General features: G+C 38.2%; 1 protein-coding gene across 6 annotated transcripts; it reads left to right on the top strand.

Annotated features, from left to right (window-relative positions):
• The first annotated feature begins 19,724 nt into the window (after positions 1-19,724).
• On the top strand, positions 19,725-105,326 carry LOC120538912 (rab11 family-interacting protein 1-like). 6 transcript variants are annotated; one of them, XM_039768520.1, is made up of 8 exons: positions 21,200-21,307; positions 23,203-23,708; positions 71,536-71,990; positions 73,806-74,763; positions 89,758-91,636; positions 92,288-92,439; positions 103,299-103,428; positions 103,961-105,326. In XM_039768520.1, exons 2-8 carry the CDS (start codon positions 23,359-23,361, stop codon positions 104,168-104,170), a joined length of 4,134 nt encoding a protein of 1,377 aa, XP_039624454.1. In that variant the 5' UTR covers positions 21,200-21,307; positions 23,203-23,358; the 3' UTR covers positions 104,171-105,326. The 6 variants fall into 6 exon arrangements, with proteins under 6 accessions (XP_039624453.1, XP_039624449.1, XP_039624454.1 ...); XM_039768521.1 differs by having other exon boundaries at positions 21,203-21,307; positions 89,758-91,492; XM_039768519.1 differs by lacking the exon at positions 21,200-21,307 and adding an exon at positions 19,725-19,797 and having other exon boundaries at positions 89,758-92,439.
• The last annotated feature ends 16,570 nt before the right edge of the window (positions 105,327-121,896 follow it).

Consider the following 121,896-nt stretch of genomic DNA (forward strand, 5'->3'; position numbering starts at 1 on the left):
TAATCATTAAAACATGTAATTGTAAAATGAACACACAAATCATTAAATAAATACACACTGAATGACACATTTAATGTAGAATTAACCAACACAACGAAATTTTAAAAAATTAATGGCACAGTTAAAACATAAATAACTATCTTAAACATAGACTTTTAGAAACTTGAGCAAGTACGATCTGAATTTGAATGCCTTCTCAAAAGGCAAGTTGAAAAAGAGGCAAAACCTGCCACCTAGAGAAGCCGACATAAAAGCAGCTCTGTGATCGCCTGAACTTTACTCGCACTCAGACTCGTCTATGCCCTTTACAATATCTTCCGCCGCTTCAGTGTTACGACCGAGAAGCACACCGCTCTTTCACTCTCGCTTCCCTCCACTCACTCGGTCACTCTGTACTGTTCGCGCACGTCGTACTGCTCCTTACCGTCCTCACCCAAGCCGCAGCCGCCCCGTGTATTCCGTTCCAGCACCCTCCTTACTCAAACCCGTCTCTCGCGCTCCTTCCACCCTTTTCTCCCGGGACTTTATTTTCTCGCTGAGATGTTTCATTTGTATAATACACTGCGCCTTCTGAAAGCACAGTGATCAGTAGCTGTCCCACCACATGGCCCTCTGCATCTCCATTCTGATCAGTACTGTATTATTGTTTTATAATGTTAAAAGAAATACATGAAAATGCAACCCTGACCAAAGCATTGCCCTGGGCGTTTGCATCGTTTCTGGTCCTGGATACAACAACATTTTTTAAATAGTTAAACAGGCCATATCAATCACAACAATTAACGTGTTAACTTTCCCAGGCCTAATAAATATTATTTAAAACTTCCAGTGTTATACCTGCTTGTTATCTGTTTGAAGTTGGCACAGTGTTTCAATGTCTGTGTAGGCTTTTGTAATTGTTCTGTATGACTTGTGTGATATAGGTGGCACAATGGCACAGTGGTAGCGCTGCTGCCTCGCCTCCCAGGTCCTCACTTTGTGGAGTTTGCATGTTCTCTCTCTGTGAGTGGGTTTCCTCTGGGTGCTCCCACTGTCCAAAGACATGCAGCTTAGATGAACTGGTGATGTCAAACTGGCCCTAGTGTGTGTTTGGTGTGTGTTTTCCCTTCCAGGGTTTGTTCCTGCCTTGCTCCCTATGCTATCTGGGAAAGACTCCAGCAGCCCCTAAAAACTAAGCAACCCTGGTCTGGATGTAGCAGGTTAGAAAATGGCCTGACTTGTGTGATTCTAAATCAGCCCTGTGTGAGTGTAGATGTGTCCAATGGACTGGCGCCCCCATTCAGTGTTGGTTCCCGCTGTTTCCTGCTGCCAGTTTGGGTCAGGCCAGTCGTGACTTTGAATAGGATTAACTGAGCATATTATATTATAAAGCGATGTAACATAAAGGCAAGAATTTCTAAATGCCAGACTGTGCTTGTCACTAAGCATTTTCATTGGAATTCAGAAAACTGAAACAGAGGAAAATTTGATAGGGTAAAGAAATTGACATTTAACAGGTTTCAGCATCAAAGATTCAGAAAACTGGGAGGAAAATGCATTTAATCAGCTGTGATAGGTAGTGCTCTATAGTGGGCACTGCAACCCAGAATGATAGATAGTCCAACATTTTAATTAAAGTAGTGAATTCATTGGAAGATTTTTCAGGTGAAGAATAAAGAAGTTTCAATATGTTTCACTTGCTAATCTTACAGTACATTTCTGACATAAAAAAAAGAAATTCAACACTGGAACACTGGTAGGTTGAAATTCTCATTAGCTAGATAGTATTTGAGATTTTTGTCTGCTTTTTGTTACGCAGCTAGATTATGATAAACGGGTTTGGAACTTTTTCAGGTAATGAAGACAGTTTCGGGGTAAGGCAGTTAGTTACACTGACTGATCATGGCCTGGAGAGTGGGGACATGTCGCAGGTCGATTAGCACGAGCAAGTAAGAATCTCACTGGGCATATGAAAACAATGAGAGTATAAATCTTAGAACCTATCAAGAAAGAGAGAGGAAATAAAAGGAGAACACTAAGAATTAACAGCTATGATGGCACCCCAAAATGCTCACCAACCAGCAGTCATCTGCACTGAATGTTTCTCTTCATTACTTGGTTCTGCTACTTCTGCCATTTCCTCGATCTTTCCCAGCGGAGGTGTGTTTGTGTCGCATGAGCAGCTACTTCACTCTTTGTGGAACTGCAGCTGTTTCTCTTTTTTTATTGCCGCCTGTTGCTATGCACATCTCCACCTGCCCTCCAGAGGCTGCATTTGCCAGCATGCACATTAATAGCAGGTGGCATCTGGATAAATAAGATCTCATCGCAAGGTTAGTTGTGAAGACTTCTGTGATTGTAGAAAGAAAGGACGTATTGTTAACTGCAACAGTTTGCAGGAACATTAATTAATGTTTTTGTGTGTTGGACCTTAATTTTTGTGTTTATTTATTCTGTTAATAGTGTTGTTGGTTACATTTACTTATTTGGGTGACACTTTTATGCAAGGCAACTTACAACATTTATAATAAAACTGGTTACATTTCTTTTTTTATTGGGCTCTTGCCTGGAGCACAAGCAGGTCAAGTGATTTGCTCACAGTCACAAAGTGTCAGTAGCAGGATTTGAACCCACAACCTCAGGGTTTGAGGTCTAAAGCTTTAACCACCACACCACAGTTTTCCATTTGCTCACATGAGCTATACGATAAGGTTTCTTTTGTTTGTAGTTGGCACAGTAACTACAAAAAGTATTCACTCCTTTGGAAGTTTTCAATTTTTTTTTTTTGTTATACACCATTGAATAACACTGGATTTAATTTGTTTTTCTTGACAATGATCAACAAAAAGATTCTTTAATGTCAACGTGAAAACAGATCTCTGCAAAGTGATCTAAATTAATCTCTCTATTGTATAAAAAAAAATCCCGCGACGAGATGAGACATTTTGAAGAGATCATTTCAAGTCCAGCAATACGAGACTTTTGCCATGACAGTTTTTCAAGTCACGCCCTCTTCCCAACCATATTCAACCACGCCCATGGTCCTCTCACCTCTCATTCGTGTGAATGCTTTTGACAGGCCCAGTTCCTGCTCTCTCAGCTCTTATAAATTTGAACGTTTTCCTCACATTAAGTTCCCAATTAAAGAAGATGTATTAAGTCTAAATCTTATTGATGAACTAGGGGGCTTTGCTCCCTGCTTGCTTTGCTAGCCCACACTCTCCTCCTCCCCCGGGACGCGACTACACGCCAACCACTTCGCATCTCTGATGCTCACGTTGTGAAGGGGAGGCTGAACGCATGCTAAGGAGATGCGGTCAGATCAGCTGCTGCTGGCTTGCTGTTGCTGCTGAGCTGCGTATTCTGCTTCTCGTGCTGCGCGCCGATCATTTAAAAGCCTGTACAGCAGCTGTCCTTTTGTCTCACTGCCTTGTCTCACGGGACGTTAAGGTGTCTCTCGCTAGATGTTAAAGTGTCTCAGAGAAAATCACACATTGTCTCCTCCAAACCTTCCAAGATTTTTTTTTACTATAGAGAGATTTCATCACGAAGGGTTATCAACAGAAAAAATGAGTACACGGGCAATCGTAGCACAGAGAAACGATGAAGTCAAATGAATTAACGGCCAAAAATGTTTATCTGTTACATCGGAAATTGGTTAAATGCATATCAATAGACTATGCTGAAACAGTTGGTGGTGATCGTGCAGAAGATGAAAACATCAACTTACTGAAGAGTATCTACAACCGTTAACACTGTCTGGTCTTCCAGACCACGAATTACTGTAAAAAGAAGGCTGTATCCAAGAAAGATAATGTAGTACATCTTTCGCGGATAACGTAGTACATCTTTCGCGGATAACATTAGACAACAAAAGAGATCTTGATGTGCCTTTCCTATTAAAACGTTAACAGTTTCCCGTTAGAATAGCTTTTACAAAGACGATTAACAAATCACAGAGACAAACATTCGAAAAAATCATTTTATTTAATAGAGAGAAAGAAACGAAGTTCAATCATGGGCAGTTATACATTGCGTTGTCACAATGAAAGTCCAAACACAGAATCAAAATTCAATGTGATGTTGATGAAAATTGAATCCAAAAAAATGTTTTTACTGAAGTTTTACAGTAAAAGTGTAAGTTTAAAAAATATTTGCATGTTAATTTCAAATCCAAACAGAACAAAATTGTATAAGGCAACGAATAACTCTAATCCAACATAAAGCATAATTTCAAATTATTATGTTTTACTATTTTTTAATATGGCTAATTACTCACTGTAATGTAAAATAGTTCTATTATGCATATGTAACAATTCCCATTAGAATAAAAATCTGTTTAAATTGTACATCAGCATTCCCAAATGCGAGCAACTGAATCGCAAAGGGGCTAGCGCATAGCGCCAGCCCAGGGGTTGGCGAGCAAAGCAAGCAGGTGGCAAAGCCCCCTAGTTAGAAATATAAAACGTAAAATATTGATTGCATAAATATTCATCCTCTTTAATATGACACAAGAATGACCATCATTGGTGCAGCCCACTGGTTTTAGCAGTCACATCATAGAGATCAACTGCCTGTAGTCAAGGGGTTTCCACTGATGGTAGTATAAAGGCACCTGCAAGTAGAAGGTCCAAATTGTGGGGAGTCGGTTCTAAATAATGAAGACAAAGGAACACTCCAAGCAACGCCATGAGAAGGTGATTCAACAGCACAAGTCAGGGGATCGAGACAAGAAACTATCCAAGTCACTGAATATCCCTAGGAGTCCCATTAATATGGCACAGAACAAAATAAATATGTTAATGAAGAATTGTAGTGTGACATGTGACAATACATAAATATAAGAACAAGAAATGTGTGGGTGTTTGAAAAATCAGGATTTCATTGTGCAGATGAGTCACCAATCAAAAAACAGCGCCCTCTCAAAACTGACAAGTAAAAGTGACAGCTTTCTTTTTAGGGCTTATTTCATGTTACATGTAGGGTCACTGAAATAAATGAAAAAAATAACAAAATAAGCAACAAAAAAATATTTCAAGGCACATTTGTTCAGTTATACTCACATGTAATTATTTGTCACATTTTACAGAACTTGTATTTGTTTGCATATTTATTCAGTATTTGTCCAAAATATTCCTCCATATAAATCTGCCTAGCACTGGCCATCCACAAAAACTGACTGATCTTGCAATAATGAGACTAATGAGAGAAATGTTTAAGAGACCATTGAGAACTCTAAAGGAGTTACAAGCTACAGCAGATAAGACCAGAGAGACTGTGCAGACAGTAACTGTTGCCTGGTTGTTTTTACTAGTCGCAGATTTATGGGAAAGTGGCCAAGAGAAAAAAACACACATGGCATTTGAGAGTTTGCTAAAAGCACATAGGAGAATTGATTTAAGAAGAACATAAAATAGTCTGAAGAGGCCAAAATTGAGCTTTTTGTCCATCAGACTAAATTTCTTGTTTGACCCAAGTCAAACACCACACATTATCAAAAACACTCCATCCACACTGGTGGCGGCAGCATCATGCTATGGGGACACTTCTCTGCAGCAGGCCCTAGAAGGACTGTGAGGGTAGAGGTTCAAATGAATGCTGCAAAACATAGGGAAATTTTAAAGGAAAACCTGATGCTGCCTGCAGGAAACCTGTGCCATTGGAGAAGATTTTTTTAGCAAGACAAGAATCAAAAGAATAAAGCCAAGGCCAAGAAGAGTGACTTACAAACAACCATATCCATGCCCTGTAATGGCCAAGTTGGAGTCCAGATCTCAATCCAATTGAGAAGTTGTGGATGGACTTGGAAAAATGGTGTTCAGTCTCGATCTCCATGCAACCTGACAGAGCTTCAGCAGTTTTACAAACAAGAATGGGGAAAAAGTTCAGCGTCCAGATCTGCAGAGCTAAGAGAGAAAGACCTGTTGTGATGGTCCAGGTTGGCTCCATGTTCCCACTTGCCTTTGGAGAGACTCTTGCACCTGGATCACCAAAATTGTGACAGAGATGAGCTGGGCAAATGAGGACACACATATACAGCAAGGGGTAGGTGCAAAAGGGTGTAGTGCTTTTATTAAAACTCCAAAAACAAACAGTGTCCAAATAAATAGTACAGTGCATTCTTCATCGATAAATAATCACATAAAAACAGTGCAAACTGTGAAGGTTAAAATGAATCCAATAAACATTCTAATAAAAATGAGGTTAAAAAAACAGCCGGGTATTGTCTCTTAAAAATGGATTCCTTTAAAACAGATGTCTCCTCAGCTTACCTCCAACCAAGACCTTGCAGCCAAGGAGACCCCTAACTGACAATTCAGCCAACCTTCTGCACCAAGATTGGGACCCTGTGGCCCAGGGCTCCCAGCAGGGCACCACACTAAACCACATTGCTACAGGGCTCGGATCCCTGTAGCTATTTGTGCTCCTGGCAGAGCACCACGGCAAGTTTCCAACACCCGCTGCCTGTGGTAGATGGCTCCTCTTCAGGAGGCCGTGCCAATCCTTCTCTTACACCTGCAGCCCCCACTGCCTCGCCCTGTACTTACATGGCAAGTCGCTTCATCAAGCACCACGTGACTCCAGCTCCTTGACCCACTCCGCTGGGGTGACCCTCAGCAACCCCAAGAATCAGCTTCACACCCCACAAGGGGCTCTCCTCCCAGCTATCTGCCTTCTCTCTCCCATTCCTGCCTGCTACTTTCTTTTCTTTAACCTCAGTCTCTGTTCTGTTCTCTGTTCTATCATCTGCCCCCACCACTTTGTCCAGTGCAGTCGCCTCATATACTCAGCTGCCTAACTGGGCACTTCCTCCACAGCACCATTTAGGCGCTTTACTGTTCTGCCTGCTTCTGTACGCGTGTGCGGCATGATGAGCCAGCACCACAATTAACTGCGGTGCAAAATGTGCTCACACCCACACCCGATTGGAGCCTACACTATTTTGGGTACAATTATTTCTTTAAAAATCTGCCTGATGTCATGGACCATCTATCACACCTGCACACACAGACTTAAAGCTGTCTTGGCTGCCAAAAGGTGAAACTAATAATAGTGACTGGAAGTGAATGAATATTTATGCAATTAATTATTCTGCAAATGTAAGATCTGCTAACCAGTCAGCTTTTGAGAGCTCTGGGGTGTCCTTGCCTTTCTTCTTACAAAACTCTCAAATTTCTGCTCTCAGGTCCCTTACTCTATTAAACACTTTTCCCAGGCTAAGCCATCTGACAGCTGTGTGGCAGCCTAAGTCGACACGTTCAGTTTCATGCTCCTCCAAAAGTGTAACAAACTGTCTACGATTCAATGCTTTTGCCCTGATGAAGTTAACTATTTTAGTTACAACATCAATAACATGGTTCATTTTTAGCTCAGACTTACACAACACCTCCTGATATACAGGGTGATTCAAAAAGATTCATCTGATTTATTTCACTTGTAAATCATTACAGAACAATGCAGTAAATTGTAAATGGTTTAAGTGAGCATAAAGTTTATCATGTAATTTTACAAGTGCTCAATATGACCTCCTCCAGCTGTATGGACAACATCAATGCGACAAGTCAAACTCATCCTATACTCACAGCAAAATCCAAAGTGTTAATTTCACACCTACAGTGTTAATTTTAACTCTTCTTCAGAGTTTATATAGGTCCACACCAAATCGAGTTATAAAGTTACACTTTGTGTAGTGTTACATTTTCCACACTTGTCAGGTGTTGAAATCAACACCATAAGAGTTCATTTTTTAACACTAGCAGTGTTTTGAACATACAGTTGATGTGAACTAAATTCCCGAAACTCTCTGCTGGTGTTAAAATAACTCTTACTGTGTTGATTTTAACACCTGACAAGTGTGGAGTGTCAAAATGTTAATAGTGAGTGTTAGTACAGTACAGTATATCTGGCACTGTATTATTTTAGATGCAATATTAAGTTACTGCACCTCATTTTATTTAGAAGCTAATGTCACATTAATAAAAGTTTCACGTATACACATTATACACCAGAGTTAAAAAAACAAGAATTAAGACTTTTCAAAATGTTTGTTTTATTAAACAAAACTGTTTACAAAATATTTCAAAACCGATAAAACAAACAAAAAAAAAAAATCAGGTTTCCCAACCAAGAGAATTTTAATAAATAAAAAAGCCCAGTCTCAATGGCAATTTATAGAGGATACAAGGGTTAATTTACATATTTGTACATTTACATATAGGTTACAGTGGCTATTAATCCTCTTGTGCAAACACTGCGCTCATCAACAACAACAACAACATTTATTTATATAGCACATTTTCATACAAACAGTAGCTCAAAGTGCTTTACATAATAAAGAATAGAAAAATAAAAGACACAATAAGAAAACAAAATAAATCAACATTAATTAACATCGAATAAGAGTAAGGTCCAATGGCCAGGGGGGACAGAAAAAACAAAAAAAAATCCAGACGGCTGGAGAAAAAAAAATAAAATCTGTAGGGATTCCAGACCATGAGACCACCCAGTCCCCTCTGGGCATTCTACCTAACATAAATGAAACAGTCCTCTTTGGATTTAGGGTTCTCACGGAAGGGCTTGATGATGACGGTCATGTAGACTTCTGCCTTTTAATCCATCCATCATTGCCGGAGCATCATGAAGCTTTGAGTAGGTGGAGGTGGCGCAGGCCACCACCACAAAGAAACAGAAAAAGAGAGTAGGGGTCAGTACGGATTTTAGAGCCACCATGAGTAGTTATTATGAGGAAATTGAACATACAGAGCATCAGGATTAAGTTAAATTAAGTTAAATTGAAGTTATGAGAAGGCCATGTTAAAGTAATGTGTTTTCAGCAGTGTTTTAAAGTGCTCCACTGTATCAGCCTGGCGAATTCCTATTGGCAGGCTATTCCAGATTTTAGGTGCATAGCAGCAGAAGGCCGCCTCACCACTTCTTTTAAGTTTTGTTCTTGGAATTCTAAGGAGACACTCATTTGAGGATCTAAGGTTACGATTTGGAATATAAGGTGTCAGACATTCTGATATATAAGATGGGGCGAGATTATTTAAGGCTTTATTAACCATAAGCAGAATTTTAAAGTCAATCCTGAATGACACAGGTAACCAGTGTAGTGACATCAAAACTGGAGAGATGTGCTCAGATTTTCTTTTCCTAGTTAGGATTCTAGCAGCTGCATTCTGCACTAGTTGCAAACGATTTATGTCTTTCTTGGGTAGTCCTGAGAGGAGTGCGTTACAGTAATCTAGTCGACTGAAAACAAACGCGTGAACTAATTTCTCAGCATCTTTCAGTGATATAAGAGGTCTAACTTTAGCTATGTTTTTTAAGTGAAAAAATGCTGTCCTAGTGATCTGATTAACATGCATTGCAATTGTGTAAAAATAAATAAGTGCTAGTGGTGATCATTTAAAAAGGACAGCATTAAATAAAATGTTCTAGACATCTGCCAGAGATTCTTCATAGGAGACGTTAAAAACGTAATGAACTGTGAAAGTTCATCAATGGCATTCAGGGAGGAGGTTCCTGCACAAGGGATGAGCTGCTTGTCCACAACCACATAAAAATTGTCGCTCCTCTTCTCGGTTTGTCCTACTATAAGTAGGTATGGTTGGTGACCTTCTCTCCTGCTGAAATGTTCTTAAATGCTGGTACAGGACTATAAAAAAATGACGCATGATGCATTTAATAAATACACACCAATTTCAAAACAGAACAGAATAATTTAATACATTAAACACTTCAAACAATGAATAACATTCTATCAGGTTGAAAATATGAAAAGTGCTACACCTAAAAGTTAACACAGTAAGTATGGAGGTTGTCAGCAATTACAACTTACAAGTGTTTGTAATTCATGTCATGTTCAAAGGGAAGAAGATAATATGCTAGAAAGCAGAGACAAGTACAGACCACTGCAAAATGGTTAAAATTGATATTAAATTTACATGTCACCAATAAGACTAAAAAATTAAACATTACATATTGGTCTTGGGTGAAAAGCAAGAGAACAACTTCCTTCAGTACCAATAAACCAAAAAAAATCTATGACAGTACAACACATTGCAAAGACATTGATCTTGTATTAGTAAATGTACCTTATGTAAATGTACAAGCTTGTCAACAGCATCAGTTCGACTGATTGTAGCCTCGTTCCTCCCTGCAGAAGGTGGTAACAAATAGAACAGCAGCAAGAAGGAGGAAATGTCGCTGTTACAGTCTGATGGAAAATGAGAAGGGGTCAATGCTCAGAAATATTAATTAGTATGTAGAACAGAGAGCCTCGCCTGTCATTTAAAATTTCAAAATACTACTTACCATTTTAAGACTGTTGTTTCTCTGTTGCACCGATATAACTTTGAACTTCTGCTGTCAAAGTGAGAGACTTTGCTTTTTTGATGACTTTCTGCTTAAATGCTGTCTCCTACTGCTCAAGCAATCTTTCAGATGTTTCAGTATTGAACAGCACAATAAAGTCTTGAATCACCTAATGAAATTGCATACAGAAAAACAACACAAAGCCGTCATGTCTCAATCACACTTAACTCCTTAACCTAGAAATAAATAGAAGAGAATGTTTGTACTTACCAAACCTCCCAACTTCTCAGGCACTACTTGAGTGTGAGCTTGCAGACAGGTCCGGCTGTGTTCTCCCCAACCCTTCTACATCACTGGAGTTTGAAAGCACATCAGTGCATGCACTTGGTGTTAAGGTAGCAGGGGGTGAAAATTGTTTTTTCAAAAAGAGAAGATCAATATTGATTAATTTTCAAATATTTTATGAAGACATTTGAACATTTCTGAATGAAATTATGCACCATCAGGAACATCCAGGTCAGCAAAAAGTCTTTGTGGAGGACATCTTACTGTGAAGCATATCTGTGGATTGCTCTGAATCAACTCTTGAAAAATATCTTCCTCCACATTAGTATCTGTCTCATCAAAGGAGAAATTTGATAATAAATGTCAATAAAATGAATTTTTCAAATCAGAAGAAACATTAGCTAATGCTTAATTAAATTCAAACTTACACTGAAAAAAAAAACGTGAATGATTCACACTAAATATTTTCAATCTGAGCCCACAATTTTTAAGTTGAGGCAAATCATTTAGAGTTATTAGGTGCAATTCACTTGTTTTTTTTACTGAGGTAAATCTATTTTTTAAGTTGTTCTTCTTTTTTGGCAGTTGGAAAGCCATCAAACTGGAAAGTTCGACCGAAAGAATATACAAACGGCTCACAACACAGCACATGAACAACCTAAAATATTAAGTTAAATGAAATAGGATGTTTACGTTTATTCCCTCCATCATAACTTAATTTGGTACAATTTATTTTTACTTTGATTGAGATCCATCCATCCATCCATTTTCCAACCCTCTGAATCCAAACACAGGGTCACGGGGATCTGTTGGAGCCAATCCCAGCCAACACGGGGCACAAGGCAGGAACCAATCCCGGGCAGGGTGCCAACCCACCACAGGACACACACATACACACCCACGCACCAAGCACACTATAGGGCCAATTTAGTATCGCCTGAAACCAAATATTTCAAGCTGAAACACTAAATGACTAATCTTAAGTTGCTTGAAAGAGAAAATTTACGTTGAATGAACAACATCAATGTTATACTTTTTACAGTGTACCTTCAGTTAGAAACTTTTAAAGTTTTAATCCAACTAGCAATTTAATATATTTTTTCCATGTGTGTAGTACAGACCCGTGGCTTTGAAATTAGGTTGTTTGTGTTGGTATGTGGTGTAGTTCGTCTGCATGATGCGGTGAAATGTGTTTTAAAATATTTTTTGAACCTTTGTCGTCCTGACACTGGGCCGCTTTGAGTTTAAGAAGTATTTGGACTGAAGTATCCCTGCATAATCTATCCATCCATCCATTTTCTAACCCGCTGAATCCGAATACAGGGTCACGGGGCCTGCATAATCTACTCAATCATTAATTTGCTAAAATAACAAGTAGTCTATTTCCATTTATCAACGGGTTTAATGTAGTAATATTAGCATGAAACTCTAACATTATAAATCTCACTTACTGTATAAGCGTAAAATGGCAATATACTTGCTATTGTAAAAATGTACTGATTGAAATTCAATTGTTTTTCAGCCATTAATTTGTTAAAAATAAGTATCACACTCACCTTAACTTATCCATCATCTGGAAGCGCAATCAGTAACGGCCGCCATTAAAGAAAAAGTAAGTGCTGTTCCAGCTAGAGCCGGAAATCAAACCCACTTTTTGCTGGTGTAATGTACAGCTACTCCCCAAAATAACACTCAATCTAAACACTCTGTAACACTCCAAGTGTTGATGTTCTCAAATCAACAACAGAATTAACACTTGCTAACTCAGAAAAAGTTAACACTGAAAAAACAACACTAAACTACACTGAAGATTTTGCTGTGCTCGATTGACCATGTCGGGTGTCACTGGAGTCACGGCTCTTTCAATGCGATTTGGGAGATCATCCATTAACGTACCCCCACAAAAAAAAGTCACACGGCATAAGATATGGTGATCTTGGGGGCCAGAAATGGAGTGCCAAATCGTAGGCTCCTTTACAGCCAATCCAGTGATGAGGAAGCCCATTGTTGAGAAATGTTCAAACTTAAATGTCAATGAGGTTGCGCTCCATTTTGCTGAAGAATGAAGTTATCAGATTCAGCATATTTGTAGGAAAAGCCAGTCTTGTAATATTTGCAGATATGAGTTTCCCATTAACAGTGTTTTCCAAGAAGAAAAAAGGAAATCTTTTCTCAGGAGATGGCACAGAAAACATTACGTTTCTGGGAGTTTCTCTCATGCAGCTGTTGTATGGGGGTTCTCTTCACTCCATAATCTTACAGTGTGATAGTTCACCTTACCACTTTGATTAAAAGTGACATCGTCACTGAACATCAAGCGCTAATGAAAATTGTCATCTTCTGCATTCTCGAGCATAAAGTCACACGATTCCATGCGTGTTTCTTTATCTTCAGGCTTTAGGGCTTGCAAACGTTGAAATCTGTACAGTCTTATCTCCGACCGTCGCCTCAAGACACGCCAAACAGTCGTCTGAAGAAGAGATAGTTCTCGGCTGTTACATCTAAGAGACATGCCTGGGCTGCGCTGCAAACTCCCTCGGATTCGTTGAACGTCTTCATCAGAAACACGACGCCGCCCTTTACTCTTCCCTTTACATAAACAACGTTTTCCTTGGAACTGTTGGTACCAAAAACGAATGCTCTAAGCTATTGGAGGTTCAATGCCATATACTGCCGACAAAAATCACGTAGCACAGTTATAACGGGATTCACTCTTATTGAAGTGGAGAACGCTAAACGCTTCCTGCTCAGTGGTCACTATCTCCTTGCAGATTGAAGGGACCCTTCTTCCAGTGACAGTCAGAAACTCAATGAACTCCCTCTTTCGATTGGTATGTGATTGGTTCCTAGGCGCCTCACGGTTGTAAAAATATGGCACTCTGAAATCGGATTAATTTTTTAAAATCACCCTGTATAATATAATATAATGCAAAAATGCCGATGTCTTTATTGGGTTCATTTCAGTCACTTTATCTTGCACCACAAGTCCGGCCATTTTTTCAGTCAAATTTGGGCAACCATCGGCTGTAATCCCTTGCAGTTTGTCTTATTTCAGTTCCAGCTTGTGCAAATCGGTCCTTGTTGTTTTCCCTTTCACTGACCGCATTGCTGCCAGCTTCTCCGTAATCTTTAAATCTTACGGTATGCCATGTACAAAGATGAGCACCTGGGCTGAGTTGCAGACATCACAAGGCGAAAAAGTCAAAATTGTCTGCTTTATTTTGCCACTGAAACTCCAGATTTTCTGCGATAACCTCGATCCTTCTCGTTACGGTTCGTCTGGAGAGGGGCACATTCTCAAATGCTTCATTTTTTCTCATAAGATTCCACTAAACACTCTGATTAAAAAAATGGGTTGGTGCTTTTGCGATCTTATATCACAAAGCTGTCCCATGCCTGGATTGTAAAAGCTTGGTAAAAAGTCCTTGTTGCTTTTACACCTTAACTAGCAGAGTTTCAGATATTCGTGCCGCTCTACATCAGTCAAGTTCTTACATTTCTCTACGTGTTTCCTCTCATAATGGCGATTCAGTAAATAAATATGTAGAGGTCCATGTCTTGTAAAAAAAAAAAACTCTACATTTTTTGTCAATCCTTTCATTTTTAACGAGAACTGACATTTCTGAGGGTAACTCACATTTCTTGCAAACGTCTGTCCGGCAACACATTACATTGAATGTGCAAACGCTCGCGCACACGCACACATACACACACGAACGAACGAACGTACGTAAATTGATCACGTACGCAATAAAAAAAATAGCAATCGCCTTCAAAATAAAGACAATGCAGTTGTATTGTTCGCATTATTTGCAATTATTATGCTTGATTTCTTCTTCCCCATTGACTTCACTGGACAGTCAATGGGCCGAACGTGGCCCGGGGGTCATACAATGCCTAAAGTTAGTCTGCAGGGAGAGCTTTTGAAAGAGTGGATCCATTTAAATATCTAGGATCAATGGTAGTCCAATATGGAAAATAAGATGCAGGGATAACCCATAGAATGCAGATGCAACAATTGGTAGAAAAATTAGTAGTATTGTGTGATTGATGAATTAAAGCGAAATTTAAAGGTAATGCTTTTAAGACAGCTGTGATGATGCATGGACCTAAGGCATGGGCACTAAAGAGAGCACAGGACAAGATGTTGGATGTTGCAGAAATGAAAAAGATGAGGTGGATGCGTGAGGTTCCAAAAAAGGATAGAATAAGAAATGAGACGCAGTGTAGTCGATGGCCCTTTTTTGTAATGGTAACAATTTCAATGTTGTTTTGGAAACCAAGAAAAAAATTGCTTTTCTAATGTAGCAAAAACAACCACATAAAACTCATTGCATTCGGAAAAAAAAAATTCAAGTCTTGAACTTTTTTTCCAGCTTACCATAAAAAGCCTCACATTGGTCCCATTCCATCTGAACTAGTGTGGTGCTAAGGTATCACCCATTGCATGACTGCACTCGGGTCCTAGTCTGGTATCGTCATGTGGTGGGTGCGGTAGTGCAATGCTGTATCAGTGCATGCTCCTAACCTCCTCCTCTACAAAGGTGTGTGTGTGTGTGTGTGTGTTTGGGTCCCTTGGAACCTGTTCTCAATAAAAGGGTCAGAAATTTAAGAAAAATATCACACTTCATGCAAACTTGTTTGTCTCAATCCAGTCGTGCCCTTCTTAGTGTTTCGTCTTGGGGTATCCCTGCTGATTGTCAAAGCAGGTGGGGGGGTATGGTGGGGCTGTTGGGGGTTGCTTGGATATCTCTGTTGGAGAATCATTGTTGATTGTTAGACCAGGAGGAGGATAGATATTAGAAGACTGTAAGTGTAAGAGCGAGTACAACGGTTTATGTGCATGGTTTAAGAAACCATGGTTGAAATATGGGATTATTATAAATTAAATTAACTTAATTCAATTGTACATAGGAACAGTGAGAATACCGTATTTTAAGGATTAAAAAGTGTTAATTTTGAGTATGAATAACACAAAAAGTGAGTGGCAGTATAAAAATGGTTTCAGTCTTACTTAACAAGTAGAAAATCCTTTGTTAGTTGTGGTGAATGTACTTTGGAGATCCATGATAATGTATATGGTGTACCACAAGGATCTATTCTGGTTCCACTGCTCTTTTCAATCTACATGCTTTCACTAGGTCTGATTATTTTGAAACACAAGGTGAGCTACCACAGCTCTACAGATGACACACAGCTTTATTTATTAATAGCGCCTGATGACCCTGATGCTTTTGGCTCTCTGATCCAATGTCTGTAGTATTTCTGAATGGATGAGCAGTAACTTCTTTCTCAAACTAAATAAGGAAAAAATAGAAATCATAGTGATTGGAAAACATGGATTATAGAGGGGGTATTAGAAATAAACATGATCCCTTAGGTTTAAAAATTAACTTGGAAGTAAAGAATTTAATCATTGACTCTGACCTCAACTTTAAATCACACATTAACTAGATTATGAGGACTGCATTTTTTCACTTAAGGAATATAGCAAAAGTTAGACCTCTTATAACTTTATAAGATGCTGACAAATTAATTCACACTTTGGTTTTTAGTCAGCTAGATTACTGTAATGCACTCCTAACAGGTCTACCTAAGAAAGATATAAATCATTTGCAATTAGTGCAGAATGCAGCAGCCAGTTAAGTAAAAAAAGTTTTGATGTCATTATATTGGCTGTCTGTGGCATTCAGAATTGACTTTAAAATACTATTAATGTTTATAAAGCCTTAAATAATCTTGCTCCATCCTAAATTTTGGAATTCCAGTCCCCCTGCACACCAAGTCATAAACTTAGATCTTCTAATGGTGGTCTGCTTATAATTCCAAGAACCAAGCTTAAACGAGCTGGTGAGATGACCTTTTGCTGTTATGCACCTAACATCGGAATACTTTACAGACAGAAATTCAGCAGACTAATATTGTGGAACATTTTAAACAACAGCTAAAAACTCATTAGTTTAATTTGCATTTCTTCTAGCTGCATTTCAGTTGTATTTCTAATAGACTTTATGTACATAGAATTATGATTTTCTTCAATGATCCACAATCTGTGCTAATCCCACTATTCTCTACTTTCTTTTCTGGTTCTCCTGTGGTGGTGATCTGCGCTACCACCACCTGATCAAAAGACCATGCAGACCCCTGAGATGAAGGAATGACGGCGGGTGTCTCAGCCATACACGAGACCAACTTCATCAGTATCCTCTCACGTGAAGCATGAAAACAAAGAGGACTGACTGATTTAGGAATAATTATGTTAGACAGAATGCCCAGTGGAAGCTGGGCGGTCTTTGGCCTTGGAACCCCTGCAGATTTTGTTTTTTCTCCAGTGTAACGCAAGGGGTTTTTTTTGTCTGTCCTCCTGGCCATCTGACCTTACTTTGTTTTGTTGTTACTTATTCTTTAATGGTATTGCCTTATCTTAATTGTTTTTCTTTGCATAGCTTTCTCTTTGTCATCTTGTAAAGGACTTTGAGCTACATTGTCATATGTAAATGTGTTATATAAATACATATTGTTGTTATTGTAATGGAAAAAGTCCCTGAGACGGATTATGTCTCTGTTGACAGAAAATAATCTGATTGCTTTGTTTCAATACAGTTATCTAAGTTAGTGTGACATCTAACAATTTAAGTCAAAGTAACTGGAAAAAGCAAAGTAATGCCAGGAAACATAATTATTTTTAGTTAAAGTAATTTAAATTAAATACATAAAGTAAACTTCCCTGGTAGTTCATTTTTTGAGTGTAACTTATCCCAGTAATATCAAGCACAAGGCTGTTAACAACCCAGGATACACTCACATACTTATCCACAGAAAGTCCTATGAAGCAAGTTTAGAGTCCACAATTAACCAAACAAGTGGAAAAAAACTGTACAAAACCCACACAGACATTGACCAGGCCAGGATTTTTTTTTTTTTTTGCATATGGAGTACCACAAGGATCACAAAAACATTATAAAAAACCCAAACTCAATCAAACAAGTGACAGTTAGATATGCTTCATAAACAATCCAAAAGGAAACATCAGTAGACAGAGAGCAAAGTAAATAGACAGTCCAGCCAAAAATATATCTTAGTAAAGGATGATACAGGCAGTAGAGTAAAAAAAAAATAAGCACAAGCTCAGTATGTTTTTTTTACAATTATACTAATCAGGTTGTGAACAGATTCTCATGCAGAGAAGTTGATTTGATACAGAACATTGCTTTCCTACTGAGTTATTAAAGGTGGACTGGAATTCTTCTGATTGAGCACAATAAGTCTTTGTGCAAGTAGCATGGTATAGGGTGTTACAATCAATTCATCATGCCACACTTGTTTTCCATCTGGCATACTCCAGATACTACTGTTAAAGTGTCAGAAGTGATCTTAATTCAGAGGCAATTAGATATATACATTTTTTGCTCAAAATGGTTTAAGTGCAGAGCTTTTGTAAATCGTGACCTAGCAATGCATGTGCTTGATGACATTGCTCCCAGGTTACAGCTTGCCCTAGGTGTACTTTATAAAGTTAAAAATTAGACATATGCCAACAGGGGGTTTCTGATGTTGTGAAAATTAGTAATTAGCTTCCTTCAGTAATTTAACTTATTTTTAAACTGTTTAGTACAGGGTCCTCAATCACGGTCCTGGAGAGCCGCAGTGGCTGCAGGTTTTTGCTCCAACCCAGTTGCTTAATAAAAAGCACTTATTGCTAAAGTAACACTTCTGCTTCACTTTAGTGGTTTTGAGCCCTTATTGCTTAATTTTGTCTTAAACAGCTATTTTAATTGCTCCTTATTATCAATAACATGCAAATGACAAGAGAGAGCAGCATTTCTCCATTTAGCTTATTTACATTTACACCTGTGTGTATTTATCTGCACTATTGGGTTTAATTAAATACTTGGAGGAAAAATGAAGAGAAAAAAGTGAAGGACTGAGAATTACTTGTCCATTTTAGCCTTCAAATCATTTGCATGATAGAAAGGGAAAGAAAATCTAGGATACGAGAATGACCTGACATAGCAGAGTTAATTTAATTTCATAGCTTGTTAGTGCTTTATTGGCAAGAATTGCTTTCTAATTAAGCAACCAGGTCAGAACAAAAACCTGCAGCCACTGCAGCTCTCCAGGACTGGGACTGAGGACCCCTGGTTTAGTACAATTTTCAACTTTGTTATCTTAAACATGTTTCTACCACTTTTCTGTCATATACTCGACATGCACTTACCAAGTAAAACCCTGCTTCTTGTAGTATGCAAAACTGTCTTTGTGCCAAGTGCTGCAAACCTGAGGGGCTGAATCAGTTGGCAGTACAGTGTTCTCTATGCCTTTGGGGGTGTGCGCTTACAGCATGTGCACCTTGAAATTTCCAGTTGATCATTGGGGTTTGAAACTCATTAAAATCAGGACTGCCTGTAGTTTTAAACACATGTTTGCACTTCTCGTTGAGCTTTTCCCAGTCAAGGCCATTTAACACACTTCAGCAGAGAGACACGGAATGTCAAGAACCATTTGTGCTCTTTAAGGCAGCCACAATAATTTCAATTACACAAGTCTGTGGAAGGCAGTATTCAAAATACATTTCTCTTCCCCTTGCCTCTAACCCACTGAAGAAGCAGACAAAGCTAAATTTAAAAAGGTTACCAAGAAAGCCTTTGTGTGCTACTTCATGACATGAAGTATGACAGGGGTCCTCAATCACAGTCCTGGAGGGCCGCAGTGGCTGCAGGTTTTTGTTCAAACCCAGTTGCTTAATTAGAAAGCAATTCTTGCCAATAATTTAATTTCATGACTTGTTAGTGCTTTAACTCTACTATGTCAGGTAATTCTCATATCCTTGATTTTCTTCCCCTTTATCAGGATATCATCCAAATGATTTGACGGCTAAAATGGATGAGTAGTTCTCAGTCCTTCACTTTTTTCTCTTCACTTTCCTTCCAAGTATTTAATAAAACCCAATAATGCATGATGAATACACACAGGTGTAAATTGTAACAAGCTAAATGGAGAAATGCTGGTGTCTTTTGTAATTTGCATGTTATTACTCATTAGGAGTGAAGTGAAGAAGAAGTGTTACTAGAGCAATGAGTGCTTCTTATTAAGCAACTGAGTTGAAGCAAAAACCTGAAGCCACTGCCACCCTCCAGGACCGTGACTGAGGACACTTGAAGTATGACAATCCTGTTTCAGAGAAGTGCAGAATCCTGGGGTGAAAAGAATGACTATGTAGGTAGAAAATCTTTTTTTTTCAGTAGTTTGCAGGCCTGTCAAGCATACACCTGGCTCCATGGTATTTAGCACTGCTTCTAGAGATGCTGTGTGCAGTTCAGGTCGTGCATTCTGCTGCTGTTACTGACACTGTCACTTAACCTGCTTGTGGTCCAATTGAAGAAACATAAGAAATGTAAACCAATTGTATCTCAAATATTACAAGCTGCCTTGCATAAAGTAACAATGATCTGATGTCATTAAAGAAAGACCAGTGTCCTATTGTTTGATTATAAATTTGTCCTTCCCAGTCTTTTTTCAGCTCCAACAGGTCCATACCTCATTAAAGAGTTTCCTTTAAAAATGACTGTCATGGCCTTTAAGGATGTGAAAACACTTTTTTCTCTTAAAGGTATAGTGATAGCAACATTTAAAGGAGTTATACTGCTTCTGCCTCCCGAAGTATTCTCTAATATCAGATCAAAGGAGAATGTTAATTTATATTTCAGCTTAATTACTAAATATACATCTTCATTGACAGGTCAAGCAATCATCGAACCAATAAGTTACTAATTAAGACAGTGGAGAAAAATGGCAACCAAGGCTTTACATCTACAGTATATGGCAGCAGTGCTTAGTACAGTGGCGGTGTGTCTCTCTCAACAATTAAGGATTTGTTTAACAATAATGATAACAATAACAAAGAGATGGCATCCTGTCCTGGACTGGTTCCTGCCTTTTTCCCATGCTGCTGGGATTGGCCCTCGCTCCCTGTGATCCACTGCGGGTAAAAGTAGTTTCAGAAGCTGAGTAGGTGCCACTTCAGCTGCTGCATCAGCTAAATCAGGAAGAGACAAAGGAGACAAGACACTGAATTAACGCTCTGATTCATGATACTTCCTGCTGCCCTTAAACTAAAAAGATGAGAGTTTAGAGTACACGGTTTATTTTGACTGCAGAGGGGTTGGGAGACATTAACCATCAAGTCACAAATGTCAGTTAACGACTGGGGTTTTCCAGCCTTATGCAAATATTATTTTGGCGGAAACAGAACCAATAAGTTTGGCAGTCTATTTTTATCGATTTGCGCATTCCTTTCGAATGCATTTTCTGCGCATACATGACAGATTGATTTTTATTTTTTACTTTTTATTTTAAATGTTAAGTTAGCCCACAGGCTAAATTTGCTATACAGATGTATACAGAAGTCTTTTTAATTATGAGTTTACGGGCTTTACACAAAAGACGTACAGTACTTTAGTCATCCCCTGTATTTGGTAGCGACGTAATGCTCGTTGCCACGCGACCTTTCTCCCTTATCCCTACTCCAAAAAGCCCTACCTATCTCAAACCTGAAACAACCTGTTGCTGTTGGCCAATGGGAGACGTACAAAGTGTTGACTGACATGGGATGCAGCAAATTAGCTGCTGTACATATCCACCCCGCCCCCTACCGAGTCTGTGGAATGTACGAAGTAGGAAGTTGATAGCCAAAGCTGAACTCACAGAAAGACGAGACGAACGAGAGGTAACGTATTGGAAACATACCTACAAATAATAACTTATACTTTTTTAAGTAATATGAACGACAGGCGTACCCACACGTGGGGCAGAGGTGACCCGTGACTGACAGGTGCGTATGACAACAAAGGAAACGGGGCAGCCCAATGGCACGACCCTGAAATTTATGTTGTGGTCGCGGGAATGCGATGTTTAGTCGGCAGTGGGGAATCACGCAGAAGGTCAGAACAGTGAATGCTGACGGGCGGAGCTCAACTCGTTAGTGGTATCGCCATTAAAGTAATAGCAGTAAATCCAGCTCTCTTGTTATATGTCTGATTGAAAAGAAGTGTAGCCAGTAAACCGTGACTCCGTTACGGAATTGTTATTAACAAGAAGTGTTCGGTCCTTTGTTCAAAACTCGTCGAAGCCAGGGTGTTAGTTAGCTGTGGAGTTCAGGTCAAACAATACGAAGTCTCTGGTATCGATGAGCAATTTGAGATTGTGTTTGCGTGTATGAACTCACTTGGGTGGATCGAACAAAAATCTGCTTACCCATCTGAAATACTCCTGGTAAAACTACACATACTGGTTGTCCTTTAGGTGTTTTTATGGTAAATGTTACAGCTAAAGTCCTGTGTTTATTGTTTTTTTATTCGTTAGGCGTTCTCATAAATTAAGTTTATTGTTTAATGTATAAATCACAACTTTGTACATTTTAAACACTCAACTTCGCAATCGAATATTAGTGTCAATGACATTAGATAGATACATAGAATTTGTCCCCGAGGGATTTGTTTTTTTACAGAAGCTCAATGAATAAATTATTCTGAAAAAGAAAAAGTCTGCTGGGAATGATTATAGAGGAACAGTATTAACAATAAATGTTGACTCACAGCCACATGACAAACATGAAACATTCACAATGTAGATGAGCACAAATTACAAATGTGCTTTGTAATGAATTATTCATTTCTAATGCCATTACTGTTTGAAATGTGTATATGTATATACAAGTGCATCTTTGTATTACCTTATTGATTGTATATACATAAATGTACTGTATATCCACAATTTATGTATACATAGTTTATGATATTTCTATTTATTCCACATTTTTCAATATGCTTTAAAGTTGTTGTTACACTTCTTTTTAGAACCTCATGGTTAGTGAAACAAGTTTACAGCTTAAAGAAAATAAAGTAGTTTTACACTATATTCGAAACTGGCAGTTGTGCTTCTTTTTCTGTCTTAAATGAAAGAGGAGGCCCTTTCTTTTTCATTTGCCTTGCCTGACATTGATTCTTATTGTTTAGAAATGCAGCATATGCAAAATGTCTTCCTGAGTGTTTATGACTATGATTTCCTCATCCCAGCAAATATTTCAAATATTTAACTGATTTTTGGTGTTTTGTGTTTTTCAGGTGTTATGATTTATTTGAATGTAATAAATGACTTTTTAATAGTAACTTCTTGCAGCTTAACACATTTGCTTAAATATGTTATTTACAGCTGTGCATTTTAATTGCAGACTGTAAAATTGTTTGTTGTTTTTACATTTAGCCACATGGACTTGTATTTATTTTCTATTATTTCTTTCTTTCTCTTTAAATGTTACATGTTAACAAATTGTCTTCAGTTAATTATATATACAGCCATGCAAATTGTCACATTTTTCTTGTTTTTTTTTCTTTGTCTGAATTGCTCTTTTTTCTGTAACTGTTGTGATATCAGTGGAAGCATAGCTGAAGAGTTAATCTTTAAGCCGTGATTATAGCAACATATTTTCCGAAAAGTACAAAAAATCCATTGTTTCTACCACTTTGTTAGAATTTTCATTCTTAATGGCAGATTGAAGGTTAGAAGAAAAAGTTGTGAACACAATCTAGAAGGCCTGACAATGTTACTTTTTTTTTCCCCCAGTTTCTTATTGTTCAAGCAGCTTCTGCTGGTCAGAAGAACCAAAGTAGAAGAATTGAGAGTGACACATTCTTCAGAGAGTCCACCAAACACCTTGAACATTTTACAAAACGGGGCCTTTGTGACTGAGAGTGTGTCTTACTCAAGTTTTCACCACAGATGTCGTTAGCAGAGCAGAGCCAAAAATGGTTACCTACCAATGTTCAAGTGACTGTCATTCAGGCCCGTGGCCTGAGATGCAAAGGGAAAAATGGCCTCAATGATGCCTACTCTATTATCCAGATGGGAAAAGAGAAGTTCTCCACTTCAGTGGTGGAGAAGAGCTTAACCCCTGTGTGGAGAGAAGAAGCTAGCTTTGAGCTTCCCTTCTTTCAGCAAGGGAATGAAAACAAATGTATTCTGTATGTCATCGTCATGCATAGAGCCCTGGTGGGGCTGGATCAGTTCCTCGGCCAAGCAGTCATCAATCTGATGGAGCTTAATGAAAACAAGAGCCGCAACAAGACAGAGTAAGTCCTGGTGATTTATATGAACTCTACTAAAATTCTGAAAGAAAAATAATACTGAGTAGGTTGTGATTAATTAGTATATTACACTCATAGCACACAAACCTTGTTTTGAATCCCTAATGGGAGAATAAACAATGCATTAAATTGCACTGTGTATTTTGAAAAGCTGGGACAGTTTATCATGTATCGAGACCTGTGGATGCCCTCTGTGCCACTCCTCGCAAGGTGCCCGTGAGGCAGTGATGTTGCTTCTCTTGTGACAACCAATAAAGTACAATTTAGTTATTTCCGACTTTAATGATAATCTCAACGGATTTCTGTAGCTTTTTTTTTTTTTTAATGTTCCCACAACCTGAGGTAAAAGAAAAATTCAAAAGCTTCGACCCTAGCACTTCATCAGGTAAGTTTGCTTGTTAGCTAATCAACCTCCAAACCAATCAGCCCGCACCCACCCCATCTTTTCCCCAACCCAATTTAATAATGGAGTTGATTACTGAAAGTTAGGAAAATAACATTTCGAAAACATTCTAGCATGATTCTCACAAATAAGCCTTTCATTTTGCTTGAATGATACCTTGTTTTTATGACTTGTATCGTGCTGATAGTATTTTGGCACATATTTGTTTGTGTGTGTATTTAACATTGTCCGAGTTACCCCAAGCCCTATTAATACTTTTCTACAAACTACCAAAATTGTGATGTTTCTTTGGTGTTTTACTTACAATACCAGATAATTACTTGCCTCTACCTTGTTGCATCTTGTCATGGGTTGCCTCAAAATATTTTTGAGTTACTTAAACTGATAATGTAGTCTTTCAGTTGATTTTCTCTTTAGTTTGTTGCAATTTATGTTTCAGAGTCTTTTATTTTTTTTCTTTGCGTGTTAGAGCAGTTGATTAAATACTGACCAAGTTTGCTTACTAATGGTAAAAAGGTCTGATTCCTTGTAGAAAAGAAAGATACCGGGGGTATGCGATTTCTAGGTCAAATCTCAACTTTCATTGAATTATTAAGCATTTTGTGGATTATGTGTTACATTCTTCCTGTTTGGATAAGTTTTGGTAAATCAACCCATTTCATTTACTGTTTCTCAATGTCTACTCCTATGTCTATAAATATGTTGCTTTTTAATTGTAAACCTGATGTTTAATTCTCCTTCTAGGGCAATAAATAAAACCATTCTAAACTTTTTTTCATTGTGACCTTCAAGGTCTTCCACATTTCTGCTCAAAACCCCAGAACAATAGACCTGTATGTTTACATATGTATCTAGATTTCAAAGGAGGGTATTGGATAAAGCCATATTTATATATATTTACATATTTTAATGAAAGCTTTTTTTTTTTTTTTCATCGTTCGTGACTCTTGCATGACTGGTAAGTTTAACAAACCTGTTTAATTCTGTGTTAAATGTGAGACAAATTAACTCACATTTCATGATGCATTTGCAAACGTTGTGCGTTTTTCACAGTACCATATTTGATTTTCTTCTGTTATTGTAAGAGCTTTAAAGTCACAATTTTAAATAGCCTTTTTAGTGTCCGCAATGCCTATTTAACAGAGTTAATATGCAGTCTGCATCTTGTGTGGCTGCTGGCTTAACATGTTTAAAGCAAAGACATAATGAAAATAAATATTAACTTCACCTGTATTATTACATTTTTGCTGTAACTGTAAAAGGAGGAAAAAGAGAATTTGTGTACAGTTTACCGCTATATATTATTCATTGATCATTAGCTTCTGCCTGCAGCACTTAAATGTTATCTTGTGCTACTCCATACACCCAATTTGCTGCTTTTTCTGTTTGCAATTTTATATATTTGTATTTTAGTGTGCTTGAGCAATCACAAATTAAATTTTATTTTCAGTGATCAAATCTAATTTGGCAACCCTTCTACAGATTTGTCTGTTCTGTAGTAAAAATTTAAAATCCAGTTTTGGAGCATTATCTTCAACACCAATCAATCCACCCATTTTGACAGCTCTGCCTTATAGTTTGTAATCCTTGATTAGTAAATGATGCCTTAAATATGTTATCAAAGATGGGTCATGTTCAACTTCCCCATGTTACCAACCATTTAAAAATGAATGATCAAATTTGAATACTCACGAATACCCATGATGCAACACTGAAAATGTAGTGTGCATACAGTAGATTTTTGTTTCAAATTCAACAAAAGTGTCCATTAGAATCTTTAGATAGCCTGTGCCATTTGGCTAGGCTTTGGTTAGTCTTCTAGAAATGTATGTCAAGCAAACAAACCAGTCCAAAGTTATATTTTAATATTTAATACTTGTATAGTGTTCATCAGTACCCACATGTGTTTCACACCCTTATTTTAAAGCTTGCACATATTTAACTTTGAATGCAGTAGTTAATAATTACATTATCTTGTTTCCTAACCTGCTGGTTTAGGGAAGGTAGTAGCCTTTGTCTCTCAAATGTTTGACACAATTCAAATTAATTACATTTTTAATGTAAATTTAATTGTACCAAAATGTTATTAGGGTATCTAAGCGATATATTAGGCAAAAGACATTGTCTTTCATTGGGCATGTGTAGCATGCCTGTTTTAGTTATTTGCTTTTATGTAATTGAGACGGAGCTATTTGGAAATTGTGTAGAAGTTGCATCTTGCCATTATTGCCAATAGTTAGTTATCACACACTATTACTTTGGATATGTCTTTCTGAAAATGACACATTTCAATTTGTCTTGCATTCTTAAGATTTGTATCTTATGTTTATTCTTAATGGTTACCCTCTGTTAACCCTTATTTTCTTAGAGACATCACTGTGTCATTCGATAGTTAAGATTGCAGAATTTTCTTTTTGCTGGGTTATTTTTAATCAGTGGTGCACTTTTCTGGATTTGGACACGCAGAGGAGGTGTGTTCTTATAATGGTATTTAGGTGTAATAATTCATATTCATGTACTTTAGTGTCATTCAAAGTGACAAAATGTTGTAATGGAAATGGTGGTGCCCTTTGAATATGAATTATTACACCTTTGATGCTTTGAATGACAAGTTGAGAGATGTTAGTTGAGTAGCTGAACTCAGTTCTCCTTTGCACCTACATTGACTTCAAAAATTCAAGATTCATTTTTGACTTCATTTCTGTATATTCTAATACCCTTGTTTCAAACCGGAACTAGTTTTGAAAAAAAAAAAAACTTGTTTCAAAAGCAAGTTTGAGAAAATGGAGAAAATTTAACAATGAATATTATTTGTGTGTGACTGAAGCTGCCAACTCTGAACATATGCAGACATACTTATATAGGCAATATCTAATTAAAAAGTTTTTGTAGAGCGGGGAGGGTGGGGTTCAGTCTTTTTCCTTGGCATACCACCTACAGAGATTTAGATGTTCCTATGCACCACCTTTTTATCTTAAATTGTAAAGTATTAAACTTACAGAATTTACAGAAAGTAAATCTCTCAGAAAGTAAATTCTCTGCACATCCCCCTTATTCTTTGAAATTAGTACAAGTACACTTCTTCTCTAATCCTCGGGCATCCTCTCGATTTCCAAGATTCCATTAAAGAATCTGGTTAAAAACTACAGTGCCATCTCTCCTAAACACCTCAATGCTTCCACAGATATGTAATCTGGACCAACAGCCTTTCCATTCTTCATCCTCTTCATAGCTGTCCTTACTTCCTCCTTGCTAATCCGTTGTACTTTCTGATTCACTATCTCCACATCATCCAACCTTCTCTCTCATTTTCTTCATTCATCAGCCTCTCAAAGTACTCTTTCCATCTGTTCCACACACCCTCCTCACTTGTGAGTATGTTTCCATCTTTATCCTTTATCAGCCTAACCTGTTGCACACATTTCCCAGCTTGGGCCCTCTATCCAGCCAATCAGTACAGGTCCTTTTCTCTCTCCTTAGTGCCCAACCTCTCATACAACTCATCATATGTCTTTTTTTTAGCTTTCGCCACCACTCTCTTCAACTTGTGCCTTATCTCCTTGTGCTCTTGTCTACTTTCCGCATCTCTATAACTATCTCACTTCTTCTTGGCCATCCTCTTTCTCTGTATACTCTTTTGTACATCCCCATTCCACCACCAGGTTTCCTTTTCCTCCTTCCTCTGTCCAGATGTCACGTCAAGCGCCCTTCTTGTTGTCATGCTTACTACTTATGTTGTAGTTGCCCAGCTGTCTGGCAACTCTTCACTGCCACTCAGTGCCTGTCTTACCTCCTCAACCTTGCACTCTTCCTTTTTCAACTTCCACCATTTGATCTGTGGCTCTGCCACCATTCTCCCCCTCTTTTTCTTGATCTCCAACATCATCCTACAGATCACCATCCTATGCTGCCTAACTGCACTTTCCCCTGTCGCCACTTTGCAGTCTTTAATCTCCTTCAGATTGACTGTTCTGCATAGGGTATAATCTACCTGTGTGCATCTTCCTCCACTCTGGTATATCACCCTATGTTCCTCCCTCTTCTTAAAATACGTATTCACCACAGCAATGCCCATATTTTTTTGCAAAATCCACTATCATCTGACCTTCATTCCTCTCCTTGACACCATACCTACCCATCACCTCCTCATCTCCTATGTTCCCTTCTCCAACATGTCCATCGAAATTCGCTCCAGTCACCACTTTCTGTCCCTTGGGTACATTGTCCATCACTTCATCCAACTCTCTTCAGGAATCCTCTTTCTTATCCATCGAATACCTAACTTGCGGGGCATATACACCAACAACATTCATCATCACACATCCAATTTTCGTCTTCACAATCATTACTCTGTCTGACACTGTTTTCACTTCCAAAACACTTTTGACATACTGCTCCTTCAGAATAATCCCTACCTCATTTCTCCTCCATCCACACCATGATAAAACAATTTGAATCCACCTTCGATCCACCTGGCCGTACTCCCCTTCCATTTAGTCTCTTGCATGCACAATATATCAACCTTCCTTCTTTCCGTCATCATATCGGCTAACTCTTTCCCCTTACCAGTCATACTGCCAACATTCAAAGTTCCTACCCGCAGTTCCACTCTCTTTCCCTTCCTCGTCTCCTCTAGGCTCTGGACATGTCTCCCCCCCCCTTCTTCGGCCAACAGTGGCCCAATTTCCTCCAGCACCCTCTTGGCTAACAGTACTCATGGCGGCTGTTGTTAACCCGGGCCTCTACCGATCCGGTTTGGAAATTTGTATCGTTGTCTGCATATTGATCGGGCAAAATTTTATACCAAATGCCCTTCCTGACGTAATCCTTCCCTTTTATCCGGGCTTGGGAATGGCACAAAGAAACATGCTGGTTTGTGTATCCCCTGTGGCTGGGTTTTTCATTTTCCAAAAAACTAATTAGTTTAATATGTGAATTTGTATTGGTAGGTTTGTGTTGTTTTTTTATTCGGAATGCTGCTGCTGGTCTCACTCACTCCTTTAATTACGGAGATTATCCAAAAGCTTGATATCTCTTTGTATAAAATTGAGAAATTTAGTGGTTCTTATCAGCACCTGTTTCTACCAACTGACCCAACCAACAGGTTTTACTAGTATATGAACTTGCCTTTCTGTGGTACTCACTTATGCTAATGTCCTCAGTGATTGTGGTTTTTACTGATTATTCTAAAGATCTAATACAAGTGTCTGAACTGAACTCATAGAATTCAGTAATGAGCTGAAAATAATAATAATCATTAATCGGCAATAGGGTTGCTCATTATTGTGCATGTAACTTGTCTTTTAGGCTTTCTGTTCTCCTCTGGCAGATGTCCACATGTATTTATACAGTGTTTTTTTTTTTTAAATGTACTGTATAATCTGTATTAGCTATGCTTTGTCGTTACACACAATTAAATGTACAGCTTTAAAAGTCTTTTTTCTTGGTGTGTATGTTTTTGCCTTCAATATTGTATACAGTGCTTATAGAAATATTTAGATATCTCTACTTTTTACACATTTTGTTTTGTTACAGCCGTATAGTAAAGTCATTGGATGAGGGGAAAAGTAATTGAAATAACACTCAATAGCCCAGAATGACAAAGTGAAAACATGATTTTAGAAATTTCTGCAAATTTATTAAAAATAAAATTAAATGTCACATTAAACAAGTATTCAGACCCTTGGGTATGATGCAACAAGCCCTGCACACCTGGATTTAGGGATGTACTGCCATTCTTCTCTTCAAATCCTGCAGATTTAATTAACACAATTTTAGTAAAAATACAGATTTTGTTAGGATATTGTGTGCATATGACAGGATAGTATGGATTATGTGACATAAGTAATGAGATTTTTCATGGACGTTTTCATACTGTTTCCTTTTGTCCAGTGTTGATCACCATAGATCTTTTTTTCTGTTCTGTCAGAAGCTTGGTCATCTACATTCTGCATGTAAACATGAGATTCAAAATTTTTCTCAAAAATTTTTGGGTGTAGCATTCCTTATGCTATAATGGCATTTTTTCAATGCTGTTCTTTCAACAATCAAGCCATGATGTTGTGAGTTAGAACAACTAATTCTTAATTCCCTATTCAGAAAAAAGAGAAATGTGTAAGAAAATGGTGGGGTTTTTATGTTTTCTACAATTTATTATTAAAGAGAAATTTGCATTTTAATTGTAACATGCGTATAAATGTCAATTATGAGTGCCAATAGGTGCCATCCTGCATAGTTTATAGCATTTTCATAATTTGACAATCTTCATGCAGCATTTTTAAGTACACTATTTGATTTAATAATGCAAATAGATGATCTGGTTGTTTGAATATGTTTTGTGTGTTTTCTGTAGTGAATGTAGGTACAATATTTGGTTTACAGAGATTAATGGAAAGCTGAATGTTCAGCTTCTTTGATTCTTGCAAGACTACACATACAGTGTTCTGATTTCTGCCACAGTCTAAATGTCGCACTCGCTGTTAGCATAATTATTATTTTAACCCCCGTGAATAGATGTCTTTTCAATAAATGCGGTAGTGCAACATTTTTGAAAATGCTTTTTTTTTTTTTTCCTACTAGTTCTACTGTTAAATATTTGCATGTGGTTGAGCTGTGCAGTTATTGTTCAGGTTTTCGTATGAATATAGCAGTGTGAAAAATAAAACAACAACAACATTTATTTATATAGCACATTTTCATACAAATAAATGTAGCTCCAAGTGCTTTATATGATGAAGAAAGGGGAAAAAACAGACAAAATACAATTAAAATAAGGGAATACTAATTAACATAGAATAAAAGTAAGGTCCGATGGCCAGGGAGGACAGAAAAATCAAAAAAAAAACTTCAGATGGCTGGAGAAAAAAATAAAATCTGCAGGGATACCAGGCCATAAGACCGTCCAGCCCCCTCTAGGCATTCAACCTAACATAAATGACCACAGTCATTTCTCGTGGTATTCAGGGTTCTCATGGAAGAACTTGATGATGAAAAAAAAACACACATTTTGTTAGCCAAGTTTCAAATAAACAGGTGCAAGCTTTACATTTGTGCCTTTACATCTATGACTTTGTGCTCTTAAGTCTTTGAAAGATGTGTGAAAGGAGAGGATATTAGATGTTAATTTTTAAATGTTTCACTAGTTTCACACCAGCCAAAAGCTTTGTTGTGTCATCTGTGGACAAATCTGTTTGATGTATATAAAATAGCTTTGCCAAATATTATTTTAGTTAGTTTAATCTACAGATTTTTTGTATGTGGTTTTACTGGTTTGTGGACATTTACTCTGCTTTGTTTGATAACCATTATTTTATTAAAATGTTACTGTATTTTAAGTTAGTTTTGTAAAGGTTTTTATTATACAGGTAAAATTCTTTTACAACAAACTCCCAGGGACCTAAAACATATTTCGTAACGAGATTCTGTATTTGTTACTATAGTGCTTTCTTTCACTTGTGCCCACGCGTTTGCAATCATTTCAATAGCTTCCTTCGCGTTAACTTGTAGGCAGGAGGAGATTAAAATTATGCTGACGAGAATTTTTCTCAGCATTTCCTTGCGATAATACACTTTGAGGGTGCGAATGATGCCCAAACCCAATGGCTGAAGAAGTGGGTGCACAAGCATCTTGTGGGCAGCACAGTTATCAATCAGGAGCTGAATCATTCTTTTCTTCTTCATATTGTGAGGTATTTTGAGACCCAATCCCACTCCCCACCCAACGGGAATGACACGCTGAAGTGTGTCCCGAAGCGCAATTGCAGCGTCTTTGGAAGATTGTTTGTCCTTTGCTGGGGCAGGGCAAAAATAGGCTCATAGCGCAGCAGTGAAGCGACATAGAAGCAAATCATAAAAGATCAGGTTTGCGCTACAAGTCCCTGTCTTGCACCCCAAAACACGAGGCCGAGTCTCAGTACTTTAGCAAAACCAGCTTTATTCAGCTTGATACAGGAATGGCACACTTATTTGTTATAGCATGATCTGCCACTCTGCTATCTATACACAGACGCAGCAGTCAGGCAGGGTTGTGGCGAGATCAGTGATAAGTAATCCTGTTACCTACATTTAACAATGTACCTTGCACCACCCATTGAGGTCTTTTCTGTTTGGTTTGCTGGGGAGACGCAGCATAGCTTTGAGCCTGCTGCTGCCCAGGAAACAGATAAACAGTCTTCCGTAGATGCGGTGATCGGACTTCGGGATGCTCTTCGGCGTGCTGTCTAGTTGGGTGAGGTCCCAAGAGAGTTTGCAAACCTCACATTTTCTTGAATGAGTGCTGCATTAATAGGAATGTTTCTTGAACAAGCATCACTGAACCACATAAAACTGCTTTTTCGACGTCTTCAAATGCAGCAGTTCACATAGGTTTGCAAGTTGAGATTTTTCTTCTTTTTTGCTCGGAAATTCCGAATTCACTGGCAACGTCTTTTTTTTTTTTTTTTTTCTTTTTGCTGCAATCGAGCGCTGCAAACATGTAATTTTTTTTATATGAACTGTTATTGTGGTTTTTGTGTCTGCAATTTCTATAGGAGGGTGAACAATGAGTTAAATTTTAATGGATGTTTTTCAAATGTTGACGAGCAATAAGCACAAGGTATCCCTAAAAACCACAGGAAACAAAAAAGGGAAAAAAAAAATAGTACGAGTAAAGTTCGAAGAAAGAAAAAAAAAATTACAATATTTCTGTTTGGCCGCAGCTCAGTTGTGCACAACAATCCCCCACAGAACTAGCTGCTCTGTGGATGATTCATTTAGGCATTTTAAGGTCTTTGGGCACTTCATTGTAATGAAAGTATCTGCTGAATGTACTTCATAGTAACAAGATTTCTATAGATCGCGCCATATGGGGAAACTGTCTGGACCATAAAAATAGTTTGTTGTAATGAAAATTTCATTTTAAAGATATTCATTATAATGGAATTTTACCTGTATTTTGTTAATTACAAATACAGTTCTCTGAATGAGCAACATTAGATCAGTTTTCCCCACTGATTTTGGGTGTTTTACAATTTGTATTGTCTAAAACCTTATTAACCGCTTATGCCCTAAGGGTTTTTTTTGTCATTATTGCACCTAAAAATGAACAGGTGTTACTCTGCTTATGTAATAAAGGAGGTTCAAATGACTAAAAAGTAGTGAGCTTAACACTTCAAATTATTAAAAGTATGTCTTTATATGAATGAAAACCTTTGTTTCAAACCAGCATCAAATAAATACAAAAAATGAAAATTCAGTTTTTTGGATGCCTGCATAATTTAAAGCAATTTATGATGCATAACCTTGGAATCAATTTTATTTTGTGACCTAATCTGGTGGCTATCATTGTACCAAGTTTAGATTTCTTATCCCATAGCATGGCAAAGTTTTACGTTTTGGCACGAGGTGTCGTCCTCTATGGAAACATTTGGTGTCCCATTTTGGAAACAGTTTTTTGCACCTAAGCAGTCTCTCAAAACAGGTATTGACAAGTTTATATTTTTATTTTTTAGACAAACTTTATATACACACAAATAGTTTATATCACTCTGAAGCAATAAGTAAACAGTTTTTAACTATAGGTATAATTATGTAATCGTCCAAACCCATTTTTCCTTGCCAGTCCTTGAAACAATTCTGTTTACCCCAGACCCATATAAACTTGAAATTTTGTATAGCAGATTGGGGTTTTCGTTCTGCTATTTACACATCTTATCCTGCCTTCTTCTGTAAGTGCAACTGTAATAGTTTAGTGTGTTTTCATTTATGTATGTAGTTGTTGCTTTTTTCTTTGCATTTCCCTTCTGGAATAAACTTAAGTACATACATTTTCATACCAGCTTCTTTCAGTGGTAGGGGCAATTTCTTTCCTGGCTGCAGTGCGCATAGGCAGGAATCCACCCTGGACAGGCCACACATACTCCTAAACCACAGAAGTCAGTCAACCTAAACTGCACATTTTTGGATGCAAGTTGAAAAATGGTATACTAAGAAGTAGTGGAGTACAGTAGAACAGTGGTATTTGATTGAAGTGGATCTGGAGGGTTCCTCCAGTAAAACTGCAAGCAGCAACGTGGCATGGCATGATACAAGCACATTTGATTGAAGAGCAATTCCCTGTGAAATTTTGCGTAGCGTGATTCAGTGGGTTCTGGACACAGGGGTAATCCCCCCACGTGAAACTCTGGATGCTTTGCGCGGCACAATTATAAATACATTCAGTCTAAGAGCAGCCCCCTTTGAAAGTTTGTGTGGCATGATTCAGTGATATTCAGTCAAAGGGGGGAGTGGAGGTCCTCGTGTGAAAGTTTGAGCAGGTACAACATAATGGCACTTTGTGTAATGGCTCAGAAAACTAGTATGGGGAGAACGTACAGTAGACATTCTCTGAATATGGCAATTAAACCCTTGATACTTGAACTGTAAAACTGCATGCAGTGGTGCTTCAAAGTTATGCTATAAGCAATATTTGCAAATCAAGAATAGCATGGAGTCTTTCAAGAAACGTATAAGTCTCAAAGTTATGACTCAATCATGATTATTTTTGTTTGTGTGGATTTTTTTTTTTTTTTGGAAGAAGGCATTACCCTCGCACAAACTGAATCTTGTTGTACATCAATCAAACAATTTTCATGCCGTCTCACTGAAGCTTTTTTGCATTAAGGTACATAAAGATAAACTGTTGCATGTGCAGTTTATTTCCTGCTTTTTATGCACAGCTGAGGCATGCATAGTTGTCTTGTTTGGTCATTCATACAACACCATTGGAATACTGTGAACCTTGGCTATTCAGTGGTAATGAGCCTTTTCACTGTAAAGTTGAAGTTAGAATTTTACATACACTTGGGGTGAATTCTTTAAAACTTACTTATAACTCCTCCACAGATTTTATTCTACCAAACTATAAATTTGGCATCTTGTTTAAGACATCCATTTTATACAGGGCAACAGTAATTTTTTTTAAACAATGGCACTTCAGCAGTACCGCACATATGAATACACACAAGCAGATAAAGTGAGCTAGCTCCTAATCATAACACCCGTGTTGACAGTGTTTGTAGTTTCAATATCTTCCCAAACCTCTTGATGTTGAGGTTGTTCTCTATAAAGCTTCCCTGAGCCATTTTTTTTTTAATTTCCTCTTTTACTTGGAAGCCAGTAAACCCAGCACAACCATTTCTGCATCTTGCCTTCAAAATGCCAAGCATCTGAACAGATCTCCTAAGGTAGTTACACCCACAGCCATACGCCTTCAAGGTGATTCATTGCAACTGTAACTGCCAAGTCTTTAAGTTTTCTTTCTGTTTAGTTTTTTTTCCAGACATTCTGGTGTATATTTGTGAGGTGTTTGTCATAATAAATAATATTTTTGTATTTATTGAGCTGCTATAAAAATCCAAATTTCCCCCTGGGGACAAATCAAGATCGATTGATTATGTATGTTTCTTTATCAGGAGTCCTAGTAACAACTTTTGATTTCCTTTGAATTTTGTGTTCTCTGTTTAACCTGCATTAGTTCACATGTCTGACTTGTTCCTGCAAACAGTTCATCAGTACGTCACTAGTATTATATTTATATATGTGTGTGTATATATATATATATATATATATATATATATATATATATATATATATATATATATATATATATATATATATATATATATATTGTAACTGCATTAGCCATTACACAAGAAAAACAAAATGACTTGGGCTATCCAGTCCTTAACTACTACTAATCTATACTAATAAAAGGCAGAGCCCTCACTAACTGACTCACTCACTGACTGACTCATCACTAATTCTCCAAGTTCCCGTGTAGGTAGAAGGCTGAAATTTGGCAGGCTCATTCCTTACAGCTTACTTTTCAAAGTTGGGCAGGTTTCATTTTGAAATTCTACGCGTAATGGTCATAACTGGAAGCTATTTTTCTCCATATACTGTATTGGAGTTGAGCTGGATGGCCGTGGGGCGGGGTTTCGTGTGATGTCATCACGCCTCCCACGTAATCACGTGAACTGACTTATCAACGCAGTACGTAGAAAACCAGGAAGAGCTCAAAAAAGCGCTGAAGAAAACATGCATTAAATAATTGAGAAGGCAGCGAAACATTAAGAAGCGAGCGACTGACATATACAACCATATTCATGAGTGCTGCTACTTCGGAAACAAAGCACGGTGTAAACCTAAAGTTTAAATTAAGTTCATAGACAGGCTGCCACTGGTGTTTGTAATTTAGTGCCTGCCTATATAAGGCCGTCCGTCAGCGGCAATCCAGTAGAAACACTGCCGCTAAATATTCACGGGTAAAGGACTGTGCTTATGCAGAGGAAGATGAGATGGTCAGGGTGGTGTTTGGCACAAACTCAGCGAAACTGTGAGAGAAACTTTTAAGTGCTGGGTCTTAGCTGACATTACATACAGCCGTGGACATCACACGAGATGGCACCAGCACAGCTGGGAACCTTCGATGCAAGAACACCAAGCGGCTCACGTGAACTGACGCAGTGCGCAGACAAAAAGCAACAGTTCCAAAGAGTGCTGAACAAAAACCGAATTACACAATTGAGAAGGCAGCAAAAAAATATGAAGCGTCTGATACATACAAGCATATTCATAAGTGCAGCTACTGCGGAAACAAAGCACACGGTGGAAAAAGTGAATGTCCCGCTAAAGGAAGACAGTGTAAAAAAAAAAACCCGTGCATGCAGTGTGTCACATCTCAGATAAAGAGGAAGACGAGCTGTTTATTGATGCAGTAAGAAACGAATCGATGAATGAAACCTCTTATCTTTACAACAATTGACAAACATGGAATGTAACTTGAAAACAACACATCGTACAAATACGACCCTGATTGAAACAAATAATGATAATCAAATCCTTGATGACCGCAACACTCAATAACACTCACAAAACAATTACTGTATATTGACAATCATGTTACGTTATTTTTAAAATGTTCCCTTTTCTTTTTCATAACTTCTTTAACACACTACTTCTTCGCTGCAAATATATATATACAGTAATCCCTTGCTATATCGTGCTTTGACTTTCGCGGTTTCACTCTATCGCGGATTTTAAATGTAAGCATATCTAAATATATATCACGGATTTTTCGCTGGTTCGCTGCTTTCTGCGGACAGTGGGTCTTTTAATTTAGGTTACATGCTTCCTCAGTTTGATTGCCCAGTTGATTTCATACAAGGGATGCTATTGGCGGTTGGCTTAAAAGCTACCCAATCAGAGCATGTATTACATATTAACTAAAACTCCTCAATGCTATAAGATATGCTTCCCGCGTGGCGCTTGTTTGCTTCTCTCTATCTTTCTCACTCTCTCTGCCTGACGGAGGGGGTGTGAGCAGAGGGGCTGTTTGCACAGAGGACACGGACGCTCCTCTACAAAATGCCGCTTTATCGCGGTGCTTCTGTATACTTAAAAGCATGTATTGATTTTTTGATTGTTTGCTTTTCTTTGCCAGCTCTCTCTCTCTCTGACATTTTCTGCTCCTGACGACGCTCCTTTAAAGATAAGATATGTTTGCTTTCTTTTAATTGTGAGAAAGAACTGTCATCTCTGTCTTGTAATGGAGCACAGTTTAAACGTTTGACTAAAGGGTGTTATTTCATGTCTAGAGGGCTCTAATAATGTTAACAGTGTGGGAGAGTTTATAAGGGCTTCAAATATATAAAAATAACCATTGTTTCTACTTCGCGGATTTTCACCTATCGCGCGGGGGTCTGGAACGCAACTCCCGCGATCGAGGAGGGATTACTGTATATGTGTGTGTGTGCGTGTGTGTGTGTGTGTGTGTGTATATATATATATATATATATATATATATATATATATATACACACCCGATCTACATACTCTCAAATAGACAAGCCACACGGCGTGGCGCAATTGTAGAGGCTTCGCCTCTAGCGCCGACATCCGAGGTTCGATTCCCGAGAGGGGATGTACTGAGTATGTACGCGCGCTTCCTGATTCATTTTAACCTCGCATCTCCTTGGTTTGGGACGTATGAAAAAATATGCGGTTAATGCAGAATCATGTTACGTTATTTTTAAAATCTTTCCTTTTCTTAGCACAAGCACAGCTGAGAAGCTTCGATGCATGTACTCCATAACAAAAAATAACGCATTTAATCACACTTTCAATTCCAAGCAAAGGGGAACTTTTGTCAATGCATGATTTCCTGGTACATCGATTACACTGATGCACACATCACAGCTAAAGTTGGAATAAAGCGCATTCCTACGACTGATCGGAGGAAAATTTCATTTCAAAAGACTACCCGACTGAAGCCTTGATAAAAGCGTGGTTTTGTGCACACTGAAAAGCAAGCAAAATTAGATGCATTACAGAAAGCGGACTTTGTGGCTCTTAACTGGGGATCATTGGACTTCCGTGACTGTTAGTAATTCTAATTACATAATGTTCAATGATCACACTGTTTTAGCCTAATGTACAAAATAATTTTGGCTAAGGTTACTCAGAGTTTAAAGATTAAGTTGGTCAAATGACCTTTTATGTTTCTGACTTATTTTTTTAAGAAAAACTGCACTTTATGTTGAAATTTTGGTTATTATTATTTAAAGACAATACCATTCTGAAAATGTACTTAAAAGTACTTAAACTACCACTTTATTTTTAAGTCTGCCCAATTTTAACCAGGGATGATATTTTTGTTTCTGTTTTAAATTCAAATGCAGTTTAAAAGCATTTTTTTTTTTCAGAAATTAAAAGAGCTTGAGTTTGCAATATTCATGTCCATGTCTATTATTTGATTCTGTCACCCACTAAAACCCTTTTAAATTAAAAAAAAGAATTTGCGATTTGGGGCAAATTTACGTGTGCGATTACATACGATTAATCAAGAACATGCATCATGACAACAACACTCATATCAATGACAAAACAATTACATTAACAATCATCCTACGTTATTTTTAAAATATTTCCTTTTCTTTTTCATAAGTTCTTTAACACACTACTTCTCCGCTGTGAAGCGCGGGTATTCTGCTAGTATACTATGATGTATACTTGTATGGAGAGTCTACATGTGACTGCTAAAATTTATGTTAACCTGATGTTAGTGGGAACTGTTGCTCATAAATACATTCCCTGTAGAAAATCTCTTCCAGGCCACCTAGTCAAAACGAAGCAGTTAACTTATACAAAGATACAACACTGGGCAGTGTAGAGTGCTTCCTAAATTTCCAAATAAAGAGCTCTGTGAATACAGTGGAGTCCCATTTTACTTCCTGAAACAGATATTGTTTAAAATATTAAAGACAATTACTGTTCCAGTAGTTCTAGAGAGTTGACATATACTTTAATTAAGACTCTAGTCTTTGTCTGAATACTTTTTTTCTCCCAGTGTACATAGGGTGGAGGTATATTTTACATTTATGTAAAGGATGATTACGTTTACAATGGTAATTACATCACCACAGGAACTTTGGCATTAGTACTTGACAAAAATAAAACTTCATCGGGTGTGGCTGAAAACTCTTTCTTAAGAGGAAAAAAACTGATAAGCATTTTATGTCAGAAATGTTCTTATTTAAATTTGCTTTAAAGAATGGTGAACCTGAATAATCTCTGACTCCTCCACATGCTTTAATGTATTCTGGGAGTGACATACAAAGAGGCTTTATTTTGCCATTTTTAGAATGTAATGCACCCTGAAACCGTCATAGCAGTAATACTTCCTTTATATACTTAGTTTTATGGAATGAACTATATATTAAGTTGCTGATTTGTTGTAAAATGTGAGGCACATGGGTATATGAAATACTTTTGGTTTTGGTTTTTTCATGTTTTTTTATTTTTGTGGACTTTATATTTAAAGATTAGAAAAATCAATAACACAGTGAATCTAGTCTAATTTTTAACATAATACTTGTAAACACTAATTATGTTTTACTATAGCTAATTTGACTTATTCATTATTGGCATAGCACATGGGTAAGCAATGTTGGTCCTGGAGGGCTGCAGTGGCTGCAGGTTTTCCATCCAACCCAGTTACTTAATTAGTAACCAATTCTTGCCAATCTCAGACCTTATTTAATTTTTGGGCAAGCTTGCATGTTAAATTTCTTTGTCATACGGATGTACTCAAGTTAATTCCTCACTTATGAAACACTTCTTGTTTTTTCCCTTTTCAAATTCATTAACTCCAGTGTGCTAAGAAGTCTAAGTTATGTGTATATCTCTGTATTATAAAAAAATAAATCCTGAAGAGAAACACTAGGGAGACGAGATGTGATCTTCACATGAAGATCACGGAAGACACTTTAAAGACCCGCGAGATGAAAGAGATTGGCCACTGAGCATCTTGTGGAGACCTTAACATGAGACTTTGTGCCAAGAGATTGACCCTCGCGGGGACGTAGAACATGAGATTCTTGCAAGACATGCCCTACTTACAACCAATATCAAATAAGACCATGGGCAGCAAAACCACTCAGTCATGTAAAGGCTTTGAGCACACATACGAGGTGTGGCAGAAAAGTAATGAGACTGGCAACACTGCAAGCAATCTGGCAACACTGCGCTGTTGTCCTTGATAGAGCGCGTGTATCAGTACCCTCCCATAGCTCAGTGCGAGTTTCAACTCCTTCCGTTAACTACGTGATTTTTGTGACTGCTATTAGCGAAGTTGTGTTTTTGGTTGTGCGTCACGCAAAATGGAACAGCGGAATTTGGAGCAACGTTGTGCCATTAAACGGCAAGTGTGACGTTTGAAAAGTTAAAACAGGCCTAAGGGGAACATTCTTTATCCTGAGCTCGCTGGCACAAATCATTTTTGGAAGGCAGAAAACACGTTGAAGATGAACACCGTTCAGGGAGGACTTCAACTTCGAAAACCAATGAAAACATCGAACGTGTGAACACTCTTGTGAGATCAGACCGTCGTTTAACATTAAGAATGTTGAGTGAACAATTAAATTTGAACAGATTTACTGTTCATCAAATTTTGACTGAACATTTGCACATGCGAAAGGTCGGTGCCAAAATGGTGCCGAAAAAACTCACAATTGAGCAGAAGGACAATCGAAAAAACGCATTCCTGTGGTTCCCCAGCCCCCTTATTCACCTGACCTCAGTCTGTGTGACTTTTTTCTTTTTCCAAAACTGAAAAATGTCCTCAAAGGACGTAATTTCGGGACTTTAGAAAACATCCAAAAGCTTGTAACGGACATGCTGAAGACCATACCGGTTGAAGACTTCCAGCGCTGCTACCAACAGTGGGAACAATGTCTCCATCGGTGTGCAGCTGCCCAAGGGAACTACTTTGAAGGGAATAACATTGATGTTTGAAAAAAATAAAAACTTTGGTAAATAAAAAATCAGTCTCATTACTTTTCTGCCACACCTCGTAGATCCAGAGCTCTCCGCGCATATAAAGCGTATAACGACAATACATTATAAATGAAATGTAGATAACTAAGTGAAGAAGAATGCAGTGTGGAGAAAAGAGACTCAAAAGCGTTGGAGACAAAAAAAAAAAAAAAGAATAATCTAGGTGCCAATTCGGACAAGAACGAAAGTAATCATCAGCCCGGAGCAAGTGGAATTTGGAAAAAAAAGCACGTCCAATTGGGCTCAGAATTAAAAGACAAAGTAGAACTTCATAACGCTGTTCACAAACGTTGGCGCTATACACATGCAGAGCAGGTTAGAGATTATGAAAGCAGTGCAATTCAAAAGGCTCAAAAAAAAAGATACGTTGGCGCAATACACATGTGGAGAAAGTTAAAGTATATGAAAGTAGGAAAATTTAAAGTATAAAAAAAAAGAAAGTAAAGATCACAGTGGTGCAAATAAATGGAAATTATTACTCGAAAAAGGGAAAATAATCACCACGGAGCAGGTGTCATTGGGGGGGAAAAAAAGCGTGACAAAGCGAGGTCAGAAATAAAAGACAAAGAATACCAAAAAAAAAGTAAAACGTCATAAAGAGGTTAAAAAACAAGGGGGCCAAACACATGCAGAGCAGGTTAGAGATAATGAAAACTGGAATTCAAAAGACTCAAAAAAAAAAAAAAAAAAAAACATAGGCACGTAACACATGCAGAGCAAGATACAGAATATGAAAGCAAAAAAAAACGAGAGTGTTAAAAAAAGAAAGTAAACATCGCATTAGCACAAACGGAGAAATAACAAAAAGGCGAATAGAGATCGAATATATGGACATAGGTGATATGTCAGAAGTATGTAAATATTGTAAGGCTTTGAAGTTTAAGTCAGAGAGTTTCAAAAACAGGGTTTACCTTACATGCATTTATTAGTTACTTTGCAAAAAAATTATTAACTGCTGATGATGTAGATCGTTTTGTCTGTGCTGAAATTCCAAACAGAGAAACCTATCCTAAATTATGGTGTAAAGTCATTACTGACCTCATTTAAAAGATTCTGCATTATGGGTATCAAAAGATTCCAAATATTGTTTTTACAGAAGTTCTGAAATAAAAATGAAACTAATGAAATAGCAACAATTCAAAGAAAAAAAAAATCTTAAAAGTGTGTATCCGGTAAACCAAAAATAAGGGTTGGCGAGCGAAGTGAGCAGGGTGCAAAGCCCCCTAATATATGTGTGTGTATTTTTTGTATAGATATATATATAAAATATACACTGTGGCGAACGGCTGGGGTGGTACCCAGCTGGGAGGACCGGAGGAGGGATTACGCCTTCTCCAGACCACTAAATAAATAACTTTAGTCCCCACACACTGCCCATATGTATTTTTTGTAGTCTAGATAAGGTGAATCAATTCATGTTTCACGAAAGGAGTTTCTGAAAATACTAAATGCTGAATTATATAATGATCTTTAAGTACTGATAAAAAAGCGCTATATAAATGTAATGAATTATTATTATTCACTCCTCATTACTTATTTTTTTATTTTTAAAACAATTTCATCAACAGCAACTTAAAAGTTTTTCTGCTAAGTAAAAAAAAATAATACTCAACAAAATTTTAAAACAAAGCTAACAAACCCTAACAAAGATGGATCAGTTGTACAGAGAGCTCAGATTTTAACTTTATAGAGTGGGGCACTGGTAGTTAAAGAATAACATACAGGATTAATCTAAAAGGGATTCCTTTCCTCCTTTACAGATGTGGCAGAAATATAAGAAATCTATCCTTAATTATTTTTCATTTTGCACTTGTTTTAAGAAATATTTGTCAAGCTAGCAGCCTCCAAAAGACATGTATTGGTTATTGTAGCTTTCCGGACATGTTAACTGCTCTATAAAATGTCGATTTTAAAGATGTTATAATAATAAATGAAAAATCATAAAAATGGCAGTCATTTCCCATTTTATTTGCTAAGAAGAATAATCAGCTTTTGTTTGCTATAATTAATGCTTAACGGTTTTAGTACAAAACAAGAGCAAATCCAGGATCTCGGGTTTAAACATGAAACGGAACAATAAACGATAATTTTAGGGCGCTGGACATGGTTTTTAAACTCTATTGTAGGTATACCCATTAACCAAATAGCAGAACAGCTCTAATGTATAATTCACGTATCAATCCTATTCTCCTAGTAGGTTCAATTAGGGCTGCTCTGTGCCATGTGAATTGATGTAATCGACAAATCAACAAAAAGTTTGAATGCAATTTTATTTTTTTTTTATTGGCCAGTTGTCCCTGCCACTTCCCTATGTTGCCTGCCAGTATGCTACAACTCTCTGTTCCGTTTTTGAGTAGGATAATCATGGTGAAAGTTGTACCACCTTTAGTAGAAGCAGGTTCCACTCAGCTGAAATCATTTTTCAATATATAGTCTTTCTGAATACAACAGACTACTCTGTTAAATACACTTCCTTGTTTTATTTAGGGCAGAGTTGCATTTTCACCCTTTTCCAGATGCTTGTGCTAGTGCCAGCGACTTGTATCTCTGTTACCTCACTGATATTAAAGAAAACTATTTATCAGTAGTTGTCAAATTCAGAAGCAATGACATCCTATATAAACATAGGTGAGCTTTATAAAGTATTTTTGAGTATTTTCTCCAATCATTATGTTGTAGATAAATCACATTCTGTAAATGATTCGTCTAATATTTTTTTTTGTCCAGTGCAGTTGATGCAGTTTATCCAAACTGAAAGAGAGTTTTGAGGTATAGCAAAACACAACTGTCCCACCCATTGGGGAACTGCTGCTGTGGAGTTGGCTTTTTTGAAAAGAAAAAAAAAATTCTACTGTAGTTTAAATTTCCAAATGTGCAGAATGCACATGTTAATGTTTTAATGTTAAAAAGGTATGCATGTCTTAAGTAAGATGGTTCTGGGCTTTTTCATGTTTTTGGATGAAAGACTGATGTCTGTCCTGCTGTGCTAGTCTCATTGGAAAAGAGAGTTCTGGAAGAGCCACTTGCAAGTTGTACTGAATGCAGTCAATGAAATGTATTATTTTTTTTTTTTAACAGAATAACTTTTGGGAGAACTAATTTATATATATATATATATTATATAACATTTTATCTATACAAATAAAAGGCAAAGCCCTCACTGACTGACTGACTTGCTCATCACTAATTTACAACTTCCCGTGCAGGTAGAAGGCTGAAATTTGGCAGGCTCATTCCTTACATGTTACTTACAAAAGTTAAGCAGGTTTCATTTCGAAATTCTACACGTAACGGTCATAACTGAATCCTACTTACGTACATATATATGTCCATAGCCTGCAGCTCGGTCGCCGTGTGAGGCGGAGTTGCATCCCCCATCACCACGCCTCCCACGTAGTTGGCTGCCTGTCTTTATTGCGTCCCCCATCCCCACGCCTCCCACGTAATTGACTGCCTGACAATAAAAGAACATCCGTCAGCAGCAATCCAAGCTGTGAGAAAACAGTAAAAAGGAGGAGTGTTAGATGTCGTGGTACATTTTCTGATGCAGCTAGACGGAAACAACTTTGTGAGGCTGCCGCCAAATACTCGCAGAAAAATCCACAAGTTAATAGACACACTGTTGCTAACTACTCGCAGGCAAATCCACAAGTTCATAGAGACTATGTCGCTAAATATTCGCAGGCAAATCCATAAGTTAATACTGGGAATGCATGTTAAACATCTTAGTTTCACAAGTAGCGATTTGGGTGGTGAGATGTCTATCGAGGTGATCACCATCGATCAAAGGACTGCCACTTACCGAGTGGTTTCCATGCCCGGAGATGCCGCCTGCCTTTTCCATTCTCTGTGTTACATATTGCATGGCCATATCAGGCCCCATCTTGATATCTGGAGGAACATTGTGTCTTATGTATTGAATGACTGGGACAGATTCAAGGTGTGGACTGATGACGGTACAGGAGATAATTATACTACACAGGGGCACTATAAGAGTGAAATGCTTAAGTCCTTCACCTATGCTTCTGCATGCGAGTTGATGACTGCTGCTGAATTGTTCGGTTGTTGCTTTCAAGTGTACTGAAATGGACAAAAATTTTACACCTTTTTGGACAACCGCCAAATGCCTCTTAAACATCTTAGATTCACAGGTGACAATTTTAGTAGTGGACACTTTGATGTTTATGAATGTTTCAACTCTCAAAAGCTGGATGCGAAGTTATCGATGCAACTGGTTGTATGCCTATAACGTTTGACAGATGCCGAATGTCTCTTCAATACAAGTCCTGCAAATACTAACGTAATTGAAACAAACCATGAAACTCAAACCGATTATGACGGCATCAATCCAAGCTGTGAGAGAACAGTAAAAAGGAGGCGTGTCAGACGTTGTGGTACATTTTCTGCTGCAGCTTGACAAAAACAACTTTGTGACGCTGTCTCTAAGTACTCGCAGGCGATTCCACAAGTTCATAGACACGCTGCCGCTAAATATTTGCAGGCAAATCCACAAGTTAATACCGGGAATGTCTGTTAAACATCTTAGATACACGAGTAGCGATTTGGGTAGTGAACACTTCAATGAATGAAACCTGTTAGCTTTACAACGGTTGACAAACACAGAATATAACTTGAACACAACACGTCCTCCAAATACGAACCTGATTGAAAGAAATAATGATAATCAAATCCTTGATGACAGCAACACTCATAACAGTGACAAAACAATTACATTGACAATCATGTTATTTTTAAAATGTTTCCTTTTCTTTTTCATAACTTCTTTAACACACTACTTCTCCGCTGCAAAGCGCGGGTATTTTGCTAGTTGAATATATTAAAAGGAAATAACATTCCATGCAAGCAAGTCAAATTTTATAAAACTAAGTTCAAATCAATCAAATGAGAAAAAGAGCTAGGCCAACAAAGTAAAACTTTTTAATAGTAGGAAAAATAAATAAATACATAAATAAAAATAATTTAAATAAGGCAAGAGAATCCACTTCCTCAGTATAAATGCTTATTCTGAAATGTTATTGATTAGATCCTGCCAGGTTTTAAAAAGTTTTACACAGATCCTCTAAGTGAGAATTAGATTTTTTCCAGTTTCAACAACATGTGGGTTAGATTTCTTCTAGCTGAACAATAAAAGTTTACGTGCCAATAGTGTAGTAAAGGCAATTGCAGTTTATTTCTCCTCCACCTTAAGACCATCAAGAAGTACACCAAACACAGCTGTTAATGGATTAGAGATTATGACACCAAGGCCGTCTAAAAGACATTTAAAGATTTTGGTCCAAAAAGATGTTAATTTGGTGCACGCCCAAAACATATGGCCCAGCAAGGCTGGAACATGATTGCAACATTTGCAGGTTGAATCTTGCCCTGTAAACATTTCAGACAATTTTAAACAAGACAGATGTGCTTGATATATGATTATAAGTTGAACAATTGTATGCGTTGCACATATGGAGCTAGAGTGAATTTTATGCATTGCTGCCTTCCACTCCTTTTCTGAAATGTTGAGTGAAAGATCCTTTTTCCACACAGCAAAATTTTGTTGATAGTTTTATGTTTACTTGTGATGTTTACCTCTAGATATTTAAACTGATCTGCGATGATAAAAGGTAAGGTGTTAAATCTAATATTGTGTGCTTGAGAGTTCACTGCTGTTATATTGTGGTATTTAAATCGTTCAGTACACCTGCCATTGTCAGTCTAATGGGGAAGCCACTGAAATAATATTGTGATATTCAAAGCTAATGCTCCTTGCTTTTTACATTAATACTTGAGTGTAACACATATGGTATGGGCACTTACGTATATCCTCTTCAATCACTGCTTTGCATATACATTCACATCTGCAGATTTTAACACTAGAACTACCAGAGCCTACGAAAAAACTCAGATTCGGCCCACTTTAAATCCGTTCACACCTCTCCATTAGCGTCTTTTGTCCTGTAAATGTTCTGATAAAGACAAGCAGCAAGCAGCCTGGTATCCCATCCCCCTACCATCGCAGATCGTGCAAAATGTTCTCCCAGCTCATGCCTTGATTGATAATCTGGGAGTGAAGTGTTGGAGTTTTAGAGTGGAAATAATAGATTGTTATTTGGGACACATGCATTTTATGTGTGTTCTGTTTCGACAATAATGTGTGTTAAACACATTGTTAAAATGAAATGTTTTTCATATTTTAGTAGTAAATGACAAAATGCGTAGCTGTAAGATTGGCTGACTTGTAATCAAGAGTCCCTGGTTCGATCCCGACTGCCTCCTATATTTGCCATTTTCAGTAGTGAGCTGCTCTAATTGTTGTTATACAGTACACACATACATTTGGTTTGCGTCTGTAACAGACGGATTTAAGGTGTGCCGAATCCACAAGTTTTTTTGTAGGCTCTGGTAATTTTAGTGTTAAAGGTGATCCACATACAAATGACGAAAAACACAAAGAAATACTGTACTTGAGTCAATGACATAAACAATTGAAAATCGTAAACATCTTAAAATGACATGCTCAAATTTCACATTATTTACCTGTTTCAATGCAGGACAGCATACTTTTCTGTAAAAAATTAAGTTTTGCAATGACCATCAACAAAAGCCAAGTCACTAGGTAAAATAGGAATATTTTACTTAAGAACAATTGTATATAGCATGATCAAGAGTAGCTAGCACTAGTGACCTAAAAATGCTACATATTTGACTGATGCCTTTATCCAAGGAGACTTGCACCATTTGAGATACATTTGGTTTCAGTTCTTTTGTTTTTCCAGTTAAAGCACAGATAGTTGAAGTAACTTTTTTTTGCCTGTGGTCTCACATTGTCTGTATAAAGGTTTGAACCAAAAACCTCCGGGTCCAAAGCCTTAAACTCTACATCTCACTGCCTGATATTATTAGCCCTGGGTTAAAAAAAAAAACACCAGAAAAACGTACTCCTGATAAATTCAATTAACAGCACCGTAAATGAGGCTCATTATCTTGTGGAATTTCCCCGGTTTTAACACAGCTACGTAGTTACAAATACAAAGTTGTCTTTTTAGTCCATCTGTTTCAACTGTGATACGCTGCTATTGAATTGCATCACTTTTTAAAAGATGAAAAGGTTATTTGAAAAAAGGGTACGCATTTTATTTTCCTTCCTATTTCTGTGTAAATTATTTTTCTTCTGTTTTTAGGCATCAATAAACATGTTAAGCTTATTAGCCTTATTGTTTTGCACTGGGCAAAAGTACAGTGTCTATTTTTGTAATACTTGGATATGCAGATTGCTGAATCCACTAATTGTATTCAGCTCCATAATAATTATTGTATTCAACTCCATAATAAGAAAATCATAACAAACATAAATATATACAAAACTAATTGGTCTTCAGAGCTGCGGAGTGTTGGGGAGTGGAAGAATTAAATGTGAGTGACTGTTTTTTAGCCTTATTCCCAGACTTTCGCAAGTTAGGTTAATCTTGCTCAATGTGAGCAGTTTTAGCCAGGATTTTGGAATCCAAAAATGGGCCAGTACAGCTCAAGTTCACTTCCACTTATCTTTTAATAATGTAATGTACCCTGTGAATGGAAAGACACACCCTTTAAGTTTGGCTCAAGTGATCACCAGCTGTTTAACTTCAGCAAAAAATCGAGGCTGATATTTCTTTTTATTTAAAGGCCAGATAAAAAGCTAACTTTAATCTCTTTTATCAATGCTGGAACAAATGATGTAATAGTGTATTGGAGGACTATTAATCTGTAAATAAAAATGCTAAATATTATCCCTTACTATGTGCATCTTCCATCATCCAGTTCATATGGAAGATGTAAACCAACCCATATATGGCTGTGGCATATTCCATTCTAACCTTTGGGAGGGGTAAAATGTGTATAGAATGTTCCAGAACGAGAAGGCTGGTAGAATTCTGCATAAATGCTAAGCAATAGCCCATTTTCAAAGTTTTTCATTCTAGCTACCCGTGGCACAGGCTGTGTTATGGAAATATTATTGGCTCGTTGTTAGTGTAAATAAGAGAATATTTATTGTTGTCAAACATTTGTATCCAGACTGACATTCTTCAAACAAGATGAAAATTAAGGTATCTTTATTATGAGTTGATACTGATGGAAACTATTCTTGTTTCCAGTACCAGGCTGGTCTCCTCTACCCAACTATAAGTTTGTTCACACTTTTTATAACAAAGTGGAATAAATATCCAACATTTACAATTGACATATGACAAATATCTCTGGATTTGTTGCCGAGTTGTTAAGATTAGTAGGAGATGAAAACGATTGTGTCTTAATGTCACAAATCTTTCAGAATATTTGTTTTAAATTGGTAGGCTCTGTTGCGTTCAGCATTCAAATGACAGCAGATTTGTCATGTCACCTCTTGATATTCTAGCCCTATTTGTGTGACACTTCAAGGTAATAGCATTTTAGACAACTAAAATGGCTTTGTGGTAATGTGACTATAATGGTTTTGTGGCATTTCAGTCTTAACAGCATCTAGTCTTTCTTTGAAAAGACAGCAAGTACCTATTTTATTTTAGGCATTTAGACAAGAATATCCGTTCATTTTCTTAGCTTGCATTTCATTTTTAAAAACAGAATATGTAATCAGAGAGTACTGTTTTTTCACTATTTTTAATACTTAAAGCTAGAACTAATGAAACTTTGATCATAAAAGTATGGTGTCTGAATGTCACTGAAAAAAAAAATCAGACCATGATGTAACAGTTTTCCTCTTTTGTTTCTGAGATGAATAAAATGTGAAGATTAAGTACCTTTTCAGACATTTTATAGTTTTTTTTTTTTCCAAAATTAATGGCAAATTATTAATATAAAGGCAAGATATCCAAACCATATGGTCACTTTTGAAGAATTACACATTTGTTCAGATTTTTGCACCAAATGATGGCTTTGTAGCTTATATGTATAAATAAAATGGCAAATTGGTAATGTTTAGTGGAATTGGTTGTTTTGTCTCTTTGATTTCATACACATTAGTAAGTCACCTTTTGAGAGATTCACCCATCAAGGTAATTCATTTTTAAGGGTGATTTGGCTGTTGTGTAAACTGACTAACGTAAGCTTGTTAGTGGCATTGTGTTTTCATGAGTTAAAGTATCTTTCCTGTTAGGTTTATTTAGAGGTTTATATTTCAGAAATTGAGCAGACACTTTTGGAAAAATTAAATACAGAGAGTCTGGAGGTCCAGAAGAAGATAAGAAGAGAGGCATATTGTTAGAGAGGAATGATTATAGAAAAGTAGACCAAAATGCATAAACAACGGGATAGTCCTGGAAGATATAGGTGCTCAGAGAATTAAGAATTAAGAGAAAACCCATACTCTAAACAGTGAAACAAAAGATGATGTGCAAATTTAAATTGGGGAATGAAAGAGAAGCATTGTAGCATAGTTAGTAGCACTGTTGCGTCGCATATCCAGCCTAACCCTAAACCTTCTGAATCCAAGAGAAGTGTTTCTGTATTGAAGGTTGTTTTTGTTCAGAGTTAATGGGGGAGAGAGATCATTGCAACAAAATTAAAACAAGGAATGAAAAATTTAATGATTATTTAATACTTTGATATCACAAATCAACCATCAACCCTCTCTGGTATCTTTCACAAATCTGAAAAGGTTGGGAAATAACTATATTATTAAAAATCAGAAAGGAAGGAACACAACTTAACCAATTCTATAAATCCATACAGAAAGAAGACCTGCCAAAAATCTATATATTATATAGTACTATTCTGTCAAAGGCTTTTCTGTGTCAAGCGAGAAAAGAGCACCTGGTCTGAGGATATGTGGGGTTATATCAGTAATCTGTAGTGAATGACTAATTGCAGCTTTACATGAAAGACTGAACTATGTTTGCTTGCAGTTGATGCTGGTTATCCATAAATAAATTAGACAGCCAACAAGAAGTTTTACCAACACCTTTGTATAAGGTTTTATTAAAGAAATTGTGCAATAGTTACAGCAGTTAGAGGGCCCCCTTTGTTACAAGAGCAGAGATATCACTGCCATATTAAATGAAGAGTACATTTTGGTGGTAGAAATGGCAGTATTCATATACGAAATTTGAGAAATAAGCGGACACCATCCAGTCCCTCAAGCTTGTTTGTTTAGCTGATAGCAAAGCTTTCCCCATATCTCATTCAGGTACTTCTTAAAGGTTGTCAAGGTGTCTGCTTCAACTATAGGTATGGGCAGTTTGTTCCAGATTCCCACAACTCTGTGTAAAGAAGTGTTTCCTCGCCTCAATCTTAAATGCTTTTGCTGTCCTCAAGTATGTGATCCTTAAGTTGAAATAGTTCTGCTGGATCTACTTTAATAATTCCTTTTAAGATTTGGATTATGCCCAAACACAGTCTCCACTATGGGAGACTAAGCAGGTTTAATTTTCTGATTCTGATGGAGTACAATGTGTCCCTAAGTTCTGGAATGCACTTGTTTGCTCTCCGCTGCACAGTTTGAGATGCTGCTTTGTCTTTCTTGTAGTATTGTGACCAGAACTGCACACAATACTCCAGATGTGGTCTCAGTTGTGCATTATGTAGTCTAAGCATAATGTCCCTTAATTTATATTCAACCATTTTTACAGTATAACCTAACATTTTATTTACCTTTTTAAATGGCTTCTACACATTGCTTATATGATGAACACATTTTCTCAACATAAACCCTCTAAGTGTCTTTCAAAAATTACTTTTTGTAGAACATTGTCTCCCATCTTGAAATTTCTGTTGCTCATGTGTAACAGTTTGCACTTTTCTACTTTTAAACTGCATTTCGCAAGAGCTCCCCCAATTCTGAAGCCTGTGCAGGTCTTTTGGATTTCTTTTTACTGCCTCCTCAGTGTCTGCTATCTTCAATTTTTGTTTCATCCACAACTTTCACACATGTAATAACTATACCAGAATTAAAAAAAAATTAAAAAAGCAAGGACAGACCCCTGAGATACTCCACTAATTGACCTCCTGTTGGTTAAGTTAAGATCCAGTCTTCGTTTCAGAGTTATTGTTTCATATGGGATTGTATCAGGGGCTCTTTGAAAGTAAATTATTTAATGTGCTTTGTTTTTGTTGACTATTCCAGTTGCATGTCCAAAAAATCTAAATGATTGTTGTGACAGGCTCTTCTTCTCATAAACCCATCTTCTTTTTCTTCTTTTGGTTGCTCCTGTTAAGGGTTGCCACAGTGCATCATCTTTTTCCTCCATTACAGCCACCACCTTCATGTCCTCTGTCACCACATCCATAAACCTTCCTCTTACCTGGCAGCTCCATCCTTAACATCCTTCTCCTAATATACTCCGCATCTCTCCTCTGCACATGTCCAAACCAACACAATCTTGCTTCTCTGACTTTGTCTCCCAACCGTCCAACCTGAGCTGACCCTTTAATGTACTCATTTCTAATGCTGTTCATCCTTGTCACACTTTATGCAAACCTTAACATCTTTAACCTTGTCATCTCCAGGTCTGACTCCTGTTTTTGGTCAGTGCCACCGTGTCCATCCCATATAACATAGCTGGTCTCACTACTGTCTTGTAGACATTACCTTTCACTCTTGCTGGTAACTGTCTGTCACAAATCACTCCTAACACTCTCTTCTCCACCCACTCCACCCTGCCTACACTGTCTTCTTCACGTCCCTTACACACTGTTGATCCCAAGTATTTAAACTCATCCACCTTCACCAGCCCAAGTATTTAAATGCATCCCTCCGCCAAATCTACTCCCTGCCTCCTCACAATTCCTCTAACCTCCCACTCATTCACACACATGTATTCCATGTTGTTCCTACTAACCTTCATTCCTGTCGTCTCTAGAGCATATCTCCCCCTCTCCAGGGTCTCTTTGACCCGCTCCCTACTCTGGCTACAGATCATATCATAGTTCACGGGGATGCCTGTCTAATCTTGTCTGTCAACCTGTCCATTGCAAATAAGAAAGGGCTCAGAGCTGATCCCTGATGTAGTCCCACCTCTACCTGAAATGCATCCTATCGCAGACCTCACCACCGTCACACTTCTTTGTGCATATCCTGTACCACACTTCCATACTTCTCTACTACGGCCGACTTCCTCATGAAATACCAGCACCAGCTCTGCACATCCCCCTTATTGTTAAAAATCAGTTCTCCACTCCTTAGGCATCCTTTCCCTCTCCAAGATATGCTTTAAATAACCAGGTTAAAAACCCTGCTGCCATCTCTCCTAAATACCTCCATGCTTCCACAGGTATGTCATCTGGACCAACAGCCTTTTCATTCTTCATCCTCTTTATAGCTGTCCTTACTTCATCCTTGCCAATCCGTTTCACTTCCTGATTCACTTTCTCCACATCATCCAACCTTCTCTCTCACTTTCTGTTATTCTCTTCATTCATCATTCTCTCAAAGTACTCTTTCCCTCTGCTCAACACACTTCTCACTTGTGAGTATGTTTTCATCTTTATCTTTTATTAAACTAACCTGCTGCACATCTTTCCCAGCTTGGCACCCCCGTCTGGCCAATCAGTAAAGGTCCATTTCTCCCTCTTTAGGGCCAATTTATACTTAATGTTCAGAACGCATACGCAAACACATCATAGCTGCCATGCGTTTCCAACGTTCGATGTTTGATATGGTGAAGTAAAATGCAGACATACAAACATATTTATGGTACTTTTATATTTAAGTGTCGCATATTCCCCAATGTAGTGACACAATACATTTTAAAGGTCTCACATACTCTCTTCTATGCTGTTATTTTGCACCTTCACAACATCATCAGAATGTACAGCAGCATATTTGAGCCACAGAGAAAAAAAGCTGGGGACATAGTGAAAGTGTCTATTTTGTGATTAAAGTGTGTAGAGTAATAACCATGTAAAGAAGAAAATCCACAAAAATAAAGGTTTGGGGACCGTCCCCGTATATTGTCCTGTGGACAAAGGAGGCAAAAAGGATGCAAAATGCGATCAAAAGTACTTATTCAGTAACAGATGACAAAGTACAATTGCAAAAATGGCGTTTATATAGAGTAGTGCATTTATGGGTACAGGAAATGGTTGGCAGGAAATGAGGTTGAATTCAGGAGCCGGAAGTGACATCCATGGTGACCGCTGGAAGTGATGCCATATGGAATTGCAGGAAGTGATGTCATGGTGGCCATTTTGAAACCCTGAAATAGCGGCGATTTAATTGTCTTCGGTTTTCCTGTTGACAGAAGAGGTTCAGGTAAGCACCATGTGACAGTCCGTCATCCCGCGATATTTTACTCACCTTTGAGCTTTTTGACTGCCTCCTAATCGCATGTTTATGACAAGTGGTAATTTGAGCTTAAATCTCGAAATGTCCAATTTAATCTTGTAGTTTATTTTATCATTAAAGTTATCATCTTAAACCGACCCAGTTGGAAATCGTTACGTGCTTCTGGGGTTTCCTCCTGCATTGACAGCAGCAGCAAGCAGCAATCGCCACACAGAACACATTAAATTTATGATATTCCAGCTCTCTGCACATTTAGAATCCTTAGATTTATACTTGATATTACTTACTTTAATGAATTGTATCATGAATATTACATTCTACAGAGATATTGTTAACTTCATTTAAATAATGAATACTGTTCTGAATTCTCATCTCAGCTAGCTCCCCTCCTATTAGCAACATTTACAGAAGCCAGAGATAGCCAATCTCTTCCTCAAACCTTTCGCCAAGCACTAATCACCATTTTTCCTAAACAAAATAAGGACTTATTACAATGTGCATTATACAGACCAATTTCACTTCTGAATAACGACGTTAAAATACTCTCTAAAATCATAGCTAGAAGGATAGAGAAAGTGCTCCCCTCGGTAATATCACAAGACCAAACTGGATTTACTAGGGGCCGACACTTATCTTCAAATCTTCGACGCCTGTTTAATGTAATATACTCACCAACTAAATCAAACATTCGACATGATTGAATGGAAATTCCTTTTTACTACATTGGAGAAATTTGGGTTTGGCCCGAACATTTGTGCATGGATTAAATTACTGTATACTAACTCAGAAGCTTCAGTTTGCATCAACAACATTTGCTCGGACTACTTTAAACTAGAACGTGGCACTAGACAAGGATGCTCCTTGTCACTGCTGCTGTTTGCGATTGGCATTGAACCACTGGCAATACATTGTTGAAATGCTGATCAGATAAAGGTGATTAGCAGAGAAGGACTGGAAGAGAAAATCTCATTATATGCAGATGATATGGTACTGTATATTTCGGACCCAGAAAATTCTGTGCCTTCAGTCTTAGTAGCACTCGCAGAATTTCAAAAGATTTCTGGTCTCAGAATTAATCTGAATAAAAGTGTACTCTTTCCAGTGAATTCTCAAGCATATAATATTAGATTAGATACCCTACCTTTTATCATTGCAGAACAGTTTAAATACCTAGGGGTAAACCTCACAAGTAAACATAAAGCTCTATCAATCAATCAAATCAATCAACATTTATTTATATAGCACATTTTCATACAAAAAAATGTAGCTCAAAGTGCTTTACAAAATGAAGAATTGAAAAATAGAAGACACAATAAAAAATAAACATAAGTCAACATTAATTAACATAGAATAAGTAAGGTCCGATGGCCAGGGTGGACAGAAAAAACAAAATAAAAACTCCAAAGGCTGGAGAAAAAAAGTAAAATCTGTAGGGATTCCAGACCAAAGACCACCCAGTCCCCTCTGGGCAGATATATATCAACAAATGTTTGCCGTCTGCATGGAAAAAATTAAACAAGACTGGCATAGATGGTCAACCCTTTATCTCACACTAGCTGGAAGAATTAACACTGTTAAGATTAATATTCTTCCTAAGCTCCTTTTTTATTTCAAAACATTCCAATATACATTAATAAATCATTTTTTATGCAACTGGAATAGTCAACAAAAACAAAGCACATTAAATAATTTACTTGGACTTTCAAAGAGCCCCTGATACAATCCCATATGAAACAATAACTCTGAAACCAAGACATTTTTTAGATTCAACAATAACCTCATTTATTTGGAATTCAAAACATCCACGCATCAGAAGAGCGACCCTACAAAGATAAAAGGCAGAAGGCGGCATGGCTCTACATAACTTCCAGCTTTATTACTGGGCAGCAAATATACAGGCGATAAAAACCTGGACACAAACAGAAGAACATACACAGGCTTGGACCGCAATAGAAGTGAAATCCTGCAGTACTTCTTTGTATTCCTTGCTCTGTGCGCCAATAAACACACGTTATCGGCAAAATACAAATAACCCAATTGTGCTCCACTCACTTAGAATCTGGAACCAATGTAGAAAGCATTTTTAAGACGGAGAAGCTTCCATCTGTGGCACCTCTGCAAGAGAACCACCTCTTTCAACCTTCACAAACATATGCAGTTTCTAATATCTGGAAAAAATTTGGAATTAACTTGCTTAGAGATCTTTATATAGACAATGTCTTTGCATCCTATGAACAATTGCATTCCAAATTTAACATTCCAGCTACACATTTCTTTCACTATCTTCAAATCAGGAACTTTGTTAAACAGAACCTTCCAGATTTTCCTCATCTTGCACCCTCGTCCATGCTGGAAAAAATATTGCTCAATCTCAAGGACTTAGACTCCATCTCTACAGTATATAAAATAATTTTACAATCCCTCCCTTTTCAAAGATCCAAGAGGACACTGGGAAAAATATCTCTCAATTAATATATCAGAAAAGGAGTGGAAAGTAGCAATGCAGAGAATTCACTCGAGCTCCATATGCGCAAAGCATACAATTATACAACCTAAAATTATATATATATATATCGAGCACATCTGTCTCGACTAAAACTCTCCAAAATGTTTCCAGGGCATGATCCAACCTGCGAACATTGCAACCAAGTCCCAGCCACACTGGGCCTGCACCAAATTAACATTATTCTGGACAAAAATTTGTAATTACCTTTCAGATAGCCTTGGACTCACAATCCCTCCTAACTCATTAACAGCTGTGTTTGGGGATCTTCCAGAGGGGCTTAAAGTGGAGAAAGACAAACAAATTGTGATTGCATTCACAACACTTTTGGCACGCAGACTTATTCTGCTTATCTGGAAGAACCCAAACTCTCCTCTTTTAAGTCGGTGGGAAACCGATGTGTTATACTATTTGAAATTGGAAAAAATCAAATACTCAGAGGATCCGTACAGACTTTTTTCAAAACATGACAGGATCTAATCAGTAGTATTTTAAAATAAGTTCATAAAGCACAGAGAATTTATTAATTTAGGTATGTTTACAAGCCTAAAATTTCATGCCGTTTGGCTTGCTCTCTCTCTCAGGGGTGGGGATCGATCTGTTCTTAACTAATTTTTCTTTTTGTAAAAACTTGATTGCTTTGTATGGATTGCAATAAAATTAATAAAAAAATGTAAAAAAATAAATATATAATGAATATTGTTAATAATTACACATGTTGGGGCAGCTCGGTGGCTAAGTGGTAGCGCTGCTTCCTTGTAGGGAGTAAGGCTCTGGTGTTCCATGCTTGGAGCTTACACATTTTCCTGGTGGGTTTCCACAGTGTGCTCTGGTTTCATTCTAAAGACATGAAGGTTTGTGGATTTGCTGATGCTAGAATGACGCTAGTGTGTGTGTGTGTGTTTGTATTCACTTTGTGATGAGCTGATGCCCACATCCCAGGATTGATGGATGTAATCATTAAACATTCATCCTTTTTCAAGAGAGATTATGTCTAGTTGTCCTTGGAATTTATTGGATTTTTCAGGCAATTCACAACACAGTGAAGCTGAATGTTTTCTCACTGTGATATTTCGCGCTACCACCTGGTGGAATCTTCCAGATTTGCATAAAGTACGTGCGCAAGTATAAACAGTAGAATGCTTGTGTAGCGGTAGCGTCCACAGGCGCATGCGTCCCATCAAATGAAGTATATACCCGGCCTTAGTGTCCAGCCTCTCGTACAACTCATCATACAGCTTTTCTTTAGCCTTCGTCACCTCTCTTTACCTTACACCTTATCTCCGTGTACTCCTGTTACTTTCTGCATCACTCTAACTATTCCACTTCTTCTTTGCCAAACTCTTCCTCTGTATACTCTGCTGTACTTCCCCATTGCACCACCAGGTTTCTTTGTCATTCTTTCTCTGTTCAGATGTCGCACCAAGCATCCTTCTAGTAAATGTTAGTCAGGGAAAATAGTAGCGTGATTCCTTGCAGATGTTCTTCCAGGCTGATCAGCTTTTGGATTCATCAGAATCACTTTCTAATTTCAATATCTGTTTCAGTTCCACTACCTGAAGACAGATTCACTTTATCATCACTGCTCGCATCACTGTCAAAGCATGCAACACCTGTAATGCTGAAAAACTTTTCTTACAAGACGCCATTTTGAGGCTAGGAAAAGATGTGTCTGCACCGTTGCCTGGGTAACACTCGGGCCTGTTACTTACACAAGACACGCCTATACAGTTTCATAAGCAACACTCAGCACTAGTGCTGTTGCCACATTTTTCAGCCCGAGTAGATGCATCTATACAGTTGCCCAAGTGACGGTTGGAACTAACGCTGTTCACACTGTTTTTACAGCCCAAGTGATGCTTAGGTCTTACGTTAAGAAGGTTAAAATACGTATTCACCACAGCCATGTCTAACCTTTTCGCAAAATCTACTACCATCAGACCTTCTGCATTCCTTTCCTTGACACCATACTTTCCCATCAACCTCCTCATCTCCTCTGTTCCCTTCCGCAACATGTACATGGAAATTTGCTGCAATCACCACACTCTCTCCCTTGGGTACACTCTCCACCACTTAATCCAACTCAGTCCATAAATCATCTTTCTCATCATCCATAGCATACCCAACTTCTGGGGCATATGCACTAACAATATTCATCATCACACCTTAAATTTTCAGCTTCATAATCATCACTCTTTCTGACACGCTTTTCACCTCCAAAACACTCTTGACATACTGTTCCTTCAGGATAAACCCTACACCATATCTCATCCAGTCCATACCATATTAGAATTTGAATCTGGCTTTAATACACCTGGCTTTATTCCCCTTCCATTTGATAACATGCATGCACAATATATCAACATTCTTTCTCTCCATCATAACAACTAACTCTCTCCCTTACCAGTCATCCTGCCAACATTCAAAGTTCCTACCCTCACTTCCACTGTCTTTATCTTCCTCTTCTCACTCTTCCTCCAGACAAGCCTTCACCCTCTTGTTATTCTTTGGCCAACAGTAGCCCAGTTTCTGTGATCACCCTGTTGGCTAACAGTACCCGAGGTGGCTGTTGTTAACCTGGGCCTCAACCAATCAGGTATGGAAATCTGTATTGTTGTCTGCATATTATCTCATAAACCCATGCAGACTTTTTAGTTCATTATTTTCATATATGTGTTTTTCCTATTTTATTTCTTATTTTCATAATTTTGCACGTTACAGAAGTAAGTCTTACTCGTCTATAATTGCCAGGATCTATTTTGCTTTCCTTTTTGAAAACTGGAGTTAAAATTTCAACTTTCCAGTGCTCCAGTATTTCTCCTTTCTCACTACTGCAAAAATTAAGATTAACAAAGTAAAGCATTGAGAGAGCAGGTTTATAGTATAGTTATAGTAGTAGCAATCTGGGCATTCAAAATCAAAGAGGAAAGTAACAAGCAAAAATGTAATTAAGTGTAGAGTGGGAGTTATACTGCAAAGAATAAAATGAGAGTTCTTTAGCCGAGAGCCTCAGTAGCCAAGAAAAGTTTATGGAGTTTAAATCTAAAACCAATATACCTAGTGTAGATACTCGTGTATAAGTCGAAAAATTTATGCCTTAAAATTCATTCAAAAAAGCAGTGTCGACTTATCCGCGGGGCAACACAATTTTCCATTGAATTTGGGTAATGGCACAGTGTACAGTGCTTTTATTTAAAACAGTCAATCAAAATCCGTGTTCAAAGTAAACAGTGCAGTGATTCAAAAGAACTCTTCATTAAATAAATAATCCTTAAAGCAAACGTGGAGGTTTAAAAATCAATAAAATAGAAAAACAATCCTTTAAAAACCCGGCCTAGCACCCAGGCTACCACACAGCTGCCAGCGAGTGCTCGTTCGCTCGCTCGCTCACCCGCCCACTCACAAACCCACTCTCTCTCTCTCTCTCTCTCCTGCTTTCTCCAGCCCCCTCCGTCTTTCTTTCTCTTCCTTGTGGTTTTTGTGTTTTTTTTTTTGTTTTGTTTTTTTTTTCTCTGTTTTGGCTTCCTCTCTAACTGACTTGCGCTTCTCTTTATATGCAGAGAGGACATAGCAGCTGCAGCACATTAGCCACAGGAACAATCACGGATGTGGGCAGTCCCTCACCTCTGCACTAGGTGAGGAAACGCCCACACCGCAGATCGCCCTGTGGCTCGCTAAGTCGCGAGCGCAGTGATTATTTATTTAAAAACTAAAACGGCCTTTGCTAAGAGATCTGTGGACCCATAACACCACATAAGCCTTTGTTGGAATTTCAAGTATCGGCTGGCAGGTGTACGCGGTTTATGAACAGATATGGGCTGTGCCTTCATCAGCGAACAAAAATCGCGCAGAAGCTGCCGAAAGATCTAGAAGAAAAGGTCAGTTCCTTTCATAAATTTATTATCAAGCAAAGACAAAGGCATGACTTTGAGCTCAGTAACGTTGGTAACATGGATGAAATGCCAATGACATTTGATATGCCAGGGAATTGAACTGTAGCAGGTATTGGTGAGAAGACCGTACTTATTAAGACAACGGGCCATGAAAAAACCCAAGTTTTACCCTTGACTTATACGCGGGTCATAGCAAATTTCATAATTTTCGGCTTAAAAAATACACTCGACTTATCTGCGAGATCGACTAATACTCGAGTATCTACGGTAAATGGCACGTAGAATGTGGAATATACATTTTCTAAATTGTATTAAGAAAGCCAATTACACACGTGCATTCATATCAAGAATTAACTCATGGCTATTCAAATTTAAGTCTGCTGGTTAGAGATTAAAAGTGAGGGTGAGTAAGAGGTGTGGAGAATGCACAAATATAATGTGTCATCTTTGCCTTGCATTTAAGCTTTTAAATAACAAAACCTGCCTGACTTGCCAGAGCAAGTCTCTCAAGTTCTCTCACTCCATCTTAAAATATTTGCAGGAAAGGTCCTGTAAACAAAAGAAGAATAATGGCAAAATCTCATTCATCACAGGAGTGGCTACTATCCCCTTGCCTCCTTAAACCAATCAAATATAAACAAGCAATAAAAAACAGTCCCTAAAACTCTTCTCGCATCCTTCCTCACCAATTAAACAGATGATAAAGCATCTTAACATATATAAATCTCTCTATTATAAAAAAAATCCTGGGAGGGAAAAACTAGGAAGACGAGACGTGATCTTCACGTGACGATCACGGAAGACACTTAAAAGACCCGCGAGACGAAAGAGATTGGCCATGGAGCATTTCGTGGGAAACTTAAACATGAGACTTTGTGCCAAGAGATTGACCCAGGACCTTCTCGTGGGGACGTAGAACATGAGATTCTTGCAAGACACACATTACATAGAAGCAATATTAAATAAGATCAAAGGCAGCAAAACACTCAGTCATGTAAAGGCTTTGAGCACATACAGATCCAGGGCTCTCAGCGCATATAAAGCGTATAAGGACAATACGTTATAGATGAAACATCGACGACTAAGCGAAGAAGAAAGAGCAGCATGGAGAGAAAAAAAAATGCAAAAAAAAAAGAATAATTTAGGTGCAATTTCAGAAAATAAGGAAAGTAATAATCAACTTGGAACAAGTGGAATTGAAAAAAAAGCATGTCCAATCGGGCTCAGAATTAAAAGACAAGGTAGAACTTCATAAAGACGTTCAAAAACATTGCCGCTATACACATGCAGAGCAGGTTAGAGATTATGAAAGCAGTGGAATTCGAATGGCTCAAAAAAACGTTGCCGCAATGCAAATGCCTAGCTTGCTCCCAGGTCTTAAAACAACGACAAGCAAAACATGCAACTCACCAGCAGCAGAAACCCAGCGGATGATCTGACCGCTTCTCCTTGTGTGCGTTCAGTCACCCTAACCCAACCCCCCTTCGTGAGCGGCAGAGACGCGAAATGGCAAAAGGACAGCTGCTGTACAGGCTTTTAAATGATCGACAGGCAGAGCAACAGCAGCAGAAAGACAGCAGATGATCCAATGGATTCTCCTTAGCATGCATTCAGCTGCACCGCCACCACCCCCTTGGCATTGCGAGCAGCGTTATACATCCTGAGAGAGAGATTTAACCATGCCTGGGGCCAGAAATAAAGGACAAGTATTGTTTTTACAACGTCACGTGAGACAAGGCAGTGAGACATCAATTAAAACAAGACCACGGACATCTAAAGTAGCAGTTGTTGGATTGCTGTTGGCAGACACGCTTCATGTGCTCCCAGCTCTTACAAGTATTGATTTTATAAAAGTTTTAAAGTAAAAGTGAAAATAATTCATATGTAACAATTCCTATTAAACTAACAATCTCTTTAAATTGTATATCCGGTAAACCAAACATGGGGGTGGGCGAGCGAAGCGAGCAGAGGGCGGAACCTCATATATATATACATATATATATACTCAAGGTCTCTCAGATTTGAAGGGCTCCTTCTCCCAACAGCAATTTTGAGATCTCTCTATAAGTGTTGAATCGGATTTAGATCCGGACTCCTTGCTGGCCACTTCAGAACTCTCCAGCGGTTTGTCTTCAACCATTTCTGGGTGCTTTTAGAGGTATGTTTGGGGTTATTGTCCTGCTGGAACACCCATGACCTCTGACGCAGACCCAGCTTTCTGACACTGGGCCCTACATTGCCCCAATATCTTTTGGTAGTCTTCAGATTTCATGATGCCTTGCACACGGTCAAGGCATCCAGTGCCAGAGGCAGCAAAACATCCCCAAAACATCTTAGAACCTCCACCATGTTTGACTGTAGGTACTGTGTTCTTTTCTTCGTAGGCCTTCTACTGTTTACAGAAAACAGAATAATGATGAGCTTTACCAAAAAGCTCTACCTTGGTCTCATCTGTCCACAAGACGTTTGCCCAGAAGGATTTTGGCTTCCTCAAGTACATTTTGGCAAACTCCAGTCTGGCTTTCTTATGTTTTTGTGTCAGCATTGGGGGTCCTCCTGGTTGTCCTGCCATAGCGTTTCATTTCATTCAGATGTCGACAGATCGTTCGAGCTGACACTGTTGCACCCTGAGTCTGCAGAACAGCTTGAATATGTTTTGAAGTTGATTGGGGCTGTTTATCCACCATTCGGACTATCTTTCATTGCAGTCTTTTTTCATTTCTTCTCTTCCGTCCACGTATAGGGAGATTAGCTACAGTGCCATGTGTTGTGAACTTCTTGATTATGTTGCGCACATTGGACAAAGGAACAGGAAGATATATGGAGATGGACTTGTGGCCTTGAGATTGTTGATATTTTTCTACAATTTTTGTTCTGTGGCACACTCAGACACGCAGCAGAAAGGTTGAGTCAACTTTTCTCCATTTTAACTAGCTTCAGGTGTGATTGCTATATTGCCAGCACCTGTTTCTTGCCACAGGTGAGTTCAAACGAGCATAAAATGCTTGAAATAAAACGATTTATCCACAATTTTGAGAAGGTGCCAATAATTTTGTCCGGCCCATTTTTGGAGTTCTTTATGACATGATGTTCGATTTGGCTTTTTTCCTTCGTTTTTTTATGTTGTTCCAATGCACATAAAGGAAATGAACCTGTGTATACCAAAACATTTGTAATTGCAACAATTTTCTGGGAGAAATGGTACATTTTCTGGGAAAATTCCAGGGTCGACCATGACTGTATACAGTGCTCAGCATAAATAAGTACACCCCACTACATTTGTCAGAAAACCTTTAGTTTCCTTTCAGTATCAACATTTTGTATGAGATACTGTACTACAAAATACTCCCACAAACGTGGGCCATTGATTGCAAACAAGATTTGTTAATTTGCACACACATAAGTGATTTTCCTAACAAATTCATTCAAGCCCATGTTGCAACAATGAGTACACCCCAATTATAGTCTTAGGAGAAAAGCCACACTTAAGACTACAAAATTCTAATTAACAGGCATTCAACCACAGGTGAGTCTGATTCATTTAAGAGGTGTCCAGCAGACAGGTGACTATAAAAGGGCATTACTTACCAAAGAAAAGCCCTTCCCATTTCATGCTGTCAGCAATGGCTCCACATGGAAGAGAAATGTCAAAAAATCTGAGAAAGGAAAACATTTTTTTACACAAAAAAGGTGAGGGCTACAAGAAGATCAGCAAAGCTTTACATATCAGTCAAAATACTGTAGCAAAAGTGATCCAAAAATTTAAGAAAGATGAAGGTGCAACCATCTTACAGAGACGTCCAGGCCGTCTATGGAAGTTAACATCTCGACAGGAGCGTCTTCTGATGAGAAGGGTTGAAGAAAATCGCCATGCAAGTTCACTGCAGTTAGCTAAAGCAATAGAAAGCCAAACTGGAGTGACCGTTTCCCGTGACACCATATGGCGCACACTGCAGAGGAATGGCATGCATGGGTATCGTCCACGAAGGAAGCCGCTCCTAAAGCCCATGCACAAAAAAGCATGTCTAGAATTTGCAAGGGCCCATGCTGAAAAAGATAAATACTACTGGGACTCTGTACTCTGGAGTGATGAGACAAAGATCACTGTTTTTGGAACTAATGGTTTCAAAACTATGGTGTCGTAAAGGTGAGGATTTCAAAGAAAAATGCATGGTGCCTACAGTGAAACATGGTGGTGGCAGTGTCGTTATGTGGGGCTGCATGAGTGCTGCTGGTGTTGGGGAGCTGCATTTCATTGATGGTATCATGATCTCAACAATGTACTGCTCTATACTGAAGGAGAAGATGCTGCCATCACTCCGTGCACTTAGTCGTCGTGTACTTTTCCAACACGACAATGATCCAAAACACACATCTAAAGCTACTGTTGCATTTCTGAAGAAGAACAGGGTGAAGGTGATTGAATGGCCAAGTATGTCTCCTGATCTGAACCCAATCGAACACCTGTGGGGAATTCTGAAGTGACAAGTTGAGCATCACTCTCCATCCAGCATCCAGGATCTAAAAGAGGTTATTCTTGAAGAATGGAAAAAGATAGATGTTGCAATATGTCGCCAACTTGTTCATTCCATGCCTAGAAGACTTGGTGCTGTCCTTACAAATCACGGTGGTCATACAAAACACTCGATGTAGTAGTTTTTGTTGCGGGGTGTATTCATTTTTGCTTCAACCAATTTGAGTAAAACTGAAGATTTTGTGATCGAAGTTATATTATTAACCTTAATTTCATGCTATGGAGTTAAACAAATGTTCAATAAAACTCAGCCTTGTGAAAATTTTGGTAATTGTTCTTTTGTTCATTGAGCTACTGATTAAATTTGTACTTTTTAAAGGGGGTGTACTCATTTATGCTGAGCACTGTATATAAATACATTGGAGCTCCAGGAGGAAGAAAATGATACTGAAACCTGACATGATTAATGACTAGCAGAGTCATAAACACAAATTGCCAAAACCCTCCCCACCCTTTGAGTCAAATCCACGCATTGCAAATGACCCCCATATCTTTCATTAAGGGGCAGAATGCAAAGTATAAAACAAAGGTAAATGAGCAGTAAATAAACAAAACAGCCTAGTATTAGTATAAAAAATAAGCTCCTTCTGCACTAACAATAGTCAGTGAGAAAGGCCTATGTGACCACAGAAAAACTTGATCTCATTAAAAGTTACTGTATCAGGTAAAGATGAGCTAAACTATTGTGCTGTCAAAGTTGAGAGTATTGTACAACCTTTCTACTGTCTACAGAACATCTGTTTAATTTCAGAGACTGTGGGAAGCACCCAGACGAGGTTTTGGCTTTGAGGGACAATAAGGAAATGGACATGGGCCATTTTATTTTGCTCTTTTAAAAACTGGATTAACTGGCTTACTTTTTTTGAAATGTTACTATGGAAAAACTGGATCCAGGCACGATCTTTAATGATAATTACAGGAAAAGATTCTGTGACCCCATTCAATTTCCATGGTGACAAGCACTCCTAGCTGGATCATCCTTTACTAAACCTTCAGCCAGCCCAATAACTCTTGCAATTTTTTCCACTGACTTCTATCCTACTGATTGACCAGCTCAGTGATTCCTTTATGCAGAGCCTCAATTTCCTCACCTTGTTGAGAGAGACTGGAATGTATGAATCAATTTCTGTAACTTGGACTACTCCGATTTAATACTGGTTTATTTCAGCCCTCAACTATGAGAAATGTGCCTGCATGGTAGCATTCAGAATATTTATCTGATCCAGCAGCAACTTTTAAAGAGAGTACCAGTATAAGGAGTCTGAGTTATTGACGTCTGTTACCAGCTTCGCTGGTTTATGTGAGAAAAGTTTACCGTCATTAACTTCAGCAAAGTAAAAAATAATTATCTGGACACTTTGGAGGGGCAGTTACTCTATAATCAAGATGTCTTCTTCAACAAAATATATACAGGATCACATAAAACTACTGGTTAGTTTAGTATTTTGTTATTCAGTGAGTATTAGCGTAGCTATTTTAACACCATTATTTGTGGTCAATATCCGGTTCACCTCCATTATTTAATTGTTATATTTTACCACTTGCACAAAAGGTCGAGCTAATCACAACATTATTGTTTTGAATTAGGTGTTCTGTTGGTGGAATTTAACAGAAACCTGGTGTTGCCGTGGTGCTGCAAGAGGAGAGGTTTGGGAACCAAAAATGTTGTTCAAGCAGTATCACAAGATATAAAGACAATTTTGTTACTTTTTATTGTATAAATTCTATTTGGATTTAGTTTATACTCTAAGGGAGCAACTTAAACAGGAGTGCTGGCTTTGCAACCAGTTCTTTACAGTTTATCAACATATGCCCATCATTGTAGGAATCTTGCCATGGCAGCATGAAGCAATCTGGTTCTCAATGAGATAAACTACTTTATTGCAATAAATGTGCACCAGTGCATTTGTAAAGTAAGAAAAAATAAGAAGAGATACCAGTTTAAGTTCACCTTTACTGATTTGATATAAAATTTATCTAGATCTAAAATGGTATAAACATAACAGTGTAAAAAAATTGAATAAGTAGATTTTCCCAGCTCATTAATTATTGCCTTAAACAATGCAATTTCCTAATTTGTAGGAATCCTATATTATACTGCAAAATTGAATGAATATATAAATTCAATGAATTCTTTTTTGAAGTGATCTTGTTAGGCAGTGGCTTAGTTGATGACAGTCCAAAAATAGACTGGAAAATGGCAGGTTATTACCTTTCACTTTCTAATGTGGCACAATGCTATTAACAGCCTCTCTTTTATGCAGACTGGAACACACATTGAACGTACTATTGTGATGCTTTTATCCAAAGAGACTAACAAAAGTTATACCTAAAACAAAGCCTACTATATTAATTTTTAGTACAGGTAACTTAGTACCTGAGCTACTCCCTTGGTTAAATAACAGGCGACCAAATAAGAAAATATCCAGGAGTAGGCCCTTTTCAATAAGGCTTTTTTATGATGCTTGTCATAGTCATCTGAGAGATGCGGTGTTCACACTATGTTGACATTTTTCATTGCAACATCTTATTACTAATTAAAAATAAACTTCAAAGCAGTAGACTATAAAAGGTAGCAATTAGAATATGTAGAAGTTTATACATTTTTCCTTGTTTTTTTAACAAAACCGTGTATAGAAACAGTGCATATTTGTATTTAATCAAAGAAGTCACTGCAAAGGCTAGCCTGTAAGTTGTACATAGCACGTAAAAGGGTAAATGCTGTAATGTTATAAAGTTAATTATACGTTTGGTGTCCCACATGTTGATGGTGAGGCTGATAAAACAGAAGAGTAGTATGAACTGCACTTAATTATTAAGACTCTTTGTGTTTTAATGTCCCAGCAAATTTCTTGCATTTGAGAATCAAGTGACTACCTATTTGAAGCAATGCCAGCAAATAGCCCTTTCAAGTGGTTTGGTTTGAAATGAGTTGAAACAATAAAAGTAAAATATTTTGGCTGGAAAATATTTTATATCTTAAGTGTTTTTTTTCCTTTTTGTTATCCTTACCTAAGTTCACTAATGGGACAATTGTCTTTTCTTTTTTGTTTTTTCCCCTTGATTCCAAAAAAAAAAGCAGAAACTGACCAATCATCACTTGGAAGGATGTTATCCATTCAAATCATTATTGGGCATTTTGGAAAGCTTGTGGAGCAAAAGCATAACTTAATTGTTTTGGTTCTGATTGGTACAATCAGGTTGCATTGGTTATGCCCATGAGTTGGATAGTGCCTTAGTATTTCCTAAACATGTATTTGTTATATGCCTGCTTACTTTTGAAATTAAGATTTTAGTTTGTATTTCTTGATTATATTTTTCAAATTCATAATTAAAATTTCACTTACATTTTTTTTTCCAGCTTAGATTTTAAATGAATAAAGGAAATGTCCCTGTCATGTGCTGGTAGCATCAAGGTTTGGCATGTAAATAAACAAGTCTGATCGTACTGTACGATATATTATATTTTTCAAATATAAAATATTTCAATCTGTTATTGATTTCAATCACCATAGTCGGAGAAGCCATAGAAAATGAATAAAACTGCTTTGTAACACCACAATTGTTAGGCTTGTAAAACCTGTAAGGTTACTAATTTTCCAGCATGTGCCTCCAGAAAGTGATACTGGAAGTATCTTAGATTTATGAAAGGTTTCATTTTATTCCAGGTATACAGATCTTGCAAGATTCTACACTCAGAAGCACATAGCCAAGAAATAAGGCACTGCATGCTGTTGTGTTAATTATGGTGTTTGGTTTTTGCGTTTTCTGCTTTCACATAGAGTATCAACATGAAATGTCATTATTTCAGCCTGAGGAAAGTGAAGAATTTTCTTTGGGCCATAATAAGTCTAAATTAGAACTTCTTTTGTTCCTTAGCAGGCATCAGAGTGACACAGACTTCAAAGCAGTACTGTTTCTCTCTGTGTCTTGTGAAATATATCTGGTGTACTACAGCTGCACATCTTGACTCTCAAAGATGGTCCAAGTCATGTACTTTTTTTTTTTTTTAAAACCCTGCTAAGCGGCCTACTATGGTACGTAAATGAATCCGTTGATATGTTGAACTGTAAGTTGTGCATGGGAATTTCTTTGTAACATTAACTAGTGAGATCACCAGGGGATGCACCAGCTCCCAAACACCTGACACAACAACCACAGGTGCAGAACACATACGTTTATTTATAGGTGGATACGCTTCCCAAATCGCTTCCTTTGGCAGCACAGTACTGAAGTACAACCAATCACAACACTTCTTCTTGTCTCTGCTTTCCATCCTCCTCCAATCCTCCTCTGGCAAGCTTTGTCCTCTTCCTCCTGACTCTGGCTCTTTGAATGAAGGCAGGTGACTCCCTTTATACTGCATCTGGGAGTGCCCCAGGTGGCTCTTTAGCAAGGTGTGGAATCACTTCCAGTTGTGGAGCCCAAAGTAGGGGTCTGCAGCTTCCACAGCTCACCCTGGCAGTATTTCCAGAACTCAACAGGGCTGAGCTGGCAAATACCAATTTTCATATGGCTTTGTGGAAATCTGAGGCGCCATTGCAACCCAGGGGGGCTGCGAAGTCGCAGTTCGGTGGAGATAGTGCCCTTCAAAAGCCAGCTGGGTAAAGATGCCAGCCATCCCTCATGCTGGATAATGTTTAAATTCTTTTTAACTTGCTGAAAATCTGTTTTTCAAGAAACAGTATTATCTTGTTTCTTAAAATCTGCATTCTTTATCTAGAATGGGAGTCTAAAGGGCAAAGACCTCCCAAAAGAATATAGATTTTCTTGCTTAGAGCACAAAACATGCACAGAGCTGCATGAGTTTGAAGATATTTTTCAGTGTTGCTAATTTGACATGGCTTGTCAATACTCCTATCCATTTTACATTTGTTCCTTGAATTTTTAACATTTCGCTTTTTATTTCTCCTAAATTGTTGTTTTCGAAGTTACTTGTTAAATCAATTTTCCATACTTTTAACAGTGAATCAAATCTTAAAGTTATTATTCCAAAAACGTTTCTAATTATTTGACTTTAAAAACTACTGAGATCCACCATTTTCCAATGTACTGTAAGTTAGCCATAAATTTTATGCCTCCTTCATACTTGCAGAAACTAGGAAAACTATTGATCTTAAACATATGAAGCAGAGTGTAATCTTGACAGGCTTCTGGGTTCCAGATTCCACACCAACAACAGTAGTTGTGTATTAGTACATCAGTGCTTCATTCATTTCAGGGTGTAAGCAAAAGGAAAGTCTGTCAAAATTTTAATCTATTCAGTTAATTCACTGTTCCCCTATGGGATTTTCAAGGAATACGGCTACCATGGGAATGAACAAGGTTTGTAAGATAGTTTTGATGTTAAATTGCCCTTGATGACGAGCAGGTGCTGCATGTATTTAAGCATTCTTTTCCACAAGTAAATGCTTTAAAAACAGACATTCTGGGTTATTGACATATTCTTGATATCATAGTGCCAGAACTATGTAAATTCTAACAGCATTATATTCCAAAGAAGAATTGTTCCTGTGCAAGTGCATTTATTACAACTGGCTAGGTTAAAGATTGGCATGATGGGAAAAGTAAATTGTATATTGTCTGATGCCTTCAGGCAATAAAGAGCCCCAGTCGTTACTCTCAGTACACCATTTTGGAAAGGGCTGGTGATTAAAGATGCGCCAGTAAAACAAATGTCGTAAAGCAATGAATTAAATATATTAGTAGGTTAGACATTTTTACATAGGAGAGACCAACACAAAATAATAAATAGGATTTTTAAGCAGTTTCTCTAATTCTAAAATCAATTAGACCTTTTCAGTTTTCAATATGTGATTTTTTTTTTTTTATGACACAGTTCAGAATCTTTTTATTTTTTTTTCAGGTGGTTCAAGCTACATTCCAAACCAAATAAAAAAGAGAAAGAGCGTGGTGAGGTTCAGGTGGACATACAGTTTATGAGGAACAACATGACAGCCAGCATGTTTGACCTGTCTGTCAAAGACAAATCTCGTTCCCCATTTGGCAAGCTGAAAGACAAAATCAAAGGGAAGAAAGATGCAAAAGGCTTTTCTGATTCTGCTTCAGCCATTGTTCCCAGTGTCACTCAGGTATTGACAGACAGTGAAGATGATGGTGAAAAAAAAGTGCATCAACAGTTAGATACCAAGAAAAAATCCCCCACAATTAAGTCACTCTTCAAACCCAGCTCTCGTCTTCAACGCACCTCTCTTTCTCAGTCCATGTCAGTGCTACCAACTCTTCAGCCCCTTCCAGAGACCAGATCAGAACTGAAGACCAGCCCATCCTCTGAACTTGATAATGACAGTCTTAATGAACGTAAGTTAAATTATTCTGTATGTTTGGTAGTCTATTGTTGAAAGGTTTAATCTTGTTTATTTTAGACACTTAAAATGTATTATTGACGCAAGTGTTGTGGAGCACATCACAACCACATCAGGGATCATGGTAAGAATTATCCATGGATAGTGCACCAGAACACTGCATGGCACATACAGTACCCTTTGCCTTAAAACCAGCATCAGTTCTTATAGGTACATTTGCACAAAGTCAAGGATTTTGTCGGATCATAGTCAGGTGTATGATTAACCAATTATACAAACGGGTGCGAATGATCATCATTCTCATATAGATTGAAACGCAGTTATTAACTGAAACAGAAACACCTCTGTAGGAGGCTCAAAACTGGGTGAGGAGTAGCCGTACTCTGCTACCAAGGTGAGGTTATGGAAGAGAAGTTTCATGTCATAGGCAAGACTGAGCACAGCAACAAGACATAAGGTAGTTATTCTTCATCAACAAGGTCTCTCCAAGGCAAAGATTTTAAAACAGACTGGAGTTTATGCTCTTTTGAAGAAGCTCCTAGAAACGGGCAATGTTGAGGATCATAAACACTGTGGTTGGCCAAGGAAACTGAGCGTGGCAGATGAAAAGACACATAATGCTTGCTTCCCTTTGAAATCGGAAGATATCTAGCAGAGCCACCAGCTCCGAACTGGCAGATACCTGTGGGACCCAGGTATAGTCATCTACTGTCTGAAGAAGTCTGGCCTGAAGAGGTTAATTAAAGACTTGTGCCCAAAAAGCCATACCTCCAACATGGAAACAAGGCCAAGTGACTGAACTATTAATGAAAACATAACAACTGGGGTGTAGAAAAATGGCAGCAGGTACTCTATATTTGGCCGGTTTGTTCGCCAAGTGCTGGAGAGCAGTATGATAATGAGTGTCTGCAGGCAACAGTGAAACATGGTGGAGGTTCCTTTCAAGTTTGGGGCTGGAGTTGGGGATTTGGTCTATATTAACGGAGTCCTCAATGCTGGGAAAGGCAAAAAGATAGTTTTCCATTATGCAGTACCATCAAGTAGTCGTCTTGGCCCCAGATTTATTCTGCAGCAGGACAATGATCCCAAACATACAGCCAATGTCATTAAGATCTATCTTCAGCACGAAGGAGGAGGAGGAGGAGGAGGAGTCCTGGAATTGATGGTATAGCCCTGATCTCAACATCATCAAGTGTGTCTGGGATTACATGAAGAGACAGAAGGATTTGAGGCAGCCTACATCCACAGAAGATCTGTGATTAGTCCTCCCAAGATGTTTAGAACAACTTACCTGCCAAGTTCCTTCAAAAAATATGTGCAAATGTACCTAGAATAATTGTTGATGTTTTGAAGGAAAAGCATGGTTCATACCAAATATTGATTTTATTTAGATTTCTCTTCTGTTCATTCACTTTGCATTGTTAATTGGTAAAAAAATAAACCATTAACACTTCTATTTGTGTAAGCATTCTTAGTTTACAGCATTGTTTTCACTCCCGCCTAAAACTTTTGCACAGTACATGTATACACACTTCTCCTCTCACTCATACTGGACCAGTTTAAAGTCACTAATTACTCCACCATCCAAGTTCCCCCACATTCCCAGACACTGCACTAGATTAAAACTTGGATAGTGATGCATGGATGGAAAGAATAGAAAAGTTATTTTATGCAGGACATTTTCTGAGATTACTTTTTGTAATGTGATTTAAATATTAATGCAGTTATTCTGAAGGTTATTAATCTCTGGTTTGTAGACTTCTGACAAGTAAACTCTTTTAATTAAAATCTTTGTTTTTTATTCTTGCAGTGAAGAGTAAAGCCGATAGCAAGCCCCCTCTCAAATTCTTGACCCACAAGCGTACTCAGAGTAGTGAGGCCAAGCAGTTACAACAGCTTTCAGGCAAAAAAGAGCCATTCTCTCTGCTAGGAGGTCTGCGCCCCAAAAATGACCCAGTGTCTCGCTCTAATGTATGCATTAATGGCAGCCATGTGTACACAGAAGAGCCAGAGGTACAGAAGCCTTCTTTGACTGGATCTTTGCAGAACCTGTCAAAAAGTGCATCTGGCTCAGTGGAAAATCTCAAGGATAAGACCTCTTCCATCGAATCACTTAAAAGCTCTGCAGTGCATTCTTACAAAGGAAATATTGAGATTGCTGGTTCCCAAGAGGAAGAAGAGAAACTGCAGGTAGAAGATAAATTCAAAGATGATGAAAGAAAGAAGAAAACTTTGGAAGTATTGGGTAAAGAAGAGGCAGCCAGGCAAGAGGAGGAGAAGGTAAGGAAAATGCAGGAGGCCAAGAGAGTGGATGAGGTCAAAAGGGAAGAAGAAAGAAGACGAATGGAGGAGGAGAGGAGAAGACTGGAGGAGGCCAAGAAGGAAGAGGAGAGGAGAAGAATGGAGGAGGCCAGGAGGGAGGAGGAGAGGAGAAGAATGGAGGAAGTCAAGCGGATGGAAGAAAAGAAGAAAATGGAAGAGGAAAAAAATAAAGGAGAGGCCAGTAAAGTATCTACTTTATTATCCATGGTTAGAGGAAAGAAGGACTCTGGTAAGAAAGAGGATAGTGTTTATCCATTATCCTCTACTGATCAGGAATCACGACAGAGTCATTCATCAGAGGAATTTGAAGTTTTGAAGTCCACTAATCCCTTTGAGGAGCCACCTCCAAAGAAGACTTCACTGAATCCTTTTGAGGATGACATGCCAGTCACCCCTGGAACAGGATTTCCAAGCAGGACTGCGAAGGTGTCTGCAGTGAAACCAAGGTAAGATATATTTTACTGCCACTTGTGGTGGAGCAAACCAGTATCTGATTGATTTTATTTTTTTTTGTTCTTCTGAAGAATGACTGTGCAATTTCTTTCTCTGCTATCTGATAAGCCAGCTTCATGACCATTTTTATAGTATATATACAATACTGTGTTAGTCGCCTACCTTTTTTTTCTGTAGTATTGGAGAGCCCCATTTATTAACTTTTTGAGTTTGTAAGCTATTGCATAATATATATAGTGCATCAAAGGAACATTGAATCCTACTTTGTATTTGACATACAGTGGGTATAGAAAAGAATAACCTCCCTTGAAATATCCAACCTATAACATCCAAGTGAAAGATATCACAGCTACAGTTCAGAAAAATTATAAAAAATCAAAAACAAGACATAGAGAGATTAATAAAGGATCACCCCCAATGTCAATGTCATTTTGTTGAACCACCTTTTGCTTTAATGACAACCTTGAGCCAGCTGGGATACTTCTCTATCAGCTTTGCACATCTAGATTGAGCATTATTTGCCCACTCTTCTTTACAGAACTGTTCAAGAGATTTTCAATGGGATTTAGCTCTGGGCTCTGACTGGGCCACACAAGGACATTCATTTTTTTCTTCTTCAGTCGCTGTGTGGTCAATTTTGCTGTGTGCTTTGGGTTGTTGTTGTGTTGAAAGGTGAACATTCTGCCCATCTTCAACTTTGTGGCAGAGGGTAGCAGGTTTTCCTCAAGAATTTGACAGTATTTTGACCCATCCATTTTTCCTTCTACCCTAACGAGAGCCCTAGGCCCGGCGGCAGAGAAGCACCCCCACAACAGGATGCTGCCACCTCCATGCTTTACTGTAAGTATGGTGTGCTGTCGATGGTGAGCTGCATTGGATTTCCGCCAGGTGTATCGTTTGGTATTGAGGCCAAATAGTTAGATTTTAGTCTTATCTGACCTTAAGACCTTTTTCCACATATCATCTGAATCTTCAAGGTGCATTCTGGCAAAGCTGAAACGAGCTTTAATGTGGCCTTTCTTGAGAAGTGGCTTTTTCTTTGCAACCCTCCTGAAGAAGCCACAATTGTGGAGCGCTCGTAAAATTGTTGGCACATGCATACAGTGACCACTCTTTGCTATAAAATCCAGTAACTCCTTCAGAGTGGTCATTGGCCTCTTGGTAGCCTCTCTTACCAGTTTCCCCCTTGCTCTTCCATTCAGTTTCGTGGGACCGCAAAATCAAGGGAGGGTCCTAGTAGTACCAAACACTTGCCACTTCTTTCTTATGGACTTTACTGTGCTTCTTTGGATTTATAAAGCCTTTGAGATTTTTTATATCCATCTCCTGCCTTATGTCTGTCCACAACTCAATCCCCAAGATCTTTTGAAAGTGGCTTGCCACCCAAGGCCCATTGTTTGCTGCTGTCAGTTGCACTACCAAGCAAGGGAATGCTCCAGGAACAGCTGTTTTTATGCTTCACTAATCACACTGATTATAATCGATCATAGGTGGAAGCCAGTAACCATGGTCTGCAATGGAAATGGTGGTTACTTACACCTGATTGAGTTTACAAATATTGTTTAGGAGGAGGGTGATCCTTTATTAATAATCTCAGTACTTCTTGTTTTTTATTTTTTTAAATGCTTCTGAACTGTAGCTGTGATATCTTTCACTTGGATGTTATAGATTGCATTGAGTAAGTAAAACTGGAAAAAATATTCGTTTGTGTGTTTTCATTTAAGGCTTTAAAGCAAAATAAAATGGGAATATTTCAAAGGGGGTGATTCTTTTCTATACCCACTGTATATTACAAGATTAACAAATACACAAAAGTTTTTGATTTAGAGTTTGTCAGGTTACTGTTACACAGTAAAATAAATGAATATACACATCCACCTTCTAAATATTGTGACAGATTCTCAGTCGGATTGAGAGCAGAGCTTTGAAGGGTGCTTTTGACACCCCAGTGTTATGATTTTGTGTTCAGAATCATTGTCCGTCTGAAAGATTAACTTTTGCCCAAGCCTGAGGGTTTTTTTTAATTGGGCAGAAACAGCAAGCCCTCGCCTTCCACTCCCCCTCCTCAGACTCTATGCTCACTGGTCTGGTGACAGGAAATATGTTTTAAACCTCTTGTTAGGCTGGTAATTTTGGGTACCAGCCTTGAATTGCCTCAGGTGTCAGGAATGCCTCATGGAAGTCTAGCAACTGTCCATAAAGAGCTCAACCTGGTGGCATTTGGTGTGTCTGCAGTCCAAATCCCCATCTTGATTTTAAAGGCCAGACTTTCCTACAGAAGCCTTATTCTCAGTTTGTCTCAGTATTGGATGTTTCCTGTGAACTGCCAAAATGGGAAGGTGAAGTCATTGGTGGTGTTAGACTTTTAAAATGAAATATTTACTGTTTTCAATAAACAATCGTTATTCAGTAGAACCTGTGTTAGTGCAACCAAGAAGACTATAAAGTAAGTTGGTATTCAGAAGGAAACGGTAGTATTGAGTTGTGCTGCAGCGAAGTGCATACAGTATGTGATATGAAAAGTGTATTTTGCACTCGATGGTGGACTGTTTTTTTTTATTTGCAGACTGCGTATCCATTGCATATAGCAAATCATATACTTATATAGGAATGCGTCCTCCAAATATTGTCATTTTTTTTATGTTTCTTACCCCATGTTTGTTGTAATGACCCAGAAACATTTTTAACCTGTTGCTTTTATGGCGAATAGAGGTAGCCAAGTTCCTGACACAGTAGGCTTTTATGAGGACCAACGCTGCACAAATGACAAATAAAATTAAAGTTTCCAACATACAAAATACTGTTGATTACCACGAGGTGTTTCTCCCCCGATATTTATGTTGTAGTGAAGTTTAATATTTCTTGCTTTTCCTGGGGGTTACAGAAACCACACACTGTGCTAGGCTGAGCAGACATCCTTAACACTGTCATGGACTTCTTAGAGAGTCTATTGAGTGATATTCCTTGGTAATTGAAACATACTTATTTGCCCCCCTTTTTAAATTTGGAAACCAACAACCCAGTGTGCTAGTCACAAGGCATAGACTTTGCTTTCCACACAACAGTAAAGAGGCTTGTCAGCTAAAACACCCCCCCCACAATATATTTATTGCTTTCAACTCCAATCTCAGACACTGATGTGGCCTTGCCACTTACAGAGATTTTAAAGCACAACTAACGTGTCCAGATAGATGGACCCAGCCCCTACCAATACAAGAATGGTATACCTGCCAAGTATGAACTTTATGAAATATGACCACATGATATCATCCATCCATTTTTAAGACAATGAAGTCTAATTTGGAGTCATAGAGGGCCACAGAGGATCTCTAAAGCACTAGATGCAAAACATGAACCAACCCTAGAGTGCCAGCTCATTGCTGGACTTGGTCACTCCCTCATTCATGTTACTGTGATATTGCCTTTTAACTTAATATGCATGTATTTGGAAATACAAGAGGAAAATGGAGAACCCAAATTCTAAAATATTCAGTTACCATTCCCTTATGTTTCTAGTATACAAGGTATTAACAAAATTTATATTGCATGTAATTATGTCAATTTAGTCTAAAGTAACTTGGGAATAGAGCATAATTAATACAGGTATGCTGCATGCTAGTACTGCATTGAAATTCCCTACCTTTACTCATCCCATAAAGGTTAATGACATCATTCTGCTGTCATGGTCTTTATAGTACCAGTGAAGGACAGAGCTACTATAATTTCTAAGTAGTAGTTCTTTTTATTTAATTTTTTTCCAGTTTTGATAATCACTTACATGGCTTAGTAAATATATTGTTGCAGGTACTGGAGCCAGTACAGGCAACTAGTGGCATAAGAAGGTAGTGCAGGTAACCTGGGACAGAAAACCATTCACTGTATCACAGAACCACACAATTTTATAGGACCAGTGTCACCAAGCCTTCGTATGAGGGAGGAGACTGTAGAATGTGCATGACATGCACACATACATACCCAGGGGATAAATGCACAGTCAAAAATACCCTAATGTGAGATTTGAATCTATTATGGCTCAGTATTGGGCTTGAAAAACAAGAAAAAAAAATCCTATTAGGAAATGTGACACATATTCTGTGTGTGTCTCACTCCCCATTCTCTATTTACTTGAGTAGATGAAAAAGCTTCTTTTCTTTTCTTTTTCTATACTTGTGAGGTCAGCATGGTTTTTTAATATGTTCATTTTAATGGCATGGTGAGCCTTACCAATATGTCAGTGAAGCTTGTGTCATTTTTATCTAAAAGTTAAAATAATATGTTACAGGTACTTTTCTTCAAATTCTTAATATCTAAAGCATCTTTCAATTCTGAATTAGTTTTTTGGCATTTGGAATAGATTTTGTTTGTCTGCTAGTGTGTCTTTAGAAATTCAGCTTCCATATAGCTCTTTAAATTGCTACCAGACCGTGGTTTTCAATCATATTGCCCAGCAATTACAACAGTATTGCCTAGAGAAGCGCAGAAAATGGCCTGGCCCACATTATTACCTATAGGGGAAAACATGATTAATATTGTCTGTATTGATAATAAAAGTGTCAAAAATCGAAGAAACAGAAGATATCAATTGTCTTATTTTTTTCTAAACTTTGTATGTAAAACATTTTAGCAACATATATGATGAATTCTCTATTTGATTCAGTTTATTCTTGGGACTTGTGAGAGACATCTTACATTGTTTCTGTATTCACTTCATTCTCATAAAGCTCCATTTTCACTTATAATCCCAGAAATATGCTTTTATTAGAAAATTGTATTTTCTTAGGAAAGTTTGTGGGTAAAAGTTAAATAACATAAATACATCTGTGGTGTTATAGCCTTTATTTTTAATGAGTTAATAATTTGTTGCTGATGTATGGACTGTAGAGTGGATAATAGGAAATTAGTATCTCAAGTTAAATAAGACTGAGGTATTACAAAAGAAAAATGTTTTGGTCAAGCATTTGAAAACAATCTCTATCTGCCCAGAAGAAATTCAGATTAAGGTGAAATGAATTTTTCTTCCTCCTACTCATGATCGCTGCCTTATATGTTTTGTCAGGGCAAAGGTCTTCATCCCACAGACCTGTTGAAATTTTATGTACCTAAAAGCAGCTCTTTAAAGATAATGAAAATATGACTGATATGAGTGTTTCCTCTGGATATTTCTCAACACTAGCTTGCATGCATACTAAAATACTTTGTTTTGCAGTCAAACGTCTTTCTTCTCTTAAAGAGCAATGTCCCAGAAACCTTGTCTTATAAGAATGCCCCTGCAGCTACTTTCAGTTTTTACCAGTATTTTGTTTTAATTCTGCTAAATCCGTTAGATGATACCAGGAGATTTATTTAAAAAAAGACCAGTTGAACTCTAGTGTATGTCTGAAAGCATTTTTCTTTTGTGGTGTCTCTGTTTGTAGCTTGTGGGGAGAAAAAAAAATAAAGAAGTATGAGAGTTCTGGAAAACTGAATAATTGTGTCATATTTCAAATAACACCACTTGTTTTTTGTTTTTAATATTGCCGCTAATGTTTGAGTAACCAGGTTTGATTCCGTGAAAAGTGTAAGGTTTTACATTTGTAAATAATATGAGGAGAGTTTACTGTTGCTTATATTTCGCCCTTTGAAACATTTTATTTTAGAATCACACTTTGTGTGGTTTCACTAGTAAAAAAAAAAATAGAAATAAATGAAATGTAATAGTTATGTAATTAACAAATAAATAATCACAGAGCAGAACATGAGCCATGACTTTGGTGTCATCTGATATCAGAGGAAGTAAGAATAGTCATTTATAGAGCTGACTTTATCAAATATAGTGCAGTAAGGAGAAACCGCCCATCTTGGGAGCAGTGGGTTCAAGACCAGTCCTTCCATCACAGTTAGCACTAACCTTCAAATCATAACTCACTCTTACATGACTAATTTAGACTTTCCAGTTAACCTAATTTGCATGTCTTTCAGTTCACGTTGGAAAATTGGAGTACAGAAGCAAACCTATGTAGACATTGACAGGAATAAACACTTTTAACTACGGAGTGTTGTGAGGGAGTTGCTATTCTTTAGATTAGAAATTTGCAAAAATACTTGTTGCGAAAACAATATCTTATGAATTTAATTTTGTAATCCTTACTTTGTCAAACATCTTTCTTTTTTGTGAAATTGGATGTTTGAATCAGCCAAAATGACTGAATGTTACATCCACCTATCTTGCCAAAATATTGCAAGTGTTTAAAATTCCTAAAAATATACTGAATAAATTTACTGTTTTATCATGCAGTCAGTCAGCAGTAAATATATATCTTCAAACAGAACTGTTTTAAGTCTAAAATGCTGCTCCCTATATAACAGCGGTGTCAAAATCAATTTTATCGAAAAGCAAACATAACATTGTATATATCCGAAGTGAGCGAGGATATAGCAACAAACAACTCCCGCCACAGTTTCTTTACAGCAAGCTACACGGGTACCGTTCTGTTATTCACAATTGTATATTCTGTTTAATGTCTGTCTTGAAACTATCATCTCTCATTATCAGCTTTTCTTTCCTTGGACGTTGAAGCTGTTTAGAAAAGATACCAGAGGTCATGATAAAACCAGCATTGGGTGGAAAAAATGTCAGCTCCTGGGCAAGCTCTAGCAATTTTGCTGCAAAGCTGTAGCACCGCTCCATATCTAATAAATGATGCAGAAGAAAGCTACCAGTTAACTACAGATATTAAATAAAATGAATGTAAATTTGAAGTGAAACAAAAACAACAAAAAATCACTGATTTTGTTTTTGTCAGAATATATGACACTGTTTCAAATAAGCTAATGGACAAAGGAAGGCAGAAAGAGAAAGAATCATACTGTGTCAAACTGAATCTGGAAGCAAAGTGACACTGTTTGAAAAAGTTGAGTTTAATAAAGAATGTAGAGCCTTGCACCTTGACTGGCAGGCAAAGAATGAACAAAGCACTCAAACAAGCTAATTCAACTTGCATACATTTATATTGTGAAGAGTCGTATGTTGAGTTTGTTGTTATTCTTTTCTATTTCCTGAGCAACAGAATAGTGTGAAAATGTATAAGAAAAGCCAGTTCTTTTCTAAACTGAGACTCTTTATTGAGGGTCAAAACCATAGAGTAAGAATTGTGTAGTTCCATATTATTTGTCTCATTAGTCAAAGCTGTCAAACTGGGCTGGTGCAGTAGTTTACTAATGCTCTCTGTAAACTTATACTACTTGCAATTTTTTTTCTTTGAAACCCTAGGTGGTTTGTCGTCTTTAAAATAAAGACTGAATTTGAATAACTAATTTTTTTTTTTATCACATTTCAGTTTTATCGTTCAATTTAATTGAAAAGCATAACTCAAAAAAGTGAAAATGGTAGAAAAATAAATGGGGGGGGGGATTTTTTTTTTTGGTATTTGGCCCAGTGTTTTCGAAAATTCAACCTAGGTCCAAAATTTCATTTCAGTACACCACCTTATAATATATTGAATTAGAAGTCATAACTACTCAAGCTAAATCACTGAGTGCATTCCAACAACTTAAGGACTGTTAAACACCAATCAAAGGCTGATTTAGGAAAGCTAGTTTCTTAGGGCACCAATAATAATTTAGTGTTTTAGTCCTGATCCTCACTGCTTACCTGAACACATGAAGTTGAATTATCATTTTTCTGTCACTACCTGTGATTTCGCAATAATTACGTTCTCGTTCTCTTTCTCTCTCTCTTTCTGCTTTAATGACTGCATGCTATATATGATTTTATTTCCTGCTTTTGCTGCTTCATGTTTCTGTGCTGCCATTTTGTGTATGTAGAAGGCTTTGGGGTTTGTGGGGAATGATGATTTTAATTATACATATAAATGCTTAATTACGGTAATTCTCATTTTTCAAGACGTTTTTACAGTTAGTTTCTATTGAGGTTGTTTATTTGAAGTGAAAAGAGTAAATATGCACAGGGAGTGTCAACCAAATTGTCTAACATGTGAAATCCGGTTTAACTGATAATGCACTGTAAATATACTGTAGTTACATAGGCCAATTAAACTTGCTTTGCTTTATTACTTCTGACAGCGCTGTCAAGTAAGGCTGTGTATTCTCCAAGACTTAAAGAGAGAGAGAGAGAGAGTGAGTGTGTGCATATATTGTGTTAATTAGTGAATAATTTCAATTCAATAAATTAATAGAAGATTTAAACTTTGAAGTTGCTTATCTTTGTCAGCCTAAGTTTAGATATGGTGTCACTCTCAGTGGAAGGCAACCTCATGCGAATTGTTTAGTGCTGTATGTGTCAGGACATAGACAACAGGATGTTGAGACGGATGTAAGTGAGAATCCTTTTTCTTTGTTTTATTATTACTACAATTAAATTAGTGATATTTTTGCTTGGTTACCTTGTCAAATGTCCACTTTATACTGTAACCTTAGTTGCCTTTGGGCCGTTTTTGTTTTGAAAGTAAAACCATATTTTAGCTGAGAACTTAAGATGATGCTCATCTCTAAAGCAATCCCAACCATTTCAAAGTTAAAACTAGACAGACTTTAATGATCTGGTTATTTCAGTGATTTACAATTTTTGGAAAAAAAAAAAAAGTTTAATGCAGTATGTCATCCAGGGTAGAAATAAGAGCCTCATTTTGGAAGCATGGTATTTACACTGCTCTCATCCAATTCTAAGGCTTATGTGTACAACAGTTCTTTCTTTTTAATAATTTACCTGTTTTAATAGTTCTCTTGGTCTTTTTTCTCTCTTTTGCTTGGGAGGGTTGAGACACTTTCATTTAGTTATTAGCTAAACAGACTGGCTTGTTGGATGGAATTGTCTTCTCTCGTCTGTCAACTTTTTTATGTTTGTATGTTCATTTAACCTATTTTTATACATTATGTTACATTACGTTTGCAAGTCTTGAAGTGTTTGTTTTTTGAGATAGGCTTTATTAAATATGTACGTCTATTTCCTCTCTGCTATTTACCTTTTCTCATTTTTTGATTTCACATGCATCACATAAAAATGATGACATCACTTTGTCATTCAGTTCCTTACAAGTAGTATGCCATTTTTTATTTACATACACAAATGGTATACGGTTCCCTTCCACTTTGTCCACATTCTTTATTCATATTTGTCCATCCATTTCCAAAACCTCCTTAATTCTGCTTTGGTACTCTGTGGTCAGAGCTCATGTTGGTAGTGTTGAACCTAGTCATTGAGGGGGCTACAGTCCATTGCAGAGTACAGTTGAGTTCACACTTATACTCAGTTGCCTAGTGGTTAAAACCGATGATATAAAATATGTACATGGCAGTTATGTTTTTTTTATGCATCTTTTTTTTACAGTTAGAAAATTTGCCTACTAAGATCAGGTGGTGATTTTTACCTCATGATGACTACATTATAGTTTTTTATTTGAACCAGAGAAAATGGATTTTCTTTTTCACAAGTCATTGTCATAGTTTTTACATTTCTTTCAAAATAAAATAATTTGCTGAAACACTAATGACAGACCAATTATTTCTGCTTTCAGAGAGGCATATAGTTTTTCACCTTTTTTTCTGTTCTGGGTTTTTCATATTGTAGTGATGAATTTTAATATTAGGAAGAGGCATGCTTCTTTTCCAGTATTATATAATATCCTTCTTGCTTGCTTGCTCTAATTCTTTTTGTGGACTTGACCATATGCTTACCTGAATCCCTCTATATCTACCTTTTGATGCCCCTCTATTTTAGTTTTTGGGATTATGATTCACTTTGCTATACTTCCGATATTTACATTTTTCCATTGTGTTTATCATGCACTGAAATGTATTTTTTTTTTCTTGACTTTTGTCATTTAAATCTTCTATATACCAGCAGCATATTAAAACTCTGAATTTTCTAGGTTCAATTCATTTTTTCAGTTGCCAAAGTGTGTGTATATATTTGTTAGTGTACCACATGTTAGACAGGGGTCTTACCTTGAAGATGCTGGGCAAATGCCAAACTACATCTCAAACCAAAAACTACATGTAGCTTCTGCTGAACGATTGCTGACAAGGAAACATAGAGCAGTAACACAAAGTATAAATCAAATTAAATACATACTTGTGCCTCTGTGGTTTAATTTTGACAAATCTGACCCTGTATGATTTATGATGTAGATGTCTGTATGCCATCTTAACATTTATTGTTTATCCTTTGATTCAAATCAGGTTGTTCCGTCTCCCTGGTTACGTGTTTGTCTTTTTTTGTCTTTTAACGTCCCTACTGAAGCTAATTATTTTTGCCCGTTTTTATTGCTTGTCTGGGGTTCACATTTTTAGGAGGCATGTAATCTTTGATATTGATGGCATTACTTTACAGGGCCACTTTTTTTTCACTGAGCCAAAGTCCATGAAACTGTACAGGATCTTTGTTCAAACTCACTTGACTCCTTCTCTGTGAAAATGTAGATGACTGATCCTGTTAGTCATACCAGACCAGCCCCCAAAATCTGTTCCCCATGTTTAGAGTAGCTGATATGTACCTTTTTTATTGTAAATGAGCAGACGAGAAAGATCATAAAGGTCTCAGGCACCATAGTGATCCCCTTTTTCAGACGATTGTCACCCAACCAATCTAAAATGGCAGTTTATATAGTAAACTCGGTGTGATGATGCAGGTTCGCTCCAAGCTCCCATCTTCCTTCCGGGAGCCCTTAACCCAACACCGTCGGTAATGTCACCGATGAGCTAGGCAGTGAGGCATAACATAGCAAGGGGGTGATGCAAAAAGTGCAAAAGTGCTTTTATTTAAAATCAACAAACAAAAAGAAACAGTGTTCAAATAAATAGTACAGTATCTCATAGAAATCTTGAAATAAATAATCCAGTGAAAAGTGAAGGTTAAAATTCAATAGAAAAAGGACAAGTCGTTTTAAAAACAATGAGGTTAAAACAACAAATTAAAAACAAATCAGCCTATTGCCTTTCTTTATCTGGTGACCCCCTGCTGCTCCCTATCCAGGCTTCGCAACAGGGGAGACACTCTACCTGCAGCTGGCCTTCTCTCTGCCTTTTCCTGCTGGTTCGTTCGCCTCACCGATCCCTGGCTCTGTTAGGCTTCACCAAACCATGACTTGGGCTCCCCAACAACCCCTTCTTGGCATTACACCGCGAGTTGTCCTTCTTCCGGTCACTCCTGCTCTTCACAATATACTCAGCGGGGGCGACCACTATGACTGCTCCTCGGGTGCTGAACAAACACCCAGGCTCCCTGCTCAGCTGCATGCGAGCCTGGGCCCGCTCGCTCTCCCGCACCGGCTTTCTCCTCCTGCTTCCTGCCTTCTCCTGCAACCTCTGTCTGTCTTTTCTCCTTTTCATTCCTGCTAGCCGCCTCGCGCTTCTATTTATAATGGGGATGTAGCAGCTGTGGCAATCAGCAGGTCCCAGGAACAATTAAGTGAGAAACGCTCGCATCATGAATTCCCCAAGAACCGCTCGGCCACACTACCGCGCCCCCTCGCTAAGCTGCGAGTGTGGCGATTTATTTATTTTAAAAAGTGTCCCTTGACATGAGCTCTGGACCCACTATACCACACTTGGAGGAGGAGATGGGTTTAGTGACGTATTGGGGCTTGAGGTGGATGGGCTGGGAGGAAGTTGCATTATCGGAGGCCTGTCCATCAATCATTCTTTCTGCAGAGGGAGTTAGAATAGAGGCATTAGATAATGGCGCTAGTCCCTGGCTCATAATAATTACTGTCATCTGAGCCCTGAGGCTGTCTCCCAATCGCATTTGTGTGACAATGTCCTATTGTCACATGCTATATTATGTTTCATGTTTTGGTCCAGCTAAAAAAAACTTCATTAGAAGTGGCATAAATAATGCAGCATTTTTAGCTGTGGTAAGTGTTTGAGAGTCTTAACACTTTTATAAAATCCTGTTTCTACCCCTGGCAGTTAGTTGGAATCTTGATTTCTGCCTGTTAACATATAGTGATGCACAGTTCCTGTGTTCAGCACATTCTCCCAACAGTTTCTTTGCTCACTTTCTAAAGTGAGAACTGTGACAGAGGAGTTGCCATTATTTTTTTCTCACATTCTGTTTCGACTATTTTACATTTTTTACCCTCAAATTCTTTCTTTAACAAATAGCCACCCTACAGAGACCACAAGCTTAATGCCTTAAAGAGCCTTCATTTCCGAATCTTAAGTAACTTTTTGTGTTTAGCTGACTTGAGAAAATATGTGCCAGTGCTGATTTAATTGGGGTTAAAGCTTTTATGTGTGCATGATTTTTCCCTATTTTTCTTTTTAGTACAGATTCTATTCCATTTTTCTTAACTCTTGCTTGGACTGTACATTTCCAGAACAGAATGTCACACTATGACTCCTTTTTGTTAACTCCAGCACTTTTCTGGGGCCTCACTCCAGGACCCAGTTCCAAGAGCAATATAGAAGAAAACAGAATTTGAGTGTGAGAAGTATGTTTTTTTACTGTTAGGAAAATGTAGGATTTTTAAATAACTTCAATACAGGACCACAATCAATAGCAGCATTATTTCTACATACATACCATGTTCTTTTTTGTTTTGTTTGCTTTTATAAATCTCTTTCTAACTCGTCCAGGAAGTAATTTCTTTTCACGGTTTAATATATATCTTGCTGTACTGTTTCAAGGAGTTAGCTTATCTGAGTTGTATGAAGACTTCAGTCTTGTCCCATCCATAGAAACCCTTGCCTTCATTACTTATCAGCATACAGTAATTGATTATTAGAGAATTATGTACACAGAATTGTACTTTTATTTTCAAATCTATGACATAGTTTCCATAGTTTCTAAAAGTTATCCAAGTAACTTGGTACAGCTTTCTCCTCTGGGTGGGATTAACATTATACAGCTTTGATAAGTCTTTGAAGAGGAAAAGTAAGACAGAAACACTTCCTGGACCCTCTTTTACTATTAAAATACTGAATTAATTTCTGGAAGATTTTTCTTTAATATTTCTCTGAAAATGTGTTTTTACTTTGTCAATATCTATGCTGTCAAGCTGTCATAAGCATTATGTGTGCTCAGTCATCTGAATGCACATAATTGTATTTGACTGTCATTGTCTGTTAAACTCCCCAAACTGTAAATTAAATAAGACAAATAAAAATATTTAAATATAGTCTAGTTTGTTGTCAGCACAGCTCATAGGATCTTCTGTTTAGAAAATATTAACAAGCAGTGCAGGGCTTCTATACATTAGCAGATTTTCCTCCCTTTTTGGCAAATGAATGAAAAGAATGGTTTTAGATACTCCTTGTTTTATGTAAGCCAGGGATTTGGAGTAGAGTTTTGTACCTCTCTAACTTCTGGGTGCTTTGTGTAGTCTATGAATCTAAGGTCAAGTCTTCCTGTCACATGTGGAGGAGATTTGGATATGGAATGTTCCATGTTTGTAGAAAGTGAATCCTTTTCCTTCTAGCTTGTTAATGGTGTTATTCAAGATGAGTATGTTGGTCTTCCTTTGTTTAGGCATAGCTTTATTTGGCTTAGAATTATTTGAGGCCATGTAGTATTATAAATTCAAAATTTGCTTTCATCTGTACATAAAAGGTATTTTTACAATTCTAGGTATTTTATGTTGCTTTTAATTGCTGTCCCTGTGTTTATGTGGGTTTGCTCCAATAGTCATAAAACATTATTTAGGCTACTGCAAAATGCTTCGTTTTGTATCTGTGTTTGTGTTCAAGTTTCTTGTGCAATTAACTAATATCCAATAGTCAGTGTTTGCTTAATAAAAATGGCTACCGTCAGGCTTCATTTCACTGTTAAAACAAATTGGGTAAAGAAATGAGATATTTGACAGATGTCAGTTTAGTTGTTACACATACTATATTCACACATCGCTTCTGTCCTTTGCTTAAGTTATGTGCTTCAGTGAAGAAACACTTGATCCTTGCTGTAGTTAGACAGAAAAAACTTAATCTTCTCTTAGTTTCTGCTTTTGAGATTACAAAAGCTTTGTGGGCGAGATAGCAAAATAAATAGCACAACGTGCTCTCAGGATCTGGGGCACTTAAGTGTGCTTTAAACTGTTGTACCATGTTTCAAATGTTTACTTTTGTCTTTAGTTTATTTATTTTTGCCACTTGCTGCATCTTGTACCAGTGGTAATGTTTAGAGAGCTATGAATACCACTATTATTATGTTAGCTTGATTTAACTTAAAGGATAAGCTGAGTATTTTTTAATTCAAAAAGAAAGGCATACAGACTCAGCTGTCCTGTGGTAAATAAAGCCTTTAAATTGAAAACTTTGTAAATCCATCATGGATAACAATAACCCTAAAGAGCTACACGCTTCATAAAGCAGTCATCGCGTTGGTCCTACAGTTATAGTTCCTTTAAATCCAGTCACCCAACACCAGAGATATTGCACATCATTAGCTAGATATTGTTACCAAATTGTTTAAGATTTTAAGTAAATAATGCAGAAAATAAGCAGACCTAAACTGTGAGTTAAAAATTTGAAATGAAAGTTATACTTTCATTATGATGGTGCACTTCTGATGTACTGCATATCTAAACTAATATGGAGTAAAACTGTATGTTTGTTAACCCTATAGACTGACCCCCCACTGCTAGTCAGTCAGCCTCATAGACTGCAAGATATTTCTCAGTATGTAAAGAAGTCACCTTTTAAGATACTTTGTGATAATCTGACAAATTCCACAATCATATATGAAACATAAGGTATTATTTACTAATGTGGAGTTATCCTTCATATTGGAAATGGTGGGGCTTGCTGGGATAGGCATGCATTCTCTTTTGCTTTGGGGCTTTTATTAACATTACTGGTGTGATTGATTACACAACCCTTGGTAAACTCTGTCTCACTCTGGATGATTTGCTTAATATAACAAACATATGTTGAAGTGAGTGAATATACTGATGGAAACCTAGGAAAATATCAGCAATGGGGCAAAGGTCATGAGCTGTTCATGATATTTTATGCCAAGACACTGACTTGTAGATATTTTTAACACTCATTTTCAGATTGGAAGTGTCTCCCAAGGCAGAAACTGTCCATGAACTACCTCCCCAAACCTCTCCTGATTGCATTGACCACCTTACTTCCCCTTCTGACCTTTTTACCAATGCCCCTCATGCCTTCTCCAGTCTCCATGCCTCCTTTTCTCCTCCCATTCCTCTTCACACCTCCAGAACTACATTAATATCTCCTCCACTTTCCCCAGTCAACACTGGTTTCACAAAGAAGGCACATCTCTCATCCTCCAGCAGGAGTTCCGTCAAGTCTCTTCTTGAAGAACTGAAAAAAAAAAGAAGTGAATCTTTTGATGGTGAAGATCTTTCATCTTCTCCACTGAACCCTGAACTAATCCATCAATACAGTAAAGATGATGAATTTCTAAAATCACCATCACCGGACTCTGTAACCAGAACAATGTCTCCAAATCCATTGAACAGTTATCAGTCTCCCACCAACATATTGGATCAACTGAATTTACGTTCTGAAATAATACCAGATAAACCTGCTTATAATTGTCCTGCTATGGACTTGCCTGTATCAGATACCCACTTAACTTTAAAAGAGAAAAATGGTGACACAACACTTGAAACAACCCATAATTTGGTGAGTTTAGAACCAAGTGTTAATGTGGATATTTTACCCTTAAAGTCTGACACATCTATTCCAGAAAAGACTTGTTCGGATATAAGCCATTCTTCTCAGGAACACAGACTAGAAGTTCCAAATGAACTTCCAAAACCAGCCACCAGATTTTGGAGCAGACAAGAGAATGCTGAACAGGCAACTGCAAAATACACACCAAAACCTGCACCAAGGACTGTAATAACAAATATGGATATTAAAGAAGTGTCTAATGACATTTTAAATAAGCCAGGCGACACGAGAAAGGATGATAAAATTCCTAGTATTAATGTAAATGAAATTGCATTGATCAAAAAGAGCTCAATTGATACAGAATCTGAGGGTGCATCATCAAAGCTGGAAACAAAATACAGTTTTAATGGTCTTGGGAGAGATGGTGATCTTAAAGGATGGAACATTCCTTTAAGGGGAAAAAAGGAGGACAGCAGTTTAATGGAGCAGATGAACCCAAAGACAGATCAATTGCAGAGTAAGAACTTCAAACCAAAAGATCAATTAAAGGAGCTAAGCAAAAGTAAGGGTGAAATGTTGATTAAAAAGGAGACTGATGTTACAGGAAATGCTAATCTGCCTGTTAAGAAAAATGAATTTCTTGTTCTTTCCAGCCATACTGTGGAAGGGGCATTGGTAATCCCAGATAGTGTGGCTCAACCTGACATAGAAACAGAGAGAATAATGAAGCGTACACATTCTGACAGCAATCAAATGTATTCTGTTCTTGAAGATAGTGTGACCAAACCCTCCTCATCTGTGAGAAGTGTTACCCTGATGCAAAATGAAAAAACTGTTCTTTCCAACCAAGTTGTGGAGGAGGTGCTAATAGTAAAAGATAAAATAAATATGCCTGAAATGTTAAAGGAAACATCATCCAAGAGCAGTGAAATTCAATCTGTAGCTGAAGTGAATGTGAACAAAACCTCCCCATTCACAATAACGGACAGTTGTATTTCACAGCAACATAAAAAGCCTGCTTTTTCCAACAATGTCCTGAAAGAGATGTCAGAAGTGAGAAATGAGGTGAATCAAACTGACTGCGATGACAATGAACTTTTGAAGCAAGCACCCTCTGAGATCAAAGAAATGCAGTCTGAACCTGAGGTAACTTTGAAAAAACCACTCTCAACCACAGGAAAAGTACATTTGTCCATGCAGCAGAATAATGAACTTGCTGTTTCTAACCAAGTTACAAATTGGGCTTCAGATCTAAGAGCTGACAACAATGCTGATGAAATACTGAAACAGGTACCCTTAGACAACAATAAAATGCAGTCTGTACCCAAAAGTGGTGTAAATAATTCATCTCTGGTTGCATACAGACAGGTAGAGGTTACCACTGATAGCTCCTCTAAGGAGTTAAAGGATTTTGAAGAAAAGGGAGTTCTTATAGAAAGCAGGGAAGACAAGCAGTTAAAAATAGTTAAAAAGCATGTGCCTTTGGGAAGCATAGAAGATCAGTTATTAAATGATCCTCACGCTTCATCTGATGCTCAGAATAGTATTGAAATCTGTAAAAGTGAAGGGCATTTGGATAGGAAATCCTTATCCAGTGAAGTTCTAGGTCACACTTTCTGCTCAGATGAAGGCCACTCTCTGTCTGAAATGAAGAAAAAAGGACAAGCAGCTTCTCTGTATAAGCAGAGTAATGTAGCTTCTCGTCCAGAAAATCCAGATTTTATGAGTAATAAGGAAATTTCAGGTAGCAAAAACCATAAAACTGAGGCCCCAGATGAATCTGCAGACTCTGCTACTATAAAAAGACAAAAGTCAGTGAACAGGAATGAATTCAGTAAGACTCAAGATATTCCATTTGTGTCTGACAAGCCAGCAGATCCAGTTCCCCCTCTTTCCACTCTCTCCCCGATTACCTCTGATCTTTATACCCTCTCACCCCAGAAGACAAATGCCTCAGAGGGCCACAATCAGCCTGTTACCTCCAGGGGGAAGAAACTGTTGAAGGCCATGGTTTTGCCCTTGGAGACACAGCCAATTGTGAAGGATGCTGCCACTGATGCAACAGAATCTGGTCCAGTCACAGGACGGCGCAGGTGAGACACTAGGTGACTTCTTGTTGGATTTTTTTGAAGTTGCCTCAGAAATCTTTCATTAAAGAATTGACATGAAATTGAAGAAATAAGTAGCATACATTAATTAAAGGTCTGGGGGGATGTGGAGGGATAAATCTTAGTTTATGTTAATTAAATAGCTGACTAATTATTAATTTTTCAGTAGTAATGAATACACTAGGCCACCATGGCCCAGACTTGAAATACTTCCCCCACTACCCTACTTAGAATATTCTGTATACAATGTATAGTGCTTATATTTCAAATATGGTAATATTTATTAGGCATTTATAACTTTGCATGCATTTATATATTTTATGTAAATAGAAAACACATTTCAGGGTCAAATTAGTGGTACACTTCATTCATGCACATACAGTATATGCTATGAGATACTTGATTAGATGCTAACTTACCTTAATTTAGTTTTTGCATTATCCTTACAAGCACATGGTTGACAAGCCACAATGATCCAAAGGTTGCTCCGAGTTAGGGTTTTATGAGAAATCTCTGAGACTTACTTTATATAATGCTTTGTATAGTTCCTCACTATGGACTTGTGTGTCTAGAGTGTTCCTACAGGTTGTATGGGACACTTTCAGGTAGAAAAATGATACTCCTCAGCATAATGATCCATCTAAAGAGGTTTGGCCATCTGATGAGGATTCTGTTTGGTACCCCTCATTAAAGATACCTCAAACACAGCACAATAGGAGGAGATTACTGCAGCCTAAGGATAGTGTCTTATATCTGGTTTAAGAAACGCCCAGGAGAATCCGGAATATGCTGCAGGGAACGGTCAAGAGTTGTCTTTGCTGTGATTTCCTTTTCATATCTTCAGAGTTCTAATGGTTGCACAAGAAACCAGTTCATGTTTGGGTGAAAAAAATAGCAGTACTTATTAATACATTTTATTCTATTTTCTACTAAACTTTAAACTTAACAAAAAAAAGAGCAGTCTTCAGCCATTAACTAAATACTCAGACCTTACAAAATGTTCAAAGATTAAGAAAATAAAAGATTTCAACAAAAGTTTTTAGCATTTTGCAGCCGATAAACTTAACTTTAATAGGCTTACCTGTTACTAGCCCTTACTTTCATAACTAAAAAATGTTAAATTTAAATCTTCATTTCTCTGGTTTATACCATGGTCTCTGGACTTTGTGAAGTGTAACTTAATTCCTATAGAGGCTTGTGGAAGGTCTAGGCCATGTTAAACATTTTTAGAGCGTAGGGGAAAAACGTGATTTCCATTTACCCGCTTTTTACTCTGCAATATTTTGCTGCCTGAAGTTGCAGCCCTTGTATGAGAACAATCCTGTCTAGGGAGGTCATAATTATAATGCTTTATTCTTTTGAAATGGTCACTGGACACTGAATCTAATAATTAACAGCAATGAAAAGTAATAAGTAATCACAATTGTTCAAGTTCAGTTTATGTAAGAAAGCCTGGAGGTTCTATATGATGTACTGTGTAAAAGAAAATAGCTACCAAGAGTTGTGAAGTGGAAGGCAGCCACTGTATAAGGATCACATAAGGAAAATGCATTATCACCTACTGCTAGTGCAAACTGGAGAACTGACAAAAGGTGCGTAGCAGCTGGATGGTGGTATTTATTTTATAATTTTTAGTAAACCGCAGACAGGAATGAAGTGTTTTTATAGTTTGCATTGTACAAAGTCCTCATGAGTTAAGCCCCAGCTGCAATACTGACAGAGCTTGTAGCCAAATTCAACTTCCTAATGAAACAACCCAATTTTAGCTGTAATTTGCTCTCGTGAGCAGCCTAGAAGAATGGATGTTAATGTGGTGCGGCTGTGAGAACAAGCAGACTTGAAATACATGTCTGCTTTTGCTTCTCACGTGAGGTTATTTAAGGCAGTCTAAAACTGCAGAGTCTTAAGGGATCATTTAACCACAATAATTAAGAGCTTGTGTCACATTGCCATTTGTAGTTTCAAGGAAGAGCTGACATGAAAATTGTCACTTTAGCACTCTAAAGTTAGGTTGTTTTTGATTTAATAATGTAGCCTTCTTCATTTTGGTCTGAGGTTCACCCTAATCCTACCATAATACTTGGACTTTCTGTCAGTTATTTGCTTTCAGCCACTGTTAAGGGACTGCATTTATTTCTCCTTGTGATAATTATGTATGAGTTGTAGTTTTATGTTTCTTATATTTCACTTGATTTAATTTGTAGAAGTTCAAAGAACAAAACAAAACTGCATGCCTTAAGAATGATATCAGTAAAGCTTACCAACAATTGTAGAATAGTACTGCTGGCGTTTGAATTCCACTGTTCATCTGACAGCAGCATTTTATATCACTTACAGTCTATAAAATCTTCTTACAAGGCAGCTTTGGTAATCTCAAGTGATTAAAACGTATTTTTAACAGCAGATAAAATGTAAAGGAGTCAAGAATGACTCTGTGATGCTGATGTAATGTCATTTTGACCCAGTTAAGTGAGCAGCTTCCCTGGATTCTCTGAAAATGTTGACTTGGTAAGATTCCATCTAAATATTTTGGTAGCCATGTAGGTGTTATTGATGATTATAGTTATTTATTAAATAAAACTGCCAAAAACTGGATCATGCTTTGAAAGCTGTAAATTAACCCTTACTATATCAATTTATCTTTACCATAATGTATTCTGTGAGTGTTGTTCTACCTGAAAATCATATACTGTATAGTATATAGTATACACACCATGTTAATGCTTCTTGCAGGGAGCACTGTTTCACTTGGTTTTCAGAAACAAAACCAAACCCCATATTTGCGCATATTTTATCCCTCTTGGGGTTATTTTGTGGGCGCATAGGTCAGCATCTGCTTTTTGCTAGCCAAAACTTTTTTTTTGTAATCAGTATTTTATTGAAAATAAATACAGGTGCAAAATAACAAACAAAAATAATAGAAGGAGCACAGCAGGAAAGGTTAAAAAACAACGTAAGACCCTCATTTAGCTCCTCCTATCCCAAACTGTGCCAAAGGGAGGATATTACAGAATAACCCACTTCCCATAAGATAGAAAGGAACTATAATCTTACCACAACATTAACATGATAAACAGCAGCATTGAAGGAAAGCTACGTCACAAAGCAACAGAGAACCACAATTTGAACAACTGAGTTGTAGTCCAATTTTCATTTGAGTTGCCTAATGCTCTTTTGGTCCGCAATGTTGATACTTTGAGGTAAATTAAAATGTAGAAGAACGATTACCAGCTGTCACCAGTAATAGGTTATGGAGCTTGGCAGCAATAAGCAGGAATTTGTATCTGCCAGACTGCCTAGACGGAACAACTTACAGTTGTGAAAGGTAAGCGGCAAGAATAGAGAGGTTTAGGAGAAGGAGGATTTGAGATAATAGAGGATTATTTACAGAAATAAAAGAAGATAGAGTGTGACATAAAAAGAGGCAGATAGAAACAGCACAGCAATGCCAGGACATGTCAAGAAAAGTGCTAGGTTATACCAAGGAGTGGACAAGGCCCATCAGATGGTGCTTGTGGACTGGGGAGTAGAGTCTACAGAGAATTTTAATCTGGATGAACTGGTAGTTGAGTTTTCTGGAGAATATAGTATCCCTAGAAAATAAGGAGAGATGTGTGTAAACTTTAGATAATACTACAAATCCTATTATATCATTTACTAACTTTTCTAACTTGCTCAAAGCTTTTTTTAATAGACAGTAGGGAACCACTTCAGACACCTTTAAAAATGTGTAGCATCCACCTGGATGATGTGACAGTAGCCATTCATGTGCCAGTATGTTTACCATATATTAGTTATTAGTTGGTGAAGGCATGAGAGAGATAGTTAGCCCATTAGAGACTGGGAATAATTCGGAGGACAGAATGACAAACTATTCTTTTTGGAAGATGCCCAGAGAGTCAGGACCTCGCTTTTATGTCTCATCTAAAGGACAGCAATATTTTACAGCACAGCATACCCTTTACTACACTGGGGCATAGGTGTCACCGATGGTCTGACCAACAGTTCTTCCAGCAGCAACCCAAACTTTTCTTAGATGATCCAAGTACACACCAGATCCAAATATCCTTCGCTTCAGGTGGACTGCCTGTTTTGAAGTGCAGTTGGTATTATACTTCCAGTCTCACATTGCTTCATTAAAAAAATGCACCCAAGAGGTAACTTCCCAATATGCCTACCTTGGACTTACATTGACATCAGTTAAGTTTAAACATGCATACTTCCATCACCAAAGCAGGTTTGCTCACATACAGTGCATCTGGAAAGCACAGATTCACAGCACATCACTTTTTCCACATTTTGTTATGTTACAGCCTTTTTCCAAAATGGATTAAATTAATTGTTTTCCTCAGAATTCTACACACAACACCCCATAATGACAATGTGAAAAAAAGTTTACTTAAGGTTTTTGCAAATTTTATTAAAAATAAAAAAACTGAGAAATCACATGTACATAAGTATTCACAGCCTTTGCTCAATACCTCAATACCTTTGGCAGCAATTACAGCCTCAAGTCTTTTTGAATATGATACCACAAGCTTGGCACACCTATCCTTGGCCAGTTTCGCACCTCTCAAGCGCCATCAGGTTTGATGGGAAGTGTTGGTGCACAGCCATTTTAAGATCTCTCCAGAGATGTTCAATTGGATTCAAGTCTGGGCTCTGGCTGGGCCACTCAAGGACATTCACAGAGTTGTCCTGAAGCCACTCCTTTGGTATCTTGGCTGTGTGCTTAGGGCATGCTGAAAGATGAACCGTCGCCCCAGTCTGAGGTCAAGAGCGCTCTGGAGCAGGTTTTCATCCAGATGTCTCTGTAGATTGCTGCAGTCATCTTTCCCTTTATCCTGACTAGTCTCCCAGTTCCTGCTGCTGAAAAACATCCCCACAGCATGATGCTGCCACCACCATGCTTCACTGTAGGGATGGTATTGGCCTGGTGATGAGCGGTGCCTGGTTTCCTCCAAACGTGACGCCTGGCATTCACATCAGAGTGCAATCTTTGTCTCATCAGACCAGAGAATTTTGTTTCTCATGGTCTGAGAGTCCTTCAGGTTCCTTTTGGCAAACTCCAGGCGGACTGCCATGTACCTTTTACTAAGGAGTGACTTCCGTCTGGCCACTCTACCATGCAGGCTTTATTGGTGGATTGTTGCAGAGATGGTTGTCCTTCTGGAAGATTTTGCTCTCTCCACAGAGGACCTCTGGAGCTCTGACAGAGTGACCATCGGGTTCTTGGTCACTTCCCTTACTAAGGCCCTTCTCCCCCGATCGCTCAGTTTAGATGGCCGGCCAGCTCTAGGAAGAGTCCTGATGGTTTCAAACTTCTTCCACTTACGGATGATGGAGGCCACTGTGCTCATTGGTCCTTCAAAGCAGCAGAAATTTTTCTGTAACCTTCTCCAGATTTGTGCCTCGAGACAATCCTGTCTCGGAGGTCTACAGACAATTCCTTTGACTTCATGCTTGGTTTGTGCTCTGACATGAACTGTCAACTGTGGGACCTTTATATAGACAGTCAACTGAATGTACCACAATGACTCCAATTAAGCTGCAGAAACATCTCAAGGATGATCAGGGGAAACCGGATGCACCTGAGCTCAATTTTGAGCTTCATGGCAAAGGCTGTGAATACTTAATGTACATGTGCTTTCTCAATTTTTTTATTTTTAATACATTTGCAAAAATCTCAAGTCAACTTTTTTCACGTTGTCATTATGGGGTGTTGTGTGTAGAATTCTGAGGAAAAAAATGAATTTAATCCATTTTGGAATAAGGCTGTAACATAACAAAATGTGGAAAAAGTGATGCGCTGTGAATACTTTCCGGATGCACTGTACAGACATTGTGAATATTCAGCATTTTTCACATTGACCATCTACGGCCACCTATTCCCCAGAAGTCCCACATGTTTAAATATGATAATTCCCATCTATGTCTAAAAGCAAAATTGACACCTTATAGCAGTAGTTGTCTGAAATAACCCAAAAGAGTTTAAATGATACTGCTTTGCAAATAATGTTTGGGTATATTTGAGAGCCCATATTAATGTATATACACTTGCCTTAAAATAACTTTGTTTTGTAATTCTGATTTTCTGAGATGGTTGTCATTATACCAAAAGATTTAAATGTTTGCATCATTAGTGCATTTTAGGGATTGACTTAAAATGTAAAAATAAAATTAAGCTTTCTAGAGTTGAACAGTAATTATACAGTGGGTACGGAAAGTATTCAGACCCCCTTCAATTTTTCACTCTTTGTTATATTACAGCCATTTGCTAAAATCATTTAAATTAATTTTTTTTAATTAATGTACACACAGCACCCCATATTGACAGACAAAAAAAAGAATTTTTGAAATTGTTGCAGATTTATTAAAAAAGAAAAGCTGAAATATCACATGGTCCTAAGTATTCAGACCCTTTGCTGTGACACTCATATATTTAACTCGGGTGCTTTCCATTTCTTCTGATCATCCTTGAGATCACCTTCATTTGAGTCCAGCTGTGTTTGATTATACTGTGTCACACATGTGCGATTAGGAGGCAGTCAAAGAGCCTAAAGGTGAGTGAAACATCGCGAGATAGAGGGTTATCACGTGGTACTTATCCAAATCTCTTTTGGTCAACAGAACACCTGAAGAAAAATACTTCCTCCACTTCCAGGTTCCAAAATGGCTGCGACGACGTCACTTCCAGCCAACCATGATGATGTCACTTCCGGCTTCATCAATCCACCTCACTTCCGTCCAATCATGATGACTTTGCTTCCGGTTCCTGTTTCCAACGTCACTTCCTGCCAACCATTTCCTGTACCATAATCCTGTTCTGTATAAAGCCGCCATTTTTGTCAAAGAAAGTTGTTCACTGTTTTACTTTCGGAAACTCTGAATCATTTACATTCTTTATTGTCTGGACGACAATATATGGGGACGGTCCCCAAAACTTTGTTTTTGTTTGTGCTGTCTTCTTTGGGGAAGAATAAACACCACAATTGGCGTGCGGCAGGATTGTTTTTCGTCTGCTTCAAGATGTCGGAGGAACAGGACCTGAATACCGTTCTCAACACCATCATGGGCGATCTTCAAACCCTGAAATTACAGATGGGCGAAACAAGGACCCAAGTAGCAGAAGCCAGCGCTCGTGCTGCTGCTGCAGGAGTACGGACGGAGGTCGCTTGGCCACCTCCTATTGCCATAACTACACTCACGGAGTCGGACGATATAGAAACATATTTTTTGATCTTCGAGCGTACCGCTAAGCGGAACGCATGGCCGAGGTCGGAATGGGCGTACCTACTGGCTCCCTACCTGAAGGGAACGGCGCAGAGAGCCTATTATGATCTAACTGAGGAGCAGGCTGCTGATTATGACGCTCTAAAGAAGGAGGTGTTCAAGCGCTACAGCGTATCTGCGGAACAGCAGGCGAGAGAATGGAGGGAGTGGCAGTTCGATCCGGAGAGACCGATAAGAATCCAGGGCTTTGAAGCCTGGGGGAAAGTATGTCGCTGGCTACGGCCCGACATTAATAATTCGCACAAGATGGCCGAGCTTATAGCGTGTGAAACCCTTGAGCATGCCCTCCTTGACCATATCGCCTAGCAAGTCCGCAAACAAAACTTCGAGGACATGGACACCTTAATACAAATCACAGAGTGCCACTGGGCGGCTTGCAAATCAGGGAAATCAGAACGGTTCTCACGTCGAACCCAACAGGCACGTTTGGCAGGTCCTGAGCCCACCTGACAAGCTCCCGAGTCTGCCGTCCGTAAACGGGACAGAGGTGCTAATCTTCCCCGCTGTTTCAAGTGTGGGGAGATTGGACATCTGTTCCCCTAACTGTTCCTTTGAGCCCATGGATTGCTCATTAGTTAAGAGATTTGGGTAAGTACCACGTGATAACCCTCTATCTTGCGATGTTTCACTCACCTTTAGGCTCTTTGACTGCCTCCTAATCGCACATGTGTGACAACTGATAGGACTTGATTAGGAAAGCCACACACCTGTCTATATAAGACCTTACAGCTCACAATGCATGTCAGAGCAATTGGGAATCATGAGGTCAAAGGAACTGTCTGAAGAGCTCAGAGACGGAATTGTGGCAAGGCACAGATCTGGCCAAGGTTACAAAAAAAAAATCTGCACTTAAGGTTCCCAAGAGCACAGTGGCCTCCATAATCCTTAAATGGAAGACGTTTGGGACGACACAGAACCCTTCCTAGAGCTGGCCGTCCGACCAAGCTGAGCTACCTGGGGAGAAGAGCCTTGGTGAGAGAGGTAAAGAAGAACCCAAAGCTCACTTTGGCTGAGCTCCAGAGATGCAGTCAGGAGATGGGAGAAAGTTGTAGAAAGTCAACCATCACTGCAGCCCTCCATCAGTCAAGGCTTTATGGCAGAGTGGCCTGTCGGAAGCCTCTCCTCAGTGCAAGACACATGACAGCCTGCATGGAGTTTGCTAAAAGACATTTGAAGGACTCTGAGATGGTGAGAAATAAGATTCTCTGGTCTAATGAGACCAAGATAGAACTTTTTGGCCTTAATTCTAAGCGGTATGTGTGGAGACAATCAGGCACTGCTCATCACTTGTCCAATACAGTCCCCACAGTGAAGCATGGCGGTGGCAGCATCATGCTGTGGGGGTGTTTTTCAGCTGCAGGGACAGGACGACTGGTTGCAATCGAGGGAAAGATGAATGCGGCCAAGTACAGGGATATCCTGGACAAAAACCTTCTCCAGAGTGCTAAGGACCACAGACTGGGCCGAAGGTTTACCTTCCAACAAGACAATGATCCTAAGCACACAGCTAAAATAATGGAGTGGCTTCACAACAAGTCTGTGACTGTTCTTGAATGGCCCAGCCAGAGCCCTGACTTAAACCCAATTGAGCATCTCTGGAGAGACCTAAAAATGGCTGTCCATCAACGTTTACCATCCAACCTGACAGAACTGGAGAGGATCTGCAAGGAGGAATGGCAGAGGATCCCCAAATCCAGGTGTGAAAAACTTGTTGCATCTTTCCCAAGAAGACTCATGGCTGTATTAGCTCAAAAGGGTGCTTCTACTAAATACTGAGCAAAGGGTCTGAATACTTAGGACCATGTGATATTTCAGTTTTTCTTTTTTAATAAATCTGCAACAATTTCAAAAAATCTTTTTTTTTGTCTCTCAATATGGGGTGCTGTGTGTACATTAATGAGGAAAAAAATTTAAATGATTTTGGCAAATGACTGCAATATAACAAAGAGTGAAAAATTGAAGGAGGTCTGAATACTTTCCGTACCCACTGTATGTGATGGGTGGTATCAGAGTATCATAGTTTAGAGCAACAGGTTCAAAAACAGCTCTAACACAGTCCTGTGTTTCACCCATTCAAACCTCTTAAAATGTAGTCCATTCTGAATATAGGTGTAAGTTGTAAATATGTGCTTTTCTTCCGTTTGGTTTGGAACACTTCATATTGTTTGATTGCGGTTTCCCTTTTTATATATTTCTCGTTTCTCTTGATGAGAGAAGAAGTAAAAATGAGCACCTATGTGGAATAAAAGTGCCGACTGGCTGGTATTAATCCAGGAACAGTATCTCTGCTGTTCGTCATTTGATCTGACCTCGTAATGAATGAGTGCCTTTAATAAGACATCTTGCTGTCATATGTTTGGTTTCCTGGTTCTCTGCCTGGAGATTGATTTTAATCTGCAGTAGGTGTGTTCTATTATTATTGATTTTTTAAAACAAAGTGATAATTTTGTTTTCCTGTATTTTATTACCTTACTATAGAAGTCGTTATCTGAGTAGGCAGTAGAGAGTGGGCATGTCTAGAAAAAAAAACTAAAAGCTACTCTTCTGTATTGTGTATTTCCTTGTTTCACTGGTATGCCAGTGTGACTTCCCTCACAATGAAGCACAGATTCTGCTGCAAAAGAATTTTTGATAAATCCAACAACTCTTTATCGTTGAGTTTCATGCTTTCTCTGCATGGTCAACCTGAATGCGGTGACACATACTATGTTGCTTAAAATAGGAAATGTAGTGCTTTGCAATTTCTATAATTTTATTAAAATAAATCCAATACTGAAATGTGGTTTCCTAAGAGTTTTATTTCAAAGCGCTAAAACTCCTTTGTTTTTTATTGTGACATTGTTTAATGTGAACAAGATGCCTGGGGTGTCAAGACACCAATAGTAAACTATCTGTACAGCTCCGTTCTGAGCAAATGTCCTTCATTAATAACTCAAGCAGTTATCATGGCTCTTTTTCCCCTCCACACGTTAGCTATCTAGGCTCCTGCTCCGTGTAACGTTACATACTGCTTTACTATTACATCCTCTCTATATATCCAATCCTTAAGATGCTTGTTTTTTGTCTTGATTTAGCAAGAGAAAGGAATTATGCCCAGCCTGGTATAAAAAAGAGAAAGAAAAGTGACCAGATGTGACAGATTAGCAAGAAAAAGACTGGGTTCTGTTAAAGGTCCCAACAAATGGAACCATTAGGTTGTAAGAAATGCAACAAAAGCAAGTATAGTGGTTCCTGTAATTATACAGTTGAGGGCTAAAATATCTGCATACAAATTTAAACAAGTTTTGACTTTAATTGTGAGTTTTTACATTATGGAAGCTGAAAAGGTTCTAATTATGCATACTGTGTTTGCTTTTATTCATAACTCTGTATTTTTTGCTTTCCTTAGAAATGATTTGGTGACATGGTAAAGTTACAGCAGTCTAAATATTATATAATGTAGTCTCTGCATCTGATGGTTTCTGCGGGCCTCCAAAGTGTGACTGCCAGTCCTTAAATAGTCTGTCTTTAATATTACACTTTTATTGCTTACTACTTCTTTCCTATTGCAGACCCCACCCAGTGAAACCACTGAGCTCCCTGGAAAGCCAGAAAACCACTGTGATCATGATGGAAAGGGATCTGAAAAACATTGGGGTGAATGAGGACATATTTGGCCAGAGTGGGCTAATCAATCCCCAGGTATATTGACTAACCAAATGCTTTGACTTAACTGACACAGACTTTATTAGGTGTATATTTTTGTGGGACCTTACTTAACCTTAAAGGTCAGGGAGGACTCTCCGTTGGATTTTTGTGAGTGATTATAACAGTAGGTACATAACATTTTTTCGGTTTATTCACAGAAAAGGCGTAATCAAGCCATTTCATGCACAAATATCATGCTCCTACAGCTGTTGTTACTACCTTTTCCCTTCCTTTCTTCATACATTGACTGCTGTTCTGCTGCATTCATACCACCTGGAGCAAAGTGGACTTGGCCATAATGGCTTGTTTTTCATTTGTTTTGTTAATGACATTGTCAGGTAGTGAGAAGTACAGATTCTATGCAGTTCATTGCCTTGTTTTGGCTTTGTTTTTCACTCTAGCACCAGTGTACAAATATCTCTAATTTTCTTGTTTTAGAACTAATTAATGAGTTTGCTTATTATTTTTTTGATATTATTATTACAGTCATCTTAACCATGTTTCTTTCTTTGATGTTTTTGTACAGGTTTCCAACACAGCAGGTGCTGCCCCCTACTCACAGTTGACTCGTGAAGAGCTAGTAGCTTTGGTGGTGAAACAAAAAGGGACTTTAGCTAAAAAGGACGTTCAAATTCGCGAGCTGGAGGATTACATTGACGACTTGCTGGTCCGTGTAATGGAGGCAACACCCAACATCCTGAGATCACAGCCATCGAAACAAGCAGGCAGAGTCTAGTGAGGTGGAACCCTTTGGGAAGTAAGAGTTCTCTGAACACTGCTCTGAGAAGGCTGGCTACTTCTCACTTGGGAGTGTAAGGGTACTACTGCTATAAAAGCAATTTTGTAGTATGGACACTAAAACGTCAGGCAGTTTTCCATGTGCTAAACATAACTTCCAAGCACAAGTTTTAATTTTTTGTGCCTTCTTCACTTTAGCTCCTACACTGTTAGAGACATGCAGGAAATCTGTTGGACCTGCAGATAAGCCAGTTGGCTTTTTATAGTACAAGACTATATTTAACATTATATACAGTATCTTGGCAATTCTCTTTGAAAGGTATTGAAATCTTTGTGCATTTTTTAATTGGTTACTCAAAAATATCTATTCTTTCTCCTCTTTATTTAGTAGTTCAGATTGGAATGCAGCATTTTTGTGTTTTAACTTTAGTTTTCAGAGGTATGTTTTGAAACAATGAAAAATTATTAATTTAGTTTTCAGCTTTCAATTTCAAAGTATTTAGCCCAGTAGATGTCATTTTAATTGGGAGAGTGAAAAAATGGAAAAAGACAGGATCAAACCTGGAAGTCACCCTCAGACTTGGTACATCTGGTCATGTGGCTGCTTTGCAGTGCCACGATTAGCCTACCAATCAGGTCTTATGTTAAAAAAAAAAAAAAAAGGTGCCAAGCTCAATAGTATTAGAACATATGTTTTGGAGTGTTTTTATTGCTGTGTCTTGTTTATTTTTGGGATTTAAAAGAATCTATTTTTAGTGTTATAAGTAAGGAATTTCATGGTAGAATCGGCCCTTTAAAAAACAAATCAGCAGTTGCAATGCAACAGTGACATACTAGCAGAGTGTATTTGAGAAATTGTGTGGCACTGATTTGGGATCACTTATTTGTATTTGTAGACCCTGCTCTCCTGACAGTGGTTGTTCCTGGGCATCACATACATGGCCACTTCAGTTTTTTGCCTTTAACACCCTCACTTGATAAAACATGCAGCTGTAACATTTCCAACAGTTTGAGGTTAACTGAAGTAATTTGCTTATTTATAAATGAAATGTATATTTTATGATGAGATTGTGTATGATCTGGTATTATATTTATAGTTATATAAAAAAAGTTTATTCTTCCATGTGAAACTTAATAAAAAAGTATATTGTAAATTGGGTAATGTTGTATTGCCTTGCAGATTTGCTTTTCTGTGTGAGTTGCTGTTTTCAGCCATCAAGTATGGTAAGACACACCTAGAGTGAACCTCAGTGTGTGATGTTTTACCTTTGCAGGCACCACAAGGATGTGGTAGTTAGTACTTCTTTTTTCATTTTTGCAGATGTACGTTTGTTTTCCAGCCTGGGTCACCTTGTGGATTTTAATGGCTACCTGAAAATGCTTTATGTTCTTGTAGCCTTCTCCTGCTTTGTGAGCATCAATTCTTTTATTTTTCAGAGTGCTAGGCAGCTGCTTAGAGGAGCCCATGGCTGCTGATTGTTGAGACAAGGTTTGAGGAGTCAGAGAATTTATACTGCTTTGCAATTAATTTGCATTACTTGGGGTTTTCTAAAAATGACTGTGTACAAGCTGTAGCCCGGTAAAAGTTATGGGACCTCAAATGTCTAGGAATACCCAAATATTTGTGTGGTGCTCCTTTCCTTTTTTCCACTGTGTAGTTGTACAAAACAAAAACAATACACCAATCTTGCGTAAAATTCTGAAAAGAGATGTGTCTTTATTTAACTTTGTCTTTTGGTGATCAGTTCATCTTCTACTCACTTAACCATTCACAGTGACACATTTTAAGCAAGGTACCGAAACCTTTGCATGCCCCCATATTTCTGTGTGTGTGCGCGTGTGTGTGTATATATATATATATATATATATATATATATATATATATATATATATATATATATATATATATATATATATATATATATATATATATATATATATATATATATATATATATATATATATACATACTAATAAAAGGCAAAGCCCTCACTCACTGACTCATCACTAATTCTCCAACTTCCCGTGTGGGTGGAAGGCTGAAATTTGGCAGGTTCATTCCTTACAGCTTCCTTACAAAAGATGGGCAGGTTTCATTTCGAAATTCTACGCGTAATGGTCATAACTGGAAGCAGTTTTTCTCCATTTACTGTAATGGAGATGAGCTTCAACGCCGTGGGGGCGGAGTTTCGTGTGACATCATCACGCCTCCCACGTAATCACGCAGTACATAGAAAACCAGGAAGACCTCAAAAAAGCGCTGAAGAAAACATGCATTATATAATTGAGAAGGCAGCGAAACAATAAGAAGCGGCGAGTGACATATACAACCATATTCATGAGTTCTGCTACTTGAAACAAAGCACGATGTAAACCTACACTTTAAATTAAGTTCAGTAGACAGGCTGCGCTGGCGTTTGTAATTTAGTGCCTGCCCATATAAGGCCGTCCGTCAGCGGCAATCCAATAGCAAACTGCCACGGGTAAATATTCACGGGTGAAGGACTGTGCTTATGGAGAGGAAGATGAGATGGTCAGGGTGGTGTTTGACACAAACTCAGCGAAACTGCGAGAGAAAGTTTTAAGTGCCAGGACTAAGGTAACATTAAATACAGCCATGGACATAGCAGGAGATGGCACCAGCACAGCTGGGAACCTTCGATGCATGTACACGAGTGGCTCACGTGAACTGACGCAGTGCACAGATAAAAAGCAACAGTTCCAAAGAGGGCTGAACAAAAACCGAATTACACAATTGAAAAGGCAGCAAAAAATATGAGGAGTCTGATAAGCATATTCATAAATGCAGCTACTGTGGAAACAAAGCACACGGTGGAAAAAGTCAATGTCCCGCTAAAGGAAGACAGTGTAAAAAACCCGTGCATGCAGTGTGTCAGGTCTCAGATAAAGAAGAAGACGAGCTGTTTATTGATGCAGTAAGAAACGAATCGATGAATGAAACCTGTCATCTTTACAACGATTGACAAACACGGAATGTAACTTGAACACAACACATCCTACAAATACGAACCTGATTGAAAGAAATAATGATAATCAAATCCGTGATGACAGCAACACTCAGTAACACTCACAAAACAAATACTGTATATTGACAGTCATGTTACGTTATTTTTAAAATGTTCCCTTTTCTTTTTCTACCTTTTTTAACACACTACTTCTCTGCTGCGATACGCTGGTATATATATATATATATATATATATATATATATATATATATATATATATATATATGTATATATACAACCCGATCTACATAGTCGAATAATGGATACTTTATTCGCCATCAATGATTGTTTTGGTAAAGCCATACTCAGTGTATTCATTAGATGAACGGTAGAAAAGTAAGAGCGAGGGGAGGATGACTCATTGAGGCATGCAGGCTGTAGTGCGCGTCAACTCTATCTGAATTGCGCAATCACATTTGAAAAAATGTATCTTTTCAAGTTCTATTTAGTCCATATGTGTCAAACTCAAGGGCCGCGGGCCACATCTGGCCCGGCGTAATTATATCCGCCCGAGATCATTTTATATACTGTATTATTGTTATTAAAGCCCGGATATATGAAGCGCTGGTAACACAATAAACTACAGATCCCATAATGCAGCGCTTCAGCTGCCTTGCCGAACGCTTGCCGCTTACTAGAGTTATTGCGCACTGAGTTTGCACGCCGCTTTGGTGACTTTGAAGAACAAAAAAAGTCCGTCTACATGCGGCTCGAACCTTGTGCATGTTTGGTAGCACATATCTGTGTGAGAAGCTCTTCTCAGTGATAAAGACTAACAAAACAGCACACAGGAGTCGCCTCACTGATGAGCACCTGCAATCCATCCTGAGAATCTCCACAACAAAGAACTTCACACCAAACAGAAACGAACTTGTTGCCAAAAAAAGATGCCAGGCGTCCAGCTCTAAAATGACATATGAGCAAAGACAACTGAATGATTTGATTTGTTATTGCACGTAAGAGCGGAGTCAACGTTTTAACAAACAGCGTATTGCACTGATACGAAATAGCTGTGTGTGTATATATATATATATATATATATGTATATATATATGTATATGTGTGTGTGTATATATGTAGATATATATGTATGTATATATGTGTATATGTATAGATATGTATATATGTTTATGTGTGTAAATATATATATATATATATATATATATATATATATATATATATGCCAGCAACACTCATGACAATGACAACACAATTACATTGTCAATCATGTTAAGTTATTTTCAAAATGTTTCCTTTTCTTTTTCATTCTTCTTTAACACACTACTTCTCCGCTGCGAAGCGCGGGTATTTTGCTAGTATACTAATAAAAGGCAAAGCCCTCACTGACTCACTTACTCACTCATCACTAATTCTCCAACTTCCCGTGTAGGTAGAAGGCTGAAATTTGGCAGGCTTATTCCTTACAGCTTACTTACAAAAGTTAAGCAGATTTCATTCCGAAATTCTACAGGTAATGGTCATAACGGTCGACAACATCCGCCATGTTGAACTTTCTTATTTATGACCCCATCTTCATGAAATTTGGTAGGTGGCTTCCCTACACTAACCAAAACCGATGTACGTACTTATTTCGGTGTTATGACGCCACTTTCGGCCGCCATATTGAACTTTCCAACGTCACTAATTCTCCAACTTCCCATGTAGGTAGAAGGCTGAAATTTGGCAGGCTCATTTCTTACAGGTTACTTACAAAAGTTAAGCAGGTTTCATTTCAGAATTCTACGCGTAACGGTCATAACGGTCAACAATGTCCGCCAAATTGAACTTTATTTATGGCCCCATCTTCACGAAATTTGGTAGGCGGCTTCCCTGCGCTAACCGAAACCAATGTACGTATTTATTTCGGTGGTATGATGCCACTGTTGGCCGACATATTGAACTTTTCAACGGTCTTTGTTACTTATGGGCCCATCTTCAAGAAATTTTGTACACGGGTTCCCAACGCCAACTGAATTCTACTTACGTACATATATATGTCCATAGCCTGCAGCTCAGTCACCATGTGAGGCGGCGTTGGGTCCCCCATCCCAACGCCTCCCACGTTGTTGGCTGCCTGCCTATATAAGGCCGTCTGTCACTGCAGTCTCTACATTCCCTTCCTTGCTTCGCCACGGGATTCACATCTCCCTGCTGATAACTACAGCCTTTTTATCTAATCCACGGCTTCTCCGCTGTTGTTCATTTATTACGATTATAGTTATTGTGTAGGTATTTTACACTTGGTTTACATTGTTCAGGTACCCATTTCCTTTATCATTCCAACTGTACCCCCATTAACATGTCTATCGAGGTGATCACCATCGATCAAAGAACTGTCACTTACCAAGTGGTTTCCATTCCTGGAGATGGCACCTACCTTTTCCATTCTCTTTGTTACATATTGCACGGCCGTATCAGGATCACTCTTGATATCTGGAGGAGCATTGTGTCTTATGTATTGAGTGACTGGGACAGGTTCAAGGTGTGGACTGATGACGGTACAGGAGATAATTATGCTACACAGGAGCACTAGAAGAGTGAAATGCTTAAGCCCTTCACCTATGGATCTGCATGTGAGTTGATGGCTGCCGCAGAATTGTTTGGTTGTCGCTTTCAAGTGTACCGAAATGGCCAAATATTTTACACCTTTCGACAACCGCCTATGCCTCTTAAACATCTTAGATTCACAGGTGACGATTTCAGTAGTGGACACTTTGATGTTTATGAATGTTTAAACTCTCAAAAGTTGGATGTGAAGTTATCGATGAAACCGGTTGTATACTTATAACGCTTGACAGATGCCGAATGTCTCTTCAACACAAGTCCTACAAATACTGTCGTAATTGAAACAAACCATGAAACTCAAACCGATTATGACAGCAGCAATGCAAGCTGTGAGATTTGAAACAAGATTACTGTTCACATGGCCAACTGTATGTTGCATGCTCAAGAGTAAGCTCAGCACACAGCTTGGTCATATTACAAATGGAGGGCCGAACTCACAATGTGGTATACAAAAAGATTAACAAATAATTATTGGTATATTTTCCCTCCGTTAAAAAAGGTTTAATTTTCTTTTTAATAAAAATTTTAAGGCCGTACTTCGCCTCTCTGCTGGTATTTTGTAGTATATATATATATATATATATATATATATATATATATATATATATATATATATATATATATAATCTTTCTATTGTAATAAAAAAATGCCAGGGACGAGATAAGACTTTTTAGCCTGGGATGAGACATGACTTTTTCAGAGAGATACTTTCATGTCCCGCAAGACAAGACTTTGTGCCAAGATATTTACCCATGCCCGGGGCCGGAAATAAAAGACAAAGAGTAGATGACAAAGTAGAACGTTGTAAAGATTTCAAAAATGATATACATGCAGAGCAGGTAAGAGATAATGAAAGTACTAAAATTTGAAAGTCTCAAAAAAGTTATAGTAAAGATCGCATTAGGGTAAACAAACAAGTTATTACTCAGTGAAATAACAGAACAGCGAAAATATTGTCCGGATTTAAACTTTAAGTCGGAGACTAATTCATGTTGCCATCAGGAAAAAGTAGTGTTTCTTCCCAATGAAGAAGCGTGTCTGCGAGAATTTTAAAGAATTGTTGTTTGGTGAAAGTGAAATCCACATACATAAGTGGCAGAGACACAAAGTGGCTGGCGCGTAGCGCAGGCCGGAGGGGGTTGGCGAGCAAAGCGAGTGGTAAAAATGAGTCAGTAGACAAGAAAAAGGTTTGGGGATGGCCACTCCGTGTACTGAAAAATCAGCAAAATAAAAGTCTTTATAGATCGGAGTTCACAAATGAACTGAACTAATAGGATGAGTCTATTTTATAAATATGGTGGATGGAAGGAAGAAATGGAGTTAGGGTGGCCAGAACAGGAACTGATGTGGTAGGAAGATGAATTCTGGGTACTGGAAGTGATGTCATCAGGTTTGGCCGGAAATGTTAGACAAGTCCAGGAGCTCAGTGATGCCCTGGTCCAGATCTGAGACAATTTAACATGTCCAAGAGATTTAATTCATTTGTGGCAGGTAGGATATGATGTGTGTATGTACAATAGTAATGGGCTGCTTTTCCGTCAGAGGTGAACCCAGTTCCCTCCCCTAAACAAGAGGCTGGCATAAAATGCCAACATGAACTGGCATTCTTGCAAGGTTGGATTGAACTTCCTTACCTGAACTTGAAGCCATAATAATGTAAGGTCAATCTTAAAAGGCATCCCTTGCCTCACCTCGGGGAGTGAGTGTCACAAGGTAGAACACCACACTTATTCGGGTGAAGAGAAGTAGAATGGAGGTTGAGGAATGGTTCAAATTCATTTTGGGTGCTGTGGAAACAGTTCAACAGCCTGTAATGGTACTTAATAAAATCCCTTTATTTGAATCCTTGACTGTAATTGTGTTAAGTTGTTTCAAGGGTTCCGGGTGCAGTTACTTCCCTGGTGGTCACAATTGGAGTAGCTGGCCAAATTTTCTGGCCATTTGTTTGGCAGTGTGGTGTATTTAAATAATTTTGTGTGACAAAAGCCTTGAGAGTAGTTGTTCACTGAATAACTCAGTCACTGTTTTTACAAATATAGTTTAAAGGAAAACTGTCAAAAAGAATGGTAAACGTTTGGGGAACAGGCATTCTGTAGGCATTGGAAGGCTGAAGAAATGCCTAGACAAATGTGAAGGACACTGCTCCTCTATCAGAAACACAGGAAACGACCCACTGGAATAGGCAGATCACTTTGTTGAGGATGTGGCACTTTCTTGATAGTGCTTATGACAATCGGTCACTGACAGAGGTACATACCATCAGAGGGCTTGGCCTGCAGAAAAAGGAATTGAAAAACTCGGGCATCCCTAACGTTTACAATGGCAAAGCTGTTCCTTGTTGTTTCTTGCGTTTCACTACACCTAGGCAAGATGGCCTCAATGGGCTGGTGGGCCTGCTCAGCAGTAAAGTTGATGGATACGTATTAGAAGGCTTGAAGTAATCTTGGAAAACCAAAATGCTGATCAAAGCAAAGTTGTAAGACTCTACCTTGAGGGAAGTGAGTTAAAGCCTCAACTGGTGAGTGGAAATGCATCTTCTTGTAAAACAGTAAAGTGAGCTGGGAAATTTCTCTTGTTTTTGGGCAAAAAATGTCGCTGAGCCAGATTAGAAGTCTTGATGACCACCTGGACTACACCTGAGCTTATAAGTATGTCCAGTTCAGCTGTATAAATGAGTGATCTCTGTACAGTAAAGCATTTAGGACTTCAGAGCAAAGTGGTCCCAGACATTTGTGATGGGAACCGAGTAGCAATGAATCATACACATGGTAAAAGTGCGATGTTCGCTTTATCGCTTTTAAATTTTAAGACATCTGATTGTAATCGACCTGTAACAATATAAATGGTACATGGAATGTCCAAACTATTCCAAATACCATAACTGCTTTAGAGTTGTTACTCTTCATGCACTGCTGTATCTGAGTGTGGAAGGATTATGGGGATGCAGCATCTACCCTGGAGAACATTTATAGCCCATATATAGCTTAGCCATATGCACAGTCTATTTTAACTTCTTCCATTCGGCAAACACTTCAGAGTCTTTCCTGCACAAACCTCGAGGTTCAGAAACAGCATCATCTCAAGAGCTTTGAACGAACTCAAACAGTCCAAGTGCTCCCAGTAGAACTATTTGTACTTTATAAGTACAATTACCTCACTGTAAACTTGCACTACAGTTGTAATATTGCACCTCCTGAGCCACTTTGCACTATTTGCACCATATGTACATGTATATTGTACTTATGCTTTCATATTGTATATTTTTATTGTTTTTATCCTATTATTTCATTATTTTATAGGAAAATAAGTTTATGGAGATTTGCCATATAATAACAATGAAGGAATTCAATTCAATAGAAGAGAGCGCGTATTTACAGATGATGACAACTGACTTCTAAGTTGATTTAGATTTACAAGAGCTATCTTCTTGGAGCTGTTGATATCATCTCTCTGTTATAATTTAAAAAAAACCTGGGACGAGATGTGAATTTTTCAGAGAGATACTTTCACGTCCCGCGAGACAAGATTTTGTGCCAAGAGATTTAATCACACCCGGGTTCGGAAATAAAGGACAGAGTAGATGACAAAGTAGAACATCATAAAGAATTCGAAAACGTTGGCGCAATACACATGCAGAGCAGTTTTTTTTTTCCCTTCTTTATTTCGTGTCATACAATTTCTTGTATTAGGAATTTCTTAGTTTTCGCATACCCCTTAGGGGTCAGAGCGCAGATTCAGACATTGTACAGTGCCCCTGGAGCAATTACAGGTTAAGGGTCTTGCTGAAGGGCCCAGCTATAGATAATGAAAGTATTAAAATTGGAAAGTCTCAAAAAAAATTATAGTAAAGATTGCATTAGCGCAAACAAACTGAAATTATTACTCGGTGAAATAACGGAACAGCGGAAAGAGATTAAATATATTGTTCGGATTTAAACTTTAAGTCGGAGTCTTGTTGATCGTCTAATTCGTGTTGCCATCAGGGAAAAGTAGTGTTTCTTCCTAATGAAGAGGTGTATCCGTGAGAATTAAAAGATTTGCTGTTTGGTGAAAATGAAATCCATATACATGAGCGGCAGAAACACACAGCCACATAGCGTAGGCTGGGGGGGTGTTGGCGAGCAAGGGGCAAAGCCCCCTAGTTTTTAAGATGAAATTCATTAAAGTACATATATTACATTATACAAATCCATTTTTAACCTCATTTAAAAAATGTATACTGTTAATATTTAAACGTGTGGGCACGGTGGTGGCCTGTCCAGGGATTGGTCCTGCCATGTGCTGAATGCTTGCTGGGACTGGATGGATAGATGGATGAAATAATTAAACATGTACTATGAAGATATTTCAATGTTCCCTAAACGTTTTGAAGAATCGACTTTCTAAGCTTACAGGTGGTCTGACATTTATTAAAGAGCTTATTGTGTAGTGATTGGGTTATATGGAGAAAGAAAAGGAAGGACAGGAATTGGGGGCTGGTACGTTTGAAAGAGGCAGTACTCCTGCATTAAATTATTTAATCGAGAGTCACGCGTGTCCCAGCAAGCATCTTGCAGGAGGCAGGAACAATCTCTGGATGGGGCGCCAGCTCGTTGCTACCATTGCGCCAACGTGCCCAAATGTTTTAAACATGCTTCAATTAATTTCATTATGAAAATGATAAGTATACATCTTATTATTTAAATTGTTCAGAGAGCTGTAATATCATGACTGTAATGTATTGTTTATCCTGTTGGCTTAAGAGAAAGCCTGTTTTAGAAGCACGTATTGATTCACACACATTAGAGTACATAGAAGAATACAAAACATTTAACATGCTACTTTAGTGGGATCTGAGAAACTCTAGTAAATTAAACATTGATTTTAAGATGAAGTTTATAACGTTCTACTTTTATAAACTACAATAAAGTGGACATTTCTACCTTTCACTGTGTTTTTTACTTTTCTCTACCCTAATACACTTCAGTATGACACTCAACTTCCTTTTGTTGTTTATACCACTGCTTAAGCCAAAAAATAGTGTTTTTCCTTGCGTTCACTGAAATTCTTTTGTTCATGTGCTTTTGCCATTGTCTTTTAACCAAACACTGAATAGAGAAAGTGATATTTATATTGATTTGCATATTAAAATATGCAAAATTCTGGGAAGAGTTGAAATGGGACAGCAGGCACATGCATGTGTGTTACTTTTCACGCTGACTGAGATTTATGGAGCTGAAGTGCGTGGAAGTTGGCTTACACACACTTGTGCGTCCGTTTTTGTTTTTTTTGTGTACGCATATTTCCACTTTTGTCTGTACAGCATGTTTTAATGTGAGTTCTACACACGCCGTTATGCATGAGGCCCCAGGAGCGGGTGGGTTAATTCACCCAGTGTTGTATGAAGCAAAGAAAGAAACCACTCAGTTCAGTGTAGTGTGTTTTGAATGCAGAGAAGGACATGGATGGACACAGTGCCCCCTGAGGTGGTCTAAAGAAACTAAGCCAATATTGATGGGGTCTGGTTGTTACTGTTCTCATCCATGACTGATTTGTTTCATTTTAATAGGGAAGCACTGTGTGGTCTTAGTGACCGTCCACCACCTATTAGACAAACCTAGTGGGACTGATCTCTGCCCCAGCAAGGGTTCAGTTGAGTGAGGAGCATTGTAATCCATGATGTGGATGGGCTACTGTTTTGATGGGGATAAACCCCATTGCCCACCCTAAATGAGAGGCTGGTATAACGTGCCAACATGTAAAGACTGGCATTCTTATAAGTTGGGGCGGAAGCCACAATAACAAAAGGTTCTAGAAGGGACAGCCTTTCTGATGGCAGTGCTCCTGTATTGCTGCTCTCATATATCTGCCCACAGAGCATGCTGGAAATTGTAGTCCTTTGGTACAGCCCTGCTGGGATTCTGCCAGGGGGAGCTGCAAGGAAGGACTGTCCTTTTATTGGGCACTTTCTGCCTGACCCTGAAGTGATTCCTTTGGGCGTTGTCCTGACTCCAATAGCATTCCCAGATCTAGCTTAAAAGGAGTCTGTTGCCTTATCTCAGGGACTTGGGAGGTGAAGAACAACACTTGCTTGGAGGAAGAGGAAAAGTTCAGATTCACTTTGTGTGCTGCTCTGTGGAAACAGTTCAAGAAGAGCCATTAAAGGTACTTACAAATATTAAAATACTCCATTTCAACCCATGACTGTCATTGTGTTGAGAGTTTGGGGTGCGGTTATACCAGCTGGTGGTCACGATATATGCAGTATTGTACTAGGCACTTAATCCACAAACTGTATTGTGATAACAGGGTTCATGATGTAGTACATCATAGGAACAAGGGGCAAAAATTAATATTATTTTGGGAAAAAGTGAAGACAAAGATAAAATGGATTAGCTTACAATTAATAAAACACACAAAATAGTCATTAAAATTAGCTCAAATGTATAAATTGTTGACCGCTTTTGTATGACCCAAATATATTCTTTCATTTATTAGTACTTTAACACTTTATTATTTATTTAGGGATTGTGAAATTGAATGTTTAAACAAAACAATAACAAAATGAAATTCCAGAAATTACAAAATGTGACACGGTGGCATTCAATATGTACACAATACTATATCTAAAAAAAAAATACTTAGAAAAAGTTATTCCAATAATACTAGTTACTAACATGTAGCTTCAAAATGCAGACGCTTTCCATACAGCAAAGCATGGCGCAAATTTCAGGTCTGCAACATTTGAAACTTTTAGAATGGAAAATATTTGTTATACTTTTTAAAGCAGCATATAAATTAGGCACTTGATGTATGTAACTTGAAGTGTTCATAATTAACTGATTATTTGCATTTTTAATTTGTGATGCAAATAATGTTTCTCTTGTATGATATTGCCACCCTGAACAAAGTGCCACCTGAAGTGATCACCTTACACCACATGCTGGCCCTGATCCCATAATAGTTAAATGAGTGGTTATGAAAATTTAAATGGCTGGGTATTAGACCATACGCATTTTAGTGTTTATAAATGCTTCTGTAAAACAGGCGAAAAGTAGAGGAACTGAGCCTTTCGAACGGGCAGTGACCATTTCTTCTCTGCTTTCTCAGGTGCCTCCATCACTTCTCACCCCAGTTTCTTCTCATAATTCATAAATTAATGGATGTAGCTCTGTCAAGCTTGGTACAGTAGATGGGTTGCCTGTCATGAGCCCATGTGAATTGAAGTAGTACCTTGGGTGTTAGAATGGTAGACTGCACCGTTGAACAAACCCCAGCATCCATACCACCTGCACTTCCAAACAGGTCATCCACCAAGCAACTACTTGGATGGAACACCATCTAACAAAAGCTTGGGTTGCTGCTGGAAGAGGTGTAGGTGAGGCAGGCAGGGGGTGCTAACCCTGTGATCTGAATGATCCCAGTGCAGTGACGGGGACAATGTACTGTAAAAATGACACCATCCATTGGGTGAGACTTAAGATCGAGGTCCTGAATCTCTGTGGTCATAAAACATCCCTGGGCCTCCTTCATAAAAAGAAGTGTGTATCCTAATGTTTGGGCAAAATTGGCCACTATGGCTTGGTCATTCTGGCCCCCTAATTATCCCCAGTCTCTCTAATTGGCTATCTCTTTCACCTCCTAATAGGTGATGTGTGGCAAACATACTGGTACAAAATGGCTACCATCGCATCCATGTGGATGCTGCACATTAGTGGTAGTTGAAGTGGCTCCCCACTCACTATGTAAAGTGCTTTGAGTAATGAGAAAAGCAGTATATACAGTAACTGTAAATAATAATTATTATTGCAATTAAAAGTTAAGTTGTTCTTATACATCTTGAAATCCAAGTAGGCCCTGCTGGAAAGCCAAGTCTAACGTGAGAGGTTTACTATTGAAATATCAAAAATAAGAAACAACTCCAGCTCTGTGATCTTACACATACCAAGACTGGGAGAGTGGTACTTCTGGAGACAGGATGACTAGAATGAGGTTACACATCTTTGAGGGCCTTTGCAAAACTCCAAATGGAAACAGGGCCATCTATTTGGCTGGGGTCAAACCCGGCAAGGGAGGAAGTTTCTCTCTCAATTCAAAAATGGGGTTGAAACTCAGGACTGTGAATGACAGACTTACAGCAGTTTATCTGAAAGAGAAACCACAGAACATTGTACTAATTCAGGTGTACTCTCCAGCGAGTGTGGCAGAGGAATCTAATGGCGGATCATTCAACTTACAACCATGATCACTCCTAGGGCAAGGTAATAAAATTGAATACGATGAGCGGAAGTGGATCCGAAACAGTGGGTAAACATGCTTTAGCCAAGGCCATTGGTGCTCATACGCTGTTTTTGTGGTTCCATTTAGATAGAACACAAACATTAGAGAAGGTATAGAACATACCCAAGAGCTGACTGTGACTCCAGTTTTAATGTACTGATGTTGAAGTGTGTGTTTTGAAAAATGTACGAGATCGAAAATCAGTTCACAATCTTTACAACTGGAAACTTAAGTGAAGGGTTAACAGTGGAGGATAAGTGGGACAAAATTATCTCTATTGGACTCAGATCTGGTAACTGGGAAGGACACGGAACTCCTTATCATGTTCATAAATCCAGATTGAGACCACTTTTTGCTTTGTGACATGGTGCGTTAGCATGCTGGAAGTAGCCATTAGAACATGGGTAAATTGTGACCATGAAGAGATGCATATGGTCAGCAACAACACTCCAATAGGCCGTGGCATTCAAGCAATGATTGATTACACTGCACGACAAAGGTTTTGCTTCTTGAACACTGTTGGGTGTTTCTTATAGATTTTTGGGTGCTGATCACGAATATCACATCAACATTTACCTATCACATACAGTTTCTTCAGTTTTGTCATGATTTTTTTCTTATATTTGTATCCAGACATTTTCACTCCAGTAAGTGACTTATCAACAACGGTTTGTGCAGGCTGGGTATGTCCAGGCATGGAATCGGGCCAGGTTGGAAGCTGTTCTGTGGAAGTTAACATCCTGGGCAGGTCTGAATGAGCTTGTCTCAGCATGCTATAAATGTGGCTTGCATACACTGATCCTGCTGATTTGCTTTATATAAATAGTCAGTGTGTATGTGTAGTATCAGTATATTAAAGTATAGTATCTGTAGTAATATAGCAGTAAGTAAGCATGATGCTATAGACGTTTTGGTGTTAGGCCATATATCTCGTCATTGTCGTAACAGCTGCGATACATTCTGCTATATCTGTGGCGAATATACACTTGCGCCTCAGAGATGTTGGATGACTGCTCTTGTGAAGAAAGCTTATCTGTATTTCGGCTGCAAAATTGGTGATCAAGACAAGAAATGGGCGCCTCACATTTGCTGTGTGACACATCCTGTCAGTCTGAGAGCCTGGCTCAGAGGCACACGAAAGACAATGCCGTTTGGTGTTCTGATGATATGGCGAGAACAGAAAGACCATGTGACGGACTGTTACTTCTGTTTGACTACTGTGTTTGGTTTCACTGCCAAAAACAAGAAGTCAATTGAATATCCTAATCTGCCTTCAGCAATGAGACCCGTGCCACATGACGACAGTCTTCCAATTACAAAACCACCAGAGGATTGGACTTTAGACGAACCAGATAAAGAATCTGCAATGCAGGGTACTGACACTGACACTGACACTGACACTGACAGTGACATTGACCTGGATTTTGAACTGTGCTCATCAGGCGATCCACATCTGATAACACAGTCTGAATTGAACGATTTGGTCAGAGATTTGGGTTTGTCAAAAGCAAAAGCCTAGCTGCTGATTTGAGACTGCAAGAATGGTGTTTGCTGTCCTGAGGTACAAAAATTTCTGTATTTCCATGCCGACATCATGATATAACCAAATTTTGAACACGTCAACAGCCTCTGTTTCTGTTGTGACATTGAAGGATTATTCTCGGCCTTGGGTTGTAATCACAACCTGGAAGAGTGGCATCTCTTCATTGATTTGACAATGTTAAGCCTGAAAGCTGTTCTGCTACACAATGGCAATGTTTTTCCTTCAGTACCTGTTGGCTATGCAGCACACATGAAAGAAACGTATGAGAATATGGAACTGCTTCTGAAGCACATCCAGTATAGCAGGTACAACTGGAATATCTGTCGAGATCTTAAAGTCGTTGTACTGTTACTAGGACTGCAGCTTGGCCATACAAAGTACTGTTGTTTCATCTGTGAATGGGACAGCCGTGCCAAAGAGTCGCACTATTCTCGGCAGAATGGCCACTCCGTAAAAAGTTAGTCTTAGGACAGAAAAATGTGGCACATGAATCGCATGTTGACCAGGCAAAGATATTTTTTGCCTCCTCTTCACATAAAACTGGGCTCATGAAGAATTTTGTGAAAGCACTGAACAAGTAAGTTGAAGGTTTTCATTATTTAAGACAGATGTTCCCAGGAATTTATTTCCTCCACTCACACTTTGACTTCTTCCTTGCAAATCTCGGTGCTGTCAGTGACGAACACGGTGAAAGGTTTCACCAGGACATTTTTACGATGGAGAAACCATACCAGGGCAACTGGAATCCGTCACTGCTTGCTGACTACTGTTGGACACTGCAACGTGATGCACCAGACATTGAATACAAAAGAAAATCAGGAGCAAAACACTTTTAATTCTGTTGAATTTAATAGCTTATGCAAAACATAAACATGACTAAATACATTATTTTCAGCTAACATATAAATGTCTATGTCTCAGAGTTCCTACGTGATGCAGTAAAACCAAAACTATATTTGCGCATACCCAGTAGGTTCCTGTCACAATTGGCAAAAACTTTTCAGGAAGCAAGACATTTCAAATAAATTGTTGTGCAGTGTTATTATTAACAGGTCCACCATATACCAGGAATACTTTTTTCAAAACTCTACACCACCACCAGTTTGGACTGTTGACACAATGGAGGTTGGGTACATGGATTCATGCTGTTGGCACCAAGTTCCGACTACACCATCTGTGTGCCTCAGCAGAAGTCGAGATTCTTCAGGCCAAGCTGTGTTTTTACAGGCTTTTGTATCCAGCAGGGGGCATCTCCTCCCAAGGAAGAGGTTCGTTAGAGATTGCAGCCTTTACTATACCACTAATATACACAAAAATATATAACATAAAGTATTATATCATTTCCCTAGTGGTGTGGCGGTAATTCTAAAAGGTAGAAAGAATCAGTAACACTAAAAGAAGATTATATTTTAGCTTCAGTTTAATTGAAGGAGAGACGATTCTTGGCCAAAGCTTTGGTACAGTGGGGGTTTCCTGCAATTGCCGCTTGTCTGGTCGTCGTCTTCTTCTTCTTCTTCTTCTTCGAGAGAGAGAGAGAGAGAGCATGGGAAAGCATTGTGTCCAAGGCACGGGCAGGAATGATGTCTTCCGTCTGTCCATAGGTGCTGTCTGATTTTTATACCTTCTCTTTGAACATGCCACCTGTAAACACAGGTACAATTGGTTTGCAGACAAGCACAATGCGGGAGTAGCACACAGTCTCTGCAGAGGTTGTTTGCTTGGGAAACCTTGGAATAGCTGACAACCCTGACCATAATCGTGATCATTACCAAATAGGGCACTTCAGCATTGTGTAACACTTGACTCATCTCATCTCCCTGTCAGGTTCATCCTGTCGGCTAGTTTGTGTGGCTATAAATTAAATTTGTTTGCAATAAACCTCACAGGGCACAATGGCACACTTTTTATACCTTGGCCTACAACTTCTACTGTCCAGTTTTGGTGAATTTGTGCCCAGCCTCTGCTTTCTGTCCTTGACTGACAGGAGAGATTCCAATGTGGTCTTCTGCTGTTGCAGCCCAACCGCCTCAAAGTTTGATGTGATGTGCACTCTGAGATGCATTTCTGCTCACCACAGTTGTACAGAGTGGTTATTTGAGGTACCGTAGCTTTTATATCCGCTCAAACCAGTCTGGCCATTCTCCTCTGACCTCTCTCATCAACAAGGTGTTTCTGCCCACAGAGCAGCCACTCACTGGATGTTTTTTGTACCATTCTGTGTAAACTTTAGAGCCTGTTGTGTGAGAGAACCCCAGGAGATCAGCAGTCACAGAAATACTCAAACCAGCCTGTCCGGCCCCAACAATCATGTCACAGTCGAAATCACGTAG

Source organism: Polypterus senegalus, chromosome 11 (assembly GCF_016835505.1).
Source record: "Polypterus senegalus isolate Bchr_013 chromosome 11, ASM1683550v1, whole genome shotgun sequence".
Lineage (NCBI taxonomy): Eukaryota > Metazoa > Chordata > Cladistia > Polypteriformes > Polypteridae > Polypterus > Polypterus senegalus.

Excerpts from the sequence above, each read along its gene's own strand:
- LOC120538912 (XM_039768519.1), top strand. The coding sequence starts at position 23,359 with ATGTCGTTAGCAGAGCAGAGCCAAAAATGGTTACCTACCAATGTTCAA. Across the intron at positions 23,709-71,535 it reads AAGAGCCGCAACAAGACAGA|GTGGTTCAAGCTACATTCCA; the intron begins GTAAGTCCTGGT and ends TTTTTTTTTCAG. Across the intron at positions 74,764-89,757 it reads GTGTCTGCAGTGAAACCAAG|ATTGGAAGTGTCTCCCAAGG; the intron begins GTAAGATATATT and ends ACTCATTTTCAG.